Source organism: Hirsutella rhossiliensis, assembly GCF_020360975.1.
Source record: "Hirsutella rhossiliensis strain HR02 chromosome Unknown scaffold00008, whole genome shotgun sequence".
Lineage (NCBI taxonomy): Eukaryota > Fungi > Ascomycota > Sordariomycetes > Hypocreales > Ophiocordycipitaceae > Hirsutella > Hirsutella rhossiliensis.
In genome coordinates, this window is record NW_025408674.1 from 1,320,425 (window position 1) to 1,448,735 (window position 128,311).

At 50.9% G+C, this 128,311-nt stretch overlaps 24 protein-coding genes across 24 annotated transcripts; 8 read left to right on the forward strand and 16 right to left on the reverse strand.

The window, feature by feature from the left end:
• Nucleotides 1-3,596: 3,596 nt before the first annotated feature.
• On the reverse strand, nucleotides 3,597-4,266 carry HRG_07448 (sugar transporter domain-containing protein; the record flags this gene model as incomplete). Its single annotated transcript, XM_044865919.1, has 4 exons — nucleotides 3,597-3,667; nucleotides 3,726-3,812; nucleotides 3,865-4,090; nucleotides 4,147-4,266. The coding sequence occupies 4 exons, from the start codon at nucleotides 4,264-4,266 to the stop codon at nucleotides 3,597-3,599; spliced, it is 504 nt and encodes a 167-aa protein (XP_044718883.1).
• Nucleotides 4,267-8,681: 4,415 nt separating this feature from the next.
• Nucleotides 8,682-10,230, reverse strand: HRG_07449 (reverse transcriptase (RNA-dependent DNA polymerase) domain-containing protein; the record flags this gene model as incomplete). Its single annotated transcript, XM_044865920.1, has 4 exons — nucleotides 8,682-9,073; nucleotides 9,103-9,298; nucleotides 9,636-9,835; nucleotides 9,867-10,230. 4 exons carry the CDS (start codon nucleotides 10,228-10,230, stop codon nucleotides 8,682-8,684), a joined length of 1,152 nt encoding a protein of 383 aa, XP_044718884.1.
• A 3,701-nt stretch (nucleotides 10,231-13,931) lies between these two features.
• On the reverse strand, nucleotides 13,932-14,680 carry HRG_07450 (uncharacterized protein; the record flags this gene model as incomplete). Its single annotated transcript, XM_044865921.1, has 3 exons — nucleotides 13,932-14,212; nucleotides 14,268-14,456; nucleotides 14,512-14,680. 3 exons carry the CDS (start codon nucleotides 14,678-14,680, stop codon nucleotides 13,932-13,934), a joined length of 639 nt encoding a protein of 212 aa, XP_044718885.1.
• A 1,695-nt stretch (nucleotides 14,681-16,375) lies between these two features.
• Nucleotides 16,376-17,991, forward strand: HRG_07451 (centromere DNA-binding protein complex CBF3 subunit; the record flags this gene model as incomplete). Its single annotated transcript, XM_044865922.1, has 6 exons — nucleotides 16,376-16,498; nucleotides 16,559-16,609; nucleotides 16,750-16,789; nucleotides 16,867-17,574; nucleotides 17,649-17,788; nucleotides 17,851-17,991. The coding sequence occupies 6 exons, from the start codon at nucleotides 16,376-16,378 to the stop codon at nucleotides 17,989-17,991; spliced, it is 1,203 nt and encodes a 400-aa protein (XP_044718886.1).
• A 40,580-nt stretch (nucleotides 17,992-58,571) lies between these two features.
• HRG_07452 (uncharacterized protein) lies at nucleotides 58,572-59,777 on the forward strand (the record flags this gene model as incomplete). The annotated part of the gene is made up of 1 exon (XM_044865923.1): nucleotides 58,572-59,777. One exon carries the CDS (start codon nucleotides 58,572-58,574, stop codon nucleotides 59,775-59,777), a length of 1,206 nt encoding a protein of 401 aa, XP_044718887.1.
• Nucleotides 59,778-60,475: 698 nt separating this feature from the next.
• Nucleotides 60,476-61,556, reverse strand: HRG_07453 (glcNAc-PI de-N-acetylase domain-containing protein; the record flags this gene model as incomplete). Its single annotated transcript, XM_044865924.1, has 4 exons — nucleotides 60,476-60,569; nucleotides 60,627-61,022; nucleotides 61,085-61,187; nucleotides 61,331-61,556. 4 exons carry the CDS (start codon nucleotides 61,554-61,556, stop codon nucleotides 60,476-60,478), a joined length of 819 nt encoding a protein of 272 aa, XP_044718888.1.
• Nucleotides 61,557-62,067: 511 nt separating this feature from the next.
• HRG_07454 (deacetylase-like protein) lies at nucleotides 62,068-62,766 on the forward strand (the record flags this gene model as incomplete). The annotated part of the gene is made up of 2 exons (XM_044865925.1): nucleotides 62,068-62,395; nucleotides 62,465-62,766. 2 exons carry the CDS (start codon nucleotides 62,068-62,070, stop codon nucleotides 62,764-62,766), a joined length of 630 nt encoding a protein of 209 aa, XP_044718889.1.
• A 45-nt stretch (nucleotides 62,767-62,811) lies between these two features.
• HRG_07455 (uncharacterized protein) lies at nucleotides 62,812-63,591 on the reverse strand (the record flags this gene model as incomplete). Its single annotated transcript, XM_044865926.1, has 1 exon — nucleotides 62,812-63,591. One exon carries the CDS (start codon nucleotides 63,589-63,591, stop codon nucleotides 62,812-62,814), a length of 780 nt encoding a protein of 259 aa, XP_044718890.1.
• A 611-nt stretch (nucleotides 63,592-64,202) lies between these two features.
• HRG_07456 (sodium/hydrogen exchanger family domain-containing protein) lies at nucleotides 64,203-67,277 on the reverse strand (the record flags this gene model as incomplete). The annotated part of the gene is made up of 4 exons (XM_044865927.1): nucleotides 64,203-64,293; nucleotides 64,360-64,939; nucleotides 65,033-65,093; nucleotides 65,166-67,277. 4 exons carry the CDS (start codon nucleotides 67,275-67,277, stop codon nucleotides 64,203-64,205), a joined length of 2,844 nt encoding a protein of 947 aa, XP_044718891.1.
• Nucleotides 67,278-70,642: 3,365 nt separating this feature from the next.
• On the reverse strand, nucleotides 70,643-71,290 carry HRG_07457 (uncharacterized protein; the record flags this gene model as incomplete). The annotated part of the gene is made up of 1 exon (XM_044865928.1): nucleotides 70,643-71,290. One exon carries the CDS (start codon nucleotides 71,288-71,290, stop codon nucleotides 70,643-70,645), a length of 648 nt encoding a protein of 215 aa, XP_044718892.1.
• A 2,574-nt stretch (nucleotides 71,291-73,864) lies between these two features.
• On the reverse strand, nucleotides 73,865-74,395 carry HRG_07458 (cysteine-rich secretory protein family domain-containing protein; the record flags this gene model as incomplete). Its single annotated transcript, XM_044865929.1, has 1 exon — nucleotides 73,865-74,395. The coding sequence occupies one exon, from the start codon at nucleotides 74,393-74,395 to the stop codon at nucleotides 73,865-73,867; it is 531 nt and encodes a 176-aa protein (XP_044718893.1).
• A 1,225-nt stretch (nucleotides 74,396-75,620) lies between these two features.
• Nucleotides 75,621-76,808, forward strand: HRG_07459 (quercetin 2,3-dioxygenase; the record flags this gene model as incomplete). Its single annotated transcript, XM_044865930.1, has 1 exon — nucleotides 75,621-76,808. The coding sequence occupies one exon, from the start codon at nucleotides 75,621-75,623 to the stop codon at nucleotides 76,806-76,808; it is 1,188 nt and encodes a 395-aa protein (XP_044718894.1).
• Nucleotides 76,809-77,240: 432 nt separating this feature from the next.
• HRG_07460 (major facilitator superfamily domain-containing protein) lies at nucleotides 77,241-78,764 on the reverse strand (the record flags this gene model as incomplete). The annotated part of the gene is made up of 2 exons (XM_044865931.1): nucleotides 77,241-78,489; nucleotides 78,550-78,764. The coding sequence occupies 2 exons, from the start codon at nucleotides 78,762-78,764 to the stop codon at nucleotides 77,241-77,243; spliced, it is 1,464 nt and encodes a 487-aa protein (XP_044718895.1).
• Nucleotides 78,765-86,559: 7,795 nt separating this feature from the next.
• Nucleotides 86,560-90,166, forward strand: HRG_07461 (fungal specific transcription factor domain-containing protein; the record flags this gene model as incomplete). Its single annotated transcript, XM_044865932.1, has 3 exons — nucleotides 86,560-86,623; nucleotides 86,787-89,479; nucleotides 89,645-90,166. 3 exons carry the CDS (start codon nucleotides 86,560-86,562, stop codon nucleotides 90,164-90,166), a joined length of 3,279 nt encoding a protein of 1,092 aa, XP_044718896.1.
• A 1,089-nt stretch (nucleotides 90,167-91,255) lies between these two features.
• Nucleotides 91,256-92,392, reverse strand: HRG_07462 (uncharacterized protein; the record flags this gene model as incomplete). Its single annotated transcript, XM_044865933.1, has 1 exon — nucleotides 91,256-92,392. The coding sequence occupies one exon, from the start codon at nucleotides 92,390-92,392 to the stop codon at nucleotides 91,256-91,258; it is 1,137 nt and encodes a 378-aa protein (XP_044718897.1).
• Nucleotides 92,393-93,282: 890 nt separating this feature from the next.
• Nucleotides 93,283-93,855, reverse strand: HRG_07463 (beta-lactamase domain-containing protein; the record flags this gene model as incomplete). The annotated part of the gene is made up of 1 exon (XM_044865934.1): nucleotides 93,283-93,855. One exon carries the CDS (start codon nucleotides 93,853-93,855, stop codon nucleotides 93,283-93,285), a length of 573 nt encoding a protein of 190 aa, XP_044718898.1.
• Nucleotides 93,856-98,547: 4,692 nt separating this feature from the next.
• On the forward strand, nucleotides 98,548-101,690 carry HRG_07464 (putative arrestin-related trafficking adapter C2D10.04; the record flags this gene model as incomplete). Its single annotated transcript, XM_044865935.1, has 5 exons — nucleotides 98,548-98,914; nucleotides 98,970-98,996; nucleotides 99,056-100,803; nucleotides 100,887-101,521; nucleotides 101,570-101,690. 5 exons carry the CDS (start codon nucleotides 98,548-98,550, stop codon nucleotides 101,688-101,690), a joined length of 2,898 nt encoding a protein of 965 aa, XP_044718899.1.
• Nucleotides 101,691-102,596: 906 nt separating this feature from the next.
• HRG_07465 (elongation factor tu GTP binding domain-containing protein) lies at nucleotides 102,597-104,767 on the reverse strand (the record flags this gene model as incomplete). The annotated part of the gene is made up of 5 exons (XM_044865936.1): nucleotides 102,597-102,931; nucleotides 103,003-103,800; nucleotides 103,860-104,048; nucleotides 104,117-104,657; nucleotides 104,714-104,767. The coding sequence occupies 5 exons, from the start codon at nucleotides 104,765-104,767 to the stop codon at nucleotides 102,597-102,599; spliced, it is 1,917 nt and encodes a 638-aa protein (XP_044718900.1).
• Nucleotides 104,768-105,460: 693 nt separating this feature from the next.
• On the reverse strand, nucleotides 105,461-105,930 carry HRG_07466 (LSM domain-containing protein; the record flags this gene model as incomplete). Its single annotated transcript, XM_044865937.1, has 4 exons — nucleotides 105,461-105,501; nucleotides 105,565-105,601; nucleotides 105,658-105,750; nucleotides 105,808-105,930. The coding sequence occupies 4 exons, from the start codon at nucleotides 105,928-105,930 to the stop codon at nucleotides 105,461-105,463; spliced, it is 294 nt and encodes a 97-aa protein (XP_044718901.1).
• A 484-nt stretch (nucleotides 105,931-106,414) lies between these two features.
• HRG_07467 (mitochondrial ATPase expression domain-containing protein) lies at nucleotides 106,415-108,517 on the forward strand (the record flags this gene model as incomplete). The annotated part of the gene is made up of 1 exon (XM_044865938.1): nucleotides 106,415-108,517. The coding sequence occupies one exon, from the start codon at nucleotides 106,415-106,417 to the stop codon at nucleotides 108,515-108,517; it is 2,103 nt and encodes a 700-aa protein (XP_044718902.1).
• A 602-nt stretch (nucleotides 108,518-109,119) lies between these two features.
• HRG_07468 (uncharacterized protein) lies at nucleotides 109,120-111,222 on the reverse strand (the record flags this gene model as incomplete). The annotated part of the gene is made up of 3 exons (XM_044865939.1): nucleotides 109,120-109,237; nucleotides 109,298-110,544; nucleotides 110,614-111,222. The coding sequence occupies 3 exons, from the start codon at nucleotides 111,220-111,222 to the stop codon at nucleotides 109,120-109,122; spliced, it is 1,974 nt and encodes a 657-aa protein (XP_044718903.1).
• Nucleotides 111,223-113,323: 2,101 nt separating this feature from the next.
• On the reverse strand, nucleotides 113,324-116,083 carry HRG_07469 (utp8 family domain-containing protein; the record flags this gene model as incomplete). Its single annotated transcript, XM_044865940.1, has 2 exons — nucleotides 113,324-115,864; nucleotides 115,916-116,083. 2 exons carry the CDS (start codon nucleotides 116,081-116,083, stop codon nucleotides 113,324-113,326), a joined length of 2,709 nt encoding a protein of 902 aa, XP_044718904.1.
• A 559-nt stretch (nucleotides 116,084-116,642) lies between these two features.
• Nucleotides 116,643-120,239, forward strand: HRG_07470 (ATPase family associated with various cellular activities (AAA) domain-containing protein; the record flags this gene model as incomplete). Its single annotated transcript, XM_044865941.1, has 4 exons — nucleotides 116,643-117,119; nucleotides 117,174-117,968; nucleotides 118,017-118,715; nucleotides 118,773-120,239. The coding sequence occupies 4 exons, from the start codon at nucleotides 116,643-116,645 to the stop codon at nucleotides 120,237-120,239; spliced, it is 3,438 nt and encodes a 1,145-aa protein (XP_044718905.1).
• A 428-nt stretch (nucleotides 120,240-120,667) lies between these two features.
• On the reverse strand, nucleotides 120,668-121,291 carry HRG_07471 (uncharacterized protein; the record flags this gene model as incomplete). Its single annotated transcript, XM_044865942.1, has 1 exon — nucleotides 120,668-121,291. One exon carries the CDS (start codon nucleotides 121,289-121,291, stop codon nucleotides 120,668-120,670), a length of 624 nt encoding a protein of 207 aa, XP_044718906.1.
• Between the last annotated feature and the right edge of the window lie 7,020 nt (nucleotides 121,292-128,311).

A 128,311-nucleotide genomic window follows, 5' to 3' on the forward strand; every position in this document is an offset into this window, starting at 1 on the left:
AAAAAAGACGGCAGTGCTCCTCCAAGAGTCACAGGAGCCAAGTCAGACTGTCAAAGCGAAGAGGTTGCCTCAGAAAGGACAAACACTAGTATGCTTTAGTAGCTTATGAGAGCTTCCACCATTGATAAACATGAGAGATCAAACACTTTGATAATTCGGCCGTAGCGTAGGTATGCCATTTTTCACCCAAGAGCGATAACCACCCATTGAGCGGGCTCTGGGTAGCGGACAGTAGTGTAAGTCGCTTTGGCCACTTGAAGCCCTATAGTCGGGGTAGAGCTTGGAGAGTCGTTTCTTCTACCTTGTCAAACTTACGCCCTAAGAGATAGGTAGAGTCGTTGAGTAAAGCTTGTTGACTCTACTGAGGCGGAAGAAATGCGTTGAAGTTTGGAAGTCAGCAACCCGTACATGAGCACCAACATCGTTTCATGGGCAATTTTTGCCCTCGTCTCCCTCTCGAAGTTGACTTACGCGAGCGAGTCATATCGACATATTATTCAGGGACAGAACGCGCCTTGCAAGTTGTACTGTTACCTACATGACTTCAACAGAACACCATTTTGGTTCACTCTGTTCCAGTGTCCGCATGAAGGTAGAATGATCCTTCCTCAACCTCGCAGGCTATGTCGAATCGTACGAGTTTCGGGTACACAGCTTTCTCGCCGCGGCTCGTGCCAGGGCGCCCAACGACGGACTATTCTAAAGGTGACGTTTATGGGGTATGTGGTCCGGTGATCTTACCTGGGCGAGCTGCTTCCCGGGCGCGCACTGAGACTGGGTGCTTGCTCCTACTCTGCTGCAGCTTTGCGATGCAACTCAACTCGGGGCAGGAGAAGCGATGCTCGTGGAGGAAGAGGAGGGCTGGTGACCAGACCAGTGAGAGGGAAGAGAGTGTGGAGAGTGGAAAGGGACAAGGGGGCTGTTGGCATTGCCGGCTTGTCCCCGGCTTGTCCCCGCTTGTCCCAGCTTGTCCCCAGCTTGTCCCTTACCGCCCACGACTCTCAAGGTGGGTGGAAGGGCTGCGCCTTGGGAAGGAGGCACTGATACGTCACAGTGATGACTTCGGCAAAGCTGGCCCCCGTCTTCCTCTTCTCGTTACTCAATAGCTGAGGGCATGGGGGGCTCAGATTGTCTATAAATGGGTCACGGATTCCCCATTCCCCGGATTCCTCACCATCTAACACTTTTCTTCCATATCTTTGTTTCCTACGTGACCACTGTGAAGATGGACCGGATAACTCTGAAGAAGACATACCGCTGGCCCTCTCCGAGTCAAGGTCACTCATCCCACCATTCTGCAGTCACGTGGAACTTCCCGTCCTCGACCCCGTCTCCTCGCCGTCCAGTTCAAGGAGCTGCAACTCTGGCTCCAGCAGCAAATCAGGAAGCACAAGTGAACCCATTCAGACCATCTCGGAGCCTGATGAAACCCCCGACGTCAAGTTTGGCGTTCCCGTTGTCAATTCGACGGGCCCAGAGACATTGATGCAGGGGACAACCTCATGCCTCGCGCAATCCCCAGCACCTACCATAGGCCCAACAATGGACGCCAACCGTCTTCAGTCTCTTTCCTCAGAGTGCGAAAGGGTCGTCAGTGAGCAAACTAAGACACATCAGCGTAGCGTTTTGGCAAATCAAGGTATTATGAGTTCTCTCGCAGACAACCTGCACTTGCAGTTCTTACAGTATTTTGCAGAGAACGTAATGATCGAGCCTGAGTGCCCATCACACGTGCAGCAGGTGCTTCCCGAAGCGATCACAGTTTGTAAAAAGTCCGAGGTAACCAAGCCGCGCCGAAGCAGGCGTAAGAGGAAGTCTGCGCCACGCGCTGCTGCTTCTGTTTCGTATCGTGTTCAAAAGAAGCGCATTGCGACTTGCACCACTCAGGAATACGACTTTTTACGCTTGGGGGAGGTACGAAAGGCATGGAACGGATCCATCGAATATAAGGTCATTTGGAAGCCAACCTGGGCGTCTACTGACGATCTCCGGGGCAAACGGGCCTTGGAAGAGGCCGAAGAGCTCGTCGTGGATGAGTTCGGTCAGGTAGTGTGGAAAAGGAGATGGGAAGATCGGGCCATTTCGGCATGGATACCAAGTCCGAATAGAATATGTCACACAGGGTACATCAGCCTCCAACAGACTGAAACCCTGACTCGCACAGTAGTCACCAGCTTAACAGTCACAGAACCTTCCATCAGGTTCTAGTTTGTTCACTCGCATCGCCTATAAAGATGCAGCCCATGCTACGCTCTAGATAGAAGTTAGAAGAATCAAGAGTCTTCCAGTCCCTGATCTTTATGCTCACTTGCTCATCCTCCGTGCGATAGAATATCTAGGTTATGCCGAGACAACCCTATCTTCGCTCCTTTGCCTTGTACCAACAGCAATGACTAAGAGGATCCGAACAATAGGAAGTTCTTGAAAAATATCAACGGGGTTGTTGTTGACTTGATATGAGACATGGACCAAGACATGTTTAGGCAGCACTTACAAGTGGTGAGTCACTGGATAGTGGCACGGACGTGCCACTATGTATATATGTATGTTGAGAGCTGTCAGACAGAATTGAATAGAAGTAAGTTCAATCGCAACAGTTGTTGCCTCGGCGATGGGCTCCTGCGTTTTTGTATCATTTTTTCGCGCAGCGCGTTAAACAAATGTTTTGAAAGCCAAATAAATTATCGCTGCCATTTCTTACCCGACAGATGGCTATTTACCTTCGTTCAATTAGTCTCTAGTATCACTTCTTGGAACTGAGAATTATGGGGTGGAATAAGCCTAATAAAGACAGGCCAGGCCGTTGGCCCGCTTCCGTCGCTGGGCCCAACTACTGATTTTTGCCTCGGTGTCATCCTTGTTTCCCACCACCACCCGTGTCTGGTCCCAACGGCACCGCTTTTTTTAGATGTATTTGGAGTAGGGGAAGGAAACCCGCCGTCCTCTCCGGGCTCATCCCCTGCTAAAGTACGGTTCCTTGCAATAGTAGCGAGTCCGAATTGGCGATCTCCTAAAGCCTTACGACGCTGGAGAGAAGCGTGAGGTTCTTTTCGTTTGCGCTCCGTCGTGAGGAAATTCCTCAGAATATCGTCGTGCTCAACGGCCCAAGTGCCAAGCTTCTCAGCCTCGTCATGCCATAACGCAGGCAGGGGTCCTGCGCGGAGGGCTTGTAGAACTGTTGGATGAACTGCGCAATAATGTCGCTGTCACATTACTAAGGATTAAAGCGATGGTGTTGAACGTTCTAGATAACAACGTCACCTAAGCAGCCTAGGTGGCAAGTGGCAACATCGCCACCTAAGGCAAAACAAAGCACTACTGGTATAAAAGCAAACTTCTTACCATCATTTAGACAGACAATCAATAATCCTTTTTCACCCACTGCAACCTGTCAGTTTTAACTGACAAGAACGAAAGCGAAACCTGCGCGACGGCGGTGCGGTGAGGTATCGTGTCGTCAACATCCATTGCGTCTTGATCCGGAAGGGTCTGAATGCGACACTATAGTTAGTTAGTAGCTTGTTTGGTTGAAACTTCACGTCCTGCCAGTTCGGAGCAGTAAGGCGTTGAGAAGCAGGAACGAAAAGATACAAAGGCTATAAGCCTGCAGCGAAGAGCCTGGTGATGGTCCCTGCGAGGCCAAGTGTCTCGAAGATGCGAGGTGAGTCTGCCAAGTCAGCCTAGCGTACACTAACAACTGACACAGACGGAGATCGGGAGCGTACAGTAGGTAATAATGTTGACGCCGGGGAAGTTCTGGCATACCAAGAGCAACATGCCAACGGAGACGCGGTTACCCCTTTGGAAGGGCGCTTAAACATCTCGTGGAACGTCATGCGGTTCGCCGTGCGCTCCTCGACCTACTGGTGGATCTCGGAGAGCTCGCCTCGGATGTATTGGGGTCGGCGGGCAGGGCGCGGAGGCCGACGAACACTTTCTGCCTCTCCCAACGGTCGTGGTTCGCCAGCCATCGCAGCGATTCGGGCATTTCAGCATGCCCAAGAGAAGGAGGGCACCGCGGACGAGCCGCAGGCCAAGGGGAACGATCCACTGGGCGGCCTTGAACGAGGAGGTCACAGGCGCAGTTGATCTTTGACGTGTCAGAATCACCACTGCCGCTCTGTGCTTTGCTTTCCTGAGTCTTACCCAGAATCCTAGCATGTCACCTCCCTGAGACGTAATCTCCGTCTCCGCAATATACACGGGCACAATCAGCGGCGATGCCCTGATTCCAAGACCGGCAACGGCACATCCGACAATGAGCATGGCGAGCAAGCCGTTGCCGCCGTCGTGAACACACCGCCGGTGACGAAGACAGTCGCGGCGACAAAGATGGCCTTTCTCCGACCAAATTTTCTAGGCGAGTGGGAAGGTCAGCTGCGAGCCGAAGAAGAACCCGGTTTGGAACGTGGACACGATGTTGCCTCACAGAGTGTCACGATACGTGCCCAACGCTGAGAGGAGACCAATGTCGAGGCGGAACGAGTCTAGAGCCATGGTGTCCGAAATAACAGACGTGTCGTAGCCCACTGATGGATGCATTGGTACGTGCGGAATTGTTAGCAACACTCTTCAGGCGCGCGCAGTCTTAGGCGAATTACTGGCGATGGCGGACATGGAGGCAATGTTGGCCATCATATGGATGCACCAGTTGCGCACACTCTTCGGGTCGTTGGTCTCGCCGGTGTGGAGGTCGAAGCCCATGCTTGCCTGATACCTTGCGGGCTTGGGAGTTGGAGTGGGAGGTACTAATCTGGGACTTCCTATAGAGAGGGACTGTGGGTGATTGTCAGTGGGCCATCCAGTCTCGGTGGCGATGGATGAGGTCATATAGTGCAACCTCGTGGAGGTTCATGCCTCTGAGTCGGTGTCAGGTCGGAAGAAGAAGGTTCTTCTGTCGTCGTGTCATCCGCTGGCGTGGGTGAGATGGACGGGCCAACCTAAGACCCGGCGACCTTGGACGACAACCATGTCGTGACACACTCTGATAATCCTTCAGGTCGAGTCACTCTACGTTTGGGGTACATCCGAAGAACGAACTGAAGCCACCTTGCTTCGTCAAGACCCAGTTCGTCGTCCCGTCCCCCGCGGAGGCCCGTGGGGCCTCAACGAGGGGAAGTATAGCAGCCCGGAGGGGGTTCGGAACTGAGGATTGAACCTTGTGTGGCAAAATAAAACTATGGAGGGATTGGGCCGGCTCCAACTCCTCTCAGACGATGCAATGGAATGCTGGTGAACCCAAGTGGTTCGCGGATGATTGTAGGGCCAAATTACCAGCTGTCGCACAAGTTCGGGGGAGAAGGTTGGGTACAGAAAACGCGGGGTGTCACTCCTAGACACTTCCGCCGATCATGGATGCCTAGGTTCCTGTTACCGTACCTGCGGCCGATTCTGGCTTCACAACAGTGCAGCAAGTCCTCTATCTTAGGCGACTGACAGCACCCTCATTTCTGGCTGCTTGGTAGTACTGAGCTATAAGGACTGCACCCCTTTTTGATAAGCAGGACTTATCGTGGGGTCGATTTGGCAACATTGTCTTCACTGCAGCCAGAAAGTGAACTGGCGCCGAGTAGCATTGCTGCCCCAAACCAGACAGCAGCGGAAGGGTGTAGGAGCGACACCCCGCAACTCGTCTCTACAACAGTTGGTAATCCGGTCATGCCAACCACTCCGCCAATCTCTTGGCTTCACCATCACTCTATCGTGGGGTTGCAACAATTCTCCGCTATGACCAGCGCGTCATTCTCTTGCCAATCCATCCGAAAGCTTGCTTGTCAGTCGCACCTCGTCGACATCCCTGGCCGTGTTCGCGGCCGCCCTTGGTCTTTGGAGAACCTGGAGTGGATTGATACTGTTGATCCGCGCTGCGGCAGTCCCTGACGTCGCCGTGATCAGCAGACGATTCGAAAGGCTCCACCTACTGAACAACTCAACGAATGCCTCGATGATTTGCGACTCACCGGTCCCGCCCTCGAAACCGCCGACGAACTGGCAGAACTGGTGGCATATGATTGAGAAAGCGATCGACTGCGTTTTGTCAGCCGTGTTGCCAACTCTCTGCCCGTCGCCGAGAAAGGGGCTGATAGGCCAAATTGGGCTTGCATTCCCGCCTCTGCGTCGTCTGCGGTCTCATCGAAGTCAAGTCGGCCGTCGCCATTTCGACATCGTCCTCCCCGTGGCCGGCCATGACTCTCCGCGATGCAGCGCCGCAGCGCGGCGGTCGCCTTCCCGGACCACGGTTATATCTTGTAACGGTATGCCATGGATCATCCTCTCCCTCTCCTTCGAAGCACTCATCTGCTGCGACTTGATGGCCCTGACCTGATTTTGCGGTGGTAGTGCGGCCCCGGAAAATACCCGCCCCTACATACTTATCCGTCTCGCCCCACGTTCGGGTGCCTCCATGGCGTAGTGGTGACACGTCTGGAGCCTCTGCGTCGCAGAAGGGTCGGTTCGAAGCCGGCTGGAGGCACCCCTGGTGAAACAGGGCACACCCGGGTTCCCGCCCGTCAACAGGGAACAGCGTCATGAGAAAACACAATCGGCGTACCAACCACCATCAATGACTAACACAACCACGCTTCAACTTCGACACATCGCGCTTCAGTTGCTGGGAATAGGATGCTGAACACTTGGAGAAATTGACCTTCAAGCAGGTCTGTCATGGAGCAAAACAGTGGTACGGTTGGCGCAGCGTAAGATGATCTGTGGGGCTTGGGAGTCAAGGAACAAACGTGCGGAACTGTACTCTAGACTGTGTAAAGGCCTTATAGGGACCTCCCTCCGGGCGAAATAAATCCTACCTACCTACCACGTTCGGGTAACCACGGCGGGCTCCAGCTCGGCCGTCGAGCACAGCACGGATTGTTGGAACCGACAGAGCTGTTGCATCATCGCCATGAGCTCCGGCGACTTAGCCGCCATCTAATTCGAGTCCACTGCACCTCGGACAACGTCGATCAGCCGCGTTGCGTTTCCGATGCTGTTAGACTGATACATCACTGTAGATTCTGCGCCCGCATCGTCCGTCCCCACGTGTCCGACCGTCGGATGGCCATCTCCGGAGGAGGATGCCCATCGCTTGGCGTCGCGTTCTGCGTCCTCGGCTGGTCGTCGAAGCAGTTGCACGTTATTGATGAGACATCCTATTCTCGGAGCCAGCGCCTTTCGCGCCCGCGCCCGGATGCTGTTGATGTCGCCCATTTCTTCGCACAGGAAGAACTCCCATGGTACAAAGAAGTTAGCGCAAGCTGCTGCACGGCTGCCTTTCAATGGTGAAAAAAAATTGGGATCTCCCATATCCGCCGGCGAAACGGTTTCCGCACAATCCCCCGATGACACGAATCCTCATCGTCGTGGGCAAAGTCCCTGCTCAGGTATTTGAAGGCGGACGGTGGCCTGCTTTCCCGGCCGCCTGAGCACCTGAACCCAACGTCTTCCTGGCGGTCGCCCATCCTCGACAGGGGCCTCTCCCCAACCTGCACAGCTCCCGTCGTTGCTATCGCGTTTGAGTCTGACGAGCGATACGTAGTCGTACAGGTACAGGCCTAGCAGGAGCTCTCCACGGTGCTGATATGCCTAGACGTGGAGCTCCTGAGGCCTGCTTCTTCGACGACGATCGACCCATCCAGGATCATCTGCCAAGCCTCTCGCTGCGAGCCGTTGTAGAAGCCTGTTTTGAACACTCCGTTATATGCGCCCTTACGTCGAAGCTCACAAGACCAAGCACTTTTCCCATTCGCCATGTTTTGTAAATGTTCTCTTGTAGGAGCACGAGAGCCTGCTCTGCGGAACCCCTCTTCCTGGCTCCAAAGCGGTTAGTAGGCAACAGCCCAAACGTTTCCATCGGAAAGGAAATCCGCTCGGCCATCACCGCCTCCAGAAGTGTCGCGAAGCACGTCTGAGATCTTGAGCTCAGGGTGACCATAAGGGGTATACAGCTAAGGGCCCCGACAGGCTAGACAGAAAGGCAGCCTGCAGAGAGTTCTGAGGCTGCAGAAGGCTATTAGGAGACCGCATTAGGCAGCCACACAAGCTGTAGAGAGACTGCATATACGGGTGAAGCTGAAAGAGCCCTCGGCGACTAGGGAAAGTCAGTATGCAAAGGGAGCCCGGCCCCTAGATATTGTACCTATACAACTGAGAAGGGGATATCAATAGGGAACCAAGGGATATAAATAGGGAGCCTAGAAGAGGGCATTGAAAAGGAGGACGCAGACACAAGGAAATACAACACATCACCCCTATTGTTACACAATCAATGCCCACTTGCATGCTCTCTTCGTGAGAAGAAGACTCCAAATGGGAGGGTCAAAATAGTGTGCGCCCGCGACCGGAACAGACTGCCACCGACCGACACAGTCGAACGAGCACGCCAAACCTCTAGTCGCAAAACGGGTTGCAAGTTCTCAATATTAGCTAAAGAGTCACTAGATGGACACACTTGGACTCTCAGCCATCGACCAGACAAGGAGTGCGCTGAGCACAACCACTCACCAAGCGGGGACCCGTCGGCACACCCAGTGCATCGCCGACTCGAAGAGCGCGACGCTACCAATATTTCAGATCTTGTGGCGTCTGGTAGTGCTCCTCGGGATATCATAACATACCTTCATAGCCATTCGAGTACTCTTGCCGGCCAACAAGACATTTATAATTGGATTGCGGCGACGAGAAGAGACCTACATCAAGGCCAGAGCAGCATCCAAACACTGGTTGGTCAGCTGCATAATGAGGGCTTCTGGTGCCGGGTTCGAAAAGATGTAGACAATCGTTTGACAGGCATATTTTTCGCCCACCCGGACTCTGTTGCATCGATGCGGTCGTATATCTGTAGGATTGTGCACTGGCCAGACTGTTGGCGTGCCCGCCTGATTACCTCCAATACCGAGCAGTTGCTCGTCATGATCGTCAAATCTCGGTGACGCAGTCCAGCTGGCCAGCGCCATTGCCACTGCCGCGATTTCTGCTATGTACGGGTTCTGCTCATCCCTCGATCCGAGGGTGACCGAGTAGCTGGCCAGCACCTCGCTCGTGCTGTTGAGGCTAGTGTCGTGAACGACACCTCCTTCCTCTGCGAGCTGGAAGTGGCGACGACGATACCTTCCACGTCGTTTGGCTTGACCACCTGTATCTGATCCCGCTCGCCCACGACGCGGTCGTTCCGTGGTGCCAGAGAGTACTCGTGGATGATCTCCATTCGCTCTGTGTCTGACTCCGCGATCATCGAGGCAATCCTTCGCATCGACGAGACGAGTCGCTTGCTCGCTTTGACCTTTGATGATGCCAGAGGATGCGTCTTGGGGAGCGTCCGCAGGCCGATCTAGAACCTCGCCGCGACTTGACCGTGCCGTTCTCGAAACGATGCGATGCCGGCCTCAGCCTCGGCTATCACCGCTGCAACTGTGCCGGAGGCTCCCGTGCAGCCTGTTCCCCAACCATCTGGGCCCTATCTAGCTAAGCCGCCTCTCTCACGCCGCACGTGTGCATCCGCACACTAGAGGCGGAGTGCATGGTTGGCGCTACCGTCGCGACAAACAGTTTTCTCGCCATTTGCAGGATATCATCTTCAGTCTTCGCAAAGACATGCGGCCGTGAGCCGTTTGGCGGCCGCTCTAGCCATCTGCTCCATGGACCGGCTTTGTGCCCATGACCACCCCTAGTAGTTTCACGCTGCTCTTCGGTATGACCTCTTGTCCTTTGGTCATGAACGGTGTGTCGCAGGTGCGCTCCATTGCTCTTGTGAAGTGAATGACAGTCGTTTTGTCCGCTTCAAACGTTGCGCCGCTGCATCTTTCCCACTGGAGCGCTTCGGCAATGATTGATTGGATGCCCTCTCGGTTCGCCTCCGCCGTTGGCCCCGTCACCGAGGCTGAGTGAGTAGTCGTCCACCAACGCCCTCACGCCGCCTTTGGCATTGATGCGTCTCTGCACCAAGTCTGCGTTGAAGAACAGCAACGCAATTGGCGACAATGGTGATCCTTGCGGCAGACCTGCTTGGGGCAAGACTCGTTGCTCGGACGTGTGCCCGCTCACTACCACTGAGGCCGTCCGTCCCGGAGCAGAACGCATCCCTCCAATCCACCAGTCTATCTGGTATCCCCCTCGCTTCATCCTCTCCAGCACTCGCTCTTTGCAGACCCCGTTGTACGCGCCTTTGATATCGAAGCTGGTCAGACTGAGCACCTTGCCAGTTCGCCATACCATGTAAGTCTGTTCCTGCAGGAGCATGGGTGCTTGCTCCGCTGACCTACGTTTTCTCGCCCCGAGGTGATTTGCGGGAGGAGGCTACGGGCCTCCGCTGTGTAGGAGATGCGTTCCGGCGTTCCGCGACAACCGCTTCTAGGACCTTGCCAAGGCTGACAGGAGAGAAATCAGTCTGCGGCATGGAAATGTTCATCAGCGCTCGGAGCCGATGCCTGCGTCAAGAAGCACGCAAATAGAGCCGGAAAGTGCCTTTGTCGAGGCCGACAGAAATGATCGTCACTTTGCGCGTCTCTGCCAGGAGAGTGAGGAGACGTAGCGCATTTTGAACTGGATGGTACATTTACTAAGGTTAGTAGTCGCTTCTATCTACTGCAGGAAGACGTGCTGCTTACAAGGGGTGCCATTGCTCTACAAGTCACAGCATGCTTCAGCTTCGTAAGACCTTTTGTCGAGATGAGTGCTCCTCTGCAGTACAGTACTGTAATACGGGGCCTCAAAGTCGGCCACCACAGTCACGGGATTGGCGGACTTTGAGGCCCCCCTAGTATGTATTGCAGCGTGACACGCTCCTGCATCTCACCCCACTCGTGGGATGGTTGCCACACCCAGGCAGCTTAGATGTCCTCGTTCTGCAAGTCGCGACACTGCAGCCAAAATGCACTTCTACGTCCCCAGCCCCTCGTTCCGAAAGATATTATGCTGCAGGGATAATATGGCTGCACACCTAGGACGTATTTGGGCATGATACAGTAGCGTAGCTCCGGTGTTCTATCGAGGAAGGAGAATTGATAGGCGCCGTTTGCTGCGCCCCGCGCCAAGGATGATGGTCTCCGGTCAGCGATGCTGCAACCTTGAGCGACAATTCTGTGAGTACAGTAAACACACACCAGGCCCCGGCAACCCAGCCGCCGCGAACTCCCCGATCCAAATTGAGCGCCAACGTGCTCTTGTGTTGTCCGAGCTGGCTTTCAATGTTAATGTGCATATTTCCTTTAGCCTGGTTCGCTACCGTGAGGAGAAAGGATCCAGCTTCAAAAGTAAAGTCAGTTAAGGATCATGTAGATATGTGGACTCCGCTTGGAGGCAAATGAGAGCGAAATTTTGATGCTGGGCTGGGAGGGCTCTTTGTACATACGAGCACTTTATGCACGTCTCGTGAGACGGCCAAGGTGTGCGTCTGAATAGAGCCGTCCCTAGCATATCGATCAGTATGTATGAATGATTCCGCCCAATGAGAACTGGGGCTCAGAACATTACAGATCCTGGACTGAGGTTATGATTAGTTATCACCTAGCCTCATTAGACGCTATGCAAAGAAGCGACTTCTTGGTGAACGGTTTAGACGGCAGGGCGGCGACCATAGCATCAGCAGAAGGTCTAAATAGTGTCCGTGAGAAACACGGGACAGCAAGCTTTGCCAAAGCGCAAGTATGGTAACATGATTGAGGTCATGCACCCAACGCGTCGCACAGACTATGGGTGATTCTGCCCTCAATGTGTCAAGTTGCAATTTCGTATCTTAAAGCAAAATGTTTGTGTGATCTGGACATGGTAGAAAGCTTGCATCGGGAATCTTTGGCATTTGCGGAGGGCACGAATGATACCTAATAAAACAATAGCCGGTGGTGACGGAGCCCGAACTGAAACGAGTGTATTTCACAAAGCCCTAACACGTAAAGCTGGCGCACAAAAGTTTTCGGTGTATGTTATAAACCTTATACTACTGTACTGTACGGCAGCTTGGCAAGCTCGATAGGCGGGTAAGCCATGGGTCTTCCATGTATCGCCAACTCGGACAAGCATGCAGCATAATGTTCAGCCGCTCAGCACTGGGCGTGGGAACGAGTGAAATCAGTGTCCTAGAAATGGTGGCAACTTAGTCATAAATGGTTTAGTCGATACCCTGCACGCAAGCTGGGTAAAGCCTGTCGCTGTTTCCCGGCAACTCAGGGCAGCCCAGGGCCTCAGGCGGTATTCCGGCAGCTCAGGGCAGCTCAGGCCCTCAGGGCAGCTCAGGGCAGCTCAGGTCATCAGGGCAGCCCAGGGCGGCTCAGGATCGGCTCAGGGCGGCTCAGGATCGGCTCAGGGCGGCTCAGGGTGCTTCGAGGGAGCCCAGGCTGTGCTCAGGAAAATGCATGTGCAGGTGAATTTCCGAGGTCCGTGGGGTAGATTCTGGTTGCTGTGTTGTGTAGGTGAGATATATCGAAGGATGATGCTGAAGCTTCGGGGGATTCTCGCTGCCAGCCCTTTTCGTGCTCGGGATTGGCTGCACGACGGCTTTGTCGGGAAGAGGTAAGATAGGAGCGTGCTTGAAGTAGCTATATAAAATACTACTTGGTTCGCCCTATGAATATTTGTCCATGTTATCCATCATGCTGTAAGTAGGAGGAGCGAGTTGGCCCTCAGTAGTTACTGTCGGTGGACTGGGGCAGCCCCGATAGGGATGGACCTGGAGAAGGGATTCCTGGCCTATGTATTAGGAACGCATGGGGACTTCATGAGTAAGGAAGGCTACCCCTTTATGCGTGGGCACAGCCACGTATGTGTGGGTAGAGCACCTTACTCAGGAGGTCCCCAGAAGTCCCTAAGACCTCGTGTATAAATAGCCCCTTCAGGCTGCACCCTTTAGAAATAGAACATGCATCTTGAACCTAGCTGTGTGACCTCCTTATTCCGATGTGTATTGAAATAACATTTCACCAACAGTTACAGATGCGGTACACTATTATTCCTCACTCATTTTGCGCCACTGTTGTTTGACCGCCGACACCGTCCGATTGAGCTTGGAAGCGATCCAGGACTCCGACTTGTTCTCCTCTTCCATGCTCTTAGCCGACGTTCCTCTAGCGCTGACCACCGGCGGCGCTTGGCAAGCACCTCCTTTACCGCTATTGACGATTAGAGGATCGTCCTCGTCGTCGCTACCAGAAATTCTATCATCACTCCCATTGCGATTCTCGTCGATAGGACTCAGAGACTTTCCGTTGGCAGGTACTCTGCGACTGCTCTCTGAGCCGTAGACCTTCCGCGCAAGTTGTAATGCCGCTTCAGGGTGTTGCTCACGGGTTGGCTATGCCTTGCCTTGCCCGAAACATCCTTAGGGAATGGGTTGGATAGTAAGGACAGTGCTTCAAAGAGCTGCACGAAAAATCGCGCATGATTTACATTGTCCAGATTGTTCCATCTCTTGCGGTCCACGGAACGATATTGCGGAATGGGGCCCATTTTGCAGCGACCGCTGTGTGCCGTCTAGGGGAGGTTGACTCGTCGTGGCAGAAGAGAAAGCAATAGGGTCAGAGCCAAAGCTTGCAGGAGAACTGATAAGGCCGCCCTGATGAGCCGCGGTTGGATAGGAGCCGCTCGTGGGATAGCGGGCAAGTGCCCTCACAGCCAATCGATTGTCATCGAGATTGTCGTCGTGACTGCCATTGATGCGACGAGTCTCCAATAGTCGAGGGCCCTGGTCTTGAGAATCAATCCCATCGTCGACTGGGATCGAGGCAATATCGAAAACACCTGGTTGATGCAGCAAAGTGCGAGGTTCAGCCGCGGAGGATAACCTTAAACGTTTTGTTTCCTGTTGATCATCAGCGCCACTGCCATGATGGCTGTCCCCCAGTAATCGCTTCGTCCTGTTGAATATCGGTGCGATGACGTGCTGTTGACCTTCATTCAGCCAATGCTGAAAGCCCGCATCGTCATTAAGGGGCTCTTCAGAGAGGCTCTCAGCATTGGCGGGTGCAGGAGCAGATGCGCTCGAGCCCGGCGAGGAAAGAGGAGTAGTGAGGACCTCTGAGTTGGTCCATACCGAGCCTTGAAAGATCCACCGACTGCTTGGCAGTACCGGCTTTGGGCCAGGTCAACGCTGTCTGGATCAAATTGTCATCGGCAACATCTACCGTAGGGCCCATCACCGCTGCCGGAGCGGCTGGGTCTATCAGCGTTGGAGACTTCTCAGTGGCCTTGCTATCCCCCTCCTGGATATCTTCCACCCGTACGATGGAACCTGAATAAAATTCTGTCAGTCCCGCGAAATGAACAGTGTGGCAGGTGGTGACTACCTGATATTGCCTGAGGATTGTCCGCTGCAAGCTGAGCCGCCACAGGCTTCAACGCACTGCCGAGGTGTTCGTCGACTTCTTCGCCACCAGAATTGGAAGCATAACACCTGTCCATGGGGTGCGAGACAAACTGCATGTCATCGGACCAATTGTGGCCGGACCAATCGAGTGCCATCACGACTTCCTGGTCTTTGAAATGTCAGCAGGAATTTATCTCCAGTACGATTTCCCTTCAGCGGCATACCGTTCATCGTCAACAAGCCTTCTGCATTATGCTGTGAATATTGGCCTTCGCCGCAAGTTTCTAGTAACGTGGCATCATGACGACGTTCCTTGGGCGCGAGATCTGGGTGTTTCTTTCGCTGCCTTTGCGGCAGGGGAACATATGGTTTGAACTTCAGGGGAGCGGCCATAATGTTTGGAGACCAGATGCGTGCGTAGTCTGTACTAAAGGTATGAGAAAGGGGGAGAGGAAAGCTGAGGTGGGAAGCCTTCCCTATTTATTGAGGGGGCAGTTGCCCTCGCGGCGCGTCAACCAGATACCCAGCAGCAAGGGACTTTGAGCTGAGGTCGGACAAGTCGTCCTGCAAACAATTCCATCGCCGAGAGGTAGGAGCCGCAGGATCGAGACCGTTCCATATCAGTCATCCCCGTCAACCCCTCTGTCACTGTCCCTGAAGGTTACTAAATTTGGCTCCGACGATGGTCAGCTCTCGGAACAACAGGGGACTAAATCGACCTTCCGTTCCCGCCTGAATCCAGCTGCAACGCACGACCAACGGCGGAGTCTGCAGCGCTGCAGCTACTTGGACTGGCAGGACCGGCGAAACGAGAGATTCGGGCCGACCGATTCGCAAGGCAGAATCCATCGGCGCCGCTGGTTGCACCCTCTTGGGACCCCTGACCGCTCACGTCCCAACACTTTCACAAGGGTGCGAACATGGACATCACCCTCGCAAGGCAGGGCCATTGCATCCTGCGGGCTTACCCATAGGAGGCCTGGTTGAGTCACACTCCGATCAGGTTTTGCAGTGCCATCCTGGCCCCTTTGCGACGGGATAGCGGCGGGAGGATCGTCCAGGACCCGGTCCGGTCCAGTACCAACAAAGCAGGCTGTGCAGGACGCTTCAAGGTGATTTGTGCCGTGGAAAACTGCCACCCCGCCGACGGTGGGCATGTTGTATGAGTTGCGTCCTACCCAGATCCTTCTCGGTACAGTTTCCCACATTTTGGGGTTAAACGTGATCGGCTCGGCGCTGCAAAGTTCCTGTATCTTAGTTCATAGCTAGGAGGATTCGGGAGTCTGTCCCACGGTGGTGGGCGCGCGCTCGAACGGAAAGTCCTGTTGGTGTTTTGGCCTGATGAGCAAGATTGTTAGTCAGGGCCTCGTGCTTGGATGTGGGCTACCGCGAGTCCATCCTCTTTCAGTTCTGCCTCGTCATACTCACCGTCAACAACGCGTTCGCTCAAAAGTCCGTAGGGATTTATCCCTGCCGCGCAACCGGCGAGCCGATGATTCCCCCGCTGCATAATGAGAATCAAGCTTGGAGAGACGATCCATTCATCAATGCGTGAGAACACGTCACTCGTTGGTCGAGGCGGTGTATGACCGACGAAGATCCCTGCCATTCGGGGGAAACCTTGCCCAGCGCAGGCTTCTGTGCCGCCCCAAGAGGTCGATCGGGAGGCGAGAAGAGATGGGACGCTGGTGTGTCTCCCAAAAACCCCGGTCAACTGTTGATTATGTGATTTCGGGTCGGCGTTAGGGGCCGGCTGCGTTCCCACTCTCTCGATTTCTCTCGGAGAATCCTTGCGATTGCGTACCACGATTGGTGTCACAGGTCCCGGGGCCGGCTGACCGGTCATCCGGTAATCGGATTACCGCCCCGCCCCATGCAAAACCATGTCGTTTTCGAAGGCCCGGCCCTGCGGGGCGTTTTCTTAGTCGGATTACCGCCATCGGACGGCAAAATCGAAGGTCCACGCCCGCGGGGCCCTGCGCGAGACCTTCGATTTCGGTCTCGCTCACGCGCGTTGCGCTCCACCTCCTCCTCCCACCCTCCACCACCTCCTCCATTGCCACCGTCGCGACGGCGACCGCCTGCACCATGTCAAACGCGATAGAGGATCCCCGGGTCAGGGCGGCCATTGAGCACTACCTGTTAGATCTGGAGAACACCCAGCCGAAGAATACGAAGCGAAATTATCGTCCCAAGCAGGAAGAATGGAAGGCAAGCCCGCATGCGCGCCCTGCAATCTTCATGTAGATCCATGCATTGACTGCCTCACAGGAGTGGTGTCAAGCCAACTGGCCTGCGATCCCGGACGTTTGGCCGGCCTCGGTACCACAGGCCAACAGCTACCGGGAGACCTGGTCGATGAAGGAAAGCTCTTGCTCTTCATGAAGGAGGTAGTGGCATCACGTCCTCCAAAGAAAGGAAAGAGGGTCGCCGATGAAAGAAAACGACACCTCGAGGCTCAGGAAGCCAAGAGGGCCGTGAAAAGACGCAGAGCACCATCAGGTAACAGATGTTGATCACGGGATGTGGTCGTCGGACTGAGCCAGCCCATCATACTAACACCCAGCTTCCCCCAGCAGATACCATCGTTGTAGGCGGCGGAGGTAGCGAATACGAGTCAGACTCCGACTTGGAGTTGTATGAGTCCACGCTCAAACTACAGTATAATACTGTACGGGGCTACGTCTCGGCCATACAGAAGCTTTACGACGAGCAGAAGAGCCGGGGAGTCAATCCTGCGGCCCGGCCACAGGGAGTGGCACTGAAGGCGCTCAAACGCAGCATTCTTGCAACGACTTGGAGCCGGAAGAGGAAGGAATACATGGACAGGGGAGTTGGAACTCTGAGAGATGTGTATGCGCCGGCGCAGATACCCGACCACACCAACGTGGCATGGTCCGAGAGGAGAGAGATCGCCTGCGCCCTGAGGACGCAGGTGGACTTTCTGCTCGGGAACCACATGCTGCTGCGGTCCGGCAACCGCCTGCCGATGGAGTTGGCAGACTGCTTTCCCCTGGACTTACCCAACGAGGGCTTCAAGGCCCAGGGGTATACCACAAAGGCGCTGGTTGTCGTGATGAACTGTGGGAAGACCAACCAGCACGGCCGCATGGAGTATGGATCTGCTTTGCGGCATCGAGATCCGCGATCTTGTCTCATCGGCGCCCTCGCGTTCTGGCTTTTCTGGCGCTGGCAGGTAGAAAAGGCGGAAAGGTTTCCCGTCTTCCAAAGAAGCGAAGACTGGTATGAAACGAAGGTGCTCCGCCGATCGGCGAAGGAGCCTCAAGGTAAGCGTGATGGCATTCACCGGAATCCCATAACTCAGAGGGTGCATCGACCCTTTCACTCACCGAATATACAGCTCCGTTGTCGGGCCAGACTGCCCGAGAATGGACGTCCAGGTTCTACAAGAAGGCCGGCATCAAGGTCTCCAAGGTCAGCCACGCGCCTAGAGTGGCGGCGACGCAAAACGCCGACATGGCCGGGGTGGATGAAGGCCAGGCATGTCATCTGCCCTAGGCAAGCCGCCAACCCCCTGGCCTGGGCTGACCCGAACTATACAGATCCGCCGAGCCGGTCGTTGGAATAACGGAGACCAAATGACCGGCTGCTATCTGACTTCCCTGCCTTTCGAATTCATGAGGGCCGTGGCCGACTTTGACCCTGAATGGTCGGGGTCTTATTTCGTGCCCGGGCCACCGTGAGGCCGCCTGTGGTGCTACTCGTGCAGGTCTGGCCTCAACTCGACAAATGGAAAGAGGCCCACAGTAGCCCTTTCTCAGATCTGGGGTGGAGCAGAACATGGCCGCCGGCGCCTTCTTGGAACTCCTGGAGTGGCTTCGAGAGGTGCTCCTGCAGGACGCTGTCTTCCTTCGCGAGTCCTACCCGACCATCCTATCTTTCAGGATCCGGTCTTCTCTTGCCCTGAGTTTGAAGCGTTCGCCAGCAAAGTTCAAGACACATGCACACGGGACCACGAAGACAGCCATACCACGGTCATTCAAAAGCGATGCCGGTGGTTGCGGAGAAGCTGCGCACAGTACTGACTCAACAGGTCGCAGCCGAGCAGTTAGCTGAGCGAAGACATCTAGACCTTTTGGGGGCTTCTTACGAACTATGCACAAAGTTGGATGAGTTTGCGCAGGCCACCTACACCGTCACCTTCAGCCCCGGCCAAGGTGCTGCAGGTCAACATGCGGAGATCGCGGGAGCTCATCAACAGAGGCGCCGCGCTCCACGAGAGACGGTCCTCAGGTCCGAGATAGGCCCTTCGCAAGCGGGCGGTCCGACATACGCTCCGCTCTCTCTAGAGCAGCAGCAGGGAATGGTGCAAGCGGGCCAGGGCAAGGCCCAGGGAAGAGCGCATGGCGAGCCGCCTGGGCCGCGCGAACCTCCGAGCTTCAAGCTCCCCGTTCTGTCAAATCTGTACAGGAGCTGCTGCGTCTCTGGCGGCAGGGCTGGGGCGAAATGCCTTCTGTGGATTCTCTTGAGCGAGACTGGGGTGCTCGATGGCGGCCATCTGCAGAGAAGAATTACTTTTCCACGCGCAAGATCATCGTCGATGAGGTTCGGAGGCGGGCCCAGTCGGACGGCTTAACTGAAGATATCGTGGCGAGGCAAATGGACGAAGAACGTGGACCCAGCTCTTTGGATAAGTTGTTCAAGGCCATCCGAAAGGACAGGCAAGGCGAAAAGGGACACAAAAGTGCGTCGGGGCAATTCAACGTCGGTGGTAGCGAAAAGTCGATGGCGCAGTGATTTTGAACACCCGTCTGATAGAATGACGAGGACCTTGGCGGCGAAAGTGCCCCAGGCCGTCAGGGGCTGCGTCGCTACAGTCAGCGGTAGTGGCCTGTAGACAGGGTATGCATCCGCTAAGCGCCGCTGTAGCTCCAGCGCGTCAAGGCTAGAAAATGCTTCAAATCACCGCAACCTCGCAACCGACAGGATGTAGGACCTTAGACAGGGTGCATTCTGATCGCACAAACGCAGGCTATCCAGTCGAACTGGTTTTGTCGTCGTCGGTCCCGGCTTTCGCGCTTTATGGCGCTCCGAAGATGACATCAACCCGGCAGAGGTGATGTCAAGGGCAAGCGGGTAATCGGCGGTAATCTGCGGGGTAATCCGCTGACCGCCCACCAAAGCCGGACCTGTGACATCCACTTGATGTCAATGTCGATAAGGCCTCCCTACTCCTGCACCAAGCACCAGCGGGTGAGCAAGACTCCGCCCTCATTTCCCATTCCAGGGTCCGTTCGCATTGATGGACCTTCTCGACTTCTTAAGAGTATCCAGTATTTCCAAGAGAGGCAAAATCGATATGTAGAGGAACGTTAACACCGAAGCACGAAGTCAGCGTCCGCGGTGTCTGGCCACTCTTATCCGCATAGGGAAATAGGCCATAGCATGTGGCATGCCTGATTCAGTAATTTTGAACAGCCGAACCAATGTGCATCTAGTTGCATCACATCCGCCGCGCTCTTCCTTTGGCGAGATGTCGGGGCGTTGGTTGTACGGCCAAGAAGGAGGATGGTGGCCGAGCCGGTCGCGCAGCCGACATCGTGCAAGCCCATAGGGAGAAAAAGTTTCGAGTCGCCGGTGCCTTTGTGGCAGATATGGCGAGGATGAAGAACAAAACCTCCCCAAGTGTAGTTGCGAGGGTAATTCTCGTCTTGTGGCAACGACTGATGGGCGAAGGAACAGCGCGTTAGTTGAAAAAGATGACTAAGTCAACATGAAAAAGGGAAGAACATCCATGGTACATGAGGAATACCTGGGCAGGACCTGGGCTTTTATGGGTGACGCAGAAGCGGCGGGGAATGGAGGGGCCGAAGATTGCCCGATGGGGCAACCACCGAATGTGGTGGGCCAAGACCACCATTTCCGGAGGCGGACAAGCCGTCTTAACTTTTACTATTATACTAACTAGACTATAATTACTTTTAATAAGCTTTATACCGAAAATACTAATAAATCCCTTTATAATATACTTTAATTACTCTTTAATAAGCTTTAGTTATACTAATAAGCCCTTAGTAAAGACTATATAGGAGGTATCCCTCTATATATAATACTTATTAACGTATACTATAGTATACCTAAACTTAAATATGCCTTCTTTAAACCTATAAAAATAATCGAGACGCTCTTTATAGATCTTCGATCTTCTATTAAAACCTATCTTACCCGCTAAATAGCTTCTTAATTTACTTAAGATACTAGCGAATTATTTAATTATATAGATTTATAGTATTAGTACTACCTTAATCGTTAATATAATAATAACCGCGGATAAGATAGATATAGCTACTTAGGATAACGACCTAATCGTAGATATAGGTATAGCTATAACCGTAAAAGCTATAGGCCTAAGGCTATAGTAATTATAGCTTTAGTTATACTAATTGCAATTAAAATAAAAAGTACTTTATTTATAGAAAAGAAGCTTATTAGTTAACTAAATATATAGTAGAAGAATAGTAGAAGGCGAAGGATTAATATATTATATATTATTACTTTATAAGAGTATAACTTATAGACTTTATAACCTATATTTTAGATTATAAAGGTTATAAGATAGATAGCCTTAATAATAATAATATATAGGAAGAAAACGATAACGGTACTAATAATTACCCTAAATAGTAGTAAGTAAGCTAAATACTCTATTAGTAAGCGTTTAACTATTTAATTACTAGAGAAGACGTCTACTAAATAGATTAAACTACTATTCCCGCTTCTTAATTTATTATTAATAACTATTATTTAAAGGATAAATTCTAAGGCATTATAATTAATATAGGTATAGTAAAAGTCTCTATAGCTAGTTACTCTTAGTATATTACTTTATAGCGAAAAGACCCCTTTATAGCCCTAAATAGCTCTATATCTAGTTAAGCTACTATTAAATTTAATACTAGCGAAGCTACTTACTTAGTTACCTTTATTACCCTTAAAATACTAGTCGGAAGGATTACGTTCTATATCCTTTAAACTCCTACCCCTTTCTTACTTTCTTTAGCTAATATAGACTGTCTTAAAATCTATTTTAATAATATTATAGATACTATTAAATATAGTAATTATTATACTAATAGTAAAATAAGTATCCCTATTACCTATAAATAGGGATATTAGTTCTTTCTCTTAAAGGCTAAAGACTTAATCGCGTTTCTTATAGAGACTAAGATTTATATACTTTACCGACGATTTAGATACTTAGTAGTTACTAGGTTATATTACCTTTTAAAGTAAGCTAGCTATAGCGACGTTTCGATAGATATACTAGAGACTATTTCTAAGTTTTACTATTACTATTAAATATACTTATAAGCCTTAAGACGCTTTAAATTTACCCTTAAGGATAACTAAGAATTTAACTATAAAATTATCGTCGATATAATATACCTAGGAAGCCTATAATGCCCCGTTCTATATATTATAGATATAGCTACTACTTTCTAAGGAGTAAGATTCTTACCCTTAATATTAGCTAAGGATATATAGGAGACCCTTTAGACCCTCTAAATTAATATATACCTTAGACCCCTTAATACTATTCGATATAATATAGGGACTAACTTTACTTTAATAGAGTTCCGCTAAGAGGTAAAACTTATAAGGATTAAATATTCTTAAGTACTTATTAAGACGTATTAGTTTATTAGAAAAGTTAAAAGATATTATACCCCTCTTTAACGCGCGTACGAAATCCTATATATAGAAATTAGTAATTTTACTTCTGCCGATATAGTCTTATAAATAGCTAGACCTAATAGAATTATACTAACTTTACTTATCTTTAGCGTATACCCTCGCCTTACTATAAATTCGCCGCCTTTAGCTATAACCCTTAAAAGGTTAGTAGTAATATAGAAAGCGATAAAAATACTACGCTAGCTCTTAGTATAAAGAAAAGTTAAAGATGCCCTTTATACGCGTAATAGACCGACCGCCGTTAACGCTTTATCGCTCCTACTATAAAGTAAAGTTTATATTTAAAGAGAAAAAGATAGTTAGTAAGGACCTTTTAAACTCGCTTTAATTAACGGTTATAACGTTATAATTAATATAATTAACGGCCCCTAAGTCTTTTATTCTATATATATATATAGCCGTACCTATATAATAACTCTATAATCCCTTAAGTTCCTACCCTTACTTAGGAAGAAGAAGAAACCCCTACCTAACCTAACCCCTTAGCACCCTATAAGAGAGGACGCTTACTTAGATCTAAGAATAAGCTAAAGGATTTAATTATAATAACCTCGCCCCTAGACTAAAGTTTATTAACTTAAAAGGGCTAAAGGATTTAATTATAATAACCTCGCCCCTAGACTAAAGTTTACTAACTTAAAAGGAGGAAGATATATATAGATTATCTATTAAACTTAGGAACTCTTAAGGTATATAAGTAAAAGCGGAATTTTAGGAAATTAAGGAATTACGTAAGACTATATAATAGAAGGGAAGAGGGAGTATAAGGTAGGATTTTTAACGGAATTTATTAGTAGTATATTAGTATATAGAAGAGGTATTAAAGTTAATAATTCTCTATCTATCTACTAGTAGATATACTATCTTATATAGATAATTATAGCTAAACGGAAGAACCTTTTAGGACTAGATTTAGGCTACTATATAGCCCTAAGACTAGGGAATTCTATAATACCTCGAGTAAATCTAGAAGTATCTTAGTTCTACTAATATTTATATTTAAAGGAGGTTAGTCGTACTAGTATTCTTAAGAGGTCTTAGCTAGTATTCTAAGCTAGCTCTATTCCTTCGATTCCCGATTATACGATAACTAGCAACCCGTTTAATATATAATAATATATAAAATAACGAGCGATTCTTACTCTATAAGATAAGATTTTATCTATAATTAATATACTACTTATTAGCTTATATAATCGGGAGAGTATATTATAGCTGCTTTATTTATAGTAAGAACACCGTTTTTTATAGCCTCCCTTAAAGAGTAGATTTATATACTCTTTACTAATTTATTTATAGTAGTATATATATAGGGTAAAACCCTAATTTAGGAAAATTCTTATACCTTAATAGGATATATAAAAACCTATTCTTTCTTAAGAAAAAATCCTTAGGTATATACTAATAGAAAAACCTATAGTAGGAAAAATCTATAGTTATAATAATTATTTATAGGATAACCTTATATAAGGTAAAACCTATTATTACTAGGAAAATCTTAATAGATAAAAACCTAGTAAATATTTCTCTAGGAAACCTAAAAAGGAAAAACCTAGTAAGGGAAAGATATAGAAAGTATAAGAAATATCTAAAAACCCCTTTTAATTACTTAGGAACTTATATTAAGGATAGACTATCTCTAAATTAATAAAGTAATTTAGGTCTTAATTCCTTTATAAATATATTAGCTATATTATCTTTTAATTTAATATAAAAAACTTTGATTTCCCTTTCTCTTATACTAGTTTTAGTATAGTAATAGGCTAATCTTATATACTTAGACCTTTTATAAAATTCCGGATTTTCTACTAATTTAATAGTAGTAGTATTATCTATTAAAATAAGAGGTATAGTTATCGCGAAGCGTAGCTTAATTTCGCAGTTCTCGGAGATATCCCTTAGCACGAGGGACTAAGGAAGCTAAAAAACACCTAGTATAGAAGAAGGAAGAAGGAGCTAAAAAGAGGTATAGAAAGGAGGGTAGGGGCATAAGGGGAAGCAGAAGTAGCGACGGCTTCCTATAGAGGTAGCGAGAGATAAGACGGATATGCCGGCAACGGCTAGAAAGGAGGGGAAAAACCGGCAAAAAGCTCGGTAGTCGAAAGGACATTAGTAGCTTCTTTAAGCAGGATCTTCTTTATTAATTAAGATGCTAGAAGGGTATAAAGAGGGGCGTTAGATAGAGGAAAGAAGGATAATTAAGGTAATATAATAATTACTCCCCTACTATAATTGCTGCCCCCGTAAGATTTAAATATCTCTGCCCTGCCTATCCGACCCCTTACTTCTAATTTTACCTTCGTGCATTTTATATATACTTCTCGTATCTCTCTTCGCGAGAGTTATAAGCCCGGGAGGAATAGTATTCCTATACCTTCCGGCTACTATAAAAGGCACCCTTCTTGCATCCCTCGTAGCTCCCTTTTACCCCTCTTACTAGAAAAGCCGATTTTTAACCGACTTTTCTGCCCCCTCTTTCCGCAACGATAATAAAAATCGACTCCTCTGCCGTCCCTACGGTCCGTAGGACGATTCTTGCAGAGCCCTAAGATTGGGATAAGTAGGTAAAGGAGCTATAGGCTCGTGTAGATAGAACCATCTATAATTTAGTCTTCTCTAATAAGCAGGACCCTCTTAAGCCCCCTCTTCGTCCTAGGGCAACGGACTTTATAGAGGGAGCTACCCTCTTCTCTAAGCTAACCTCTATATAATAGAGAGCTTTTTCTACTGCCTTAGGCGACTACGAGAGTCACCGAAAGGAATACCTTTACGAGACGAAGTTGCTAACGGCTGCTCGCATGCGCGATAACGGAATCCGTTAGTGCAAAGCTAATCTCTCTTCGAGAGGAAGAGACTCCTAGGCAGTGGCTTTTAAAGCTCGAGACCTTAATAGCTCCCTCGAGAGGTTATATAACTAACCGTATTAGGAAGACCTATACGGCCTACCTAGGAGCCTTTTCTGCTAGGAACCTACTAGCTTCTTTATGGCTAGCTAAGTAGGAAGAGACCCTCGAGGAAGCTAACTAATACTTCCTTATAGAAGCTCTTTCCGGCTAGTAGCTACGGGATATATCTCTGCTAATAAAGCCTATTAGTAACGGTTACTCGACTATCTTTCGAGAGGCTAGCCGGGAACTAGACGAAGAGGCTGCTAGAGTATAATAGTAAGCAGTCTTATTCCTTCGTGGCTAGCACTCGACCTAGACGGCTCGATCTGCTGCCCCTGCAGCTGCTGCAGCCCCTATAGCTACGGCTCCCGCTGCTGCTGCTGCGGCTGTTGCTCCTTCGGCTCCTCCTCCCTCGAGAGCATTAACACCGTTATTAACGGCTGCCCTAGGCCCGGCCCCGGCTCCGCCTCTTACTCCGGGCCCGGCCCCGGTCCCGTTAGTTAGACCGGCCCGACTAGTCCCCTAATAGACCTTTTAGTCCGTTAGTCGAAAAATCAGGGAACTAGTCGAAATCGAACCTCGTTAATATTAGCAATAAGGGGTAAAAAGGGGGGGTTTTTAAGCAGACTTTCTAGACCGGGACGAGGATTCCTCGAAGAGACAATGCACGAGAAGGAATCGACCTACCTACTAAGCATATAAAAAGCCCTATCGGCTAGAAGACTGCTAGTAGGTCTTCGAGGAAAACCGACCTAAAGGAATTAACCCTTTAAAAAGGCTACGAGAAACAGTATAATAGTCTCTTAAGGAGGACCCCTCGTTGCAAAAGAAGATAGACGAGATTTAGGTTGCTAAGAAATACTAACTAATAACGCCGCTGCCCTTATTCGAGCTGCAAATTCGAGGAAAAATCGTTGGTATAGTAAATCCGGCATTCGTCTTCCCTACGGATTAGCAAGACTAACCGTTAGGACCCTCCGATTATCCCCTACGAAAATCAGCTATCCTTAACTCCGGTGCTTCCCTCGACATCTATAACACACTCTCACGATTCCGGTCCTTTAAGAAGGCACGGAGGGAATACCTTATTGCCGGGGAATTAACTATACGGATAGAGGGATATAGAAGGGTAAATTTTACGATAAAATTACCTAACGGATCTATACGACTTTTTCGAAGAAAAAGGTAGCTTTTTGCCCTCGGTTTTTAACGGCTTCCGCCTTCTTGAAAGAAGGAATCTTCTAGATACGACGTCTAAGCCTACGAGGCTAGTCTAGAAGAATCAGACTATTAGGCTTATCGAGGAAAAATTCGGTTAATTTATTCTCGAATTCCGACCTATCCTTGGAAGGAACTACTTAAGAAGTTAGCTTTCCTTACTAGGAGGAATAGGTCTACTATAAAGGACCCTCTTCCGGCAGCCTAAGGAGACGGCATTCTTTAGCACGCACGACTTAGTTACCCGGGCCCCTTAGCTTTATATAAGCTAGGACAACAACAGGGCGTACGAATAAGGGGACTAAAGACCGTCGAATACGAATACTATGGCTAAGGAAAGACTAAGAGACGAATTTCTAAACGAACGCCTTTACGGCCGGACTAGCCGTGTAAGGAAATTTAGGTCGATTAGACCGACGTCTCTAGGGATTAGGAAAGCTTTGTTAGGGTGATGTTTTTTATAGACGCTTTTTTAGGGATGGTTTTCCCCTATTTCTTATGGACCTACCTAAGTAAGTATAACTAGTCTGCCCTCCGGGACTTCGTTAACTAGATAAAATCCTACTTTAGCTACGAGGTAAAGAAGATATAGTCTAACGGAGAGCTATTTACGAAGGATATCTTAAATTAGCTTTAAAAAAGGGGCATTTTACCCCTCCCGTTAGCACTAAATACCTAGGCCTAGAACGGAGGGGCAGAAAGATTAGGGGGTGCTATAATAGAAAGGGCCTATACGATAAGACTTACTATAAGGCTTCTATACGACCTTTAGAGGAAGTCGTTAAGACCGCCTATTACCTTCGGAACCGGACCCCGAGGGACCCTAAGGACCCTAGGGAACTAAACTAAGGAATAGACTAGAAATCCCCTCTCGAGCTCTTTACGAAGAAGAGGGCCTCGCTAGCCTACCTTCGTGCCTACGGCTGCAAGGCATACGCTATAACTGCCGATGTATAGCTAAAAAGGAAAAAGAAAAGAAAGCTTAATCCTAGAGCCTTTATTAGTTACCTCGTTGGGTATAATTCTACGAATATCTTCCGGATCTAGATTCCTCTTCTACGGAAGGTTATTTCGACTAGGGATATGATTTTCGACGAATTTAGCTTCTTCGACGGAAAGAGGGATTAATAGCCCTCTTATACTTATAACGTTAGCTAATTTAGAAGATCTAAATCCCCTTCCTAACAGTCTTAAGAAGAGGTCCTAGACGAGGAAACGGAAGAAGAAACCGACGTCGAGTAGTCGAGGATAACGCCGACTTCAAGAAGAAGAAGAGAAAGCTGCTAGATTAGATGATCTAGACGAAGAAGGAGACTATAGGAAAGCGGTAGAGCTAGAATACGCCTACCTCCCTACGCCTCTTCTTACGGAATAAGAAGAAGATCTAGAAGTAGCTTTTTAGTTAGTCTTCCCGTCTCGACCCTAAGGGGTAGGAAAGGCACCTCTCTCGAAGGATTACCCGGCTGCCTTTTATCCCTACTTGAGAGCAAAGGAAGGTATAGGGCCCGATACGGATACGAAAGAAGACTAGTTTCTCCCCTATTTTAATCGTTTTTCCGACTTCTACCTAACGCTAATAGAAGACGGTTCCTATAGAGCGTTTATAGCAGGCCGGCTTTTTAAGCTAGTATTAGCAAGGAAGGTATATAAAAGAGACCTCCCGGACCTACTAGCAAACTAAAAGCAGCTAGAAAAACACCCCTTTAGAGACTAGTTTTTCTAGGCCTAGAAAGACTACCTAGCCTTATATAAAGAGATAGGGTCTTTTAAAGAGGTCCTTAAGGAAAAGGCAAGAGGAAAATAGGTCCTTGGCTATAAGTAGGTCTTTATCTATAAGACTAATAAACACGGCTTCCTTTAAAAGTGCAAAGCCCGGCTAGTTATCTACGGGAACTAGTAGGAAAAAGGGGATCTTCCTACTAGGGCAACTACCCTAGTAGGGATGTCTTTTCGGACCCTTATAGCTATAGTAGTAGAATTCGACCTCGAGCTCGATTAGATAGATATAGTCAACGCCTTTATTAACTGCCTACTTAAGGAAGAAGAAGTTATCTATATACGCTTTCTACTAGGCTTCTAAAAGCTAGGAAAGGTTCTACGGCTTAGGAAAGCTCTATATAGACTACGAAGATTACCCCTTCTTTAGCAATAGCATTTAATAGGTTCCCTCGAAGCCCTAGGCTTTACGAAAGTCCCTTAGGAACCGTGTATAATATAGAAGGGTAAAATCACGGTCTTCTTCTACGTCGACGATATTATCTAGGCCTACCTAAAAGAGGAAGAAGCTGCTACTAGGGAGGCTATACGAGGCCTATAATAAAGGTATAAGATAACTAGGCTAGGGGAGCTAAAGTGGTTCCTAGGGATACGAATCCTTAGGAATAGGTCCTAACGGACTATCTAGCTTACCTAAGACGCCTATATCGATAAGGTTGCTTATAAATTCCTCCTTAATTCCCTTAATAAGAAGCTTCCTCTATAGTTATATTAAATAAAGAGCTTTTACCTAATCCGTCCTTTTAAGCTAGGAGTAAGAGAAACACTAATATTAATAGAAGGTAGGCTCCTGCTTTTTTAGCTATTTCTACTAGACCGGATATCTCTTTTACGGTCTCCCGGCTAGCTAGGCATAACTAGAATCCTAGCCCTAGGCATTAAGAAGCGGTAGATAGAGCAATCCTTTATCTCTATTTAACGAGATTATATAGTTTACGCCTAGGAGGGCAGGGAAGGAAGAAATTAGCTGCCGAAATCTTCCTCTATTTGAGCGATTCGTCCTTTACGGACAATTCCTTAGATAGAAAGAGCTTATAGGGGTATATTATATCCCTTTTAGAGGAACTATTGCTTAGAGAGCTTCGAAGCAGGCTACCGTTACGACTTCTAGTACGGAGGCAGAGCTACTAGCTCTTTTAGAAGCGTTAAAAGAAGCGATTTTCCTTAGCCGGCTACTAATATCGTTACGACTATAAATTCCGTCCCCGTTAGCTATAGAATACGATAATACATAGACTATACGAATTCTTATAGAGGAAAATAGTAAGCTATCGACCCGGCTACGGTATATCGATATCTACTAGTATTAGTTACGCTAAGAGGTCTAAAGGGGACTTATTTCCGTCCGTTAGGTTCTAATAGCATTAATAAAAGCCGACGGTCTTACGAAGCCCCTACTAAAGTAAAAGCTAGCTATCTTCTTATAGCAAATTAGGCTAGAAGACGTTCGAGAGAAGCTGTCCTTAGAGGCCCGCCTTAAGAGTCTACGAGAGGAGCTAATAGCCCGTACGAGAAGGTGACGTCTATAGCCGAAGAAAGGAAGAGGTTTTCCCTTTAAAGGCCCCTATTTTAATTAGGTTTTCCCCTTTCTTATAGGACTTTCCTCTTTAGGCCCTTTTCCTTAAGTAGGTCTAAAAGAGCCTAGGGACTAAAGGGCCCCTGCTTTCCTCAGTAAAGGGAGAAGTATAGAGCTAAGAACCTCCTCTATACGCTTACTAGCCCAGAAGTATTAGCTATGCCCAAGGGGCAGGCTATAGCTAAGGGGTGTCAAGCGTGGCCTGATTTGTAGTTCTCGGAGATATCCCTTGCAGAGGACTAAGGAAGCTAAAAACACCCGGTAGAAGAAGGAAGAAGGAGCTAAAGAGGTATAGAAAGGAGGGTAGGGGTATAAGGAAGCAGAAGTAGCGACGGCTTCCTATAAGTGGCGAGAGATAAGACGGATATGCCGGCAACGGCTAGAAAGGAGGAAAAACCAGCAAAAAGCTCGGTAGTCGAAAGGACATTAGTAGCTTCTTTAAGCAGGATCTTCTTTATTAATTAAGATGCTAGAAGGGTATAAAGAGGGGCGTTAGATAGAGGAAAGAAGGACAATTAAGGTAATATAATAATTACTCCCCTACTATAATTACTGCCCCCGTAAGATTTAAATATCTCTGCCCTGCCTGTCCGACCCCTTACTTCTAATTTCACCTTCGTGCATTTTATATGCACTTCTTATATCTCTCTTCGCGAGAATAGTATTAAGAATCTTAATAGATAGATCCTTAGTAATATTTTTAAAAAGTATATTTAAATAAATAGCTTCTTTATTTACCTCCTTAAGGCTAATATACTTTACTTTATAAGTAGAAAGGGCAATAGCCTTCTACTTAGAGTAAGCCTAGCTTATTATATTATTATATATATAGAAATAGTAACCGGAAAAGGATTTTCCGTCCGTTAAATCTAATGCCTAGCTAGAGTTAGTAAAACCCTTTATATATAGATAGGTAAAAGGGATATTATAATTATATTTAATCTTTAGGCTAGGGAGTTTATTTAAATATTTCTAAATTATATTTAAAGCCTTAAGATATATTTAGTCGGGCTTAGCTATAAATCTAGTATAGGAAATTATAGAATATAAGATATCTAGCCTAGTAAATAAGGCTAAGTATAATAGAGATCTTATTTCTTTTTAAAATTATAATATATCTTCCTTAAAAGGTAATTCCTTTACTTTTATAAGCTTAAAGCCTACTATAGTAGGTAAATTTAAAGTTCCTAAACCTTCTTTATTAAATTCCTTTAATTTATTTAAGGGATAATTTTTTTAGGATATATATAGCTCTTTATTTTCTTAGTTTATTATAATATTTAAACCTAAGAAGTCTTTTATATCTCCTAAGATAGTAAAATCTAGGAATTTAGATAATTCTTTAAATAATCTTTCTTTTATTATAGATTTAGAGGGCCTTACTATAAGAAAGTCATCGACGTAAATTACTAAGGCTATACTATAGTCCTTATTTATAAATACTTCTTTATTTATTAAAAGAGGAAGAAATCTAAGATTATTTAGTATAATTTTTAAATAATTATATTAAAGCTTAGGACTTTATTTTAGGCTATATAATACTTTCTTTAGCTTTGCTTTAGTTTAACTAGTTTTATATAGGTCTAGGAATTTAGTTAATTTAATTTCTTTAGCTTTATAAGCTAATTTATATTTTAAATAATATTCTTTAAGAGCGTATTCTTTATAGCCTATAAGAAGATCGATATATACTTTACTATCTATATCGGTATATATAAAGGCATTTATTATATCTATTTATAAAGCTTTAAATTTATAGATAATAGCTAAAATAAGTAGAATTCTAATAGATTTAGGTCTAGCTATAGTTAAGAAGGTATCTAGGAAATCTAAGCTATAGATCTACTTAAATCCCTATATTACGAAACGGGCTTTATATTTTATTATATTATTTTAACTATCCTTCTTAATAATATAAACCTAGCGGCCTCTTATAGCCTCCTTATCTTTAAGGAGGTAGGAAAATTCCTAAGTTTTATATTTAATTAGCTAGCTAATTTCCTTAATTATAGCTTCTTTCTAAAATACTTCTTTAGGGCTATTTATTACCTATTTATAGGTCTTTAGAATTTTTAGATCTTAATTTTCTATACTAGCTAGAATTAACTTTATAAAATTATAGTTTAGAAATAAATTAACGTTAGGGTATTCGATATAGTTAGAATCGAACCCTTTTAGCTTCTTAGGTAATTATACTATTATTTTACTAGTAGTAAGAATAAGATCGTTATTTAAAGACTCTTCTTTTATAAAAGGTAAGGGACTTTTATCTCTAGGTTCTTTAATAGCTTCCTTTATAAGGATATAGCTTTCTAGCTTATCTTTATTTAAAATAAAATTAAAATTAAAGGTATTATTACTACTAGAAATTTCTAGATTTTTTATAAATTTATTTTCTAGTATAGTAATATCTTTAAAGATAGTAATCTTTCTCTTAGTAAAATCCTAGATTTTATATATATTTTCTAAATAGCTTACTATTATTCCCTTAAAAGCTTTATTATTTAGCTTATCTTTAAGGTCTTTATTCTTATAATATATAAGGCTTCTAAAGGTCTTAATTTTATTTAAGGTCTTAAAGGGTAGTATTATATTATCCCTTATTTCTATAAGACTTTTAAATCCTATTATAGAATATAGTAATTTATTATATAAATAGGTAGCTATTATAGAGTAAGTAGAAGCGTATATATAAGTGCCGTTTATAAGATAATATTAATAAGCTATATAAAGCTCTTTTATATATAGCTAGCCCGCCTTTATACTTATAGGATCTAGCCCTTTATATATAACTATATAGCTTAGGCCGCGGCCTAAGCCTATTACCTATAATAGTTAAAGACTCTTATATAATACCCTCCCTTAAGCGCGGTATAGCGCTACCCTATTAATAGCTCCTATATAATTAAGCTTATACCGCGGGCTCTTTCCTACCTTTTCTTATTAATAGGGCCGGCCCTACTAGCCCTATTATCCCTACGCCTATTAGCCTAAGTAGCTAGGACCTAGCTTTATACTTATTAGCCGGCTAGCTATTTAAATAAAGGCATAACTTATTATATACGCCCTTAAGTAGCCGGCGGCTAGTCTAGACCTATATAAGCCTTAGGTTACCTATCCCCTCTACCTTAGGTAGTATCCTTTACTAAGGGGTATATAAAGCAGTATCCCCCCCTTCCCTTTTCTTTTCTTTCTCTCCTTTCTTTAACTATAATAGTAGTATTAATAGGTAAGTTCCGCTTTACTTAGGGCATTAGTCTATTCCTAGCTATATAGGCCGCTCTATTAATATATACTTATAGTAGTAGCGGTAGTAGTAATAATAGCCTTAATAATAATAATAACTTTAACTAGTAAGTTCCGCGCTTTATAGAGTAAGAGGCCGTATTCTATTATATTAACTTCTACGATAGATATATCTACCTCTCCCTCTCTTACCTCCTCCTTCTTAGAGCGTATAGAGTCGTTCGTCGATACCGTACTAGCCGTAGCTAATAATAACTCCGCCGCTACTGCCGCTCCTACCCGCGCCGCTACTACCGCTCCTACCGCCGCCGCCGCCGCCTTTACTACGCTATTCGCTCTTACGTCGCCCCTTAGGGTAACGACGCCGTCCCCGCCGCTACCTATAATACCTAGCCCCTCGGCCCCTACCTCTATCTCTACTACCCCTATAAGTCTATAGTTAGGTAAGTATAATAGATATTATCCGCTAACCTCCTATAATATAAGCGCTAAGTATAGGCCGGCGCCGCCTACTTAGCCCCCTATATACGTTATATATTATAGGAGCTCGACTACTCCGACTAGGCTAGGCGCGCCGCGGCGGTAGCTACTATTAGTACGCGCGAGCCGGCCGCGCCTATAAGGCAGCGCCTCTTATCCTACTCGCTATAGCGTTAGCTTAGAAGGCCGGCTTATATAAGTAAGCGTAAGGGGCTACTAAGAAGCGCCTTACCGCCGCCGCCGCCGCCTACTATAACCTCCGCGCCCTTAAGCGATAGGGCCTTATACTTAAGTAAGTCCTATTTCTTTACTTCCTTATTTCCGCCTTTAATATACCTAGCGCTAAGGATACTACCTCCGTTACCTTATTAGTAGTCCCCTTAGCTATACCCGCCTCTACTACCGCCGCTGCCCTTACCGCTACCGCTAGCCGCCGCCCTTTTACCCTTAGAGCCGCCGCCGCCGCTAACTAGCTTATAGGCTTAAAGGGCTACCTTAGCGCCTTAAAGACCGCCGCTACCGCTAATAAGAAGGAGGAGGCTAATAAGGATAATAATAATAAGGATAATAATAATAATAATAATAAAGAATAGGCCTAAGTAGTTTAAGGGCTCTACCTTATAATAAACGCTATTTTTATCTCTACTTATACTATTACGCTTATATTACCTATATTACTATAATTACCTCTTTTACTATACTTACTTTATAGTCCTAGCCTAAGCTATTATTAGTAGTCTATTAGTTTATTATTCTTATTTACTATTTTAAATAAAGCTTTAAACTTATTAAGGGCTATAGTTCCTATAAACTTATATATAGGTTCCTATATAAGGTTAAGATACCTATATTACTTAATAAAGACCTCTTAGCGTTTCCCTTTACTAACCTTTTTTTAGCGCGCGGCCTATATCTCTTTAACCTTAAACTTATTCTTTCTTTTTACTTTAATTATAAGCGGTTAAGCGTCCGCTACTTCTTATTTAAGTAGCGGGTTAAAGGAGGCTTTATAAAGGAGGTCTATATTAATCTTATTATAGACCCTTATTAAGAGACTATTAAGCTCTATAACCTATAGGCTAATAACCCTTTATACTATAAACTTTATATATAGCTAGTTAAGCTTTTTCTTTAGCTATACCGACCTATAATTATAGAGGTCTAGCTATACCTTATCTTTTACTATAAACCTATCTACTAAGGCCTTAGTTTTATTAGCGTGCCGCTCTTAATCTTATACCGTAGCGGCTATTATAAATTAATAATAATCTATAGTTTCTTATAGCTTTTATATAAACGTAGAGGCATAGCCCTCTAGTAATAAATTACTATACTACTCTACTACTATATCTATAGTAAAGGGAACTAGTAAGGGTAGTTTAAAGCTATATATTATAAAGAAAGGGGCTATTTTAATAAAGGTATATAATTTATTATTTAATATAAGTTAGGCTATAGGGAGCTAATAGTCTTAGTTTACTTAGTTATAGGCTATAATAGCTTTTAAGTAAGCCTATGCCTTTTAGTTAACCCTCTTAGGCCCTTTATTAGTCTATAAGTAATATACTATATTAAGTAGCTATATAATTTAAAGTAGCCAGTATAAGTACTATTAAAAGTAGCTAGTTTAATTCGATCCCTTATTACTTATAATAAAGGCTAGCTAGCTATATAAGCGGGCCTAGTACTATAGGAAGCGCTTTATATAAGACTCTATATTTATAGATAGTATTAGCTTTAATACTATAGACTTACTAAGTTAGTCCTTAATTACCTATATATAGCGGTTACCGCCCTCTATAAGTAGGAGGTCTATTATAAAGTCTATTTATATATATATATAGAACCGGTTAGGTACTAAAAGCTACTTAAGTAGCCCCTTAAGCTATGCCCTCTAAATCTTAGTATAGCTATAGATATCGTAGTTATAGAGGAAGTAGCGAACGTAGTACTATAAGAGGGGCTAGTAGAAATCCTTTATAAGGCCTACTACTATGCCTTACTTACCTAGGTAGCTTACAATACTAGAGTTATAGACGAGCTAAACTAGCTTCCCTTAAAGCTCGTTCTATTTATCTAGCTCCGGCGGTCTATCTTTCTCCCTAGCTTTTATAGTATATAGCGCGCCTAGCACTTATAGTCTCCCCTACTAATATAGGTGCCCTTATAAGTCGATATAATAGTCGGCTACTTATACCTTTAGCTTTAGCTTTGAATTAAGGTATTAAGCGCTAGACTTAATAGCGCGGCGTACGCTCTTATAAGTATAGTCTAGAGATAATATCCTATCCTATAAGCGCTAAAGGACCTTATCTTAAAATACCCGCGCTATACGCGCCCTTAGGCCGGTCTATCCCTCCTCGCTAGGCTAAGGTAAAGGTATAAAAGAAGGCTTATCCGTTAGCGCTATACCTTCCTTTACTAAGGAAGCTCTTATATAAGTCTATAGCGCTTCTTATAAGATAAGCTATAGATCCTAGGCCTCGATATCCGCTCTTATTAGCTAGTCTTAATCCCTCTAAGAAAGTATATTTAAGACTATAGAGTCCCGCCCTAGCTAGTACTTAATCGAGAAGTTAAAGCGTAAGAGATACTCTACTTAGCGGGCTTACTACTTTAAGAAGTACTAGCGAGTTATAAAGTACTTAAGGTTCTTATAGTCTATAAGAACCTCGAAGCTCTTATAGCTCTAAAGCTCTACTTACTATTACTTAAGGTAGCTAATAATCGCTAGTATCTCTTTATCGTAAATAGCGTAATTCCGCTCTACTAAGGTTAGCTTATAAGAGTAGAACGCTACTAGTTACTTCCGCCCGTTTACCTCTTAAGAGAGCGTTCCTTTAAGTGCCTAGCCGCTATAGTTTACTTTAATTAATATAGACCGGTTAAAGTCCTACTAAAGTAATACTAAGGCTTAAAAGAATAGGTCCTTAAACGTATAGAACGCTCCTTCCTATATAGGCCCTTAGTAAAAGGCGGTCTACTTCTTAGTAATCTTATTTAAGGGCATTATAATATAAGAGAAGCCCTTAATAAATATCTTATAATAGTTCGTAAACTTAAGGAAGCTTTATATGCTTATCTACGTAGTTAGGGTAGCTTAGTCTTAAATTACCTAGATCTTTATAGGATCCGCCTATATACTTACGCTAGCGTAGATAATAAAGCCTAGGTACTTAACCCTCTTAACCCTAAATTTATACTTATCTAAGTTAAGGTAAAGCCTATAAAGTTAGAGGCGCTTTAGGACCCTCTATACTTTCTATATATAGTCCTTATAGGAGCCGCTTATATAAATAAGGATATTATCTATATATATAGAGGCGAACTTATCGAGGAAGTCCTAAAGTACGTTATTAATATAACGCTAGTATAAGGAACGGTGTTCTTATTATAAATAAAGTAGCTATAATATACTCTCTTAATTATATAAGCTAATAAGTAGTATATTAATTATAGATAAAACCTTATCTTATAGAGTAAGAATCGCTTATTATTTTATATATTATTATATATTAAACAGGTTACTAGTTATTATATAATCGGGAATCGAAGGAATAGAGCTAGCTTAGAATACTAGCTAAGACCTCTTAAGAATACCGGCACGACTAACCTCCTTTAAATATAAATATTAAAGGAACTAAGATACTTCTAGATTTACTTAAGGTATTATAGAATTCCCTAGTCTTAAGGCTATATAGTAGCCTAAATCTAGTCCTAAAAGGTTCTTCCGTTTAGCTATAATTATCTATATAAGATAGTATATCCGCTAGTAAATAGAGAAAGAATTATTAACTTTAATACCTCTTCTATATACTAATATACTACTAATAAATTCCGTTAAAAATCCTACCTTATACTCCTTCTTCCCCTCTATTACGTAGTCTTATATAATTCCTTAATTTCCTAAAATTCCGCTTTTACTTATATACCTTAAGAAGTTATAAGCCCGGCTTACTCCTTTTAAGCTAGGAAATTAACTACTTATACCTTTAAAATTCCTTATCGAAATACCCAATTAAAATTCCTTTCGAAAATCCCCTTAACGACCTTTTCTACCTTCCTACGCTCTTAAACTCCCGCTTAGACTTCTCGATCCCTATAAACGAAATAATACCGAATTTATATAAAATAAGTAGATAGAAAGAATATAAATTCTCTAGACTTAAGGGAAATTTAAATTATACTCTTTAAACTATAAGGATAAGAGCTATCCTTACTAAGGAAAAGCTTATCGCTACCTTAGAGTAAGAAAATTATATAAAGACTATAGAAGCTTTATCCTAGATTTTTCTTTAAGTTAAAGATAGCCCTTTAATATAAATTAAGCATTTAATAAATACTAAAGCTACTTAAGATAAGCTTATAAAGCTATATAATCCGTTGAATTTCTTATCGAATTATTTACTTATAAAGTAGCTTTTTAATCTTAGTCCCTTAGGCTTTAATTTAAAGAAATACCTTTATAAGGTAAAAGAAATCTATAAGGATTTAAAATCCTATAATATAGAAATTCTAAAAGTTATCCTTATAGTATAGATTCTTAATTGCCTTAATAAGGAATTTAAAAGCTATATTATAAATATTATATAGAGCCTTAGGTATAATTCTACGGCGTTTACCCTCGAATCCTTAATAGCTAGTCTTTTAAATAAAGCTAAAAGAATAAAGGATATAGATAAATCTTTGGAGAAAGCCTTCCTAATATAAAGGAAGCCTTAGAAATCCTATAGAAATTCTATAGATACTCCTTATTATAAGGAATATAAAAACCCAAGGTATTTTATAGTAAATTACTATAAATTATACCTAAATAAGGCTCCCGCTTATTAGGTATTAAATAAAAGAAAAAGGGACGATAGGACTTAAATTTCTAAGAAGAGAAAATCTTCTTCTTTTTCTTCTTCTAAGAAGAAATCCCCTTTTAATAGCATTTCTACTACTAATAAAAAAAGGAAGGCTTAAATTACTAAGCTAAAGTCCGATTCACAAGATAGTAATAAGGTCTTAAATATAGCTTTGTAAGAAAATATAGACCTAGATATTAACCTTATAGACCTTTCTAGGGCTCCGACCCCTATATAAACGTCTAAGGATTTAGAGGTAATTTTAACCTCTATAAATACCCCTATAGTAGAAGCTAATAAAGACTCTCTTTTAAGACCTTTAAAAGCCTCGATTCTTAGAATAAAGGAATTAGTCTTAAAGGTAAGAGAAGGAGGATTTCCTAGTTATAAGAATAAAAGGATCTTTAATTTTATATATAATACCGGAGCTACTAGGTATATAGTATCTAATAAGAATTTCCTTATTAACTATAAAGAAATTAAGTCTAAAGTTTACTAGGGAAAAGCTTCCTTTATATTAGTAAAAGGAAAGAGGGACTTAGTATTTAAGTTCCTATATAGTAGAAAAAGGTATATCCTTTAAGACTACTTTTATATACCCGAATTAAGGGTAAATATACTATCTTAATCTTATTTTAATAATACCTATGCCTTAATAAAAGGAAATAAAGTCCTTTTATTAGATAATAAGGCTAAGGTCCTTACTAAAGGATTTCTTAGAAATAAATTATATTATATTCCTATAGAACCTTTATTAAAAAGCTAATTAATCCTTATTACGTTTTTAAAAGTAAAGGATATAGATTTTTATACTTAGCACTTACGCTTAGGGTATATAAATAATAAGGCTATTTTAAAAATATTAAAAAGATATAATAAGGATATAAAAATGCCTTTAAAAGAGGAAAATAAAATAAGGTAATATAAAATATATATTAAAGCTAAAGCAACGAATAAGGTTAATAAATAACCTTTATATAAGTCTTATTCTTATTTAGAAAAAATAGTATTAGATATTTAAGGGCTAATTAAAGTGCTTACTTATAATAAATATTACTATTATATTTCTTTCCTAGATATAGGAACCTAATATCTAGAAATATACCTTTTTCGAAAAAAGGGAGAAGCTCTAAATAGGTTCCTAGAATTTAAAAATAGGGTAGAAAATAACCCTAAAAATACTAAGATTAGAGAAGCATTTTCTAATAATACTAAAGAATTTATATATAAAATAAAGCTCTATTACGAAAAAGAAGGAATTACCTTTAATTTTAGTCCTCCTAGGATACTAGAATCTAATAGTAGAATAGAAAGAATAAATCGTACTATATTAGAAAAAGTACGAGCTCTTTTATTTACTACTAGGCTTCTTAAATATCTATAGGGAGAAGCTATTTTAATAGCTACCTATTTATATAATAGATTACCGTATTCTATAATAGGATTTAAAAGTCCTATAGAAAAGAGGGATAATATAATACTACCCTTTAAGACCTTAAATAAAATTAAGACCTTGGAAGCCTTATATATTATAAGAATAAAGACCTTAAAGATAAGCTAGATAATAAAGCTTTTAAGGGAATAATAGTAGGCTATTTAGAAAATATATATAAAATCTAGGAATTTTCTAAGAGAAAGATTACTATCTTTAAAGATATTACTATACTAGAAAATAAATTTATAAAAAATCTAGAAATCTCTAGTAGTAATAATACCTTTAATTTTAATTCTATTCTAAATAAAGATAAGCTAGAAAGCTATATCCCTATAAAGGAAGCTACTAAAGAACCTAGAGATAAAAGTCCCTTACCCTCTATAAAAGAAGAGTCTCTAAATAATAATCCTATTCCTACTACTAGTAAAATAGTAGTAGAATTACTTAAGAAGCTAGAAGGGTTTAATTTTAACTATATCGAATACCTTAATATTAATTTATTTCTAAACTATAATTTTATAGAGTTAATTCTAGCTAGTATAGAAAATTAAGATCTAAAAATTTTAAAGACCTATAAATAGGTAATAAATAGCCCTAAAGTAGTATTTTAGAAAGATACTATAATTAAGGAAATTATCTAGCTAATTAAATATAAAACTTAGGAATTTTCCTACCTCCTTAAGGATAGGGAGGCTATAAGAGGCCGCTAGGTCTATACTATTAAGAAGGATAGTTAAAATAATATAATAAAATATAAAGCCCGTTTTATAATATAGGGATTTAAGTAGATCTATAGCTTAGATTTCCTAGATACCTTCTTAACTACGGCTAGACCTAAATCTATTAGAATTCTACTTATTTTAGCTATTATCTACGAATTTAAAGCTTTATAAATAGATATAATAAATGCCTTTATATATACCGATATAGATAGCGAAGTATATATCGATCTTCCTATAGGCTACGAAGAATACGCTCTTAAAGAATATTATTTAAAATATAGATTAGCTTATAGAGCTAAAGGAATTAAATTAACTAAATTCCTAGACCTATATAAAACCGGTTAAATTAAAGCAAAGCTAAAGAAAGTATTATATAGCCTAAAATAAAGTCCTAAGCTTTAGTATAATTATTTAAAAATTATACTAAATAATCTTAGATTTCTTCCTCTTTTAATAGATAAAGGAGTATTTATAAATAAGGACTATAGTATAGCCTTAGTAATTTACGTCGACGACTTTCTTATAGTAGGGCCCTTTAAATCTATAATAAAAGAAAGATTATTTAAAGAATTATCTAAATTCTTAGATTTTACTATCTTAGGAGATATAAAAGACTTCTTAGGTCTAAATATTATAATAAACCGAGAAAATAAAGAGCTATATATATCCTAAGAAAATTATACCTTAAATAAATTAAAGGAATTTAATAAAGAAGGTTTAGGAACTTTAAATTTACCCGCTATAGTAGGCTTTAAGCTTATAAAAGTAAAGGAATTACCTTTTAAGGAAGATATATTATAATTTTAAAAAGAAATAGGATCTCTATTATACTTAGCCTTATTTACTAGGCAAGATATCTTATATTCTATAATTTCCTATACTAGATTTATAGCTAAGCCTAACTAGATATATTTTAAGGCTTTAAATATAATTTAGAAGTATTTAAATAAATTCCCTAGCTTAAAGATTAAATATAATTATAATATCCCTTTTACCTATTTATATATAAAGGGTTTTACTAACTCTAGCTAAGCGTTGGATTTAACGGACGGAAAATCCTTTTCTAGTTACTATTTTTATATATATAATAATATAATAAGCTAGGCTTACTTTAAGTAGAAAGCTATTGCCCTTTCTACTTATAAAGTAAAGTATATTAGCCTTAGGGAGGTAAATAAAGAAGCTATTTATTTAAATATACTTTTTAAAAATATTACTAAGGATCTATCTATTAAGATTCTTAATACTATACCTCTTATTTTAACGGATAATACTACTACTATTAAATTAGTAGAAAATCCGGAATTTTATAAAAGGTCTAAGTATATAAGATTAGCCTATTACTATACTAAAACTAGTATAAGAGAAGGGGAAATTAAAGTTTTTTATATTAAATTAAAAGATAATATAGCTAATATTTTATAAAGGAATTAAGACCTAGATTACTCTATAAATTTAAAGACGGTCTATCCTTAATATAAGTTCCTAAGTAATTAAAAGGGGTTTTTAGATATTTCTTATACTTTTTATATCTTTCCCTTACTAGGTTTTTCCTTTTTAGGTTTCCTAAAGAAATATTTACTAGGTTTTTATCTATTAAGATTTTCCTAGTAATAATAAGTTTTACCTTATATAAGGTTATCCTATAAATAATTATTATAACTATAGATTTTTCCTACTATAGGTTTTTCTATTAGTATATACCTAAGGATTTTTTTTTCTTAAGAAAGAATAGGTTTTTATATATCCTATTAAGGTATAAGAATAGTTTTCCTATATTAGGTTTTTACCCTATATATATACTACTATAAATAAATTAGTAAAGAGTATATAAATCTACTCTTTAAGGGAGGCTATAAGGAATAGTACTCCTACTATAAATAAAGTAGCTATAATATACTCTCCTAATTATATAAGCTAATAAGTAGTATATTAATTATAAATAAAACCTTATCCTATAAAGTAAGAATCGCTCGTTATTTTATATATTATTATATATTAAACGGGTTACTAGTTATCGTATAATCGGGAATCGAAGGAATAGAGCTAGCTTAGAATACTAGCTAAGACCTCTTAAGAATACTAGCACGACTAACCTCCTTTAAATATAAATATTAAAGGAACTAAGATACTTTTAGATTTACTTAAGGTATTATAGAATTTCCTAGTCTTAGGGCTATATAGTAGCCTAAATCTAGTCTTAAATGGTTCTTCTATTTAGCTATAATTATCTATATAAGATAGTATGTCCGCTAGTAAATAGAGAAAGAATTATTAACTTTAATACCTCTTCTATATACTAATATACTACTAATAAATTCCGTTAAAAATCCTACCTTATACTCCTTCTTCCCCTCTATTACGTAGTCTTATATAATTCCTTAATTTCCTAAAATTCTGCTTTTACTTATATACCTTAAGAGCTAGAAGGTAGCGGGCGCTCCTAAGAGGCCGAAGGGCGTTATAAGCTACTTAAATAAGCTATAGCGTATATAAAACGCCGTCTTTTACTCGTTACCCTTTAAGATCTATACCTTATAGAACGCTTATTTTATATCTAGCTTCGTAAACTACTTTGCCTTTAAAAGGTTATAGAGTATATCTAAGATTAAGGGTAAGGGGTAGCGGTCTAGCCTTATAATTATATTTAAAGCCCTATAGTTATAATAGAACTATATCCCGCCCCTTAGTTTACGTATAAATAAGACTAGCGCTCTTACTTTAAAGCTACTTACTTAAATAAAACCCTTATTTAGGAGGTCTCTTAGCGTTTTCTTTAGTACTAGTAGCTCCGCGTATAATATACTATATAGCGGTCTAAATAGTATAGGTAGTTCCTACTCTTTCTTATTAGTATAGAGTACGATCTTATAGTCTACCCCTAGCTTATATAAGTTAAGCTTATCTGCTTCTTAGGACTTAAATAGTAATAGGAGGTTATAAAAGCGCTCCGGTATCTACTACTATAGCTTAAAGGGCGACTTTAGCTTCTTTGCTTAGAGGGCCTTATCGATATCCGCTAGGCTAACTATATAGACCGCTATATTAGCCGCTACCTAGCCTTCCTCCCGCTTTAACTATTATATAGTTCCTATAAAGATAAAGGTAAGGACTTCTTATACTAAGTATAAAGCTCGTACGCTTAGTCCTATACTTATAGAACTATTATTATAGCGGACCTACTATTATATAGGCCTAAACTATAGCTTCTTTTAATATAGAACTAAGTATAACTCTATATATAATAACTAGGGTTTCCTAAAAATTAAGGGAAACTTTAGTTAAGGGATTATATAGGCTACGATAAGCTTATAGTAACTATTAACCTCTATAGCTAGCTATATAATGCCCTTAATTACTATACCCTCTATCGCGCCTAAGGTGCCCTTTACTTACCTTAAGGCGATCTTTTCTACTAGTACTTATATCTTTTATATAAGCGCCTCGTTAACTATAGTATAGTACTAGTAGCCCTCGTCTATAAATACGGCGATAGGTAAGGAGTTATTAACTATAACCTATATTAAAGTAGGCTCCTCTTTTATATAAGTAGATAATTCCTCTTTCTCCTTTACTAATACTAGTAATTAAGGCTCTAGAGCCTATCTTTACTTTAGAGCTACTTTTTTCCCTTTAGGCCTAAGGGAGTAGAGTCCTTTTCGTTATTTAAGGTAAGGAGTAGTTCTATCTTTACTACTTAAACTATTATAGGCCGCTTAGCTAAAAGGAAAGGGCATTTTAATATAAAGTATATAGACGCGCTATAATATAGGTAGCGGCCGTTAGCCTTCCTTTTCCCGATTTCCTTACTTATTACTTACTATACCTATTACTTAGAGAGCGAGATAGTATAAAGGATATTCGAAAATAACTTCCTACTACGTTTAGCTCGGTCTATATAAGTAGCTAATATTAAGGTATCTCCGTTAATATTAATAGTTAGCTATTCCTTTTATAAAGGGGCAGTAATCCTATTACTACTATATAGCGTATACTTATAAAGCTTTTAAAAATATAGCGTTTACTTATAGCCCTATACTACCTTTATTAACTAGCTTATATACTTACTATAGTTAATAAGTATAATTATAGGGATAAGTAGCTCTTATAAGGCTAGCGTAATTAAGTTCTATAACTATATAAGCTTTGCGCTATCTTCCTATACTATAGTTCCCGCTACTTATAAGAGCGTCTCTTCGAAGTTAAGGAGGAATTTACTAAAGGTCTACCCGTTCCTTTACTTAAGGGTCTATAGCCTATCCTATACCTTCTCCCGCTCCTATATATTACTAAACGTATATATAAGGTATTAAAAGAAGTCCTATAGGTCGTGTTTACCTTTAAGGCCGCCCTTATCTTAGAATCTAGAGATCCGCTATATTTAAGGCTCTAGTAGCGTATAGAGGAGCGAATACTACGCTATATTATAATAGCCGTTTAGGCCCTATTTCTTATCTATTATAAACTTTATCTATAGCCGGCTAAGGAAGAAGTAAAAGGACTTAGGCTTACTATCCTAAGTTAGCTAAGGAAGCGGCTTCTATATCGGTAGTGCCGCCGCCGTAACTAGTATTACTAAGGTTATAGGGGTTAACGCTAGTTTTATAGACGGCTCCCTTAGCATAGCGAGAACCTTATTCTTTTTACTAGCCGTCGCGCTTTTAATCGCTTTTAAGATAGCTATAATACTTCTTATCTACCTAAGGGGTAGCGAGGTGCTTCCTTAAGGAAGCGGCACCCTTTTTAAGGAGATATCTATTAGATCTATTAGTTAATAGCTTATACTATTATAAAGTAAGTAGAGGCGTATATATAAGTACTATCTATAGGATAATATTAATAAGCTATATAGAGCTCTTTTATATATAGCTAGCCTGCCCCTATACTTATAAGATCCGGCCCTTTATATATAACTATATAGCTTAGGCCGCGGCCTAAGCCTATTACCTATAATAGTTAAAGACTCTTATAATAGCTATTAAAATAGCTTCTTTCTATAAATATTTTAAAAGCTTAGTAGTAAATAAAAGAGCTTATACTTTTTCTAATATAGTACGATTTATTCTTTTTATTCTACTATTAGATTTTAGTATCCTAAGAAGACTAGAATTAAAAGTAATCCCTTCTTTTTTATAATAGAGCTTTATTTTATATATAAATTCTTTAGTATTATTAGAAAATACTTCTTTAATCTTAGTATTTTTAAGGTTATTTTCTACCCTATTTTTAAATTCTAGGAACCTATTTAGAGCTTCCCCCTTTTTTTAAAGTAGGTATATTTCTAGATATTAGGTTCCTACGTTTAGGAAAGAAATATAATAGTAATATTTATTATAGGTAAGCACTTTAATTAGCCCTTAAATATCTAATACTATTTTTTCTAAATAAGTATAAGACTTATATAAAGGTTATTTATTAACCTTATTTATTACTTTAGCTTTAATATATATTTCGTATTACTTTATTTTATTTTCCTCTTTTAAAGGTATTTTTATATCCTTATTATATCTTTTTAATATTTCTAAAATAGCCCTACTATTTATATACCCTAAGTATAAGTGCTAAGTATAAAAATCTATATCCTTTGCCTTTAAAGATATAATAAGGATTAATTAGCTTTCTAATAAAGGTTCTATAAGAATATAATATAATTTATTTCTAAGAAATCCTTTAGTAAGGACCTTAGCCTTATTATCTAATAAAAGGACTTTATTTCCTCTTATTAAAGCATAGGTATTATTAAAATAAGATTAGGATAGTATATTTACCCTTAATTTAAGTATATAAAAGTAATCTTAAAGGATATACCTTTTACTATTATATAGGAACTTAAATACTAAGTCCCTTTTTCCTTTTACTAATATAAAGGAAGCTTTTCCCTAGTAAACTTTAAACTTAATTTCTTTATAGTTATAAGAGCGCTACTAAGAGGTATAGGCTAATAAAGCACTTAGGTATATAGTACTAATATATCGGTAGGGTATCGGTAGGGAATCGTGCCTACCCCGCTTATATATTATAGACTACTCGCTACTTTAACTAAAGAGGAGAAATCCCTCTTCTTATAAGCTTTAGTCTTATAATAAGGAGAATATAATATATATAGCGTAGTACCTCTAGCTATCTCTACTACCTAACTAATCGTACTATAATACGTATTCCCTTATAATTTCTAAAGCTTCCCTTTTTAGTTACCTAGTAAAGATAGCTACTTAGAGAAGACTACGTAACGCTCCTATAGCGCGATATAGTAGTTAACTAGTTAAGGCCTCTTCGTTACGTATATCGAGTATCTACTTAAGAGATAAAGAATAGGAAGATATATCTGTCACGACCCTGGGCGCCAGCGTAGAGCCGCCAGCGCAGCACCTCACCAGTGTCACGTGCCCAAGCAGCATCACGTGCCCACGCGCGACCTCGTGTCTATATAAGGGCCCGCTCGGTCGTGTAGTCTAGTCTTCCTTTCTTGCTCCTTAGCTTTGAGTCTTTGTTCATAGTGCCAATACATCTTTATAGCCGTCAAGGCTCGTATGTGCCTGGCCGTAACAATATCCTCGGAATAGACCCTTACTACGGACGGCGTTATAACTATATCGAAGATATCGCTACCTATAGGCGTAAGATAACTATCTCGTAAGGAAAAGCTTATAGCCCTATAAGCGCGCGTTAAGAAGCTAGAGGAGACGAAACGCCTATAAGATCGCGTTATATAATTAAAGGAGGAAATTACTAAACGCGCTAGTATTATTGCTATCCGTTTAAGGAAGCGTCGATAGTCTTACTCCCTTAAATCGGACGGTAGTCGCGGTAGCGAGGTTAAGATTAAAAATATCGCTTAATTATCTTAACCTACTAATATACGGAAACGTCTAGACTAGACTTATAATCTAGAGAACGCCTTTAGGGCAGCGCTTAAACGCTTTCGTCGCAACGAAATAAAGATCCTTTATATAGTAGATTATATATATAGCGACTATAAAGCGAGATAGCGCCGATACCTTAAAGAATAAACGCTAATTAACTAAACTAAATATAGTATAGATTAGGTATACTTTAAGGAATAGATACTTATCTTAATTAAGGATACTATAAATAAGGAGATACTATTAGCGACGTAATTAAAGGAGGCTCGCTAACGAGAAGGCTAGTCCCCCTTAGAGTTTAGCTTATACCTTAACTCCTTAAAGAGGTATTTTAAACGCTTATCGGAAAAGGCGCGTGCTTTTATATTTTTTGCTAAGCTAGAGCTATAACTTTTAGACTAAATTAACCTTTATTTAATACCTATCTATACCTATTAACGGGAAGAGCTTATATAAGTCGCTTAATAATATTAGGATACTACTACTAATAAGAGGCAACGTATTAATACTACTTCTACCCCTAGAGGAACTAGGAATAGAAGTAGTGCTATACCCTAAGGTAGTACGTATAAGGGAAGGAATTAAAGAGGCCGATAAGCTAAGCTAAATCGTTAAGGAAATACTACTAATTCGACTAATAACTAGTAAGCTAGCGATATACCTACTAAGGGCTAAACTAAGGGACATTATTAAGGAAGAGGATCTTCTACTTAATTAGGAATTATATATTTCTAATATAATAAGCTAAGATACCTATCTATAAAATATATTAATTCTCTAAAAGTAGAAACCCTAATAAAGACTCTTAGACTTAATACCGTAAAATAAGGAAAAGGTAAGATATTAAAGTAAACGCCTCTCCCTTAGTAAACTTAATACTTATAGGATAGTTACTTAAAACTCCTATAACGATATTAAGGCGAAACCTTACTAAAGTCCCTATATACTTAGATACTTATAGTGCCGTTAACCTTATAAATATATACTTTACCTAATAGTAGGGATTACTATAAGTAGCGCTATTATACCCTAAGTTATTAAGGCTTAATAATAGTAAGGTAAAGGAGTATAAAGTATAGTTAGTACCGCTCTAAATAATAGATATAAGGGGCACTAAAAAAATAATTACTTATTTCTATATTAATACTAATAAGTTAACGCTAAACGATTAGGTATTAATCCTTTTATTAGTTACTACCTTAAAGGATAAACGTATCTATATTATCCTATAGAAACGATAGTAGTAGTTTAAGTATTAACTAAGTAGCGAAACCCTATAAAATCCCTATAGATTCCTTTAGGAATATAGGAATAAAGTAAGGGTATATATAATAGCGCTTAATCCTAAGCTAATCCTACTACTAAATAAAGATAAAGATAAAGGGATTCTATAGGAAGAATAGGCCGAAATCCTACTAACTATCTACTAGTTTAAAGATACTTTCTTAGCTAATAAATCCGATTTATTATTAGCTAGAAAGAGAACGGATTACTTAATTAATTTAATCCTTAATATAGAACCTCTTTATAGACCGATTTACCCTTTATTATAAAGGGAACTCTAAGTATTACGCGACTAGATCTAAGACGTAATAAAAAGGAAAATAATCTAGGAGTTAAAGAGCCTAGCTAGGGCGCCTATCTTTTTTATTCTAAAAAAGGATAATACCTTATAGCTATATATAGACTACTAAGGACTTAACTAGGTTACGTAAAAGAATTAGTACCCTTTACCCCTTATTTCGGAGATTATTAACTACTATTAAGGAGCTAAGTATTTTTCTAAGATTAATATACGGAATACGTATTAACGTATTCGAATTTAAGAAGGAGATAAATAAAAGACCGCTTTTTAAATATATTATAGATATTTTAAATACCTAGTAATACCTTTTAGACTTACTAATATACTAGCTACGTTTTAAAGCTATATCTATTAAGCGCTTAAGGGGCTCGTAGATATAATCTATATAGTCTACCTTAACGATATCCTTATATACTCTAAAACGAGAGAAGAATATACTAAATACTTAGGATAAGTAATAGAAAGGCTAAGGGCTATAGAGCTCTATATAAAACTATTAAAGTATATCTTCTATTAATAGTTAGTTAAGTTCCTTAGGTTTATATTATCTATTAATAGGGTATTAATAGACCCTTAATAGGTAAAGGTAATAGCCTAATAGCCTAAACCTATAACCTACTATAATATTTAGGTTTTCCTTAAGTTTTATAATTTTTACTAACGATTTATATATAGGCACTTAGGAGTTATAGCGCCCTTAATAGTATTACTAAAGGGGAGTAAGAATAGGAAGAAGCTAGGGAGTATAGAGCTAAACCTTACTAAAAGGGCAGCGTTTTAGGCTCTTAAGGATACTTTTTAAGGAGCCCTACTCCTTTAATATTACGATCTAGAAAGATATATTTATATCGAAATAGATATATTATAATTCGCGATAGTAGGGATTATCTCTTAACCTAATAATAAAGGGCGTTACTATCCGATCGTATTTTAGTTAAGGAAGTTTACTAGAGCCGAACTTAATTATAGTATTCTAGACTAAGAACTCTTTACTATCGTTAAGTTATTTAAATACTAGCAATATTATATTAAAGGGGTAGCGTATAAAGTAAAGGTATTATCGGACTATTATAACCTTTAGACGTTTATATACTAAACCTCCTTAAATAAAAGGTAAGTAAGATAGTATATATATTTAGTACTATTTAACTTTACGATTAAGTATCGTATAGGTAAATTTAACCTAGCGGACGCGCTATTAAGAATGCCTAGATATAAGAGCGAGAAGCCCCTATCTATAGAACTATTACTAGAGCTATAAGCGAAGCTAGCTATTATTAATACTATATCTATATAGAGAAATAATAAGGCGTTTTTATAGGTAAAGAGATACTTAACCTTAAGTTAATATAAGTATAGTAAAGTGCTTATATATAAGGAAAATATATAAGCTTATCTATAGCGAAACTATAATAATTCGGGTATAAGACCTAAATAATTAGCTAATTAAGCTAAAGAGAGAGCTAGTTATAAATAGTTACTCTTAAGGAAGACCGCTGAAGCGCCTACTATATAAAGGTTTATATAGTAGAAGTTCTAGAACTATTACTAGAGTTACTAAAACGCACTTAGTCGGTTAATATAGCGATTAGTAGGCTAAAGGAGACTAAAGACTTCTTAAAAGGGAAGGGTTTTTAGTTAATACGCCTAGATAGACTACTACTATAGAAGGGTTATATCGTAGTGCCTTTAGAGGTAGCTTTACGGTAAGAGCTAATATAGCTCTTCTATAACGATCCGTTAATAGGATACTTTAGCTCCTAACGTACTAGCGAACTACTAGCGAGGAACTTCTACTAGGATAGAATAACGAAAGACGTAAATAAATACGTCTAGTTATACCTAGTATATTAAGGTATAGTATCTAAGAGGCATCGCCCTTATAGTACTATATAATCGTTACTATATCCTATACGACTATAGGAAGAATTATTAATAGACTTTACTATAGGTCTGCCTAAAGTATAGTATAATAGACGAGACGTTAATACGATCTTAGTAATCGTAAACCGATATACTAAGTATTGCCTCTTCTTTCCTATCTCTAAGATAATAATAGCCCTAGAGCTAGTAGAATTATTCTATTACTAAATTAAATTAGTATATAGACCTCTAAAAGGTATTATCTTAGATAGAGGGTCCCTATTTATAAGTAAGTTCTAGTTAGATCTCTATTTTATCTTATAAGTAAAATATAGGCTATCGACGGTATTTTACCCGTAAACTAACGGGCAAACGGAACGAATAAACTAAGCTATATAGTACTACTTAAGATACTTTACTAACTTAGAATAAACTAACTAAGCGTTACTCCTATATATTACTTAATTTATATATAATAATATAAAGAACGCGATAACTAGGTTATTACTTAATAAAGCGTTAATAGGTTACTAACTAAACTTCTATATTAATACTAAGGACGATATTATTTAAAGGGGGGTACCTAAAGTAAGAGTAAGAGTTACTAAGCTATAGGAGCTACGAAAGAGGCTTAAGAAATACTAAGGAAAGGCTATTAAATCGTAAGCGAAATACTACGATTTAAGGTATTAACCGCTTATATTAAAAGTAAGAGACCTTATAGTATTATCGATAAAGAACTTACGCTTTAAGGACGAAAAAAGAAAACTCTTACCTAAGTATATTAAACTATTTCGGGTCCTATAAGCTATTAGAAAGTAAGTATATTATCTTATACTCCCTAAGAAGTACTTACGCCTCTATAACGTTTTCTATATTAGTCTTTTAAAGCTATAGAAGGAGCGTAAAGGCACCTATAAAGATAGCGAAACTCTACCGATACTAAACTTAAAGGATAACGAAAGCGAATAGGAAGTCTAAGAGATTAAAGACTAAAAGAGATTTAAGGGCGATACCTTTTTCCTTATTAAATAGAAAGGATAGCTAGCTAAGTATAACTAATAGGTCGAGGCTAAAGATATAGCGAATAGCTAAGACCTTATTAAAGAATATACTACTCGCTTAACTAGGAAAAAGAGGCGTAAGACTAAGTAAGGTAGGGAAACCTATTAGCGTAAAGAGACGCTACTAAATTAATAACGAATCCCTACTAAATCGCTACTAACTTATTAATATATTAATACGCTTAAACGTCCTATAACTATATATAAAATAGTAAAATAGGAGAATAAGGAAAACTATTTATATTACCTATTAAATATTATTAAGGAAAATAAAACTAAACTATAACTCTACTAAGGCCCTAACGATAAAAGAGAGAAGGATAGTTATAGCTAAATAAAAGAAAGATAAGACCTATTTATTACTTCCGACTACCTTTCTTTTTTACCGGTATAGCGGGAACTAACTAAGGCGCCCCCTTTACTATACTAAATACCTTTAGAAATACCGGAATTACCCTATCCTTTACTCCTTCCTTATCCTCCGCGTTAAGACCTATCTCTATTAGCACGGTACTTACCTCGGCCTTAGTAAATAGTAAGGTATATTACTACGAAGTATAGCTTATATCGCCGTCGATAAGGCGGAGTTTTAACTAGGATTCCTAGGCTTAGTACTCTAGGCTTATATAGGCGATATTAAATAGGGGCGCGGGGTTAAGGCGAATAATAAGCTCGCGGCGCTTATTAATTAGCGTATAGTAGTCGGTATACTCGACCTAGTATATCGTTAGGCGGTTGCTAATAAAAAGGTTAGATAAAACTTATAATAGTAAACTTCTATATACTTATAGTCCTAAAGGACTTACGATAAGCCGTCTTAGTAGCGTTAAAAGCCTTAGCTAAATACTATATTATAATAGCGAGACGGCGCCGATTAGCCTCCTTAAAAACGAGCACGCCTACGTTTAAGCTATTGTCCTTAGTATCCTCGTTACTAGTCTTTAGCTTATTAAGCTCGCGTAGGTGCTTAACGATAGCGACTATATCGGCCTAGTTACTAGATATAAGAGTAGCGGCCTTAAGAAAGATTAGCTTATTAATTATAATATTTAAAGTTAAGGGGAAACTTACTTAGTTATAGGTCGCGGTATATCTATAGCACTACTTATAGCGCGTTAAGGAAACCCCTAAGAAAATATAGCTAATTAAGAGCACCTTAATAGGCTTAGGCTCGGTTATACTATACTCCTTAACGACCGTCCTAAAATAATATATATACTAGAGCTTACGAGGGATAACCCTATAGGCCCTAACCGGGCGGGCTTTAGCCTTAGATCGGGTACGCTTCTTTATAGGAGCGCGACCGCTTTATACTACCGCCTAGGTGCCCTCGTCTCCGGCGCTACCGTTCTCGGGTTCGTTGGTAAGAAGAGTCGGATCGCGGCCGTCTCTATTATTACCGTTATTATTATCTTAGCCCTCGTTCGGCTAGGCCTTATCGTTAATATTAGCCTACTTATTCTAAGGAGCGGCCTAGGCAATAATCTCCTATTAGCTAGAGCCGCCCTATTAAGATAGAGTAGCCGGGTTATCGGTACTTACCTAGGAGCGCCTAGGCACGATCTCCTCGCTAGTATTAGTATCGCTAACGGGGGTAATAGACTTATAAGTTTCTAGGCCTATAGAGGTAGGCTTATCGGCGGTCGGAGTTAGGGCACTTAGCGGGGTAACGGGGGCACGACCCTCGCTAATATTAGGTCCCGGACTAGAAGTCTCCTAAGACTAGGATTCCCCTATGCCTTTCTTAGCTTTCTTCGCTAAGGGGGAACTAGCGTTACTATAAGACTTCTAGGCCGATCGCTTACGTTTTAAGGGCGAACCCGCCGCTACCTACTCCTATATATAGCGTAGGAAATCGGCGTTATAGTTCTTTATCTTCTTTAGCGTAGAAGGCATTATTATTAATAAATCGTCGATAAAAAGTAATATAAAAAGGTATAAGGGATTAATAAAAAAAGGCATAAAACTCTATAGTAATCGTAAGCGGAAGAGTTAAAGAAAAAAAGAAAATAAAAAAAGTAGGAGATATATATATATACTCTTTATATTATAGTTACGCGGCCGATATATAAGCGATACCGTAACGGTTACTTAGTAGTAACCGCTAGTATAATAACTATTAACGTTATAGAGCATAGACTAACGTATACTTATACGAGCGTATACGCGCGATATATAACCGAAACTACCTCTCTTCCTAACTAAATATATATAGCGTAGCGAAAGTAATATATATTAAAGATATAGCCGAGACGTTTATATAGGAGGGGAGATAATTATAAGAGCGCTACTAGGAGGTATAGGCTAATAAAGCACTTAGGTATATAGTACTAATATATCGGTAGGGTATCGGTAGGGAATCGTGCCTACCCCGCTTATATATTATAGACTACTCGCTACTCTAACTAAAGAGGAGAAATCCCTCTTCTCGTAAGCTTTAGTCTTATAATAAGGAGAATATAATATATATAGCGTAGTACCTCTAGCTATCTCTACTACCTAACTAATCGTACCGTAATATATATTCCCTTATAATAGTTAATAAGGAAATTTTTATTCGATACTATATACTTAGTAGCTCTAGTATTATAAATAAAATTAAAGATCCTTTTATTCTTATAACTAAGAAATCCTTTTTTTCTTACCTTTAAAACTAATTCCTTTATTCTAGGAATCGAGGCTTCTAGAGGTCCTAAAAAAAAGTCTTTATTAGCTTCTACTATAGGGGTATTTTTAGAGGTTAAAATTACCTCTAAATTCTTAGACGTTTATATAGGGGTCGGAGCCCTAGAAAGGTCTATAAGGTTAATATCTAGGTCTATATTTTCTTATAAAGCTATATTTAAGACCTTATTACTATCGTCTAAATCGGACTTTAGCTCTATAATTTAAGCCTTCCTTCTTTTATTAGTAGTAGAAATACTACTAAAAGGGGATTTCTTTCTAAAAAAAGAAGATAAAAAAGAAGATTTTCTCTTCTTAGAAATTTAAGTCTTATTATTCTTTTTTCCTTTATTTAAAACCTAATAAGTAGGAGTCTTATTTAGGTATAATTTATAGCAATTTACTATAAAATGCCCTGGTTTTTTATATTCCTTATAATAAGGAGTATCTATAGAATTTCTATAGGATTTCTAAGGCTTCCTTTATATTAAGAAGGCTTTCTTTAAAGATTCGTCTATATCTTTTATTCTTCTAGCTTCGTCTAAAAGACTAGCTATAAGGGTTTCGAGGGTAAACGCTATAGAATTATACCTAAGGCTCTATATAATATTTATAATATAGCTTTTAAATTCCTTATTAAGGCAATTAAGAATCTATACTATAAGAATAACTTCTAGAATTTCTATATTATAGGATTTTAAATCCTTATAGATTTCCTTTACCTTATAAAGGTATTTCTCTAAATTAAAGTCCGAGGGACTAAGATTAAAGAGCTGCTTAATAAGTAGATAATTCGACGAAAAGTTCGACGGATTATATAGCTTTTTAAGCTCATCCTACGCTTTTTTAGCATTTTTTAGATACTAAATTTATATTAAGGGACTATCTTTAACTTAAAGGAATATTATAAATAAAGCCTCTATAGTCTATATATAATTTACTTACTTTAAAGCAGTAATAAGCTTTTCTTTTATAAGGATAGCTTCTATCCTCGTAGTCTATAAGGTATAATTTAAATTTCCCTTAAGTCTAGTAAATTCGTATTCTTTCTATTTACTTATTTTATATAAATTTAGTATTATTTCGTTTATAGGGATTAAGAAGTCTAGACGGGAGTTTAAGAGCATAGGAAGGTAAAAGAAGTTAGAGGGAATTTCGAAAGGAATTTTAATTGAATATTTTAACGAGGAATTTTAAAGGTATAAGTAGTTAATTTCCCGGCTTAAAAGGAGTAAGCTAGGCTTATAACCTCTTAAGGTATATAAGTAAAAGCGGAATTTTAGGAAATTAAGGAATTACGTAAGACTATATAATAAAGGGGAAGAAGGAGTATAAGGTAGGATTTTTAACGGAATTTATTAGTAGTATATTAATATATAGAAGAGGTATTAAAGTTAATAATTCTCTATCTATCTACTAGCGGATATACTATCTTATATAGATAATTATAGCTAAATAAAAGAACCTTTTAGGACTAGATTTAAGCTGCCGTATAGCCCTAAGACTAGGGAGTTCCGTAATACCTCGAGTAAATCTAGAAGTATCTTAGTTCTACTAATATTTATGTTTAAAGGAGGTTAGTCGTACCGGTATTCTTAAGAGGTCTTAGCTAGTATTTTAAGCTAGCTCTATTCCTTCGATTCCCGATTATACGATAACCGGCAACCCGTTTAATATATAATAATATATAAAATAACGAGCGATTCTTACTCTATAGGATAAGATTTTATCTATAATTAATATACTACTTATTAGCTTATATAATCGGGAGAGTATATTATAGCTACTTTATTTATAGTAGGAACACCGTTCCTTATAGGGACGAAGGCATTATTACTGCCCCCGGCGCCCTATTCGAAGAATCCGATAATATAGAGATAACTAACCTTATCGGACAAGGTATATTTAGCTTTAAACGATACGATTAAATAATTCACGGTAACCTTTATATCTTTTACTCCCGAATAGTTCGTAAAGTTAAGGGTAAAGATACTAAGCTATACGAAAAATCGAGACTTATTATTTAAGGATATAGCGACTTTAAGAAGACTACTTTACTAATATAATCCCCGATAATTTAACGTATTAGTTAAAGCCTTATTCTAGCTATCGCCCTTAGACTTATTTAAAGTAATAACTTAACCCTCTTACTCCGCGATATTACCTAGGCATATCTATAATCCTATACCGAGTTATTCTAGACTATTCTAACCTATTTGCCTACTAAACTATAAGGTAAATACCCTAAAGGAACGATTATTTATATTATAAAGCCCCTATATAGTATTATAAAAGCTAGAGTCTATTAGTTTTATATATATTAGTAATATTATATCTAAAACCTTAATATATCTATATTAATATACGACTCCTACCTTTTAATTATAAATACTAACCGCGACACGTTTAGTATTATTAGAATATAGACTAATAATACCCTTATACTTAGAACTAATAGCTTTTCTACCTATAAAGAAGAAAAGCTTAAGGATATATAATTTCGAGTAAAGCTAAAGACGTTAATAACCTTAGGAATAATAGTTAATTTTAATAGTATAAAACTAACCTTACTAGACATAGGATCCCTATTACTTTAGCGGAAGGGATAAGTAGCTAAGATTATTACTATTAACCTAAAAGCATTTAATCGATACTAACGCTACGTCTAGGAAAGAGCCTAAGGATTATATATTGCTTTAATCTATTAACCTAAAGCTTTATTTAATATCTTAGTTATAGCTTAAATCTAAGCCCCTAACGATAAGGATTATACTATCTTAAATAAGCGCTTATAATAGTAAATAGATTACTAATAACGAGGCCTTATATATAAGCTAATTAATCTAGCTACCGTAAAGCTTATTATTTTTACCGACGGATCTTTTACGAATAATAAGGACCTATCCTCCTAGCTAGGATTCGTTATTACGCTTATTAACGAGACTAATAGTAGAGATAAATAGTTTAAGATCGAAGGTAATATCGTATATTAAAGTTCGACTAAGTATAAACGTATTACCCGTAGCGTTCTTACCTTAGAGATCTATAGGATAGTTAATAGATTCGATATCGGAATATCGCTTATAATAACTTTAAAGATAATTATAGACCGCCTTAGATTTCCTTCTATCCCTCTTATCGTTTATACGGACTTATATTCCCTTTATAAATGCCTTATTAAACTAGGCACGATAAAGGAGAAACGATTAATAATCGATATTATAGCCCTTTATTAGTTATACGAGTAACGGGAGATTACGGAGATTCGTTAGATTAACGGTATAGATAACCTAGCTAATACTATAACGAAGGCATTACTAAACTAAGCCCTCGAACGCTTTATTAATACTAATAGTCTAATAATTTAAATAGAAGGATATATCTCGCGCCCCTAATCTATTAAGTAGCTTACGATTAAATTGTTCCTATAGTTAAAGGGCTCTATTTCCCCTTTTTAGTTATTATAACCGACCTATTTAACTAGGTCCTTCCGGTTTGCAAAGTTCGTTATTATAACCTACCTAACTAGGTCTTCTTACCTCGTTCGTTATAGTAGCTGCAACTATAAAAGAAAAGTTACTAGTATAGGAATTATAGTAACCTATTATACTTATCTAGCTAGCTCACGTGCGCTATCACGTATACGGCTGAGGATAGCTGAGGCTATATAGCTAGCTTCGTGGCCTCCTCCCTTCCTAGAAGATTATAGACGATTATAACACACTAGTTACCTCTATTATCTATATATGCATGCATTAAGACCTACCAATATATATATATATATATATAGTTTTCTAAAAGTTATATAAGGCTTAGCTTAGCGCCTTCCCTCCTAAGCTTATAACTATTATATTAAATACTACTTAGCTAAAATAAGGGCACCCCCGAGTAAGAGTAACATTAGTGCTTATTATATCTCCTGCTAGTCTCGTGACACACGTCATTTTTGCTAGGCAAAAGTAGAGTGCACAGTCCAGCAGGTGGTGCTGCGAGTGACCGTACCGTGGCTCAGCCTCGTCCAGGGGCCGTGACGCACTCGACTCGAACGGCGGCCGCGCAATTCTGGCGCGCTCAAGGGAGTACCCGGTACTTTGCTCGCTCTCGCTGGATACAGAATGCTGCGGTCCCCTATCACCGGTTACTAGGTAACTTAAGGGTGCCCCCTCTGGAACGTTGCAAGTGAGAGTCCACTCACGCATCTTGTTCCAACGTCTGTCCCTCCCTACCTACGAGACGCCGACGGCTCAGCCCGCAAACATCTCTCCTCCGCCTCTCCACCTGCGACGACTGCACTGCGGTTGGACCGACGACACACCCGTCGACTCTCGGCGGCCGCCCACGATGCTCGACGACAACCTCCCGACCTTTCGCCTCCAGCCCTGCCCCGACGACCCCCTCCAAACCCTCGTTTACTATGCCCACAACGGCTCCGAGCCCGCCGCTACATACCTGCTCAAGCGCCCGTCGCCGCCCTCGTCCCGGAACCAGTTTGCCCTCGGCCTGCTCGACGCCCAGCTGCCCTCGCTCGTCTACGCAGAGGTGGCCGTGAGGCCCGAGTGGACGCATCCGACCCTCTCGGCCGCAGAGGTGCGCGCCTCCTCTTCCTCCGCCTCCCCCTCGCCCGCCCCCGTCACCCCGGACTCGTTTGCCGTCTCGCTCTACGACCCGGACATGGCCGTCACCGTCAAGCACCGCCCGGGCAGCTGGAACAAGTCCGAGGCCTGGGAGTTTGAGGTGCCCGAGCGCAGCTTCAGGATGCCCAGCGCCAGCCGCATCGACCAGGACAGCGCCGGCGCCCAGCTTGCCGCCCTCGCGCCCAAAGTCGTCTTTCGCTGGAAGCGCGACGGCAGGCTGAGCAAGGATATGACGTGCTACATGTCGGGCAGGAGCGTCGGCGGCAAGAAGAGCAAGGAGCCCGACATCACCGTTGCCATGTTCCGCGCCGCCAAGAACGAAGGCCTCGTGACCATTTACGAGCCCAACATGGCGCGCGTCGACATCGAGGACCTCAAGGGCCTTGAGCTGTCCCTCATCCTCGGCTCCGTCGTGATCAGGGATCTATACCTCGCACCGCGCCAAGATGCCTTCAACGTGGCCGGCGCCTCTGGCCTGACCCAGGTCAACGGACAGCGGAAAGGCTCGGGCTCCCGGCCCCCGCCGCAGGCCACCACCTCCTCGCAGCCCGTATACGCATCCGGCGCCCTGGGCATCCCCCCCCCGGCATCACCGCCCGCGGGCCGAGACGCGCGCCAGCACGCCGAGATCGAGGCCGAGACCAAGCGGCTGCAGGCCATGGTCGCCCAGGAGAACCGCAAGGCGCGGGAGCGCGAGAAGCGTGACGCCGAGGAGCAGAAGCGCATCAAGAAGATGCTTGAGGACGAGGACAAGGAGCGTCGCCGGCGCGAGGCCGAGGTGGAGCGCGAGACGGAGCGGCTGCGCCGGGAGTACGGCGTCCCGTCAGCCCCCGGCGCGGGCGGACCCTCTCCGGCGCTGCCCCCGAGGACGGGCCAGAGCCAGCTACCTGCCCGGCATAGCGGCGGCTGGTGAGACTGGCGGGCGCACAGAGTCCAGTGACATGATGAAAGCATTTACGTACTGCAGATCTGGCCCGGTCAAGAGCGGAGCTGCTCGAGATGAGCGTTTTGGAGTTTGGCGGTTCTATATCGATGATTTCAATTGCGTTCCAACATGGCATGTGAGTCGCTGAGAGGCAGGTGAGGCGTGGATGGATGGGGCTGATTCATGTATGTGGGAGAATGGAGGTAGATATCTAGTACACTCCGTGGCTACTTTTTTCTACACATCCTAGCGACACGGGGATTTTAACGGGTAGTATTCAACACGCAGAGTTTGCGCATAGTAGGCCTAGAGCTGACGGGAAGCCGAGCTCCATACACCAGCCGCACTCCAGGATCCGCGTCACAAGTGTAAGAAAAGAGACAGGACCTCGAAGCCGTGCGCTTCACGTCTCGGCTTGGGTTCTCTTCGCCCAGGAGGCCGTCCGGGCTGGTTGGAACGAGTTCCGACACAAGTGGATGTTGGGGCGGGCGCAAATGCATCAGGGATAGGAAATGCGCCAACACATCTCGGCGTCTGCTTCCCGGTTCTAAATCGATAGATGACGCCGCTTCCGCTCGGTCGTCACGGCCGTCCAGACCGGGCCTCGCCACGCCTGCTTCTCGGATGTCACACCCCCCGTTCGCCATCCCACCGCGCCGGGCAGCCATGCCTATGCCCGCGGCCAGTCACCGCGCCTTGATCTTCTCGAGGCGCAGGTCGTTGATGATCATGTACCTGCTAAAGACGATGTACAAGTGGCGGAACCAGACCATCTGGCTCCTGTGGGCGTCGGTCATGGCCCTGCGCGCGGCGCCGAGCCCGCCCTCGCCGACGAGCTGGCTCATGAAGAGCAGGCCGCCCGGATGCGCGCGGTCGTCGTGGCGGACGGCGAGGGCCCAGGCGGCGAGGGTGGCGAAGACGTCGGCGGCCGAGGCATACTTGCGCGCGAGGCCGACCGTGGTGAGCGTGTACAGGTCGACGGGGCTGGCCCAGCCGGCCTTGCCGCGGACAAGGGCGGCGGCAAAGGCGCGGGCGCCGTGGTAGAGGGAGATGTGGTTGGGGTGCGCCGAGACGCCGTGGGCGTCAAAGGTGATGAGGATGTCGATGTTGGCCGTGGGGCGGGCCGAGTCGTCGGCGCGCTGGCGGGGGAGCTGCGGGGCGAAGGCGCTGCAGAGGAGGTTGGAGATGGCGTCGCGGTCCCACGTCCTGGTCATGGAGTCGGGGAAGTCGGTGCTGAGGGGGGAGGGCGGCCGTCGTCAGCTTGTGGTCAAAGTCGGAGAGGAGGAGGCGCCCACGGATTGTCCACGACAAAGACGTCGTCTGGGTCTCTGAGGCCCAATTGCATGCCGCTCTTGATGAGCTCCTTTTTTCTCGTCTCGCCGAGCCCGTCCGCGTTACCTGTTGTATCGCGAAAGGAGGGGACGCGAGAGAGGGTTGCCCATTAGCCCAGACTGCTCCGTTAACGACCCCCCAGCTGCCCACGGCCACTCCTCCTCCGCCTCCTTCTCCTCCTCTTCATGGTGCTAGAAGATGGGCCGTACCTGTGCTCAGACACAAGATCTTGACGTGATTGCCCGTCTCGGGCCGGGTGAGGGCCAGCAGGGTGGGCGCAAAGAACATGGCCTCGTCGTCTGGGTGGGCAATCAGCAGGCAGATGCGCTTGTTCCTCAGGGCCGGGAAGCGCGCCTGCACGACGCTGGCCGTGTAGACGTACAACAAGGGCACCACCACCACCAGCGTGGCCACGATGCCCAGGGTGCGGTCCATTGCTGGCTGGCTGGCCGTTGCTCAACCAACGATGCGCGCGCCCTTTCCTGTGTGCAGATCAGATTCGATAAGGTCTGGGTGAACGCAAGCAAGCAAGCATGTATGAGGAGAGAAGAGCAACTCTCGCGCTCTCTCGTCGGTGTGGTCCTGGTTGGCGGAAGATGCCACCTTGCGCGCGCGAGAACCCCCTGCGATGTCCGAGCTTTCTCCAATTTGCCCGCGACTGCTCCCCCCACTGGTCGCCACCTTGTAGTTAATTTCTGGCGTCGTTGTCAACGGGTGTCTCGTCCAGGTTCGAGAGGGAGGCATGCTGATGAGAAGCCGGAAAATGAGGCGCAATGGATTGAGGTCGTGTCCGCCGGAGAGGTAACTTACCTCGCGATACAGTGAGGTACGTGCTCGGTACAAGTTGTACAGTACCTCTACATGCTGGGGCTAGCTCAGCGCCATCGTCTTCTCCCCTTGATACCTTCATCTCCCTCACAAAACCCCCCTCAGGCAGACAGCCGCCATGGCCCGCCCGCGCAAGGAAAAGACGCCCGCCGGCTCCATCAAGCTGCGCATGCCCGACCGCTCCGCACCCACGGAAAAGACGCTCTTCGATCTCGCCGAGGAGCGCCACCTCTTCCAGCAGGCCGCCGTGCGCGAGAGGCAGAAAAATGACGACGCCGCCGCCGCCGCCATCGTCTCCCCCGGCGCCGAGCGGCTTCTCGAGGCTGCCCTCTGGACCGCCACCCTGGCCATGCTGCACTTTACGTTTGACGTCCTCGTGCACCATCAGTACGGCACTGAGATCGTCTGGCCCGCGCTGTTGGCGAGGACGGCCACGGCGTGGACGAGTAAGACACACTGCTTGTTGTCAATGATGGAACAGGATATATATATGCTGACGGCCACCTCCCCCCCAGTCTTCCTCTTCCTCTTCTACTTCCTTCACCCTCACGACTCGAGCCCCGTCCTCGTCCCCCTCATTCCCCTCCGCCATCAGCGCCCGCTGCGACAGGCCATCTTCTTCGCCATGAGCGTCGCCTCGGGCTGCCACCTCATCTACGTCTCCAACACGTACGGCTACCTCGCCACCATGAAGCAGGCCCCGCCACTGGGATGCCTCTGGCTCTGGGCCGTCGTCGAGCTCGACCTGCCCGCGGCCGTGCTCAGCCTCGTCTTGGCCGGCCTCTTCCTGCGGCAGGGAGGCTACGAGATCAAATGAGAACAGTCAAGTCGCCCCAAAAACGTCGACCCACGTGAAAGTTGCTCAGGCCTTCTCCACCACAAATCTCTCCGCCGGATCACCATTGAGCCTGTCGTAGCTTTCGCAGCCCGTCGCTTCTTGAGCTGCCATCCGCTGCACCAGCACCTCGAGCCGGCGAATCTCGTCCCTCTGGCTGTCCACGACTCCATGCGCCTTTGATGACGAGCCCCTCTCGCTTGCCGATTCACCGCCCCATTGCGCCTTGGCCTCCAGGTCCCGCAGCCGCGACGAAATCATGCTCATGTGCAGAAACTGCACCCTGGCTGTCAACGCCTCCCTCTGCCGCACCAGCTCAAGCGCCTTGGTCCTCACAGGCAGCCACGCCATGGCAACCGAGGGCCTCCCGCCCTGCCAGCTCCGCGGCACGAGCGCGAAGCCGGCTTCGTCGACGCGGCCCACCGACGCCCGTGCCTCGACCTCGGTCACCAGGTCCAGCAGCCGCTGCTCCAGGTTGAGCAGGTCGTCCATGACAAAAGCGTACATTTGGTGCTCCTTGCCGCGGACCCGCATCGGCGGCGGCGGCGGCGGTGGCGTGTCCCCGAAACCGTCATGGCTGTGGTGGTGCTGCGTGTCGAGGGCCGCCACCAGGTCGGCAAGCCACGCCGACTCTGTCTTGTACCACGACAGCGACGCCTTGACGCGAAAGTACTCGTCGTCGCTGTTGCGCAGGTACGCGACGCGCGCGTAGGCGGCCGCGGCCATGGCCACGACAAAGGTCAGGATGCCCACGACGTTGGACGTGATGGACAGCGGCGAGTCTTGTTGGCTGTTGGCGGCGGCCATGACGGTCAGCTCGCGAGGGAGCGGTGTGGTGAGGACGGGGTTGGATGCGATGATGTGTGTTGATGCCGAGCTTAACGTGGTGAACCAAGTGCGCGTCCACGATCGCCGTCCGCGCAGCATGCCTTCCTTGTGCGTTGCGCGGCAGATGTATGCCCAAGAGGGGCTGGCTTGTGCTAAGTCTTCCAAAACAGCAAGAGGAAAAAGCAAAAGAGAGCCTTGTCAGATCCGGGGGGCTGAAAGCCAGAGGCATCGAGTTTCGATTCAAGTCGTCACGTGATGGTTGCCTTGCCATCATCGCCACTCTTCCCTCTTGCAAGCCCAGTAAAGCCACAAGTGTTGAAGCAAAAGGGACGTGGACATCTAGATTCGTCGCTTGATGTGCTTGATGCATTCTTATCCGATGGATCTTGTATGCTAATCTACAATATGTGCAATGTCGCTCTATGCACACGCGCTTGCCGCGCGGGTATCAAACGTCATAAGCCCACCAGTCTCCCCTCTCGTCTCAGCCACTTCTTTAGTTCTGTGGACATCAAAACGGCATTCTTCCTCATCCCTTCGGTCGTAAATGGCATCAAACATATCGCAGTCGCGTCGCACTTTGTCGCCCCCTAATCTTTCTTTGCGCCCCGCTGCGGCTCGGCGAACCTAATACCTCTGCGCGCTGGCGGGACTCGCTCTGTGCCCTCATCCTCGCTGTCGCTGTCGCCCGCCATGCCCAGAGCTGCGTGCCGCCTTCGCCGCTCCGCGGGCGTCTCGCCCCCGTACTCGTCGTCGTCGGCGTCGTCTTCCTCGCCCTGATTCGCCAGCACGGCCAGGCGGCGCTTGCGTTCAACCGGCGTCTCCGTCTGATCCAGTTCCGGAGACCGGGTGTGGTGGCCCTTGGGCGATTCGCTCGACGAGGCGGATGCTTGGTGGCCCGGCGAAATCGACTTGGAGCGGCCGCGACCGATGCGGCTGCTCTCTCTCATGCTGTTGTCACTGCCTCTTTCGACAATGCCCGGAATGGGTTGCCCGCCGGCCATCCTCGCAGACGGCGGCCCTTCCTGCGCCAACTTCTTGATGGCCGAAGAAGCTGACGAGTGATCCACCACCTCCTTGCGCGTCCGCGCGTCGAGCTGTTGTACTTCTCGGATGAAGTCATCCTTGGTCATGCGCTGCCCCACACCGCCAATGGTGAATCTGATGTTCTTGTCGTCGTCCTCTTGGCCGACGCTCTTCCTCCTCGCCTGTCCGGCGCCGGCCCCTCTGCCAAAACCAGACCACCCTGATGACTTGGTTGCTGGCGTGTTAGAGGACGCCGCGCCGGCCTCGCCCTCTTCGGCCGTTGCTTCTGCGTTCCCCCCACCTGGCCGGGACTTTCCAGGATGCCGGACCCTCGCGCCGAGGCCGAGGTACTTTAGGCCTGACCCTATCAAGTCGCTGCCCTCTGAGGTCTCACCCTTTTGCGATGGCAGCTGGTACGTCTTGACGACCTCTCCGTCCCCATCTTCGACGATGATCTGCGAATGACACACAGTCAGCCATAAACGCTCTGCCACTGCAGGCTGGGCGAGGGAAGAGGGAGCGCTTACCGTGTTGCCAAATTGATAAGCCCGCGCCGGCTCGTGCCGCCTGTGGCTCTTGCCCTTTTCCTTTCGCTTCTCCACCTCGGAGCTATACACCTCGCTCATCTTACGCTTGAAGCCACCCAGTGACCAGCTGAAATGGTCGCTACTTGAGCTGGCCTTGGGCGCGAGGTTGGGACGCGGGAGCTCCTCGTTGCTCCGCTGGGGGGTTCGCTGGACATCCAGCACCTCTCCGTCCTCATTCTCGAAGACGATGTGATCGCCTTCATCATACACTTCAACGCGCGGAGGCGGGGCAGCTGACTCTCGCCGATGCTGGGCAACATCTTGACCGGCTTCCTCGGCCTTTGCCGCTTCCTCAGCCTTTTCCGGGTCCTTGTACTTGGGGCTATCGTCGGATAGAGTGGTCGAGTCGGTGGTTTCATGCCCAAGAGGCGAGGCGTCTTTTTCCGAGTTTGTGCTGACGGGAGCCGGACGGTTGGGAAAGATGGCGGATTGGGAGACGGGACCGCCAGGGCCTATCCCGTCGTCCCACTTCTTGTTCTTCCGCCTCCTCGAGACCAGGGAAGAGGCCACACTGCCTGAGCGCTTGTGCCCGTCGTCGTCCTTTTGCCGTCGCAGGAAGCCCATGGGGGGAGCCAGGGTGCCGGGCGGAAACTCGGGCTCCTTGCGCTCGTCAAAGGAAGCCTCGGACATCCTAGCCTGGGATCGAGACTGGGACGAGATTCTCGGCAACCTGTTCATCCACGAAGGCCCCTCGTCGGGAGCCGCCGTGTACGACATGGTCAAGGTCAAGGTGTTGATGCGCTTGCCGAGAGTGAAGACGGCAATGGAGGAGCCGTGTATGAGAATGGACGAGATGACGAGAAAGGTGACGATGGGCCAGACGAGGTAGATGAGCTTATAATTCTCCGCGCTCTCGGGTGGCAATTGGGCCAGCGGCACTGGCTCTTGGTGCTCGAGCTCGGCCCTGGCGAGGATGGCGACAAAGATTGCGCCGACGCCGATGGGGCCAAAGTGACCAGCAAACAGGGCTTCTCTCCAATTTTTAACGTCCGGTATGAAGGGTTTGAGGGCCATCATGATGGGTATGCGCCGGAAGAGGAGGACAAAGACGGCGATGACGACGAGCCGCCAGGCCTGCATGCCAAAGACGTTGTTGTTGTACTGCTCCCAGGGAATGATGGTGCCAAAGTAGACAAAGTAGGCCAGGTTGAGAAGCAAGTCGATGACGTTGGACACGTGCGATTCCTCCGTCTTCTCGCCAAACCAGCCGTCGTTAGAGAAGCCGACACCGCACGAGAAGCCGACGAGCAGGTCGTCGAGGCCGAGAATGCTACCAGAGCCAGCACAGAAGAGGGCGACGACGAAGTAGAAGACGAGGAAGCTCTCGCGGTCGACGAGGTCGTGCTTTTCGGCGTACTTGATGCCGTGGCGGGCAATGTAGCCGAGGATGAATCCGTAGATGGCACCAAAAATGCACTCATAGAGGATGACGTAGACAACGAAGTGGAAGGTGACCTCGCGGGCATCTCGGTGGTACTGGATGAGGTAGAGGGAAAGGTAGATGAAGGGAAAGGCCATGCCGTCGTTGCAGCCCGACTCGGCGGAGAGCAGGTCACGCAAGTGTTTGGGGACGCGCTTTGCGAACTTGCCCTTGCCGACGACGGAGGATGCAAGGACAGGGTCGGTTGCGGTGACGCAGGCCGAGATGACGAGAGACTCGAGCCAGTCTAGGGGCGTGATCATCCACCAGATGAAGAGGCTGACGAGGAGCCAGCCGGCGACCATGACGGGGACGAGGAGGAAGACGACGGAGCGCCAATGCTTCTCCATATAAAACTTTGGCAACTCGACGCCGATGGCGAAGCACTGGACGACGAGGACGATGCGGGAAAACTCGAGGGTGACGATGTCGACGCTGCCCCATTCGTTGGGGTTGATGAGATTGGCGGCATGGGGCCCGAAGATGACACCGCAGAGGGTGGCGACGGTAGCTTCCCCAATGTACATGCGCTCCTTGATGAAGGAGGAGCAGAGCATAAAGAGGGAAGTGAAGCCGCCGAGGATGATGTAGACCAAGTGCGGCTTGGTGATATCGAGATGGGACCAAGCCATCTTGACAGGCCACGAGAGAAGGCTCGCGAAGCCAATTTTGGTTGTTCTATCTGTTGCCTTTGCGCGTAATTATATGGATTTCGATCAAGGTTCCAATTGCTCCGTCCCGTCTTTGCCGTAGCGATGTGTCGTGCAGTCGGCGCGGCGTAGTCGAGGCTGTTATGGGCGGTTTCGTGGGCCGGGGCTCGGTATGAGAGAGTTGACAGGCAATGGGTGGCTATCTCTTGACGGGCCCGCCAATCGATGTCGAGGCGAACGCGACGCAGTTTGGAGACATGCAGGGTCGGATTGGCGGCGACAGGCACGACGAGGGTGCAGGACGGCCAGTTATTGTAGGGTGCCGGATCCGATCGCGTGGAGAAGCTGCAGAACATCCGAGACACGAGCAGAAAACGAAAGAAGCAAAATACAATAGAGAAAGGTAAAGATTGGTCAAGAGCTATCCCTGCAATGGGAAATTGAGCAGACGACAAAATCGGGAGCAAAGGTCTCGGGAAGAAGGCGATGGTCGGGTGCGGCGGAGCTCCGCTAGTCGGTGGCCGGAGCGGGCGACGTCGACAATCGGCGGACGAGGGAGGCGGCTATGCGGCTCTGGCCGGCGATTGAGAGGGAGGGCGCTCACGAGGGTTCCTTGGGTGCAAGAAAGGACAGGTGAGACGCAGCCAAGCTGCCCGCACGCGAGAGTTAAGAGCAGGGCGGGCGGGCCAGAGAAGGAGGCCCGAGGAGGGGTGGGGGAGAAAATAGGAAGAATAAGGAGACGCGATGATCAAAACAGGAGCTTGTCGAGACGAGACGCGGCGAGGAGAGGGGGGGATTGGGCCGAAAAGGGTGGGCGAAGGGCGGAGAAGAGGTGCAGAGGCAGTGGCGGAGAGGGAGAAAGGATAGTCTTGACAAATGACTTGATGAATCCGCAGAAAATCAAATAAAAGTAAAATTGTAAAAATGGAAGCCGCGGCGGAGACCGCACGGAAAGAAAAGGGAAGGAAGAGGCCGCTATTGACTGATGGCCGACGCCGAAAGTACGGTACGTATGTGCCTCGAGCACGCCTGAGTACCTGGCTGGTACTTTGTTTACCCATGCTTCCACTCAAGGTCTCGCAACCTCTGGGCAGCCCCAGTTTACTGCTCTCCGTGCAGGCTGAAAACTGGGCCCATCCACAGGGCGGGAGCCGCTGGCTGATCTATTCACAATGGCCGCGGCGACTTGAAAGTAACTCTGGCCAACCAGCTCAAGCACGCGGGGACTAGGTAACAAGCACAAACAAGCCGTGGTGGCCCGGGACGTCCACTTCTCTCCGTACCACGGCGGCGCGGGCTAAAAAAAAACAAGGGGCAAAGAAGCAAGGTTTTCCACGAGGATTTCAGATGGCCGTCGATCGCACCGGTCTTGGCGACCGATAGCGGCGGGGACGGCCCTGCCCTTGGGGGCGCTGAGTTGATACAGCGGGAGACTGGCGGCTTATGGGACGACGCTGGGAGCTCCGGAGGCGCCGGCGGGCCTTGCAGCAGCAGCAGCAGCAGCAGCACGGGCAGCAGCGGCCGGCGGGCTTCTGCGCCTTGTTCTACGCCTCCGCCGTCAGCTCCCGCTTCGTCGATGCACCAGCCAAGGCCCAGACGCCCGCCGCCCGCGTGGCCTGCTGCGCTCTCCTCTCCGTTTCCCTTCTTCATCCTGCTTCCATGTGTGTTTGTGTCCCCAAGTCGCGCCTCTTCAGTAACACATGACGGAAGGAGAGGCTGACGCCGCCACTCGCTCCTATCCACCGGGGCCAACGTGAGCGAGACGAGAGAGAGGCAGAGGATGTGCTGCATGTACCCCGGCCACGGTGGCGTCCATAGCCTACCCCAACTTTCTTCTCTCGCGACCGTGGAAAGAGGGGCCATTCGGGCGCGCACACCGCCCTCGCGATATCGTCAGCTAGAGGGAGAAGAAGGGGAAGAAGAAAGCATAGAGACAACGGATGATTACCCCAACGACAAGAGGACAGCTGTCGCCGTGGACGGGCAAAGAGCTGTCGTTGGTTCATGCAAGATGCCCGATGGAGGCGTCGTGGCACGTTTCCACAGGCAGCATGGCTTGGCCCGCCCCGACTCTTCACTGCCGCGCCTCTTGGGAAGATCCGAGTCGAGAGCTTTGGAGCAGGCACTGCCGCATCCACGCACACGCCTAGGTCCTGCGTCGAACTACTACAGATGGGCTTTGGCGAAGCTCATTGCGGCTAGCAAAGGCCCTCGGCTCTCGCCTTCCTCTCGCCTTACTTGCTCTCGCCTTCCTTGCTCTCGCCTTCCTTCCTCTCACCGACTTGCCGCTGTCATCAACAAGCTTAAACGCCATCGGCTCTCATCCTTGCCCGATAAGCCCCGCCTCCCGTCTTCCAATGTACAGTATGTACTTGGCGTGTACTGCACAGTTACCCAATCCCTCCTCGCATCCCGCCCCGTGGCTTGCATATCGCAACGTCATGTCCCCCACGCCCCCGGACCCCCGGCCCAGCACCGTCTCCCTCCTAGAGAGGCCTCGGCTACCGCGCAGACCCATCCCCATCTCGGCCTCTGCCAGCTCGTGGGCCACGGAGAAGTACGGATCCACCGTACAGCACATCGTACATAGACGCCGTAGATCCAATGGCTCAACGCCCTCTCTCTCCCGCCCTGCAAGTCTGCCGCCGTTGATTCCTTGATATCGGCGAGGCCACCGTCTATCAATGGCCCTCGGTTGGTCCATGTCTCGTGCAGCAATTGTTGCCTCCTTCCCCATCTTCCCTTCCCTTCTCTGCCTCATCGCCATCCCTGCGTGATACGAGCTCTCATATGAGCAGCCGCCCACCCCAAAGAGCGTCCCGTCTCCCTTGGCTCATCTGGCCGCGTCTCCCAACACCGACCCAGCCAACAGACGCTGCCCCATGACCATTGCACATACACCAACTTCAGACACGTCGAAAAGCCTTCGTGCCACAACGCTTGCCAACAGGCCGCCGGCCCTTTATTGGTTTCAATACCGCTGGCCCACCGTCTTCTGCGCATCCAACTGCCAGTCTCGGCGACGCCTCAATGGCAAGGGCGGCTTCCCCAGACAAGAGTGTGAAGCAGGCCTTGATATTAAAGAATTACATACAGATACGAATCAGCTCCCAACCTCCATCTCACCAAGACCCTGCTCCTTGTCCATTCTCCCCTCTTTTGATACAGCGAATGAGCCGGCCGCGTGGCAGCCCTGCCATCTCCCACTCGTCGACATGTATGGCGCGCACTCGTTCAAGTCTTATCTCCTTGTGCCGCCGGGTAAGCAGTCGTCTCCTGCTGCGGCTTCGTCCTCGCAATATTCCATCGAGTGCCGTGTTTGCCCCGGACCCCCGCCGGCATGTCTGCTATTGCACCAGCAGTGCAGCCAGGGCCCAGCCAACGAGTATGCTCATGGCTGACAGCTGCTTCTTCGTCGCGGGCGACGTGCTAGTAGCCAAGTCAAAGGGACTCCCGCCCCCGCTTTGCGGCGAAAACGTCGGTCCCTGGGCCACTGACGACGTCGACGTTTCCCGGTCTGCCGGCGGTTGTGGCCGGCTCGGGGTGCTCGTGGGTTCCAGCGAGCCGGGGTTGTTACTGGGCTGGGCCACGATGCTGGTCGAAGACGTGGTGCTCGAGGGCGACAAGGTAGGAGTACTGGCTCTCGACACTCTGGGTGAACTGCTGGATGTCGACGTGGTAGAAGTGGGAGTGACAGATATTGACCGCGACGGCGTGACAATTACCGTTGTGTCTGCACCCGATCCCGTCCCGCACAGGGCATCAACAAGGCCGCCCTTTTGCGCTCGAGACAGCAACGAGTTTTGACTGGCCTTGGTGCTGCCGCATATTGTTTGGATGGTGGCCTGAATGCCATCGATGCTCTGCAGACACGACCGGGAGCACGTCTTTTTGGAGAAGTCACCAAGGCTGCATCCTTGGATCGGCGCGTTGTAGGCCAAGGTGCAGGTGAGTGGTGCCGACGATATCGTCTCCAGGCTGGAGAGGGTCAACATCTGGCCCGATGCCGCCCCGGAGAGCAGCAGTACACCGGCCGACCGAGACCTCCTCCCCCGCCTCGCCATCGTTGGTTTGCCGACAATGGTCCAGCCTGAACGCTGAAGGTACCGTGAAAGATTCGTTACCGCTCTCGCTCTCTCTGTCGCCGTGCCAATAGCCGTTGGAAGCGTGCTTGATCTTGTCGACTGACCATGTACGTTGACGGTCGCCGTCGAATTTGGACCGGGGAATGTCGACGATGACAGGACAGAGAGGCAGCCCTAGCAGAGCGTCCAGGGTATGGGTCTGACTTGTTCGTCGGGGTGCAGACTTCCAATGCGAAACGCAATCTGTCGCAGCCGGCCCAGGATGACGGCACGATCGACCCGGCTCACCAATTCCGTACGCCACGGATCCCTCGTCATCCAGCCAATCAGTTTCGAGAAGTTCCAGTCCTACTCTGATTTTGCCAGGGCGATTACGCACTTTATTCTGTGGTGCCCGAGGCTGCGGCTTCCTGCCTGCGCTGTCGGGGCTGTACTCGGGTGGCTGGCCCCGTTGCACGACAGCGTGTTTCGTTTCAAAGCGGAGTGGAGTGGCTCAAGGTCGAATGAAGAGTCAAAGAGGGAAGATATCATGACCGTCTGCGTTTGGTGGAGCAGGCAGCGGCATGTTGATGCCCAACACGTAGATTAAACGGCGGCCACTGTGAGGTGAAGTGGCCGGTAGCCGCTGCCGGCGAGAAAGCGCAGTACTCAAGGAGTGGCCCGAGGCTTATTGGCTGGTAGCAGGAGGGAGACGGCAGGCCAGAGGAGGGCAGTCCCGAGGGGGTCGGGGTACGAGACCGAGGCGGCGGGCCATGATGAAGTTGGACACGCATTTAGTTGGTGTTAATCGCGATGATAGAATCGCCTGTTAGACAGGATTTAGACAGGACTGAATAGGACTGAATAGGACGGATGATGGTCATTGTCCTTGCCCACATGGCCGTCACGGCAAGAGACTGCTCGCGTGTGCCATCGAGAGTCCAAAGACAGTTGTCATGACGGGGTGAAAGTTGCCCTGCCGACGCGCGAGGTCCACTCCAGTCTGCGAGATAGGAAAGCACCGGCTTGCACGGTGCCACGACGCGACGGACACACCACGGACGGGTAAGCAGCGTTTCGAAAGCGAAACAATGTAGAGGCGTGAATGCTCACTCACCTGAACATGATACGAGCCGTGCCGTCAGCCGTCGAGGTTCGGCTGAGGTAAGCCCGTTGATGTCGAGCTAAAGATGTACTCGACGGCGAGTACTCTGTCTCCAATCTAGCGGTCGAACTGGCCCGACACTTTACTGAAGATACTCGACAGGTAAGTATACTGCTAGTCGATCAATCCCCGAAGCCATCACCCTTCCCCCCTGCCATCCATTGTCGGCGAGCATTTACCTACCTCACTCATCCTGCCGACCTCGCGAATCTGATGACTTTCTCCTCGCAAGCAATACTCCATGCCAGGCAACGATGGCGATCCCGTCCGCCCATGCCAAGCGGATATATATATATATATATATATATATATATACCAGGCGCAAGTCAGGGAAGAAGGAGCACGAGGTTTTTGCCGTCTCGGCCGACTCGCGCGATCGACAAACTCTCCACGTCTGACTCGCGAAGGGGGACCCCGGCCATCCGCCCCCTGCGCGTTCAAGGTTTCCCCTCGTCTTACCGCTTTGGGCAGTTGAGATCGGTTTGATTGGCCCTGCCTCTTTTCCGCCATGCGAGCCATCCCGCCCCCTTCCACTCGGACGGACCGCTGGGCCTCCATGAAATGGCGGCCAGGGGCGAGTTTTCCACGGAGGAGAGTGAGGCATGGATTCCTCCTTGGCATGTCTCTGTGCCATTGCTTTGACGCCCGAGAAAGACGTGATTCTTAATTGGGAAGATGTCAGATCTACCGGGCTCGGATCCACTGGGTCGGCGCACCTCATTGGCCCAGGCGGTACGGGGTGGTGGTGTCGCTAAGGGTCCCTCCCCACCGCCGTGCCATCAACAATGGAGTAGACGGCTCAGTGCAGACACATTCGCGACTCAATAATGTTACGCGCAGCGAGTCCAGCATTGTATGAGTCGGCTTGGCAGCTGCAGGAAGACACGCGGCATGGCGGTGCCCAACAGACGACATGGAGACTTCATGTGTCATCAACAGGACCACTTGACAGAAGTGTGGATGGATTTGTACCTTGTTCTTCACCCTTTCCCCAGACTTCGCGGCACAGGATTCAAAGCTGGAGAGGGCACATGGGCGATTCTTGTCACACCAGGTTGGCCCCGTGGAGGACACCACCAGTCTGTCCCATACATCGAAGCCTTCTACCACTACCATATCCGATAATGACTCGTCCTAGTCTTCGAAGCTGGATGCCCCAGCTCAGCTCTCGAATATATACAGACGACAAACGAAACAAGTAAATGTGCGCCTCCAGGATCCCACACCAGGCGTAATTGTCATCATCTGGTCCCAGGCATCAGCTGCGCAAATCTCTCAATATTCCCCCCTGGCAGTGGACAAGAAAGAGCGAGAAGGGCCGCACCGACTGATCAAAATGCTCATCGCACTCGCCTGCCCACATTCTGTTCAAAGCTGCCCAGCACGTTCCCCCGCGGCCAATACTCGCAGGCGAGGAGCCAGTTCATGGCGCCGCCGCACCACCTGCGAGCGCACCCGACGTCGGTGGTGCCCTTCCAGACGAGCTGCGTAAAGTGGCCCGTGGCAGACGAGTAGCCCGGGTGGCCGTAGTCGTACTGCAGGCGCTCGTTCCCCCACTCGGCGACGCTGGCGGCGGGCGTCGCGTAGCCGTGGGCCATGTTCTCGCCGTAGGGGCCGCCCGAGTGCCGGAAGGCGCAGTTGTAGTTGCCAACGTACCACGCGGCGAAGGCGGCCAGCGTCGCGTTCCAGCGCACGAGGCCGGCGCCGTGCTCGCGCCGGTAGAGGTCCGTCGTGGCCACAACGGCGGCCTCGAAGGCCTGCTCGTCGATCCACCAGGCGTCGGCCGGCGAGTCTGCGGGCTGGGCGGCGGCCGCCAGAGATTGCGGGCACAAGAGGGCGGCGGCGGCGAGGAGCACGACGGACGGCTTCATGTCGCCTCGCTTTCCACAGCTTGGTGGTGTTGCCGAAGAGAGAGAGGGCGTCGCGGATCGAAAGAGTAGACGCCGGTTCTGCGACGAGCCCGACAACTTGGCGGTCGGATCACGATGTCTGACGGTTTGCTCGTCTGCATCTTGTCGGCTGGCACTCGATGGATGTGGTTTTCCGGCAAAACAAAAGCGCGGGAAGGTCGCCATACTTCCTTCCGTAAGTCCTCAGCGGCACTTGCCTCTCTGTCTGGAGCAAGCTTCCCACGGCAGGCGGACCGGGGATGTCGGACACGCTTGTTTCCCAGGATTTCCGGCCTCGACTTTGCAGCCGCCTCGACGGGCGGGCATGCTTCAACAGCAAGCAGCCATGGACCGGCCACTCATCTGGGCGCGACGCGTGAAGCCGGGGAAGAGAGAGGGCAGTAGAGGCCCATGAGATCTGGAGAGTGGCCGCAAGCCACGATGGCCTTGTCTGATCGGGTTGCCGACAGCATGGCGATGAGGCGTGCAGACAGAGAGAGGACTCCCAACAAACGGCAGCAGGGGGGCAACCCAAGTATATCCTCCGAGGGTATAATTCCGAGTTTGAGTTGACATTAAGTTTGTCATGCAAGCTTGCGTGTCGCATCACACGTACTGTCTGCACACACGTCCTCCCTCCCCCTGGCAGGGATGCTTCAGTCGCCAAGACGATCAAGGCCTTGGAGGCCACGACAGTGCGTAATGGCCACCCGATCCTCCACCGGCACATAACTCGGTGCCCCTGCTCATCTCCTCCATTGATTACCTTAGTAATTGGCACCCGACATCCTTTGCGGGGGAGGGTGCCGATTACTAAAATCAAAGGACGGGCTTTGCTGCTGCGACCCGCGCCCTCCGGCCGGTGGGCTGACCTCGGCGCTCCCTCTCGAGGCTCGTGGTCGAGGTGGCATTGCGGATCCGCCATCATGCAGCCCGCGCCGACTTCATCAAGGCAGGAGATCGTTGGACCATGTACAGTACCGAGTATTCGTAGCTGAGCGTGATATCGCGTCATGGCGTCCCATGTAATTACGTGCGTCGCTTCCGGTGGATTTGGTTGTCGGGACTCTCGGGAGTCCGCGACGCCCTGTATCGATAGATATTAGATACTTCTACCTCTTCGCCGGCCGCCCCTTTAGCTGAATTGTCCCAACCGCTTCTTCAACTCATTCATTTTCTCCGGTCCATCTCCTTTCTTTCCTGCACCATGAAGTGGTCACGTTCTTTCCTGGGCTGGGCGCTCCTCAGCCCAACGGCGAGCGCCCACGCGCGCCGCTGCGAGAGCAACAACAACAGTCTTGTCGTCGACGAGGCGCCCGACTCTGTGCGTCCCTATGTCCTGCCCAAGTACAAGGGCCGCGCCATCTTCATCACCGCCTCGCAAGTCCTGCGCTTCTCCATCACCGCAAACTCGTCCGACGGTGCCTTCGCCCTCGTCCAGCACAGCGGCAAGGTCTCGGGCTGGACGCCCGCACGCCCGCACACCCATCGCCGCACTCACGAGCACTTTTACTGCGCAAAGGGCCGCTCGGAGCTCTGGGGCCAGAGGAATGCCACGGGCGCCAGCCACGAGGCCCGTGTCGGCACCCTGGGCGACTACGGCAGCATGCCTCCGGGCGCCATCCACACGTTCCAGCTCGTCGACCCGGACGCCCAGCTCACCCACGTCTTCCACCCCGGCGGCTTCGAGCATCTCTTCGACGAGTTCAGCTCCGGCGGCTACGACTCCAAGGCCGTCATGTCGCCCTACCCCCCCGACCCGGAGGACAAGGAGCCCTTCGGAGCCATGACGCCCGAGCTGGATGAGAAACTGCAGCGGCTTGATCTCTACCAGGCCCCCGCCGAGCTCTTCATCCCTCGCCGTGACTTCGTCAATGGCACGGCCGGCGCTGGCCTCAGCTGGCACAATGGATCCAACGCTCTGCCCGACGATCCGACCGAGCCCTACTTTGTTGCCAAGGACTACGGCCCCAAGTTCCTCAACACAAACAGTGGATACAAGATCCTTCAGCCGCTGGCCACCGCCACTCAGACCTCGGAGACGGGCAACTTCACCATGGGCACCCTCATCATGTCGCCCAAGCTGGACAACGAGACCGTCGAGACGACGCAGCTCCCTCATCACTTCGCCATCCAGATGGAAGAGGGCCAGCTCGCTCTGTCTATTCCCGGTTATCCAGAGACGTATCTGATCCAGGGAGACGTCGCATTTATCCCGGCCGACACCAGCTTTACCTACTACGCCACGGTGCCCTTTACCAAGTTCCTCTACATGAATGCCGGAGCGTCTGGCCTCGATCACCAGCTCTTGCAGGATAGCATCTCCTGGGACTTTCCCGTGTACCCTGCCTACGCAGGGTTCCAGTCTCGGAGTTCCTCTACCCCATCCAGGTAGATCATCTGGGTGCAATGTGTCATGTCAAGCAAAGAGAGCACCGATATACCACCCTGTTATGGAACGCGACTTTAAATTCATGTACAGATTCGATACATGTCAAATGAGACACTGTTTTTCCATCCTAGCCATGCAGTACCTCTATGATTCAAAGCAAATGACACAACACACCTCTCTGGCCTAGATGCCACACGTACCCTTGGGAATATCACACGAGACGCTGCTTCTCTGTCCTGGCCCTGTAGCTTCTCTATAATGGAATGTAAAGAACAGCTCACGCCCCATTATATGGAGATGTGGATGTCACATGATGTTGAATGAACCTATCGTACACTGTTCCTTTCTTCATCTGCGTCTTCCCTGTACGGAACGGGGCATGAGAAACTCCATGATTCGAGAGATATGAGAACAACGGAGGACCAGGGAAACCGCCTAAACCCTCTCCAGTTTCCAGCGGTGAATGCCTCCCCCCTTCCACCACGGCGTCTTTTGCCTCTTGCTCTCCACGTCAAGCCAATCCTTTGCGGCGTCGGGCTCATCCGGGAACCCCTTTGCCTCCAGAGTTGCCAGCCTCTGCCGACGCGCCGAACGAATCTTGCGTGCGCGGACAATGCCCAAGCAGACAGCCGCAGTGACGTACATGAAGCCGGCAAAGAGCTGCGCGCCGAGATACGACCCGGTGCCGTTGACGATTTCGAGGGCGATGGGCACGCTGAAGGTGCAGGGCGTGAAGACGGTTATCCAGAGGATGCTGAGCGCCGAGGCGACGCTGCCGAGACCCACGACTTCGACCGTCAGGGGCGCAATCGTCGCCCAGATGGTGCCGCCCACGGCGCCGCCCAAGATGGCGAAGACGAGCAGGCCCGCGAAGCTCTTGACGCTGGTCCAGATGGCCAGCGAGAAGACGCCGGTTAGAAAGGTCATCAAGACGGCCATGTTGAAGCGTCCCGTCCGATCGCTAAAGTATCCAATCATGGGGCGGCCGAATGCTTGGCCCAGGTTGAAGGCTGCGCTGATGGACGCCGCCTCGGACGCCCCCAGTCCGATGCGGTTGGCATAGTTGGCCAGGCTGAAGAGCAAGACAATATACCCCAACACACTAAAGGAGCCAAAGGCAAGGAGCAGCTGGTAGTCCGGCAACTTCAGCACGTTCGTGTCAAAGGCCTTGTGGGTCGAGCCGACTTCCTTGTTGCGGTCCTTGATGAGAGTCGTGCTCGCGGCGTTGACCACGAAAGCAATGATGCCCAGGATCCGAAAAGCCCATTGCAGGCCGAGGCTTCGAATCATGGCTCCCGCCGCAAACGAATACAGCACGCCTCCGATGCCAGAGCCGGCCGTGGCAAGGCCGTTGGCCAGCGAGCGACGCGTGGAGAACCACTGAGGCACGATGCCCACCGACGGGATAAATAAGAAGCCCAGCCCGACGCCGAACAGGATCGACTGGGTCAGAAACAGCTGCCATACCTCTTGCGCAAAGCTGGCACAGACCAGTCCTGCGCTCTGGAGCATCACGCCCATGTACATGGTCGGCTTGGTGCCCAGCCGTCTGACGCAGATGGTTGCAATCGGCGACATGAGCAGGCCGGAGCTGATGCTGAGCGAGCCGACAAAGGCATACTGCAGATTCGTCGCTCCTGCAAACGACCGGTTCGCCAGGTAGTGAGCGAGGAAGACGCCAAAGCTCGAGTTCATGCCCCAGGAATGCGCGTTGATCATGCCGACGCAAAACGTACACACCCACCCATATCCTCCGTTTGGCGGCGCCGCCGACGGCCGGGTGGCTGATTCGGCCTTGGGGTCGATCCAGCCCGGCGACTCTGCGTTTCTGGCAACGTCTTTGGCGAACTCAAATCTGGTTTCTATCACTGACGACTTGGATAGAGTCTTGAGCGGCGCCTGTATCGGTGTGTCTGGGAGCGGTGGTAGTCGCTTTTCTTCTCGAACGAAATGAGACATATTGAGGTCTTTAACGAGAGACGGCGGCAAGGAAAATAGCGAGAGAAGCGCTCGAGAGCCATAATGATATTGCTTAGGCACTCAGAGAAAGTGCTCCATCACATACCAACCTCGACCTACGTAAGCTACCCTGGCTTTGCAGTGAATTACATGGCTTGGCTCGGACTGGATTGTCGCGAAGAAAGGGGCAGCGCATAATCAACCATTCCCGCCACGGCTCCAAGGTGGGATGGAGCCAACTTGAGACGACATCTGGGGAGGGTGGGGACAAGTGAAACGTTCCTAGAGGGAGCAAGCCATGACATCTCTCTTAAAGAGCACCACGTTATAGGTCCTCTGTGGTCGCCTGAAATCTCAGCCTCCAGGGTTTATGCCACTCGTGGTATTGATAAGCGCCTGCAATTTCTGTCTGGAAAGGGGACCGCCAAGACTTGTCGAAACGACATGTTGTCGTCCCACCCGGCTCCAACTCAAGGGCTTGCGTGCTCCTCTCTGGCGTTGGGTCACCCAAGGCATTGCTTGCCCTCAGCTGTGTTCCCAGGCTTGAACTCGTCCCAAAGACCATGGATGGGCGAGGCCGCGGGTCAGGTCGTTGGCTTCGAGACTGCCGACAACCCTGGTTCAGAGGCAAATAGCTGGCGAGAGTCGCTCGGGATGACCGCGCATATAACGCCCCCATGCTTGAAGCGCGACGCTGACGTCTCGACCAGTCCCCTCTCGCACAGCAATTTGCAGGTTCCCTGAATCTTCAGATCAACTCTGCTGGAATCCTCAACCGAGATCCCCGACCATTTTGATTCCGAGCGACAGCCATCGATTCTGCCGTCGCACCCCGGCAAAATCCAGTTGTGAAGGCCGAGGTGCAAACAGGAGCGCGTCCAGCGCACACGGCGGCCTGGCGTTGGGTGAAGTCGAAGGCTCCGACCAAAGTCATAATGCGTCCCGTCTCACGGACCAGACAAGACAAGACGGTGGATACCGCCGAACCTCTTTCTTTCAATCCTGAGCCTCGGACAACGGACCTCTTTCCTGGGCTGCGGCTCGCCTACCATGGTGGGATTCGCACGAGATCAAATGGCTGTCCGTACAGTGCGACCCCTCGGGCACGTGCCGCGTCTCCCAGCCCAGCGGCTGCCTTGTGGATCAAGACGCCACAGATCGGCGTGTATTGATTGATCTGCCTCCCCTGAAATTCGGCCAGTCCTAGAGCCTCAATGGGCAGCCAGTCAAAATGGAGCCGACTGAGAGTGAGGGCGTTGAAAAGCTCACGGGCCCCGATTGTCCGGTGGCTGTGTGGGTCTTGAGCAGCCGGGCCGGATGCTTTCGTCTTCAGCTTTCGTCATTCTGTGTCCGTGTGTCCGCTGGAAGTCCTGCCAGGTCCTGCACCGGAGCCTCAAAAACGTTGAACTGTTGTCAGCATCCATCATCGAGCCTGGTCTCCTCCTTCTCGGACCCTTCGACTCCAATCAGATGCCACTGCACGGCTCAAGCAGTCTCTTGGACATGTTCCTTTCCCCTCCAAAGCTAGCGGTGAGTCGCGCCGGGGCCGAGGCATCCAACTCCGGAATGATCAGCCGTGGCGTCAAGCTTGCCCGTCCCTTGCCTCGAGCCGGGTGAGGCGACAGGCTCCAGCTCAATTTCAACGGCGCGTATCAGCACTGCCCGGCAGCTCGAGCGCGCTGTCCCGAGCTCTTTGCTCGTTGTACACGGAAGCCCTAGTTCCACTATCAGTAGCCCGTTTGAACTTGGGTCAGCCGGAGCGACACTCCGGCTCTTGGCCATTCAGCGGCGTCTGCAGGGAACGGCCTTTCCGGGAGCCAAGTCCGGAAAAATACGGCGTCGGTGAATGCGTTGTAAGGGTACGCCATGCTTATGAATGAACCACATGAGCAGAGCAGGTCGTCGTGTTGAGAGGCCTGGCGTTTGAAGGCGAGGATCCTTTCTGTGTCTCGGTACATGTGTAAGATCGGTCTGATTCCATACTACTTCGGAATTTCCTTGGCCTATACTTCTTCTGCGCCCTGGCCAATAATTAGCTTTTGCGTTTTGTCAAACTCATGCTTCTCGGCCCAATATTGTCTAGCCATGACAGCGATGTCGTCTCCTCGAATCGGGATATGGGCTCTGGGGCGTGCTCGAGGTGATATAGGTCCGACTTGTCGACGACAGCTTTGACCATGTTATATCCTGAGACAACCGGGTTGAACTCCCATTTTATACCCAAGTTGTGCTGGAGTTCGAGTTTGGTCAATCAGATGCCATCGTATTGTTTCAGCTTATGTATGTGAGACAGCGCGAGCGGCGTCTGGGCTACGGAATAGAGCAAAGATTAGTATCAATTGGTTCTCTCCCCTGCCCAAGCTCAAACCTCGCTCTGACTAGCTTCTCAAAGTCTCGTCTCCCGACGAACTGGGAGAGCAGCTTGTCTATTTGAAGGCGCTTGTTTGTTTCCCTTCGCCGGCTTGTCAAGAAAAAGGGCACAAAATGCCTACGAGGCCGAGCGATTATGCGACTCGCGACGTACTGTACAGTATGTACAACGTCTCGAAATCGCAGTCCTTTCATTTGGCGTGTCCTAGGGGCGGGAAACCCCAAAATCCGGGGAAGCCAGGGGTACCGCTAGCGTGGTGTGTGTGCCATCAACCCTTGGGTCAGCCGAGGAGGATCCAAGTTTGGTATCCCCCGGACCGTCGTGAGAGGCCCCGCCAGGCGATCTCGTACATGAGAGCCATTGGTGACGGTGAGGTAAACGGGGCTATTCTAGCGAGACTGGGAAATCCCGATCTGGATGTCGTGAAAGCAGTGCCCAACAAATGCTTGTTGCACCAGCTGTCTCTGACCCGTGAACGCCTGGAACCAGTGCTGTCCAACTAGGTGGGAGAGTACGACTCTGTTTGAAAGTTGAAGAGGTTGTTTGTTGTCGCGAGCTGGTCATCTCTCTCGTGCAGCAGGGTCCTGTATGCATGCGTTTCTGCAGATTGCTACTCGTGAGCAGGCAACCATTAGGGCGGCCAGGGCTCAGAGAGATATCCTTGGTCTGTCGGCTACGGAGTTTGCGTGGGAGTGACTCAAATGCTTCCAGAGCGACGACTGGGCCGCCCTGCAGGAGAGCCGATCGTTTTGCTTTGCAGGAGGGCCGACGAATGGCAGGCGCTGAAATTGACGAGCGTTCCCCCGGGATTGCAGAAATGGCCTGCTCACCTGATCGTTTCTCTGCCCAGGGGTTGGCGTTTCGATGCCGCATAATTAGCCGTCAGAGTGAGAGGCCCAGCCTCCCAGCAACAAGCTTTACCCTTGCGACCATCTTGTGCAGGCTGGACATGTGGGCGACACTCGAGAACTTCCCAAGTCGGAGCCAGAGGCAGCATTCGCTTTGGGCTCAAGGCGAGAGACGGCTTGTGAAGCGAGGTCGAGTAGATGCGCAAGGGACGTCGACTGTCGGCTGTTGGCAACGCCATCGTTTTGGACGCAAATAGCCTTGCCCAGAAGGGCCACCGCCAGCAGGACGCCAGTCGACCATGAATGCCATGCTCGTCGGCCGCGAGCTAGACAACTAGGGCCGCATCGTCTTTGGGTCGTGTGGCGCCAATTTCGGCTGCCTGTGTCGGCTTGGAGCCTCTAACATTCCCCAGATGTGGGCCTCGAGGTCTCAACGTGGGCCATTTCGCAGCTGACTGGTGCGTTGAAACATGGTCGACGGCGCCAACGCGGGCTGGATGCTATCCTGGACGGGGGGTGGAGGGGCTGTGCAGCGGGTGGGAAAGGTCGAGTGGCAGCGCGCACTGTGCCCGGGATGGAATTGGAAGTGATTGATATTCCGAGCAAAGAGCTTTGCCTAGCAGGGCTTCAAGGTCGACGGCGGGAAAGCTGCCTGCCAGGAGAGGTCAATTTGCGAGCGGTGGTTGAGTAGTGTAGCATTGCGGCGATATGCAGCGCTGCTCGTCCGGGCCATCTGTATTCGCATCGTCACACGCAATGGTCGACGACGAGATCCGGCGGGGTGTCGAACCAGGGAAACGTCATGGCGGACGTGGCAGACGGCGCAGGCAAAAGGTGGCCGGCCATGCAGGTTTGGCCGCAGGCGTGGCGAGAATCCTCGGGCCAGCAAAAGCATGCAGCTGCCTGCACGAGCTCCTGTTAATCTCGAAAATGGGGTGCCGACCGGGGGCTGGGCGACCCCAGCCGAGCCGTCCATTTCTTGGGCTCTTTCGAGATGACTCTTTCGGTTGCCCACGTTTAGATCTGGCGGTGACGCGAATCACGCGAGTCCGAAACGGGGTCTCCCAATTGTCTCGAGCAGGAAGCGTCGAGGCGCTATTTTAGCATGGAACTTATCCACAAGAAAGAGCGAGAGATGTGTGGAGAGGGCCGATGCAATTGGTCTGCCTGCCATTGTGTGTCGATATTGCGCTCTGTGTGTCTGTGTCTTGGCTCCCACGGCGCACAGTGTGAGCCCGAACACGGTGCGCATCTGCAATGCCAGTGTCAGTGACCTGCCTATTGCATTCGCATGTGCCTGTGGTGCCTTGCTTGCTTGGGTCCGGCCACGGAGCCCAACATGGCAGACTGGAGACCTTGGGCTAATGTCTGCCTGTTGATCACTTCTGCATCCTGCCTCGGGGGATGGATGAAGCCCGCGGCGCTCGCAGGACAAGGCTGCATCTTGATCCCACGCACTTTGGCCATTGACATGTACGGAGGCATGCATGTCCTCGACCTATCCACGGGTAGCTTCAACACCTGTGTATGTACTGTATATAATATTTCCAGGCCCTGCAGTTGCAAAATACGGAGCAAGCAAGCCCGTCGACGATTGAGCGCTCGTCTGCATGCCAGAGTTGCCCTGTCCAGTGGGCCAGGGCAAAGGCAGCAGCGTATCCAGGTCGGGTCTTGTAGCATCGGGAACTTATTTTTATCTCTTGCCCGAGCTTAGGCGCCTGCAATGGTTAATTAAGGCGCCTACCTCAGTACTGTACAGAAGAGAGGGGCGGCAGAGCTCCACAGGCACCTCGTGTTGTCAATAAGTACAGTAGGTAGGTAGGTATAGGTAGGTAGGTAGGTTATGGGAGGTAGGTAGGTAGGTAGGTAAAGTAGGTAGGTAGGACGACAAATAAGGGGACACCTCAAAGTGCCTTTATCTTCTCGCCCGTCTCCAGGATACTCTCTTCTCTGTCGACAAGCACGACAAGAAGCCGCAACAAGCTATATAGGCTAGGTCCGTTGATAGCTCGCATTCTAAACCCTCTCAACCATGCACCGCGGTATAATGCAAGGCCTGTCAGCAGAGGCACAGTCATGTCTTGATAATTGCATCGACCGTGCACGACCTCGTCATAATGGTGAGCGCAAACAAGGTACTAAGCCTCTTGACTGAGCGGCTCGCAAGGTCGGCCGTGGCCTCGCTGCATCATGCACGAGGCAGGCAGTCGTGGAGGTGTGTGGCCGGGACGTTGTTGTGCAACCCTCCGAGGATAACTTTCACTTGTGGCCTAAATGACCTGGACTTTTACAAATACAGTATATACTGCTGCCTCCCTCGGAGAGAGGTCAGGATGGCAAAGCCTCTCGTCTTCTTGCTCATCCTGCGTCGTGCCATGCTTCGTGCCTACAGATGAGCTCATTGTGCTCAGTGACAGGCGCCGGGGCAACCTCCGCGAGCGCCTCACATTGTAGCCATGCCAGTCTGCGTCGCTATGCCTCAGACGCATCATGAGCTTGATAGCCGAGAAGCCTGCACCGTGGCCTACATGACCAGATTGGGTCCACGGCTCCGAATGGATTTGCTGCCCACACATAGCTACGACATGCTCTTGCTTTGCATCCGCATGCAGGCATTGGACTGTATTGTCCATGTATCCATACCCCGTGTTGTACTGTACGTTTGAGCTTCTTATCGGACGTGCAAAGAATACTGGGCATTTATGCACAGGTATATTTGCCGAGTTTGTGCGTGTGGGAGGCTCAGGAACTCGACGTCGGTCACAACTTTTTCGCACTGCGTCGGCACTTGGACGAGTCGCTAAGAGGACCAGTGTTTTCTGTCGACGTGAAATGTCGCTGCGAGACTTGTCAGCCTATTCCCGCCTCACAAAGGCAGACTGTTTCTCGCTCCTTACCTCCTCTCTCTCTTCTGCGAGCTTGGAAATGCCCGGACCATCTCGACCCGCGCGGCAGCTGCACCGGCGACCAAGGAGCTCCACGGGGGTGCTGCGGGCGGGCCCTGCTTCAAATCAGCTGTGCGAGTCTCTCTACCTGGGCAGTCCGTACTACCCGAGGCCAGCGTGAGACGACGGTCCGCGCAAGCATGAGGTATTGCTTGTCTCATCTGACCCTGGATCGAGGTTTCAATCCCCCGGCGATGCTCCTTTGGGCAAGCTGTGCAAAGGAAGCGTTGGCGGGCAATCGATAAGCTCCAAAGTACTGTCAGCGAAAAGTGGTCCGTCCCTGATACACAAAGGGACCTTGGCTATTAAAAGTAGCTCGGGTTCCTGCTACCCAAGCGAGCTTCCGCTTTGCAGGGGACCGAGCGCTTCGAGGCCGTAGCTCAGTACCGTGCTGTACCTCTCCACGATAACCACCAAGATAACTCGCTTCAGGTACTCTTGCGACCTCTCAACGTCGCAGAAAACACTCGGCCATGGGCGCAGCGACGAGTCCTTGCAGCAGTGTCCTTCCTATTCCTCACCCATGCATGCAGACACAATCAATTCTCCGTACGGCAGCAGAGAGTCGAGAGAGTTGCACCGCTGCACGGTACGCTGTGCACCGTGCAGCACTCGAGGTAGCTGGTACCTGGGCCTTGTACCTGGCTTCCATCCAGACCCTGCACCACCCGTCCAGGTGGCTGTTGGCTGCTAGCTTCTGGCGACAGACCGAGGTACCTACAGTACAGCTACTGTGCTAATGCGCCTCGTATGCGCAGTACATGCATCCATGCATGGCCTCGGTGCCGCCACGAGAAGGAGCCTGCGGCGCGCGCCATTTTCTGGCCGTCCAAACTTGACCGACAATGGGCCAGCTTCGTGGATGAATGGCGCGCACGTCAGGCCATCCAGCCCCCTCTGCCCTGCAAGTCGTCCAAGCTCCGTCGGTGACAAAGGTGAGATGAATCTGGACTGGGCCACAGCCACGGGCAGAAAGTTGCGAGCCACTCAAGTCTTATGCAAGTTGGACACGCCAAGTCAGGTAGGCATGTACCTGTATGTACTCGCCAGGGGCCTGCTGCCCGCACCGCTTGTAGCCCACCGCGCGCCACCGCGCGAGCACCAGCGTCAGCGTCCGGCGTCCCGCTACGCGCACTGTCTTCTCGCACGGTACGCCGCTGCTCTTTGTCGTTGCCGCCTTCGTCCCGCACTGCCAAACCTTCCTTCTCCTTCTCACTCCCCGAAGCTGGCTCCCCGGATCCTCCCCCCCCCTTTCCCATCCTCTGGCCCAAAGCAGCAATTGCTTCCTCTCGACGACGGATGGCCTGGTGATGCTCGACGCCGTCGCCTCGTACGCTTCACCTTGACATGTTTGTTTCGGCTGCTGAGCACGCCGTTTCCCTCGTCCCCTGCCGCCCCTCCTTCTGACTCAACAAGTGGCTGCCGCCGACTCCCCGCCATCCTCCCTCTGCAGCGCACTCAACCACTTGCCCAGCGCCTCACGGCCCCACGGATGCCCTTAACCTTGCACCACAACTCCAACGATTGCAATTCATCGCCGCGCACCACCCCGCATCGCAGAGCCGTGCAAGCGTCGCCGTTTGGTCATGGTCTTGAATGACGCTGGTGCCAGGCTGTCGCGCGCTTCCATAATGCCCAACCCTACGCCCTCTGGCGCAGCCGTCGCCGGTAACCAGCCCAACCCGGATGATTCTGGTGAGCCTGAAGCCTCCTCGATTAGCTTGCGTGGGCGCCGCCGCCCGCTCCATCCTGCCGGCCCTCGCCCTCCCTTCCCTCCCCTGTCTTGATCTCACTGTGCCTTTGTTTGATTTCACTCGGAACAAGTCTGTCCCTTCTCATTTGCTGACTCGCTTCACAGCCTCGACAATCACCGTAAATACCAAAGCGCCGTCCACTTTCCCTCCTCCCAAGACTGACAAGCCACGACCCCACGTCTGCGCGACTTGCCAACGCTCCTTTGCCCGCCTGGAGCATCTCAAGCGTCACGAGCGCTCCCATACCAAAGAGAAGCCGTTCGAGTGCCCCGAGTGCGCAAGATGCTTCGCTCGTCGCGACCTGCTTCTGCGGCACCAGCAGAAGCTACACCAGACGTCGACTCCATCGTCGCGTCCTCGAAACCGCCGTGAGTCGGCCAGCGGCATTGGTCCGGCCCAGAGCAGAGCCCGCAAGAACAGCGTGGCCGGCACTAACCCCACTGGAGCCAATACGGCGGCCACATCCATGAGGCCCAGAGCAAACACAATCAGCCATGTCGATGGTGCCGCTATGCAGATGATCGCCTCGGCCAACGTCTCTGTTGCGCGAGGCATGGCCGCCCACAGTCGTCACCCGAGCCTTGCCGGCTTGCCCGTTCACAACCTGGACCACGTCTTTGGTGGCATGTCGGCGGCCCTGGGCCAGAGAGGGATGCACCACGGCCTGCCGAAGCTGGAGACCGCCCAGATGAGCAGCAATGAATTCGAGAATGGCCTCAGAACGGCCCCCCCAATGGCCGTCTTCAACTCGGAATTTGACTTCGAGGGTCTCCTATTCGGACCAGGCTCGACGATCAACCCCAACGCCCTTCACTACAACGACTCCCCGCAGTCCATGGCAGTGGACCAGACTTCGCCTTTCGGACATGGCTTAAACGACGTGGCGTCGAGCCAGCCTTTCGACGACGGCCTCGACTGGCTCACCGGGTTCGAGCACCAGATGTCTTTCCAGACCAACGAGAACGTGGTGGACGGGTCGAGCCCGTCTGCCATCAGCACGACGAGCCAGAGTGGGATAAGCGATGTGATGCTGGACGGATCAAACCACCCAGCGCCGTCCGGGACAAGCACCATGTGGCAACCCTCCATCATGGGACCTCCGCAGATGCCGAACCCTTTTGCGATGGATCTGAATGGGTCGGTCTTTCCTGATCTCCTCAATGGAGCCCCTCTATCACCCCAGCCAGCTTCTCAAAAGATCAATGACCCGTACTTCTCTACGCCTCCGCCTTCGTTGAGCTCGTTGAGCCCATCCGTCGTGTCTGGACTGAACACTCAGAACCTGAATCAGACTCTGGGCTTCACCGCCGGCCCCGAAACTCCGTCATCCCTCGGCGGCGGCAACAACGGCGCCTCTCCCGTGACAACCATCTCAGATGCCACTCGGACTGCCATTGTGAACGCCCTCTCCCAATGTGTGCCCTTTGGCGGCCGTAAATATTCCATCACCTCTCAGAACTCGCCGCTATCGCCCCAGTTCCAGTCTGGCGCGAACGCAACCTCCTCCGCCCAGGCAGCAGCCAAGTTGCCAAGTACTCAGGACTTGCAACGTTACGTGGGAGCCTACCTGACCTATTTCCATCCTCACCTCCCGTTCTTGCACATTCCCACCCTGTCATTTGACCGGTCTTCCACTTCAAGCGGTCGTTCTGTCGGTGTAGGCGGTAGTGCTTGCCTCATCCTCCCAATGGCCGCAATTGGTGCTCTCTATGAGATGGAGCACGCGCAGTCTAAGGAGCTGTTTGACTTGGGCAAAAAGATGGTCTTTGACTACCTCGAAGAGCGAAGGAAAGCGGACGCTCGCAGGACAGAGGCTCGTCGCAGCCCTCCAGGCACCGACCAAACCTCCCACACGGATGACGGTTCGGCCCAGACCCCGGTTTGGCTCGTCCAAGCTATGCTTCTCAACGTCGTCTACGGCCACAACGGTGCCGACAAGACGGCGAGCGACATCGCCTCGACGCATTGTGCTGCCTTGGTAAGTCTCGCCCAGGCGGCAGATCTTTTGCGGCCCAGCCAGGCCAACCTCGTGGTGAAGCGGGATATTCGGATGGGCGATGATTCTACCTGGGGTCGCCAACACGACCAAGAGGAGCACCAGGAGTGGCTGCAATGGAAGAACAAGGAGGAGAGAAAACGCACGCTTTACGCCGTTTTCATCATGTCCAGCCTACTCGTGGCCGCCTACAACAACACTCCAGCACTGACAAACTCGGAAATCGTGCTCGACTTGCCCTGCGACGAGGAGTTTTATGCTGCGGAAAACAGCGCTGCGTTTTTTGCCAAGGGTGGTGTCGAAGCTGCTGACCACAACCGCATGACATTCTATGACGCTTTGGGGGAGCTCCTCCGGACAAATGAGAAGCGGCAGAAGGCCCTCGAGTCCCCCGCCGGTCACGATGCCGATCCGCCCTTGACTGAGTTGAAGCCAAGCACCTTTGGCTGCCTGGTCTTGATCAATGCTTTGCACAACTACATCTGGGAGACGCGCCAGCGACATCACGGCAAGGTATGGACAAACGAGGAAACGGAAATGATGCACAGGCACATCGAGCCTGCCTTGAAGGCTTGGCAGATGGCATGGGCAAGCAACCCGCACCACAGCGTCGAGCGGCCGAACCCCTTTGGCCACGGGCCCCTCTCTGCCGATGCCATCCCGCTACTCGACCTCGCTTATGTGCGACTCTTTGTCAATCTGTCACGGTCCAGGGAGAAGTTTTGGCAGCGAGACTGGGACGGGGTGGTTGAGGAGCTGGCCCGCGGGAATGGGGTTGCCCAGCAAGCCGAGCGCTCCCAAGTCAGCAACGTAGGGCCCGACGCCGCCGGTTCCTCAGACAGGTCGGCTCAGGATCCTCTCATCGAGCCGCCAGCGGCAGCGTCTGTCGATACGTCCGTATTTAGGCCTACCGCGCCCGGCGACGCGTCTGGAATGCCCAGCCAATCCACATCACGCCGGGAGCAGCATCTGCGTAAAGCTGCCTTTTACGCCGCCGACTCACTGGCCATGTCGGACAAGCTTGGCGTGACCTTTGCCGACTTCACGAGTCGGGAGCTCCCTCTGCAGTCGGCCCTTTGTGTTTTCGACTGTGTCCAGGTTCTCTCCGAGTGGATAGCGACCCTCCAGGACAGGGTTGGCCGTTACCTCGGCATACTTGGACAGGATTCGGTAGATGTCGGACAGATTCCCGCCATCATGCTACTCGAGGAAGAAGACGTGAAGCTGCTCGACAAGATACGCGAGATCTTGGCGTCGGCCGAGCTGAAACTCAACATAAACTTGGTGTCGGACGCCATGAAAGGAGTAGAGCCGGCATCACAACCAAACAGTCATGGCAGCTTTGCGACCAAGATTCTGCGACTTACCGCTTTCACAATGGAGAAGGCTACCGTCTGGCCAGTCACCCAGATCATGGCCCATTGTCTCGAGACGCACGCCAATCACGCGCAAACAAGAGCCGAAAGGTCGATTGCGTTTTCAGACTGAAGGCTTGGTTTGGCTGCTGGCCCAACACTCTTCCCCGACAATGTGCTGATTTGTGATGTTCGACCTGTCCTCGATGAATCTCGCAACGACAAGACCGCGTCTATGGCGGGGACGACTCCACAAGGCCTGAGCGATGAATGATCTCGCTATGTGCTCTATGGTAAGCGCTATTGGTAGTCCGCGGTCCTTCTGCCATGGGTGAAGGCGAAGAGAACCGTCGTCTACTCAACGCGTCTTGGACGTTGCAATACCCAACACCACTGGGCATCGGTTGCCTGTTCGACTGTGGCTATCAGCAGCACGAGGATATACCCTGCGGATTGCGACTGGACTTTGGTGGTTTTATTTCACAGTTGGTGCAGGACAATGTCTGGAGCTGAAGTGGTTATTTCACTTTGTAGCATGGACGTTTTGGTTTCCAAGTTTCTACCATTCGATCTCACGACCTGATGACCATGTTTCTGGCAACACTGTATAGCTCAATGGCGGAAAAGTTGATGAGACCCGAGATGTTCCCCTTGCCCTTCCCGCGACATGCCACGTCTGGTAGGCGAGGTGGACATATGAGCCCTGGGATGGTAACGCTTACGTCCCGTTCGGAGCACACGCCTCGGCAAGCATCAACTCGTTTGTTGGCTTACACGACATGCCATGACCAAACTAGGCCAGGGCGGGGATATTGCAACAGAGATGGCCTTGACGCTGGAGAAGGCAGCAGCTGGTACGATTTGGTGCTCAACAATGCTGCGGTGGAAAAGTGAAGTATCCCTTGGTTTCCCATCGAATGAATCGCATACAAGTGACAGGGCGAGCCAGGGTGATGCATGATGACGATGCGACGATGGAGTGTGCTTCTTACTCTTTAGATTTATCTACCTGGCTGAGCCACACAATCGATCTTGAGCATCTCCGACTGAAAGCATGCGTCGGAATGCACCGCATGGAAAGGGGACAGTCAAGGACAGCGAGCGAGGCGTCACTGCCCAGGAGGCAGGCCGAGAGCAAGCAATCTCTGGAAAAGAGAGAGCCTGGATAAGATGGTTCGAGGCATTATATTTTATGCGAATCATTTTGCTCCTGCAAGCTCCGTCACTCGGGGATCTTACTCCTCAATTCCGCAATCCTCTGCGTTGCCGCCTTGAACTCTTCGCCATCCAGCTCGCCGCACCGCAGCCCCTGCACCAAGGCCTCGCGAATCGCAACCCCCTGAGTGACGTTGCGCGAACTGGCCAGCAGAATGTCCATGCCGGCCTTGGTGGCCAGCTTGGCCGTGGCGGCCGCGTCCCCAAAGGCGGCGAGCGAGCCGGCCTCCATGGCATCGGAGATGGTGACGCCGCGGAAGCCAAGCTCGCCGCGCAGCTGCTGCTTGATCCACTTGCTGCTCAGGCCGGCCGGGTAGGTGGCGTCGAGGGCAGGGTAGATGGCCCACGAGGGCATGACGAGGTCAACCCCGGCGGCCAGAGCCGCGTGGTAGGGCACCATGTCGATGGTTTGCAGCTCGTGCAACGACTCGGTCAGCGTGACGGCCTGCTCGTCGGTGTTGGCTTCGTGGGAGGCCGGGCCGAGGCCGGGGAAGTGCTTGGCAGTGGCGGCGACGCCGGCGGCTTGCTGGGCCGTGATGAAGGGGATGGCGGCCCTGGAGACCTGCTCGGATGTGTTGCCAAAGGAGCGCTCAAAGAAGTCCTCGAAGTCGCCCGGCCGGCGGTACACGTCAAGCACGGGAGCCAAGTTGACGTTGACGCCGTACTCGCGCAGCGTCCCAGCAGCCGCCCGACCGGCACCGGCCCCAGCCCCGGCGGCATCGGCGGCGGCGCCGATCTTCTTGGCCGACATGACGGGCTCCCCGTCAGCGATGCGGCGGACGCGCCCGCCCTCCTGGTCCGTGGTGATGAGGAAGGCGGCGTCACGGCCGGTGGTGCGGCGGAGCAGGCCCGGCGCGGGGGACGCGCGGTAGGCGGCGGTGAGGGCACGCATGGCGGCGGCAGTGCCGTTGTCGATGTTGGCGCGGAAGAGGATGACGCCGCCGACGAGGCCGGCGCGGGTGAGGCGGAGCAGCGCCTCGGGCGGCTGGCTGCTGTTGGGGTACGAGTAGACGACGTGTTGGCCGGCGAGGATGTCAAGGTCGCTTGGCTTGTCGCCATAGCCGCTGTTCTTGCTGCACTCGGCTGCGTGGCTTGGTGTGCCGAGGAGCAGGAGCAGGAGCGAGATGAGGAGTGGGCGATGCATGGCGGCTGAGGGGGAGACGTGCGATGTTCGGATTCACTTGGGAGCTGAAGCTTGCAGAGCTGATGCTAGATTTTTGACAGGCAGACAGGGCCGTTTCACATTCGTTGGAGCTCGGAGGGAGAGTAGCGTGGAGCGGGTGTCATGCCTTCTTTCCTCCCTTCTCGAACCGCGTCTATCTTATATGAACTGGGAATCCGACGGTGCCGGCCCAGCACCACAACAGGGTGGCACAGGAGAGAAGAGCCGGACAGCTTGGCGGACGCCGACCCGAGGTCCACCGAGGCCATGACGATAGCCAGGCCGGACGGGAACTCCCTGTCGAGCCATCATCGCCCTGCTCTGCCGGGGTGGTTCGGGGTTGAGCAGAGCGACGCCGGGCTTCTAGAAAAGCTTGTCTGCCGGCATGTCGTTGCGAGCGAATCTTGGGTATAGACTGCTCTCGGCTAGCCTGGCTTTTTCTCGCTTTTCTGTACTACTCCGTGCGGTGCGGAGTGTCCGGCCAAACTCTACCGGCCCCGCGGAGGCGGAGGAAGGGAGGGGACCGAGTGGGCGAGGAAAGGGTTGACGGAGCGTTGTGCGGACGTATGGGCTGTGTCCGGGGAAAGTCGACAGACTTGATGCGTCAACGACAGGCGGAAGCCAGCAAGTGGTCGGCCCGTCGTCGGTCATCCCTCACGCTGCGTCATCGTCATGCACACGGTGGGCTCTTGTCGGGGGTTGGGTTTTGTATACTGTCTCTGGTGGCGATTTTATTGTTCAAGGTAAATCTTGCTTTTGCGACCGGCTTGTGCGGACTCTCTACCTAAGCTCTGCCGCCCGTTTCCAGGGAGAATAAAGAATGTTGTTGAAATGGGAGTCCGAAAACACGCAAGAAAAGTGGCCCGTCATGCTCACGCGGGAAACTGCACGTCCATGCCCAAGGCCTTGGCCACCCACGCGCCGAGCGTCTGCCGGACAATGTTATTGCTCGCCCATTTGCGCGAAGGGTGGACGCGGTTGGCGAGGAACACCAGGAAGCAGCCGCTGGCGCGGTCGATGACGAGCGAGGTGCCCGTGAAGCCCGTGTGGCTGGCGGAGAGCGGGTTGGCCATGGGCCCGGCCGTGTAGTACTGGTTGAGCTCGAAGCCGATGCCGTGGTCCTGCCCGGGGAAGCGGGCGTTGAAGTTTGTAAAGACGAGGTCGACGGCCGCACGGGACAGGATCCGCCGCCCGCCGTAGGTGCCGTTGTTGAGAATCATCTGGCAGAAGCGCGCCGTGTCGTCGACGGTCGAGAAGAGCCCCGCGTGGCCGCCGACGCCCTCGAGCGCGTAGGCGTTTTCGTCGTGGACGGAGCCGCGGACCGGCTGCGGCCGCTCGGGCTCGCCGCGGCCGGGGCCCATGACGTCGGCCTGGAACTCTTGCGGGGCCACGAGGTTGGAAGCGACGCCCTCGACGTTGCCGCGGTTGAAGTAGGTCGTATTCATTCCCAGGGCCGCGGTCCAGACGCCGATGGCCCGGTCGAGCGTCGTGCCGCGGACCGCCTCGATGACAAGCATGAGCGTCATGAAGTTGAGGTCCGAGTAGACGTAGGCCCGGCCCGTCTCGTTCTGCAGCGGCTGCTCCAAGATGCCCGCGATCCGTGACGCGTACGTCGGGTAGGCGGTGGTGTTGTACAGGCCCGGGTCCGGGTCCGGCGCAAGGCCGCTGGTGTGCGTCAGGAGCTGGCGCAGGGTGACGGCGCCCTTGCCCCTGGCGGCGAAGCGCGGCAGCCACGAGACCACGGGGCCGTCGAGGTCGACCAGTCCGTCATCGACGCAGCGCAGGGCCTCGACGGTCGTCAACAGCTTGGTCAGGCTGGCCATATCGTAGATGGTGTCGACGGTGGCCGCCTCCTGACGCTCCGGCGGCAGCAGCTGGCCCCGGAACCCGTCGACGCCGGCCCAGAGGCTGCGCTTGCCCAAGGTGAAGCGGCTCACCACGGTGCCATGCCGGGCCACGACGACGGTGCCGCCGGGCTGAATCGGCACTACCTGGTTGTGCGAGTACCGCGTCCAGTTGCGTGCCTCGGTGAAGCGTGCCAGGTCCGGCACCATGTCCTCGAGCGGCTTGGATAGCATGCCCACTGACTCGGGCGTCCCGGGGCGGAGCGTGATGCCGACATCGCCATCGTTAACACAACTGTCTCCTTGCCGCGCCGCCGTGATGGCTACGACGGAGGCGAGACTCGGATACCACCGACCCAGATACATGTTTCACACGTTCTTGACTTTGCACCCCCTTTTCCCCCTATGCTGCGCTTTTATGACAGTTGGAGAGAAAGAGGGGTAAACGCGAACAGAAAGCGAGGCATCGTCCCGGCCGGGGTAGCGGTTCCGGCAGCCCCCCAGCTTCCGTTTGCGAGGCTTTTCGTGCCGAGTGAAGATACTCTCCAGGGGTTTCTTCCTGTCTTTTCCTTACGCGTGAGGCGATTGGCAGTCGGCGAGGAAGGCAAAAGGGCAAAATCGGCCGTAGCTGTTCCCTCCTGCGCACCTCACTACCCTACACCCACTCCACCCCGGCTCGCACATGGAATGTTGTGATCATAGTTGGTGTATGCGCTCAAGGGAGCCTGAGGAAGTCATCTTGCTTCTTCTTCTTTTGGGTTTGCGTCCTGTCTCGGGTAGCCGTCAATCGGCACCGCATGCTCATCCGACTGTGCCGAGCAGCCGGCGTGGGCTGCTGCGTCTAGACTCTTGTGTCTCTCTAGGGCCGTCCGCCGGTTCCGCGAGACCCGCCGCCATCGGAGGTTGCGAAGATGGACCATTCCCGACTCGGCGGCCGGCACGAGGGACCAAGGAGCTGCCGACATCTTGTACGCCACCTTTTGAGGTTGCGCCCCGAGCCACCCGGCCCAGAACCTGTATTCTGGCGAGCCACCAGCGTATAGATGACTCTGTCAACATTGACACCTTGGCAGACCTTTGGATCATGTCTCGCCCGCACATGGCTTGGCAGAGGGCACGCAGCGTCTCTTGTTCCTTTTCCCGGCAATGTGCCGAGGCATTTGTTTCAGCCACGGGGGGGATGCGTCTGATGTAGATGTTTCGTCGAGGTTGGACGAGTGAATGGCACGTGCGCGACCGAGTGGGCGAGTCTGTCGCTCGGAAGAAGCCTTGCCCTCCCTCAGAGGTGCAGGAGGTGTGGCAGACCAAAGGAGGGATGACGTCGACGGCGAGTCAAATGAAGACCGGTGTGGTGGTGGTCGAGAGGCAAGCGGAGTGACTTGGTAGTGAGTTAGTGGTGATGACGACGGCTGCATGCGGCAGCTGCTGGGCGGGCGCAGGCCATAGCTTGGAACTGAGCAGGCAAGGCTGCGCAACAGGCACGGCCATGGAATGAAGACACAGGATGATGGATGGTGAGGAAGAGCAAAAAAGCTCACGTGCCTCTACAGCGTGCTTACGAAAAACCTCTCCGCAGGTGCGGAAAACGCCTCGCAGAACTAAATGTACCGCTTGCTACATGGGCTGGTGGGCGCAAGTGCAGCATCGCCGGGTAGCAGCCAGCCAGTACCCAGTACACAGTACACAGTACACAGTACAAGAGGCCAGTGCTAACTGCGCCATCGATACCGGCGCTCTGTTTCCCGTGAGACGGCAGCGCTAGAAATCCAAGAGAGAGCTCGATGGAGGAAAAGAAGAGACGATTACCGGACCCGGGAAAGGTGGGAGAGTTCTGAAAAGGGAGAGAGGGCGAGAGCCAATGGCATGCGGTATGTACTGTACGTAAGAAAGGTAGTAATTAGTGGTAGGCTGCATGGGGGACCGATTCATGCGAGCCAGACAAGTGCATCCACCTGCTGTATGCGTAGGTACAGTAGAAGAGGCCCGTGATGATTGACGTAGTAGGTACTGGTAGTACTGTCTACCTTAACTCTGTACAGTACGGTAATTACTGGTATGTAGACTCGGTCCGCGCTTAAGCACCTGCCGGGTCAGTAAAGTCGTTCCGGCTTGATCCCTTGGCCGTTGGACACAAAGAGGATCCTTGAAACATGGAATAACAACAAACATCAATGCCCCCTCTCGACGTCAAGTGGGCTGTTTGCTTGGCTTTTTCAATCTTCCCGGTCCCCGGTTCGCTCGGAAAATTAAAGCCGTTGGGCAAAGGCAAGCATGTCGTCATAGCCATGCACCATGACTTGTCGGGCGATACATTGTAAGTTAAGCATCTACGAATACATACACTGGTTGGTGGGTAGATAGATGCGAGAGACACAGACCAAGAGAGAGACGCTTCATGTGTGATGTGCCTCGACGACACGCGCGTCCCCCCAGTCATGTGCCATCGTCATCCGTGGGGCCCGCGTCCTGCATGCCCTGCCTGTTGCGTGTGCACACTCTTGGACTCTTGGACTCTTGGACTCTTGGACTCTTGGACTCTTGGACTCTTGGTAATACACTACAGCCTGCCTACCTTTGTCCGTCATGCGGTGCCGGCAGTCGCGGATCAAGGAGGTGGTGAGAGGGAGGCAGTCGTTTTGTCGGCGACTCCTCATTCCAGTGGCTCTCGTCGACCCGATTTGGTGACCGGAGAGTATTGGGCAAAACTCTGTTTCGCTGCAACGACGACGACGCCATCGTCTTTTTGCTTGTCCCCTTGGTATCTGTGGTATCCTTGGTATCCGTACAGAGAGAGCCCCCTCTCGCCCCCACCCCGTTCGTTATTGGGCAATTTTCTTTCTTTCGACTTTTCACACACATTCATTCTCTCTTCATCCAGGCAGGCATCAATCAGGCAGGCTTCTGTCCCGGTTCTCGTTAGACGCCCCCTTTCCCCTACCATCTTTCCCTCTCGCCCTCACCATCCAGATCCATCCACCCATCCTCTCTCCCCCGACGCATATTTTTGCATGAAACGAGCCTCCGCCACAGCATTAACTACACGGCCGTTGTACCGCCCCGTCTTTCTGCCCGCCTCTTTGTCTGGCTTGGCAGGTACGGACGGAGTAACCAGGGATTGATTTGCTTTGTCCTCACCGTTGCCTCTCTGTTCCTCGGCCAAAATCCCCACTGGAAAATACTCGGTACGTTGGCTTGCCGTGTCTTGTCTCGTCTTCGCTCGCTCCCTCCTTCCCAGGCTCGAGCGAGTCATCAGCAACCCAAAGTACCCCCGCCTATTGCTCCTGCCCCGAATGCCACACCGACTCTATTACCGAGTACCTCTATCTATAGATACCTACCACCTACCTAGGTAGGTACGGTACGGTATGGGTTACCGAGTCGATTTGACCGCTAGTTGTTTTTCACGTCCACTGTCTGGTACACCCTCGCCCCTGTCCCGCCCTCTCCTCCCCCTGTCGACGTCAACATCGAGATCGTCAGCAGCAAAAAGCCTTCTCGTCTGTCCAGTTTATCCCATTATTCATTCATTCGCCACGGCGGCCACTCCGCCTCGCGTGTCCCACTTGTCCCATCTGTCGTTCACTCCGCCATCCCTGTCGCATGCGCATTACTCTCCGTCCCAGATCCTTCATCGCCCATCCCGATCACCATCCCTACATATACATATACATATATGTAGGCTTTGCCCGCGGCCAATTGTTGCTTCGACAACAGAGCCTTTCTTGCATCGCGGCCCAATCCTCGCTGCACTTGTCCATATTCTTCTCCCATATCCCGCGGCCCCCTCCCTTCTTCTAGGCGGCGGCGCCACTGCGTGTTGACAGCGACGTCCTAGTGTCTGTCTTCATCTCGCTCACGTTTCCAAATCTCATGCGATCGCGCGCTTGGACGTCGCACACCCCTGCCCCCTCCCTCTACCCCAACCAGGCGCACGACCCATGACATTTTTGTCCCGTTCGCTCGCTGTTTTAAGATGAACGCACTGCAAACTCCTTCTCCAAGTTGAACAGCCTCCTCCTCGCTGGCCGTGCAGAAACGCCCTCGGCCTTGATATTCCTCGCCCTCTCTTAACACCTGGATTGCCTCTCTCTGTCCTCTCTGCTCAACCCTTACATGTCTCGCCCGTCGCCGTCCAATCTCTCCACTGCAACGACGGCCATCCTCGCCCTCACCCCCCTTTTATGCTGTCGCTGTCAAACCTCCCCCCCTTGACACTGACAGCCTCTACTTTGTTTCATCTTTTCCTCTCCCACCGCCTGGGCTCGCCCGAGGCAACTGACGGTTAACACCACAATGCCAGCACCGGCTCGCCAGAACCGCTCGCGCAACGGCAACTGGATCATCTCCAACGGCGGCAACGTCTTCTATCGCGCTGACAGTCTTACCCGCGAAGGGTCGGCTGCCCAGCAGTCGTCACCGACTCTTCCCGCGCCCCTCATCGGCCCAAGACGCACCAGGCCTCACGCCATCCACATCGTCACCTACCCGCCCGGCTACGTCCCACGCGAGTTGCGGCCCAAGCCTGCCAGCAAGTCCAAGAAGGCGGCCGATTCGCTACGGTCGCGTTCCAAGAAGGCGGCCAAGCCCGGGTCCTCCGACGCCCAGAACTCCGCCGACGCCGGCGGCAACGTCGGCAGCAGCTCCAGCAGCCGGAGGAGAAGCCAGCTTCAGCAGTCACCCGTCCTGGGGAAGCTGCTCGCGTCTTTTTCCCCAAGCGCCCGCGCGCCCTCACCCTTGTCATCGTCGGTAGAGTCCCGACAACGACGAGGCCCGGCCACTCTAACGGGTCCTGCGGCGACAGGGATTCAGATCCCAATACAACCATCCACAAGCCTTAACACTCACCTGCGCCAGCAGAGCTCCTTGCGAATTGAGGCCCACAGCCAGCTGCGACCACGGCCGCTACGGCAGCACCAGCAGAACCGATACAGCCTACCGCTTCCCCAGGCGCTAACGGCGTTGTCAGCACTGCGATTCTCGGACGACCTCGACGCGAGCCTCGTTAGGCCCACAAGTGCCAGCTCCAGGTCCATCACCGCCGACCACTTGGCCTCTGTCTCCTCGCCACCCTACTCCGCCATCGCAAACGCCCACGCCATGGCCGCCATGATCCCGCCCGCCGCCTACCATCTCGGCGGTGCCGGCGGCAACAGTAACCGCAATAGCCTCATGTCGGTCCGCTCCGCCAAATCGGCTGTCAGCTCCCTCGTCGCCGAGGTTCCCAAGCCCGTTGCCTCCGGCAGCGGCGTCACGTGTTCCATTCTCATGGCCGAACCGAACGTCTTCCTCTCTGGCTTTGACCACGACCACGACACCCAGCGCGAGAGCTCCAGCGGCGGCACAGCCCTGCTGCGCGGCAAGCTTCACCTCTCTGTCAGCAAAAACGTCAAGATAAAGGCTGTCCAGCTCAAGCTCATTGGTCGCGCCCGCACCGAGTGGCCAGAGGGCATTCCCCCGCTCAAGCAGGACGTGGTCGAGGAAGAGAGCCTGCGCACCCAAGTCTTGACCTTTTTCAACGCCATGAACGACGGCTGGGAGACCGAGTACGGCAACCAGTGCACCTACCAGCTCCGCGCCAGCTCCGCCACCTCCAGCTCCACCAACCTGGGGACCATGCCCCGCGTCCACAGCCTCAAGCCCATCTCGACCCCGAACCGCGGCGGCCTGACGGCCAAGGAGCTCAAGCGCCTGTCTCTGCAGAGCGTCCAATCGCGCAGCTTCGGAAAGGGCGACAGCGGCGTCGCCGTCTCGACCCAGGCCAAGGGCTTCAAGATCTTCTACCCGGGCACCTACGACTACTCCTTCGAGCTCCCCATCGACCACCACCAGCTCGAGACGACCAAGCTGCAGTATGGCTCCGTGCGCTGGGAACTGCACGCCACTGTCGACCGCGCCGGCGCTTTCAAGCCCAATCTACACGGCATGAAAGAGGTTTCCATTGTACGCCTGCCCGACCAGATGTCTCTCGAGACGACGGAGCCCATCTCCATCAGCCGGCAGTGGGAGGACCAACTACACTACGACATTGTCATCTCGGGCAAGAGCTTTCCCATCGGCTCCAAGATACCCATCGCCTTCAAGCTCACCCCATTGGCAAAGGTCCAGATACACAAGCTCAAGGTGTACGTTACCGAGACCATTGAGTACTGGACCAACGACAAGCGCGTCACCAGAAAGGATCCGGGTCGCAAGATTCTGCTGCTTGAAAAGTCCGCCGGCAAGCCCTTGGATTCCACCTGGGCCTCGTCCGACATGAGGACGGTTCGAGGCGGCGAGCCGAGCGCCGAAGAGCGCCGCGACGCACGCGAGGTGGCGCAACTCAGACGTGTCCTCGAAGCGTCAAGGACGCGTAGCTCACCCGAGCCGTTGCCCGAGCCTTCGGCCAACCTGCTCGGCGACCTCGAACTGGGCCTGGAGAGTATGTGGGGGTCAACGGAGATCGAGGCCAACGTCCAAATCCCAACCTGCGAAATGATGGCCAAGAATAAGGACTTGAAGCTGCATCCGGACTGCAGTTGGAAGAACGTCAATGTCTTCCACTGGATCAAGGTATGTGTCTTCCATTCGGGGCATTTGGCCCGGCACCATCGTTTGTCCCATTTTTATGGCTAATCTGAGTCGTGCCTGTGTAGATCGTCATGCGTATTAGCCGGGTGGACCCAGAGGACCCCACGGGAACCAAGCGACGACATTTCGAGATCAGCATCGACTCTCCCTTCACGGTCCTCAACTGCCGAGCTACACAGGCCAACACCAACCTGCCTGCGTACTCGGGCCCAGTTAGCCAGCCGTCGCCGTTCCAAGCAGCATGTGGTTGCCCGGATGCCGCCTCGGTAGCCACCGGCATCTCCCCAAGCTCGTCGACAGGGACGTTGCTGGGGGGCGAACCGATGACTGACGTACTGCCTCTTCCTCCTCAAGCAGCGCATCTGCCCAGCCCGACAGCCGCAAGTTTCGCCACCGACCTGCAGAGCCCCAATGCGTCTGCCGAAGGGCCTGGCGCTTACGAAGACGCACGCCCAATTCACCTGATGCGAGCCCCCAGCTTCGATCCCCCGGCGTTCTATGCCGACATCGCGCCACCGCCCGCTATTGTCATCGAGAATCCAGATGCCGTCGTGACGCCCGCCATTCTCACCCCGCCTCCGCAATATGATGCTGTGGTTGGGACCCCGAGCGTCGATGGCCTCGCCGACTACTTTTCGCGCCTTGCCCGCCATGGCTTCCCCGACGAGGAAGACTCGAACTCGGAGTCCGAGGAACTGCCGTCGAGGATTCTGGATCGGACGGGGAGGGTTAACGTCTCTCATCCGAGGACGCCAGGTGGACGGATGCCCAGCAGGAGCATGGAGATTCCTCGCCCGTCATTGACTCTCGACTTGGACAGTCTCCCTGATCGATCCAGAGAACCTGCCATCCCGGGCCTAGCGGTTTAAGGAGAGATTGTTGAAGTCACATTGCTGGAGCTGGGTTTTTCTTATATATTTTGACGTTCCACGAGACCAAAGAACGTGCACAGAAGCCTTCAGGCACTCGACAACTTTTCACACTTTTCTTTATCTGTTTCTTTTTTTTATTTCGAGCGCATCTGAGCAAGGCGAGCGATCACCCAAGCAATGCGGCGTTGGCATGTCGGCTTGGTTGATTTTTGCATACCCTATGGGAAAGGAAGCGCGTGTTTCAATTCCAGTCCCTGCCGCTTGCATATACGACAGTTATCCGGGGCGCAAAGGGTTATGTAGGGAAAATCTTTTTTTCCGGTGTGAGAGGATCGTCACGAAGTCGTCGCTTCACTGCAGGCGCGCCAAGCTTGTATGGAAGACGTGGAGGATAAGAGGGCTGGAAAGAAGGACATGAAGAGAGGAGTGCCGTCCTCTGGGCACGCATTTGCCCCGTGTACGTACATGTATACGTGGATACTACACTATCACTTTGGAGGACACTACGAAAAGGTCTTTCCCTCTCCGTTTGCATTCCCTATTATTCCCGCTTCCTTGACTGCGAGAGAGAAGACTTGCGACCTTGAGCCGGAGGTCCGGGGACGACCTGAAGTGCGCTTAGGCGACTGGCAATAACGTGTAGCCCATCCAGGACGCAGGCATGTATATTGCGCAGGTAGTACATTGAAGACTAAAAGGCGGACTGCCAGTAGACACAAGCATCAACGGAGTGATGACCTAAACGCCGACATTCGTCGCTGCCTTGTGCTCCGGTCCGGATGGAATGCCATGAGATACGCTCTCCCCTCCGCTTCTCGCTGACGAACAAGCAAAGCCAAAAAAAAAGTTGGAGAATAAAGGAAGCAATGAATAATAAAAAGACCAATGTGTCCGGGCCCAAGCCTAAACGCCGCCCCCCTGCGATCCCCCCGCGGCCCCGCGGCCCTCGCCATTGGCAGCGGCGGCGGCGGCGGCGGGCGTGAGCGGGTGCTGGGGGTCGTAGCCGACCGACTTGACAATGCCGAGGCCCTTTGTGCGGCCCTCGCGGAAGAGCAGGCGGTCGCCGGGGGCGAGGTACTCGGGCCGCTGGACGAAGCGGAAGGCGACGGTGGCGCGGTCGCCGGTGCGGATGAGCTCGCGGTCAATGTCGATGATGGCGCACGTCTGTGAGACGGGGCCGACGTGCAGCATGGCCTGGTACTTTGTCTTTATGGTTGTAGCATGGGAGAGGATGAGGACTTGTGTTGATGGGTTGTCAGCTCCATGCCTCAGACGTCATTCTTGGCGACGTGCCTGCCTCAAAACTCACCTTCTGCGATGAACTCGCGGTGCACGCGGGGAGCGGGCTGGCCCTCCATCTTGGGGAGGACGACCATGCCTTTCCTCACGTCGCGGCGCCGCACCTTTTTCAGCGCAAACGAGGCCGACTGCCCCGCCGACGCGGCCGGCACGCGGATCCTTTTGCGCTCGATGGAGCGGATCGCCGTGGCGGTGAACTGGCCGAGCGAGTCGGGTCCGACGAGGACGTTGTCGCCCTCGTGCGCGACGCCCGACTTGACGATACCCGAGACGACGGTGCCGGTAAAGGGCACCGAAAAGGTGTCGTTGACGTGGAACTCAAAGGGCGCGTCCGTGTTGTAGCGGCCGTGGTGGGGGAGGATGTTGAGAAAGGTGCGCACCAGGTCGAGGTTCTCGCCCGTCACGTTCGAGACCTGGAAGACGGGGCATATGCGGTGGCTGACAAACTGCGTCGCCGTGTTGATGCACTCCTCGCGGTTCTTGATGAAGGTGGGCACCTTGCGGGCGCCGGGGCTGCGCATGATCTTTGTGATTTGCGCAATCGTCTCCTCGAGGATGTTGGGCGGGCAAATGTCAATCTTGGTCACGACCACCATGACGGGCACGTTGAGGGCCAGCGCGATGCCCAGGTGCTCCTTGCTCATGCCCACCAGGCCGTTGTTGGCCGCGACCATGAGCAGGCAGTAGTTGGGGCTGCTCGAGAGCAGCCCAAAGACTGTCGTCCGCAGGTACTTTTCGTGGCCGGCCAAGTCGGAAAACGTGATGACCTTTGCGCTTCGCTTCCCAATCTCCTCCCACGAGAGCTTGCCTTGAGAGAGTCTCGCCGTGTCAGCGGTGAACTGGGAGGGGCGGTTATGAGGAACTCACGTCCGGGCGTGTCCGAGGCAATGACTTTGCCCACGCTGTCAAAGCCCATAATCTCCATGCCGACGGAGCTGGTCCGCCCAGTCTCCATCTCGTGCTTATGGCGAAAGAGGTTCACCCGCGCCTTGCCCCGTCCATCGTCCAGGTCGCCCTTAACCAGAACGCCAAGCATGGAGCTCTTGCCGGCGTCGACTGCAAAAAAAGGGGAACGGTGTGTCAGCGTTGGCGTGGAGAGATATGGAGAGAAGGGGTCGCCTTACCGTTTCCAACAACTGCTATCCTCGTCTCAATCACGTCCTCAGCCTTGGGCGGCACTCGCCGGATGAGTACCTTGCCGCTGCAAGTGTTATCCTTGGCAGCCTGACCGGCGGTGCTGGCCGCCTCGACTTTGCCCCCGACGTTCTTGGTCAGCAGGAGCTCGCAGTCAGCACGAACGCCCTTTGCTGCGCCGACCAATCTCTTGTACGCAGAGTCCCACTGCTCCCGAGTAAGCTGCATGGAGTCGCCGTTATTCTCAAAGCCCAGCTCGAAGACGGTCTCGCCCATGCCCTCGGCGATGCGCTCCGCGACGACATCCCTAAGCCTCTGGAGGGAGTCGTCATCGGACCCGAGAAGCAGGTCCCTCAGCGGTATCCTCGGGGCCGTGTCGTCAAGGTCTAGGTTGTCAAAGAGCTCGTCCAGCTCCTCGTGGTGATGGTCCGCGGATCCAGAGCTGGGAGCAGGGCCGGGGCGGGTTCTTCTCGAGGCCGGGAAGCGGAAATTCTGTTGCTGCTCGACGTACTCGGCAAAGTCGCTCAGAGCCTGCGCGATTGTGAGACGGCAAAGCGCGCAACGAGGGAGAGCGGCTAGCACCGTACTGACTCCCCCTTGCGCTTCTCGTGCGCCAGGGTCTTGGTTGTCTTGCCCGACATGTCTGTAGCGCGGCGGCGGCAAGTCGAACAAGGAGCATCACCCGAATATTCGAGGAAACATCGAGTTCTGGAGAGCAAGGATTCAAGGTCTGGGTTATGATGATGTTCTTGCCGACTGACTCTTGTCGCCCCACGGGAGTTATCGATCACTATGGGAGTCATCGATGGAGCCGAGCCGATCGCGGGGGGCAGCGACGACGACGTCACTCGGCTACAAAGATATGTGGCTTAGAGTGGCGACGCAAGTAGACAGTATGCAGCTACCAAGCTTGACTTGAGCTCCTACTACTACAAGGCGATCCCTTGTCCCATCTCATTTGCGGGACAATGCATCAGACGTGTTGTTCCGTATTGAGAGTACCCGTAAAAGGCTTTGAGATTGAACGTGATCCTCACATGATGCTCCCTCCCGATGCTTTAGACACTGCCGCTTCATCAATCCGAATTCGCATTGTCCGGTTGATCCCCGGCAGAGGGGCGGCTCAGTCGGCCTCGTGGTGAGCACTTGCGTTTATTGGCAGAGATATGAATAGAGTTGAGACGGTGTCTGCCCCGAGTTCGCTGCATCCGATGCCACATAATGTATGAGTCCATGCTCTCGTCGGGTGATGGCGGCGCAGTTGCCCTGTCGATTCTTGCAAGCATTTCGCGGCGCGACAGTCGACGAAGCGTTGCGATTCCCTCGAAAATATTTCAGAACGGCGCCTGAGGCGAGATCAAGACGACGCTGTCACCTGTTGCGCACGCCATGTCAGCAAGGGGTGCGTGGTAGGCGCCATGTGCTGCAGGCAACGTACCTCGCACGAATAACATTTCAGACTTGCGGCTTATTGTCTGCAGCAGTGGTGAGCATCATGCGCGCGACACGCGTGGTGCGATAGACATCTCACCTTAACCTCGTCCTCGTCCTCGTCCTCGTCGTCGACGGCGTAGATGGTCTCCTCCACCTCGCCCAGCACCAGGTTGCAGTGGCTGTCATATGCCTGTCGCGAGCGTCAGCGCCAAGTTCCGCGGCATGGGGGTCTGCCACTCATCCGCACATGAAGCTTCCCCTTGAGCTCGCGGTCTCCCCTCAGCTTGACAAAGACGACCTCGTTGAGGAGCAGCCGCACCAGGTCGAGAGGCTCGGCGACGTGTCCGGTGTCCTCGCCCGCGTCGGCCATTGCACGCGCCGCCTGCGATGGTGTCTCTGGGGTACTTGGGGCGATGGAAGTGGCGTCGCTCAGTCGAGAAGGGGACGAGGTGGGCGCGAGGATGATGTCTCGTTTGTGCTTTGCGACGCCAAAGAGCAACCGCTGGCGGAGTGGAAAATCATTTGCGCGACATGCATTCGCTCACCGGGGATATCATGTATGCATTTGGCAGTTATGCAGATATCCGGGACCGAGCCTCCATGCGTGTACCCCTCCCGGAGTCCTCCGTGCGGAACTACGGATACAGTGCTCCGTACCCCAACTTTTTCCTGCTCCAGTGGGGGCCGCTCCGCTGTGGACCTGCCCTGGATTATCGGCCGTTGCCCCCCATCCCCCATTCCACATCACCACCACCACCACTCGCCGTCGCTTGTGTACGCGCACCTTTCTTGCTCGCATCCTGTCATCTCGGGCACCCCGTCGCCCTGAGTGCCAATGCCTTGACCTGTGAGCCATGCTCTTCAGAGGACCCCTGCTCCGGCCCGGCCGCCTCCCTCCGCGCCTCCGCCGCCGGCCCTCACCAACAAGCCGCAATGCCACCGGCGGCCCCTCGAGCAGCGGCAAGTCGTGGCCCCAGAGCCTCCACGATAGCTTCCCCCTAGCGCGGGACCCGCCCCTGGGCGGCGCGCTCGAGAGCGTCCTGGATGCCGTGCGCACCAACAACACGGGCCAGCTCCTCAAGGCCTTCATCGCCTGGACCTCAGTCTTGCGCAGGCACACACTGCCGACCCACGACGCCGCCGTGCGCGAGGTCCAGCAGCTGCCCGCCACGGCCGTGTCGGAGATTGTGCGCAGCCTCGACCCCGTGCTCAACCCGCATCTCGACGTCGCCCACGGCCTCACCATTGGCAGCGGCGAGACGCAGTTCACGCCCGCCGCATCCCTCGTCGACGAGTTCGGCGTCCGCACCCACCACGGCGAGGTGCTCCTCGGCATGCAGGCCCTGCTGCGCGCCCGCGCCCGCCAGCCCCTCGCCCCGGCCGACTACGAGGTCATGATGCGCTGCGCCGGCGCCGGCGTCGACCGCCTGTCGGGCAAGCGCTTCTGGACCGCCATGACGGACAGCGGCCTGCAGGACTGGCGCACCTCGCGAACCTGGGTCGAGTTCCTCAAGGGCCGCTTCATGACGGAGCCCCTATACTACCAGTTCGACCGCACCCGCGCCCTGACCTTGCCTCGCGACCTGCACCGCGAGATGAAGCCCCTGTCGCTCGGCACCGTCAAGCGCCTCGACCGCATCCGCCTCGGCCTCAACGCCCTGAGCCACCACCCCTGGAACCGCGATCCCGCCCAGCCCGAGCGCGACTGGCGCCGCCTCCTGCGCAAGCGCATCGGCTACGGCAGCTTCGTCAAGCATTTTTACCGCATGATTGGCTACGGCTACGCCGTCAGCGAGGAGTTTCTGTGCGCCTCCATGGTGGCCTTTTCGCGCTGCGGCCGGCAAAACGACATCTGCACCCTGATCCTCGAGGGCCACTACGGCATCCGCGTCGTCCGCAACCAGGAACTCTTCCGCTGGGACGTTGAGGGCGGCAACGATCTACCCGCCGACTCGCCCATCCGGCCCACGGCCCGGCTCCTCGACGCCGTCGTCGACGCCTTTGGCGCCCTGTGCAACCTGCCCCTGGGCCTCGACCTCGTCCAGCACATCTCGCAGCGCTACAGCCTGCCCATACCACCGGAGACGTGGTCCAACCTCCTCCGCTGGGCCTACATCAACGCATCGGCGCCTTATCGCCACATGCGCGAGGCCGAGCCGCACCGCGACCTGCGCCCGGCGTCCATCCGGGACCCGCTCCACGTCTGGCGAACCATGACGTCGGAGCCCTACAACGTCGAGCCGTCCTTTGACGACCACTGCTGCCACGTCAAGATGCTCATCCGCATCCGCTCCTTTGCGCCCGCCATCGACACCATCAGGAACCAGCTGGTGCCGCGCTACAAGCTCCTCGACGACGAGTACCACAAGGCCGTCCTCGACGAGCTCCTCGTCAACGACACCGCCCTCACCCCGCGGCCCGCCACCCACCGCCGCCGACAGGCCGAGGTGCACAAGGACCACGCCCGCTACCACATCGCCCGCTGCCTGCACATGCTGCTCAAGACGGCCTCGCAAAACGCCGCCCACCGCCGCGGCCGCGTCATGCGCGTCCTCGTCCCCAACCTGCTCGCCGAGTTCGCCGAATTCTTCCCCCACTACGTCAGCTACCGCACCGCAAACGGCCTCGCCGTCATCCGCCGCGACGGCGCGCCCCGCCGCTTCGACTGGGTCCGCGCCTGGCGCACCACCCTGCCCGCCAACCTGTGCAGCGGCCATCTCGACGAGGACGGCTCCGTCGACTCGAGCCAGTGGCCCAGGGCCGAGGACATGAGGGTCTTGGGCTGGCAGCGCGTCCCCAGGCCCAGGCGCAAGATCCTGGGGCGCGCCCCTGTCCCGAAGGACAAGGCCGTGGTGACGGACGCGACGGATGTGTCAAAGGTGACGAGCGCCGATTATACGCTGCGCCACGAGGGCATCATGTGGTTTAAGAGGCTGGAGCGAGAACTCATGATGTAGCAGTAGCAGTGTGTCTGTCATGTTCAAAGCTGTAAATGGCAAGATACCGAAGCGTCTGTGTAGAAGGCTTGTACAATAATACATTGTCCTCCCGGCTTGGCTGCCACCGTCTATCCACTACCCTCTTTCGCGTTGGCGCTACCCAGACAAGCAGCTCCAAACTGGAAATCGGCACCCCCACGAGACGTAGATGGCGGCGGCACATCATTCTCTCTTACCGTCTCAGTTCTCCCAAAAGGCCGGATATTCAATCCTTGTCCAACTCACTTGGCCATTCCCATGCTCGCCTACATAAGTCATCGCCATCATCTATTCGATACCTTTCCGCCATTGTCATTTCGCATACCGTATGTCCGTCTCGTCTCATACAAGGTGCTGTGACGCCCCGGCTAGTAATGAGCCCTGCTAACGATGAGAAAGAAGAAATTGTACAGGGGAAAAAGGAGGGAATTCGAGAATGGAAAATACCAAGACATTGCTTGTATCAGAGGTTTGCGGTCAACTCCAAAAAGGACAAGATAACCTCAAGAGTACGCGGAGGGGCGCGTCACCCACAGCAAGCAGCCATCCTTGCTGCGAGAACTGAACGGCATGCGCACGTCCTACGCTCCTCCGACAGCAGCCTCGGCCAAGACACCGAGGAGGCTCGCCGCGGCGCCCCCGATGCCCACGGCGCCAAGCGTTTCGCCCCAGGCCTTCTTCTTGATGTTCCGCTCTTCCCTGCGGTCCCCTCGTCGATCGCGGTGAGGCCGGTGATGGTCGCCCTCAGGGCCCCGGTACCGGTCACCGCTGTATCGATCGCGCTCGCCGCTGTAGCGTTCACTGTCGCGTCGATGCCCATCACGGTTACGGCCTGAGCCCTCTCTGTCCCGGCTGTCGCGCGGCCTTCTGGAAGCGTGGTCCTCGCGACGATCACGCTCGTCCTTGAAAGACCGGGCGCTCTTCGGTTTCACTTCATGGGGCTCGGGGTCGAATCTGACGTGATTTTCGTTCTTGTTCTTCAGAATTGGCTTGGGCATGACGGTACTGGCCGGCGAGGTCTTGTCCTTGCTCGGGGGGTTGACGATGTATGGGTAGCTCTTGCTATCCTTGTCAAAGGACGTCTTGTCATCGTCGTAGTCGGTTGAGTCGCTTTCGTCCCAGAGCGCACTGTCGTCATCTTCATCGTCGCCGCTGCTCTTGGAGTCTGCACGCTCTCGACGCTGATGCCTGTCGTGCCGTCTCTGGGGCGGGTGCCCGCCTGACCTGGCAGCTCGACATTCGGCGCTCTGGCGGGCATAATCGGCAATCTGCTCGCGCGTGAGGCGGCCGAGAACCGCGACGTAGTCGGGGCGGGCCTCGTACCGGACCCGGGCTCGTTCGAGGACTTCGGGGCTCACCAGAGTCCGTCTTATCCTGGTCCACTGCGCCTCCATAGGGATTTCCTTGCCGTAGCGGTCTGGTGCCAGACGCGACGGCATCGATCTTGTGCTCAAGGCATGGGATGGCGAGTGAGGCGCCGAAGCAGTCTGGAGAGATGGGTTATACGGATTCCCAGGAGACGAACCCAGCAGCAGGGAGTTGGCCGAAGCCGAAGGATTATGGGATGAGGCAACATCTATTCTTCCTGTGGCCCCAGAGGTCAGGTACTTTTGGGTGCTTCTTGGCGACGAGCGATGGGCGTGAACATGGGGTTGAAGATGCAGCCCCGCCATACCCGACTGTAGAGAGTCCATGGCCATTAGATCCTTGGTAGAGATGAGGGTCATGGAGTGGGTCCTGGCATTTGTCCCATCATCCGAGGTGAATGAATGGCCCTCATACTGTGAAGGTGATTCGGGGATATGTCCGGGCTGGCGTCGCTCACTCTTGACGCTAAGGAGAGACTTTTCCTCGAAGACGGAAGGGTGAATACGCTCCTTGGGGGGCACGGGTGGTGGTCCAGGGTTCCGGGCATGGTTCTCAAGGAGGCCGCGGACGCTTGGGGGAGCACCGCCGGTGAGGGTCGACATGGTCTCAAGCTCACGAATGTATGCGCGCAACACCTCCTGGGAGCGGGCATGGCATTAGTGCATGTGTGCTCTGGAAGAGTCATGCTTGGGCCGGTGGGTTCTCACCTTGTGCTGACGCAAGACCTGAGGCGAAAAGCCTTCCTTTTCGAGCTCCGACTTGAACTCTTGCCACAGTCGGTCCTCATCGCCAATGGTTCCGCCGAGGTCTCGCCGGCCAAAGAGCCTTGCGGCGATGTCATCCACCTTGTCTTTGATGCGCTCGAGGCCGGCGTCACTGCCGTGCAGCATGTGGTCGGAGGGAGCGTGAGCAGGGTTGTGCAGCTGCACAGTATCTAGCAGCATGTCGACGCTCATCTTTTCGTTTTCAAGCCTCGATCGGACGGCAGCCACGCGGTCGGCAAGGGCGTCTAAGTGACGGCCACCGGAGGCATCATAGCGGTCGAGCACTGTCTCGAGCTGCTTGAGGGCAAAATCGCAATCCTGGACAATAGGCTGCACTTGGCGGGCATAGACTGTCGAGTCGGGCCCCTGGTTGAGCAGAGAATCGGGGTCGGCAGCCTCGACGCGGAGATGGCGGAGGGCAAGGTGGAGCTGACGAACGGCGAGGGCGGTGTCGGACAGAGGACGAGCGGGATGTTTCTGGGCACGCAAGAAGAGAGTTCTGGCAAAGGCATCGACGGCGTCGATATGTTGGAGGGAGCCGGAGCCGCTCATGGCTGGCCGAGTCGGAAGGGAAGTCGGTGGCTTCTGGTGCTGTACGATGGTGTTCCAGTCTGCTTCACTTTGCTGGGCGGGCGACGGGTGATGTGCCGGATTGTTGGTTTACGTCGCCTCTGCTCTTGCACTGAAAGGGGTAGAAAGTCACAGAAGAAGGCCAGTGAGTAATACGAACGGTGGTGTAGGGCAGTGGATCGGCGGGCCGAAGCTGGGTGATATCACGAATGCGAGCGGGACGCTGGCGTGGCGCACGCGGATGTCGGCGGTGGGGGGGAGTGTGGGGAAATGCTGCGCTTTTAGGTCTTCCTGCATGTGTATTTCTTTTTCAGTACGATGCCGTTTGAAGACGTGGTGGTTGCGGAGAGTATGTGAGGTTGAGAAAAGAAGAAGAAGAAATGCCGAGGAGGGGCGAAGAGGAGACGGGATACAAGACGGGATACAAGAGGAAAGATCGCGTGAGTGTGTCGATAAGCGACCCAGGTACCTGAGAGTACATGCATCCAGACAAGATGGCATTGTGCGATAGGCCCATCCTCTTCCCCGGGTAGGTTCCCATTTGTCCTGCATGCATGGCAGAGGTAGCGTTGGCTGCGCCCTCCATCTCGTGACTGATAGGTCCAACGCCTCGAGAGACCTGCCGTCTTCCCTCTCCCGAGGCTTTTTGCAGGGCTGACTTGCAAGGGAGCGTGAGCGTGAGCGCGTCGAAACTTGACGCCAGGAACTTGTACTTGTTGCTTCGTAGACCGTACTGTACTCCGTACCACAAAGACAATGAACAGTGAGTCCATGATGCTGTCGAGGTTGCCCATGTCCCTACGGATTTGAAAGTCTCTTTTCAAAACGACGTCTTTCTTCGCCCCGCCGAGTGACGTCAGTCGCCCGTCTTCTCATTGGCCCACCTCTCCCAAGAGCAGGGCTGACCAACCGAAACCCCTGCCGCCCCGGTCACCCGCCACACCCGCACTCACACCCACACTCACGCCCACACTCACACCCACGCTCGTCTTGTTGAATTCCTTCGGAACCCCGACTTCTCGCCCGGCGTCACGTCACCAGCTCGACAACAACCCCACAAGGCACTCTCCCACGCACAGGAACCCTCAGCCGTAGCCTGCGCTTCCCCCAATGTCTTGGACCCCCTCGCTAGTACATGGTGTTGTGTGCCCCTTGTGCCATCCATCGTTCCCACAAACCGCCTGCCGTCGGCTCAAAGAAGAAAGGTGAAGGAAGCGGAAAAGAAAAACCCGCTGAGGCTGTGACGCCACCGCCGCTGGGCGACTCTCGCTTCTCCGTCCTGCCGCTGCACGCATTCATTAGCCGCCATCGTCCATACGGAGTATCCGCACTCAGCCATGGATTCTCGTCCGCCGCCGCCGCCGAGACAGTCACGCTTTGCTTTTTACCTCCAGTTCGCAGCCGGCCCGCACACCATTCCAGACTCCCATGTCTTCGCCCTGCCTCTTCAATGCTGGAGCCTCATCCACTCCAATCCCTGGGACTCTCAGCGAATAGGCAGCCACGTTTCTCACCCCCTTCCACCACGTCTCTGCTTATCCCCCCCCCCCTATTCCGCGTCCCACGAGCCCGCCTTACCCGGCACTCGGTAACACGAACATGGCCATCGCGGCTCCTCGCTGGACGCTTCTCGTCCAACGACTTTGCCTGGAGCCTGTTCATCGCGGTGCTCAGCATATGGGGCAATTTCATCGACATCCCGTAGCATGGGGCCCCATTGGCCTCGCCTCCTTCTTTCAACAACGCGTACCAAGTACGGATACAAGCACATGCATGTCATTCGTTCAATGCCTCCGTAGCCCGCATTGAATCCTATACAATCGCTGCAAGTAGGCAGTGGCTCGTCTTACGCCCCGACGCCCGGCCGTGGGACTGATGCCAGAGGGGCACCCGTCCCGCTGCCTTGCCCGAACTTCCTGCGCCTCGCCTCGCCTTTTCTCACAACCCCGCTTGTCGCCGCCTGCCCCTTCATCAGCCGCCTTGCTCGTTTTTTCTTCCGTCCTTTACCTCCGATTCACCCTCCACCGGCTTCGCACAGTCGAAATTGCCTCGTCGCGCTCGGGTCAGACACGTGGAACACGGCTCAAACGGCAATCTTCTCCAACGAATATGCCTCCACGTTCCGACTGATCAAATGCCCCGTCTCCCGCATGCTCCGTTGCACAACCTCACCACCCGACACCACCTTGTCCATCGTAGGCAATTGCTTCGTTTTCAGGCCGAGTGGCAGCATTCGAGACTCTCGCGCCTCGAGGTGAACCGAGATGGGCTTGCTGCTGTTCCATGTCTGCCGTGAGGCCCATCTCTTGCCGGCCGTGATGCCGAACCGGACGGCTTCACCCACGACGCCGTTGAGATACACAGCCTCCTCGATCCCCTCCAAAGCCGCAGTCACCTCGAGCTTCAGAGCCGTCAGGAAATCGCCTGCCTCCGTCTTGTCGGCCCAGGACATGGCGTCGTTAAAGAGCCATCCGCCGGCACCAATGGCATCCAAGCATCGCCCCAGCAGATCAGCGATGAGGGTAATGACTCCGTCAGGTGGGGGCTCGTTGCCCTCCGATTCGAACCTGGTCGGGTCGATATAGAGGGACGTCCAGGCGCCTCGGACCAGCTCGATCCGTAGCAGGTAGATGAATGCCAAGATCTCTTCCGTCTGTATCGTTGCTCGGAGCGCCCTGACGGTTGATACGGCAGGCAGTCGCCAGAGCTTGGTGAATGCCAGTGTCAGGCCCCGTGATCGGCTGCTCGACTCGTCCCCGAGGTAGTGCTCGGTGACGGCAATCTCTCGTTCCAGGTCGTCGAGATCCATCTCGTATTTGTCGTTTCCGTCATGCGGCTCGTTTGTCAGCAGCCTGGTGGTGTCCAGCGTCTTGTCCTTGGTACCCGAGATCAGATCCATGCTGAGCATCAGTATTCGAATGGCAAGTAATAGTTCCACCTCGCCCAGTTTCGTGGCTTGCAGGTAGTTGAGAAGCAAGGTCATGGACGCGTCCGCCTCGATGATGCAATCAATCAGACTGCTAGCCAGTGACCTGCATTCCGCAGGCTCGTTGCTCAAGTCCGCCCGGAAAGCCATCATCAGATTGGAAAGGGTGAGATGTCCGGCAACGACGAGGTATGTCGTGACGTTGCTGTCGGCCAGAACCAGGCGGAGTTTGGGCCGCGGCTCGTCCAGGGATGTCTCCACCGAAAAGACTTGGCTGATGGCGTACATTGTCCAGCGACGGTCGACTGGAGGATACGAGCTCTCCGTCATCCACTCCCACTCCGCAGATTCTTGTAAATCGGCCACGGCTTCGTCGCCGGTCGCGCCGCTCTTCTGTTCGGCTTCCTGACGGAAGCCCATGTTGAACTTTTGTCGCAGAACATCTTCCCACTTCGCCAACTCATTGTTGCCGAGCAGTTCGTCTGCAGCCTGTACCTCTTCGTTGTGTTTGGCCAGATAAGTCTCCGTCATGGTTCCCGGAACATAGGAAGAAAACTCCATAGACGGAGCTTCCGATCTCAGCTTTTTGGGGCACATTTCCATGGAGGAACCGCGGCCTATGGAATCAATCAAGAGCCCTGCTCTCCGCCGCTTGCCGTGCGCTTTAGGCGGCTCGATTTGTATCGAAACAAGAACATTGTCGACAAGAGCAACGACGAGGTCTTGACTGCGTAGGTAAGTGAGGAGCTGACAAGTTCGAGGCGATTGGCTCTCCAACGGTAGTTCAGATAGGTCTAAAGCGGCTTTTGCGTGAATAGAGCGGTGCTGGTAGTTGAAGAGGCTCAACGAGTCCAAGGAAGTTGACAAGAGAAACGGCCTCGAGAGGCGAAGAAATGACTCGGCACCTTCCACCTGGATTGCCGACTTTTGTTTCGGCACGGCACCGCCGAGATCGTAAATGCTGGCAGAGCCTGGGAAGAGTTCCAGGAGCAGGCCTGACTGGATGTCAACCTGATATGTCGTCTGCTCGTCACCACCGCCAGATGTCCCAATAGGGGTGACGTCGAGCGGAATCAACTTTTGCAAGCCTGCAGAGTTGGAGGAATTCCCAGGCATCGCAGCAAGCACTACCAAATGGCGGGTCATTCGTTCCTGGCTCATGCTCTTGGTTACCATGACGAATAGCGTAGGCTCGAGGCCCTTGGGTAGGGCGCTGAAAACTTCAAGTCGGTTCTTGAACATGCCGTCCCTGAGTTCGGCCAGGCTTGTCGACGACACATACTCGACCTCGAAGTGGTCAATAGCCCCAGCAACGACATCCTGGACGGCCGACTTGGACGAGGCTGACCACTGAACCGAGAGGGATTCGCCAGAGAGGTAGACGAGCTCTCCACTTTCGCAGACGGCGACGACGTCCCCAATCGGTGAAGACTGAGCTGGCGTCGGGGAGCCAGCAATGTATCTGACGGGCGAGGCTGGCAGCGTTTGGGTCGAAGTCGTCGAAGTTGTCTTGCCATCGGGATGCACAACGTCTTTGAAGAGCGTCATTTTGCGGGACGAGCCATTCTTGGTGGATATAAAGGTGCATCGCAGTATATCGTTGCTGGTCGAGTGTCGGGCTCTGACTGAATACGGAGGGCAGGTGAAGGAGTCTTGCGGCGGAATTGGGTACGACGTGATGAGCCGCGATGCCGGGACCTGTCTCCGAGTTAGAATCCCGCATCATGGGCGAGTCTGCAGAGTCCATACATTGTACACGCTCGCAGTCTCTCCGTCGATGCCCACAGCCAGCTCGGTTCGCTTCCTCCCCTTCTGGCCGTACACTTCTCGAGCGACTATTCTGCCGTCGGTGTGGTCCAACGGCCGGGGCAGGGCGGCCAAGACATATGGCCGGTGTATCCTGTATTCAGATGCCATTGTGATTCCGGTAGCTTGTTCGAGGAAAGGCCCCTTGCTTGGTATGCTGATCTGCGGCCAGATTCCGGCTCGTCGCGAGATTGTCCAAATCGCAATTGCGAGCCCTCATTTTCTCAAGTCGATCAGCTGCCTTTTCGGAGGGGAAGAAAAAAAAACCTGGGAGCGGGCCGGCGAAAGATCCGGTGGGGGGAGCCATCGAGGTGGGGCGCATTTATGATACCTACCTAAGGTAATTCGATAATTGGTTGGGGCCGGTACGTACCGTCGAGGGCCAGGCGCGCGCGTCTTGCTTAACGCGTGTGCTCTGCTGCATGCAATATAACGCGGTCTTTGCATATCCAGCGCAACAACCAAACTCATCGTCCTCAAGCCCTACACAAATCGACTCCTCACCCCTGGCTCCTGCCTGCCGCATCCCATTACTTCAGCAATGGACGTCTTCTGCGGCTAAATATCGATATACGGCATCCTCCTCCTCCGACCTAGACCGATCCATGCCGACCTAGTTGATCCCCAGCTGGTCTTGTGAACCTCAATGGAGCCAGTTTTGGTCGCCACCATGGCTCAAGGCGGCGTTGAAGAGCCATCTTCAGAAAAGCTTCACCCCTTCTTCATCAGGGGCGCCGGTAGCGACGCGCCCTCGACATCATCCGAAATCTGCACCGCGAGCTCTGCCAGCGGCCCAGCAACCGAGAACCCCATGCTGGATTCGGGCGACGATGATCGCCGCAAGAAGAGGCGCAAGACCGAATCCTCCCCATCCCAGGCCGGTTCTGAGGCAAAGAAGATCCGGAGAAGGAGGAGGAAAAATGAAGGGCTCGACAGTCCTTCGGCGGGCGCTGGCATCATAAGCCACCTGGTCAGGGCCGACCCGTCTCCATTAAACACAGCTTCGATGACTGCCACGCCTCCAGATGGCAACGCTGACCTACTGACACCGCTAAGCGACACACTAGCCCGGCAGCCCACCAGATCCGTGACGGCCGCCTCGACAACCAACGCGAAGCTTCAGGATAAATCGCAGCAGGCACCAAAGGTCCTCAAGTTCAATCCAAAAACCGGCACACTTGGATCGCCGCCGCAACCCAAGCAAAGCAAAGGTCCATCCATGGTCGTTTGCATTAGATATGGACGAGATGATCAAACCAGGCAAGCTATTGGTGCCAAGGTCACACAGATTCTCAGCGGCGAGCTGCAGATTCTAAGCGGCGAGCTGCAGATTCCAAGCACCCCGACGAGGAAGCGTGGGGTCCGAGCCTCTGCAGTCCCCAAGAACCTGTCGGCAGTCAAAGGAGAGGGGGAAAATTCCCTACACCCCTTTTTCACCGGCAGGTCGAAGCCGCCCCCACCCTCGGAGCAGAGTGAATCCGTCGTTTCTACCAAGAAGAATAATGAGCCGAAGTGTTCCGTGTTCATGTCGACGCCAGTCTCCCCTCGAAAGCCGAGAAAACTATTTGCTTCGGACGACGCGAATAAGGCAGCGCAGTTTGGTATGAAGTCACCGGGAACTAAAATCCCCGGTGCCATGCTTCCGATGTGGCCCGCCGCCGGCATGAGCCATGTTCGCGGTGGAGATGGGTGCAGCAGCAACGGACCGAATATCTTGTCCCAGGACGAGCTATGCAAGAAGTCCAAGGGCTACGTCATAACAATCACGCCACCGGAGTCTTTGTTAACTTATCTGGTTGACCAGATGCATCTGGATTCGGTACGCAAAAACCTACCCAGGGATGAGGGCAGCTTTGCGCCGGCTCCTGCCGAACTACGTCTTCCTCGGAGGCGCTTCGAAAGCGGGCGAAGGCTTCAGAATCGCATCAGATCGCGTTTAGCAATGTCCTCGGCCGCGCTCACCACCGTCGACGACTCGAGTCAGGACGAGCTCTCGGTAGCCCCATCGCCTAGGGCGCATCCAGCCATATCCTGCCATTACCAGTCATTACCGACGACCCTTTCAGCATTCGACAAATCAAGCTGTGAGGGCCTTTCTTGGACCCAAAAATACGCCCCAGCGACGGCAGCGCAGGTACTACAGACCGGAAAGGAGACATCTCTTCTCAAACAGTGGCTCGAGGCTCTCAAGGTTCAGTCTGTCGAATCTGGAGGCGATACGGGCGGCGACAAGAAGGCGAAATCGGAAACGACTCTTAAAAAGAAGAAGAGGAAAGCCAAACTTGAAGGCTTTGTCGTTGATAGTGACGATGAGGCAAGCGAGCTGGGTGAGCTCTCTGATGTTGAGGACGACGGGAATGCTGCGGGCTCGGGGCTGATTAAGAGATCGGTTATCCGAGCTGCAGAAGCCTCGTCTAGGAACTCGAGAGCCTCGGGCAGGCTGAGGAACACCGTTGTCATCAGCGGCCCTCATGGCTGTGGAAAGACGGCTTCTGTGTATGCGGTGGCCAAAGAGCTCGGATTTGAAATATTCGAGCTTAACCCTGGCAGCCGCAGAAGTGGCAAGGACATACTGGAGAAGGTTGGCGACATGACACGCAATCACTTAGTCCAGCACCATCGGGCTCAAGCCGCAGGGGCCGACGGCGAGACCGACGAACCCGCAGAGCATTCGAATTCAGCCAAGCAGGGGATGATGACGTCCTTTTTCAAGCCAAAGCCCACTGCCAACGTGAATCACCAAGTGGGCAATAAGGCCAAGGAGGAGCCGGAGAAATCGACAAAGGGGTCTTCGCCAAAGTCCCAGAAGCAGTCCCTCATCCTTCTCGAGGAGGCCGATGTGCTGTACGAGGAAGACAAGCAATTCTGGACAACGCTCATGACGATGATGATGCAGTCCAAGCGGCCCTTTGTTGTGACTTGCAACGACGAGAACCTCATACCGATCCAGAGTCTGAGCCTGCACGGCATATTCCGCTTCTCGGCGCCCCCGGCAAGCCTTGCCGTCGATCTCTGCCTTCTCATCGCTGCAAACGAAGGACATGCCCTGGGGAGGTTAGCCGTTGAGTCGCTATACCGCTCCCGAGGTGAAGACTTGAGAGCGACAATCTCCGAGCTCAACTTCTGGTGCCAGATCGGAATAGGCGATCGGAAGGGCGGCTTTGACTGGTTTTACCCTCGCTGGCCTAAAGGATCTGATCTCGACGATAACGGCGATGTGGTCAGAGTCATCAGCGATGGCACCTACCTTCATGGAATGGGCTGGATTGGACGCGACCTGATCGCCACGACCCCAGAGCCCCTGGCGATGGAGGAGGAGGCCCTGCGCCAAGCCTGGAACTCATGGCAAATGGACATGGGTGATTGGTGTGATTCACACGATGCGACCAAGGCGACCGCAAACACGGCCCCGTTGTCGTCTTCCCTCTCCAACGGTGGCATCAAAGCTCTGGCTGCCTACGAGGACTTCTGCGGCGTGATGAGCGACGCAGACATTTGCTCAAGGGGCGCCTTTGGCTCAAAGCTGGAGGAGCAGATGGATCCGACTCTGCCGGAGCTGGCCACTGGCGCCAGGGACGACTTCATCGTCGGGCTCACGCTCCTGCAGGCGGACGCCGCGGCGCTCCCGACTCCGGCGAGCGCGGCAGAGGCAATTACGATCAAGTCATTCGCACGACAGGTCCTCCTCCGCGCTACAACAGGTTGGAGTACAACTGGGGACGACGAAGCGTTGGCGCCCGTGGACGAGGGCAAGGCTGTCTCCGTCCTGGATTCGTCGTTTCAAGCGCGCCGCCACCAACTGACGCGGCAAAACATCTCGCTGGCCTTTGACCCCATCGCCGTCTCCGCCAAGGCCCCGCCGTCCTCGCACCTCGACCCCTCCGTCTTCGACCGCCCCATGAAGCCCATCATCCTCGACGTTGCGCCCTGGGTCCGCGGTATCATCGCCTTTGAGCACCGCCTGATGCAGGAGCGGCTCAAGCTCAGCAGCCTGCTCAGCGAGGGCGGCGTCGACACGACGGCGACGGCGAGGAAGAAGCGCATGCGCACGACGCGCTCGGCCTACTCGGCGCTCGAGGGCAGCGAGCGCAGGACCACGCGCAGGGAGAGGTACTTTGGCAACTCCCTCGTCACGGGCGTAGTGATGCGAACCGGGGCTGCGTCCTTTCAAGACGCGGCTGCGGCGGATAGGTCCAGCCAAGGCGATGTTCTTATTCAGGGGCAATCCCCATACAGTCCGCGCACTGTCCGCAGCGAGTCCCCGTGACGGACAAAGCAGCGGGTAGCCCGCGCGCACACCCGACGATCGTGCGCATGTGTGCGTGCCGTGTACTGGGGTAGCATGACTGGCGTTTGGTTGGGCATGTATTGGATAGAGCAAATATCGCTACTTGTTCCACAGGACAAGACAGTGTAGCACGGGAGGGATAAAGACCAAGGGAGGGGGATCGGTTCCGGGGAAAAAACACGCGGTGATGAAATCCATTCTCATAGTCACGTCTCTAGCAAGCTTCCGGGAACATGCAGTGCCTTATCCGAACGCCAGCAAACGCAGTAGCAGACTCTGTGTCCCCATCTCCCGTTTGCACTTCATCCACTTCCCCAACCGCTACATGTTGACGCCATGAATCACCATGCAAACCAGCCCCCCGTCTTCTCACCAAAGGGCACCAAGCCCGTCGTCAAAAACGCCCGTCACCTCTTTCTCTCCAATACCGTACCCAACACGTAGACCATTTCGTCGCGATGGGCCACGGTCCCGTCCCTGCGGAAGCGCATCGTGTCGTGGTACCACTCGCCGTCGTCAGACTCGTGCGCACGCTCCGTGTTGCGCCGTCGCCCACGCTCTTCGGAGCGGCCCCTCTCGGGAGTCTTGGCCTCCTGCTCCTCCCTGTGAAGTGGCGCTGCCGTGCCCTTGCGTCCTCGCGAGGGGGGCCGGTTGTCCCCGCCGGCGCCGGGGCCATTGGCGCCGGACATGAGAAACGGGTCTTTGTCGTGTACGCCGTCGTCGTCGTCGTCGTCGAGACGCTGGTTTCTGCCCCTGCTGCGCTCGCGAGGGTCTGGGTGGCTGGGAGTGTAGTAGTGCTTGGTGCGAACCATCTCCTCTTCCTCGTATGCGTCGCCGGGTCCAAAAGTGACACGCCTCCAAGTCTGCATCACACTGCGCCTCTCATATCCGGGGGGTGATGGCGGGCGTTGCCCACGCAGGGCCAAGGGGCCGGCGCGTGCGTCGGAGCCGAGGCCGGCACCGGACGCCGGGCCTGGATGTGGAGTGGGTGAGCGTCGAGGCAATTGACCCCGCGGTGCCGGGCGACTCATGATGTGTCGGTTGTAGAGTTGATTGATCGTTGGGCTTTACGGGCAGCACAGGATTCCAGCTGGTCAGAGACGGCAGGTTGATGATCCAAAGCGTTCGGCAAGTGAGCAAAAGGGTCAAGAGGTTCGAGGCGCGTCCTGCGAGGGATAAATAAGCCAAGGCAAACCGTCGGGGTAGATGTTCAGACGCAGTTCATTTCGAAGCCCGTGTAGTCGTCACGTTTAGCGTAAACGGCGGGGGGGGACACTGGGAGTTCAGCATACACATGCACGGCAAGATCTCGAGTCCTTCCTACACCCAGGAGGGGGAACAAGGTTGCGGCACGAGAAACGACTGGCGGCAAGAGCTTTTAAGCGAGGTCCCTTTCCAGTAGAGAGAGAGGATGAAGCTGTTCATCACCAACCGGCGAACAGGCGACGAACGACAAGCCGTTCGGATCAAATTGCTATCATCGAGCATATCGGGCCCCGGGATGAAAGCGTGACGGCTTGGTGGGCGGAAGAGTCCATCTCGTACGAGGCCCTCTGCATCCAGACACCCCAGCGTTCCTCGCGGCTGCTGTCGGCATCCACCGTTGGGCAGAGAGGCTCAAGACGGACAAACCCTTGCGTCGTTCCCCCTTCTCCTCGCAAACACCTTTGCGTGCGGGGCGAGGGGGGAGAGAATCCAGTCAACATGAAGACGAAGCCATATTCAGCTCCTCCCTCACACGGTAGTGGGGACAAAAGCCTCGCGTGGTGAATCGAAACCCGTCGACGCGGCTCCTCGCCTTGGCCATGATCAAACGCGGCGGTGACAGCAGGTGCGAGCACAGGGCGTACACAAGTCAGGCGACCGACCCATTGGATAGATGGAGGAAAAGTAGGCGGTCAAGTCGTTGGACTCAGCATCGCCCGAGCAGGCTGATGTGCGTTCTCTACCTTTGCACATTCGAGTGAGCTAGCGAGTCGGGTCCAGCACCTCCCTCCGTCTAGGAAGAAGAGGTGAGACCTCTGATAAAGGTGGGGGGCAAAGAGGCCATCTGTCGCTGGCGCTTGGCGAGTAATCAAGGGGATTCGCGGCATGTGCGTGGCGTTTTGTTGTCCGTCTGCTTTCTTGGATAGGCAAATTAAGACGCTCGTGGCTCGCGCGGGCTGAAAACGGGCTCGATGCCATGCAGACGGTTCAGCGACATTGCTGCGTCCGAGAGCCAGGGGGTTCCCCTCGTCGTCTAGTCGAGTGGCATAAAGGGAGCGGCAAACCGGCTGGCCACCGCACGACGACAAAGCACGGCGCACCAGCCTTGAGGGCAAAACCGAGCGACCAGGGAAACCAAGAACGGACTGCTGATGGACAAAGGAACAAGTGCTTGGGGATGCTGCCTGTCGCCTGGCCTTGAACCTCAAATCGACGCCTTTGGCTCGCTGCACGTCTGCAACATTCGGCATGCAGCCCTTTCGTATTCGTGCCGCCTGCCGAGCATGGATATACATTTGTGTCCTCGCATATATATCGTCATGCCAATGTCCTTGCGCATGTGGAGACTTCGACTCAGCCAGCATAGGGCCTCGGCACCACGATTCCACGCGCATGAGTGTACTGCAATGAATAGTAAATAATCCATGGTAATAAATTGCTCAACCTCACCGCACCTCTTTCTCCTGCCTTTGGCATCTCCGTTCCACAACTCAGACGTTGGAGAGCAGACTTGGCTGCACAGGCATTGTCCATACAACTGTCTCACGGCCATCAATAGTAATAGTCGTGCCTCGTGCCTACCCGCTCAGTGGAGGCTCGGGCACGCCGGTTGTGGCCAGAGATCCCCCCCCCCCCGACGAATGGTGGGTTGAGCGCTGAACCATGAGATTCGCCGAGCACGCGCCCGCTTGGATGACTTTGGCCATGGCAGCCCTCGGGGGCCTCGTCGTTCAAAATCCGGTCATATGTACGAGTACAGGATCAGTCTCGTCCTCGCGGAGACCCAGCTCCCAGGAGGACCCGGGCGGGGCATCCATCACCGGCATTACGCCCAGCAGCCCCAAAGCCCGGGTACCGGGTCGAGCATGATTTTCTGGCCCATGCCAGGAAAGTTGGCGAGAGAGAAAAACACCTTCACCTCAAGAATGAGTCGACGGCTGGGAGGTCTACCGAAAACACACAACACACATGCTTGTGCCTCGATGAGAACCGGCGTAAAAGCATTCGAGACGGTATCGTCCGCCGAGCACTAGTTCATCATGTAATTGATCATGTGTAACAATATCCAGTGGTATTGAAATGTTGAAGTTCTCTCCATCAAGCCATCTTAGACAGCCCCGATTGTCGGGTGCTCTGACGCAAGCATAGCCAAGGGGTAAGAGCCACACTCGGTGTAATCGCTCGAATTCGCTGGGTGGTTAACATAGAGTCGTGTGCATGATATCATCACGGCGCGGTCCGTTGGGCATTGAGACGCCGTGGTCGGTCCGAGGGTGTCAACACTGAGTGCGGGCGCCGACGGTGTTGCTTGCACAGGACGCCTTGAGCTGTGGGGAAGACCGAGATCACCGCCGAGCGTTGCGTCTCAACAATTTTCCTCCTCACGAACCGGCCGAAAAGGATTTCTGACGGTGCGGCTCTTGGGTATTCCTCCAGCATGTTCATGCAAAAAAAGTGAGAGGAAATGGGGCGATTAGACCGCAAGACGAGGTCTCTGCCACTGGTTTCGATGACAACTGCCAAAGACCCCTCCCTACCAATGCAACGGACTCTGCGATACCAGCGCGGGGTGGCGCAAAGGGGGCGTTGAATAATCCAAGGCCGTGACTCGTCATATGGATCAGCAGGCACGGATGCTGCATGTTAGTGCTGTTGTCGTAGACCACGACTCCTGTCTGTGCCGGTAGACCCCAAATGAGCGGATCCCGGAGTGCAGCGGAGGTAGACATTTTAGCATGACTGTGTTCACGGCCAGACTTCATCTGGCCAGTGGGACGAGCATGCCTTGTCCTCGAGGGGACAGTCCATCTCACTCGCTGGAGCAAGACATCATCGGAGGAGAAGCATGTCGGGCGACGCTGCTGCCGGCTGGTCGGTCACCAAAGGTATTCGGTCGCGAGACGGCTTGCTTGGCGTCGTGATGGGGCCACTCCTGGCGTTGCCGGCCCTGGCCACAGGAAAAGAGCTCAGCCGTGCCTTGGCTAGGGGGGATGGATGGAAAGCATCGCTAATTGCCAGTTTCAGGAGAAAGCCACAGGCGCTGGACAGGAAGAGGTTCGAGGACCCAAATGAGAAACACGACCAATCTGCTGCGGTGCGTTAGGCGAGACCTGGCACACGAGGCCGTCTCTTTCGCCTCCCCGCGGGGCTGAAAGAGGGAGCGGCTTGAAGGGGAAAGGGGTAAAACGCACATTTTTAGGGGGCCAAGACGAAGGCTAGAGCATCCCAGTGCTGCTCACCTGAGTCGTCGTTAGTGGCTTGCGAGGAAGCATGATTTGCCAGAGTCAGATGGCAAAAGAGGGGGTAAAGGCCGGCATGATCTAGGCCGTGGATAGATGCATGCGCATGGCACGGTGCGACGCTCACCCGCCTGGTGATGGAGAGAGACGCGTGTCGTCGGATAGCTGCTTCATCAGCGGGAGCCCTGAGGGATGGAATACGAGAGGAAGCTATGGTCTGCCGACAGACAGACCTGATGCTTGGTGGCGGCCGTCGTGATGCAATATTACGAGGCCTCGAGACAAGCAAAATGGAGGGTCAGTCCTTAGCACGCCGGCTGACGGGGGGGGGGGCCATCGGCAGCGCGGCTTGGTGGGCAGGATCCCATCACGAGCTGTCGGGGCAATGGCATCGCTCTGGTCCGGATGATGCCATGTCCTGCGGGGGTCAGCGAGCCGGTTCCCACGCCCATGTCGGGAGAAGGGCGGTACGACGAGGCAGACAAGGCGACTTGAGATGGGGACTTGGGTACGGGGTCAGTGCCCCGATACATTCATCTGACCTTGATCATTACACTACTGTACTATCGGGTACCTGCGAGCGCGGGCGGCCGGGCCTGCACAGCTGACGGCCAAGGTGCCTTAGTAATATGGCAAGCCAACTGTCTTCGTGCAAACCTGGCCTCCATCAACACATTGTGCTCAGAGATTCCATCACACACACACTCGGACAGTAATGTGCCGTACATCAGTCCACGCAAGCCGAAGGGGCTACGCCAGCGAGCGAGGCGCGTGCCTTTTGCCCGCCCTGGCTTGGGCGCATCCGACTCGCTGGCCAAAGGGTTACCGCTCACTCCCCCTCGGACCCATCTCCCCTCGGATCATCCAAGCCAGGGCAAAGGAGACATCCGTGTGGGATGCTCCCGGCGGCCAATGACGGGCAGCGAGGCCACATGCAAGTGGTGCACGGAACGTCGCATGTTGAGAGGCATGCCAGCACAGGGTTGGTGTCGGGCCTACAGCATACGCATCTTGATGACAAGGACAATCATGCGGCAAAGACATCAAGGGAACTAGCGAGCCAAGCGGCGTTTTAGTGGTCCGTCTCTTTTGCCAGGCCCAAGACCCAACCGGGTAGGTGACGGACAAAACAAAGGCAACGTCATGTGCCTCAGCCTCGGCGCCTAAAGTCGAAGCGAGTTGCACTGTCGGGAACTGGGGTCGCTACCAACCGACATTGTGGTTGGCTGGGCCATGAGGGAGGCATTCCTCTGGGTGCCGTGATCCCTTTAGATGATGACGGATGCGTGATACCACGGGAGTGGGGGGCGAAACAACCCCGAGGCATTGGGTTTCGGCGGCTGCGACGGGTAAACGCCAGAAGAGAGACTGGTTACGAAAACCATGACATGAACGCTCCAAAACCACCACCAACCGCAAGCGCCAGAGGCAGCCGCCGCCGAAATCCTGCTGCTGCCTTTCGGGGCCGTTCGGGGGTCATGCCAGCGCGGTCCGGTGGGCCCTGCGACAACCGGAGAGCATCCTCCCGTGTCCATCCAGCATAATGCAGTATGTACATGGATCACATAACCTCTGCACGTCGGGCCTGCTGCTGACGAGAGTTGGAGAAAGGTCTAAACCCTGTATCATGGCAAGAAAGAAAGAAAAAGGCGCATGCGCCGCGTCCATGTGTGTCTGTCCTGGTCATTGAAAACGCCCTTTGTCGTGCGTGGTACGAGTGGCACGGCTTGCAACCTGGACCGGTGGCGTCGCCCTTTTGATGTCCCCTCGACAGCGAATCCCACGATGGGACAATGATGCACACATTCACGGACCAGGAGATAGATACATGTTCCCGCTACCCACCCCCTCCCTCACGGAACGTCGTCGTTTGGAACGCACCCCGGCAGAAAGAGAGGATTCAGCACAAAAAGCATGCCTTGCTCTGGACCGGAAGCCGCACTGGCCACGAAATGCCGACGATGGCCATCCTTTTCCTTCTTTCTCTCCGGAGCGACGCTCGTGACCAATGTCTTGTTCTGCAAGAGAAAGCAACCACTTTGATACGATCCGGTCATTAACTTACGGGATATTCATACTGGAAGCGGACAAGGACTTGCCGTGCTCTAACCACATAGCCCGGGCTTTATTACAGTACGAAGTATTGTCAGTAGTATGTACAGTATGATACTGTACGGAGCACGTTGCATCTCGCGGCCCCCCTTCTTTTCATTTTCCAACTGGACATGATTGGGAGGGAGTGAGGGGGGCCAAGTGTGTCTGCATTGGTTGCCTCTTCCGGTGGCTCTCCTCCCCCTCTTCCCCCACATCTGATAATGTTGCCTTTCCAAAGCCTGCTGGAACCGCGGAGCTGCTCGGGGTACGTGGCCACTCCGCCCCGTGAGACGCATCCCAAAGGGCTGCATCACCGGGTGACTCGCGACTCGCGTTCTCGGCGGGCCGAGCACCAGCGGCGGGGGCTGGAGGATAGTATGTACAGACTGGAAACGCAGCCGTCGAAGCCGAGCGTGCCGCCAGGCGCTTGACGCCAAGTTTGTATATTCATTGATGCATGTTGGGATGTAGGGCGGGCTGATTTGATGAGTAGAGCCTACAAGTGGAACCAGTCTGCTTGTAATGGAGAGCCCGCCTGCCCACGTCCACCACGCCACGTCCCCCTCGGTGGCCGGCCTACAGCACCTTGCGCGCTGTCTTACGTGACGGCGGGCGCTGGTCGGGCAACCGAGCGTCCACTTGGGGTGCGTCCATGACACTGATGGTTTGAAAGGAGGGGGGGGAGGAAAAAGAAAAAGGGCCCTTTTCATGCGTTGTTCACGACATGATATGGCGTCCATCCATGCTGTTCCGGGTGGAGAGGGGGGCTGGAGATTGGTGAGCGACGGTCATGATGGCGCTTGGTGGCGCTAGTGCCAGCGTCGTCGCTTCAAGACCAGCCGCGATGGGTGGAGAAGAAGACGGAATACCGTACTCGGGCTCACCTTGTCTCGGTGCAGAGGATAATGCACTCACACAAGCCTGGGAACGGAGGACTCCCGGCTAGCCGTGCGTGACCACTTGCTGCTGTATGCGTAATGACTTAATCTTACCGAGTAGACCCGGTTTCCTGACAGCAAGAGTCGATATCCACCTTGTGGCTACCGAGAAGTAGCTTACAGCAAAGGGAATTATAGGTTTGTCAAATGATCAAGGGAAAGAAACCGCACCCTCAACCAACAGCCGCCCCCATTTGCTTGTGATAAACCACAATGTCTACCGGTACTGTAATGTCTCTTTCCTCACCACCACCAACTCCGGGGGCTTGATGACTTCTGCGCGTGCCAGCATCAGATGTCGTCAACCAACAGACACAGCATGCACCCCTGCACCAAGCACTAGATCCTTACGCCCAAGTTGCCAAGATGCCGACCAAGCATATACGGACCTCGTTATCAAGCCTGCGCAAGTCAATGTATACTTGCCTAGACCAATAAGTTCCCACCCGCCAATAATGCTCCAGGGGATATCTACAGTAGTCGTCGTCGTCAGGTATGCCACCTTGGCAAAGCTACCTTTGATTGATCCAGCACAAGGGGAAAAGGGCTAGATTCGTACATACATATGCGGTCA